The sequence below is a fragment of the Mixophyes fleayi genome, chromosome 6 (assembly GCF_038048845.1).
Source record: "Mixophyes fleayi isolate aMixFle1 chromosome 6, aMixFle1.hap1, whole genome shotgun sequence".
In the NCBI taxonomy this organism is placed as follows: Eukaryota; Metazoa; Chordata; class Amphibia; order Anura; family Limnodynastidae; genus Mixophyes; species Mixophyes fleayi.
In genome coordinates, this window is record NC_134407.1 from 59,626,188 (window position 1) to 59,770,366 (window position 144,179).

The 144,179-nt window shown below is 40.8% G+C and overlaps 1 long non-coding RNA gene across 2 annotated transcripts; it reads right to left on the reverse strand.

Annotated features, from left to right (window-relative positions):
• Positions 1 to 40,928: 40,928 nt before the first annotated feature.
• Positions 40,929 to 103,760, reverse strand: LOC142160274 (uncharacterized). Of its 2 annotated transcripts, none has more exons than XR_012693129.1 (3): positions 103,599 to 103,760; positions 85,815 to 85,916; positions 40,929 to 41,021 (listed from the first exon to the last, which is right to left on the reverse strand). It is a non-coding gene; the product is annotated as an uncharacterized LOC142160274 (long non-coding RNA). The 2 variants fall into 2 exon arrangements; XR_012693130.1 differs by lacking the exon at positions 40,929 to 41,021 and adding an exon at positions 73,727 to 75,183.
• Between the last annotated feature and the right edge of the window lie 40,419 nt (positions 103,761 to 144,179).

The window sequence follows — 144,179 nt, forward strand, 5'->3', positions numbered from 1 at the left end:
AGTCTATAATCTTGAAGCCCTTGCAAAACCCTTCCCATGGTTACACAAATCCATAACACATGTTCATCTTGAAATTATAATATGATAATGAGACAAGGAAAAAAAAAAGTTTTATTTTTTTCTTGCAAAAGTATTTTTTGTTGCTGAGCCTTATATTGGCACTAACTTGAAACAAATGTCTTTTACACTAAGGAAGAACATTTTTCCCCCTCTTAGGAGTATGTAATTGTTTCTGACAGTTTTTCTTTTTGTTAACTGAGAACAAAGTTTTAACAATTCTAGGACCACAATGGATTTCTTTAGGGTATAATTGAAATGGAGGTTGGAAAACAAAACAGACTAATTTGTTCACACCAATCACTAAGAATACTATTCTTACAAGTAAAATATAACAAATAAACACACGCCTTTGCAGGGCTTAAGATGTTCTCTTTAGTCTCTTATTCCCTCTTATCTGAAGTGCACTTGACTGGAAGCTCTTAGCTGTGGCTGCCCCTGAAGCTCAAGTGAATTACTGCCACATAATTCAATCAAAATATGAAGTGTTTTGCAAATTGGACGGAAGTGTTAGAGGCTTAATGTGTACATAGTACATGTACTAGCTATCCAAACCACAGTACTCCATGTTTTCTTGGTATTTGTTATAACCAAGTGATAATAATAATACAAGAATAATTATATCTTCACGGTGTACTTATATCCATGGGGACACAAAGATGTAGACAATTGATTGTTAATGGCCAATGGAGGTTAAGGAGCCTCTTCACGTTTTCCCTTACATAGCTATACATATTAGACCTGGTATTAAAGAGCTGCTATTATCCAACGTGAAAAGGCATTATGTAATATTTATAGACGAATGTGTGAGTCTTCAAAACACCCTTTTTTATAGCACAACAGAATGAACTTGTAACTAATGTCATGATAATGACTTTAGAGGATGCCACTGACTGATATTGGTGCAACTTAACAGGGAGGCATGGAGTCTAGTGCACCCCCAGTATTCACCAGGGACCCCCGTAAGGAGGTATGGACTTGGCTGCGTGAGGTGCACAGGTCGCGGCTCTCCAAGTTAGTTATCAGTGCAGCGGGAGAGAAAAGGACTGGTCGTACAGATACAAAACAATAGAACAGTACAGAAGGGGGATCTAGAGGGAAGGTCAGAAGCAAGCCAGAGGTCAGAATCCAGGTAACAACAGAACCAAATTGCAGGACGGAGAGTGGTCAGGAACAAGCCAGGAGTCAGGAACCAATGAAGTAAATAACAGGAGCAAGGGAACAGGATACAGAACGCTGGAGTAGGTGAGACCAATAATCTGGCACCAGACTATAGGAGGGAGGTACCTTAAGTACTTTAATGTGGGCCCTGATAGGTGGAGTATGATTCCAGCGGTCAAATGCACTTGATCGTCGACTAACAGGGGAAAGAAGCGTCCCGTTGCCTAGCAATGGGATGCGGACCTACTGCGCATGCACGCGACGCAAACCCGGAAGTAGGTCCCATTGGCAATGGGACGGGACACAGCAGAGGGGACAGGCGTCTGTCCCTGTCACGTAAGGACAGTACGGGGATGGTGCCTGACAACTAAGAGGGTACATTAATGAGGTAACAAGTTACTATTACGGGATGGTGAATGTAACCATCTTTGCTTCATTATATCCCAGTACTTGATTCCTGCTTGATCTTCTGTTGCTGACTGGGCTTGTGTCATTGAAAAGATTTCCTAGAGACTTTTTAGAATGTTGAATGATCAAAGGTTCCAAAGTAGAAATGAATTACTTGTAGAATTATATCAGACAGAGACCTCATGCTGTTATGATAGTACTAAATGCATTGCACATGCTCAGTAGAGGTCCCTTCTCGGCTCTTTTGAGAGCAGAGAATCTGGCCTGGGAGGCAAGAGTGGCATTGCCTGGCCCCTAGCCAAATTTTGCTATGTGGGCTGGCTATGCACTGTTCTGCCTCTAACTGGATTGCTATGTGTCCTTACATAAATATTGACATGCAAAATACATTCTTTAGCCTACATTGTGAGGATAAAGAGGAATAACATGCACAGTACATGTGTAAATTAGCTTTCAGGGCAAATGATAAGAAGCATCACTAAATTTGAAGAGAACCAGATATAGCTGTAAGAATGCTATCAAGCACTAGACAGAAAAACAAAATAACTTGTGTCTCATCTACTTCCCAGACATTACTGCTACCTGGAAGAACATAAATATTGATAGGACACATTTGTTCCTTGGAATTAAGGTCAAACTACTAAAGAACCTGCTAGAATCATCTTATTATACTGGTAAAAAATGAATTCAATTTATTTGTTACCAGTTAATTAATCCTCACACTCGTTTGCCTCTTCCATCTTATCATGGATATCTAACTGGCTTTGCTTACTTTTGGTTGAGCTTGCATTTGTCTATCCCTTGACCTATTACTCATTTATACTTGCTTGCCTCAGACTTATGCAAAAAAATAAGTTCTATTCTTCATTTGTTCATTTTACATACACAATGTGTCACTAAAAAAGTAACACAAAATTCTAGGGAACCCAGATTCTTGACACCATTTTAAATAAATATAATGCCCTGCTCCCGGTGACAACGGACAAGGAGGGCTGTAGTAGGAAGCAAGGTTTAGAGTGATTTCGTGGCTACCTGCATCATTGGGAAAAGGGGGTGCGTAAATGCATCAGCATTTGATATAGGTATGTTAGGGGGCTTCCCATTCTTTAAGCATTGAGAGCTATTTCAAGCCAGAAAGGAGGAAGTCATTATGAGTCCCTAGCAGAGGAGAAGTGGGGGTTGCGGTAAACCAATAAACCAGTAAATGTTGTCTATAGGTGGAATAAACAGACCCAGTTTATTAAGAGCACTTGAGAGGGGTAGTGGCAGAGGGGAGTGAAAGGCCCCAAATGTGTAAGAACCCTTGAGAGGGGTGTTTGATTCAACAGGGGATCCCCATCTTCAGGGGTACACCAGAAGAAGCACAAGTGCAGGGGAAAATATGGAGGAAATGGAACAGTCTACATGGATCAGTGTTTGGTGTGCTGTGCATGGAGAAGAGGGCGATAGCTTCAACAGCAGATATCCAAAGAGGATAGCATTTGGATTAAATGTCTGGAGAAGCTTGCCTAGAAGTGAGGCATGAATGGAGAGACCATTGGAAGGGATGAGTGATATTGGTGTTAGGCCATATGCTATGAGAGCGAGAGGACCCTCTGTAGATCTCCATTGTAAAGTACCCCCATATTGTGAGGGGGGGGGTCATTGCTATTAGCAGTTTGCCTGCTCTGGTGGAAAGGAGTCCCCACATTGAGATGTAGATGGAGATCTGTGGTGTGGAAATGGTACAGCAAATAAAGCACAGTTTCTGGCTATTGAGATGTGTTTAAGAGGTCTCTCCCGAGAAATAAATGTCCATATAATTACACCCATTACTGCAGTGTGTTCACTAAATATTGAAAGCTCCCTGGATATTGGTATGATAATTGATAATGCAGTGTGGCCAAAGGCAGTAGTGGTGCTGGAGTAAGACTGTCCCTGAGTGGGATGGGTGCACCATGGCAAGGAGAATCCCTGGTTAGTGGGATGTAGTCAATCCTTGTTGGAATGTGAGCATGAAGCTCCAAATTATACCCATTGTGGGCTGACACCTGTGAGAGAGAGCCCAGGATTTCTACAAAGGGTGGAACAACTGCACCCAGCAACATCGGATATGCAGCTGTGTAATTAGGCTTGATGGACTTTAACAAAAAATCCTGGTGGAATAAGTGAGCATTGTAAAGAAATAACATCTGCTGAAGTGATATGTTGGAGTCGTTTGAGAAAAGTTGAAATTGTAACCATTCAGACCTGTGCTGGTGTTTGAGTCCCATATATTGCAACCCTTATGATATATGCAGGAGGAGAAGGCGCTGAAATAAATATGTTCAGTTATTTTTCTAAGAGATAGTCCGGTGCACAACAATTCTTTTGACATTGCATGTGTACCACTAGTGTCCACTTCTTTTTAATTGTTTTTAAACACCTGAGTATTCAGGGGACCATCTGGTCTGGTCACAGATGCTGCGTCAGCACCAGAAGAAAATGATAACAGCGAGCAGGTACCACATCACATCATGGTCCCCAAGTAAGTGACCAGCAGGGGTTCCACAGAAACATGGACTCAAAGTACATCTCCAGCCTCAGCTAGAGCTCCATGTTCTTGTAGACACTTAGTTGTGTCCCAACATGACAGCTCCCTGCACTGCCATATGACACAGACTGTCCTTTTTATTCAATGTGGTGCCATTCAAGAGGCTGTATTACATGAAGATGCCCTGCTTCTGCTGCTCTGTGTAGGGCTGTGCATCCATGTTAGTTCTGAGTGTCTATCTCGGCTTTCTTATCCAACAGCAACCGGACAACCATACTGGGTCCGGTTGTTAATACTCTATCTCAGTGAGCACTGTAAGTGCAAGAAAGTCACCTGCTGTATGCAAATTTTCTTTCTCTGAAATGACAAAGGCAAACATTACTGCCATCCAGGGAAACTATTACTAAAATCTATGCAACTCATCTGGATTAGAGTATAATGGACATTAAATGTTTAACATTCACAAACATCAGAAGAAAAGAAGGATGGTTAAAAACATTGTTTTTGTTTTTAACTGTCTATTATTTTCAGTGGTAATCGTTTTCATGATTACCACAATTCCGATACCGAGGACACCTACAAATAAAAACCGAAATGATCAAAAACCGTTTTCAATAGAAATAGACTTACCTTAAAACCGACTCTGGAGATCTCCAATCAGGTCACCATGGTGACAGCAAAGTATTCCGAATGGAGAGGTCTTCGGCAGTAGAGTTTGACGTCATCGCGACTTCTATGAATGTTAATTTAAAGCAGCAATGTTGGGACCCGGCAGATTAAGTGTTTAAACACTGAACCTGACATTGACACTTAAAATTAGGTTCATAGAAGTCACGATGACGTCAAACTCTACTGCCGAAGACCTGTTCATTCGGAATAACTTGCTGTCACCATGGTGGTCCCATCGGAGATCTGCAGGGTCGGTTTGCAGGTAAGTCTATTTACATTCAAATTGTTTTTTTATACATTCGTTTTTTATTTGGAAGTGTCCTCGTTGTCGGATTTTTCACAAGAGTTAAACTGTACCCAACCATTTCACCTTACAGCCTTTCAGTTTCTTTTTCTTCTGTTATTGCTTTTCTTCATTTTGTATACAAAGTTTGACAGGATTACCCACTATAATAATGTCAACATAAATCAACGGGTCAGGTATAACTGGTTTCCTTGCAAACTTTTAATCATCATTTAATTATGTTCTGCTTACATTTAGCTTTGGATTTCACTTTAACAACTGTAACGATGAATAACAATGACTGTAACAATGAATAACGACTGCAACACAAAGAAATTCTGTTTTGTTCTTAAATACAATGTTAACCTCTCAAGAATAGCCACTAAAGTGTAAAAGCAAAATTTTGCATGTAGTGTTTAAAGTAAGAGCTATTTCACCCTCAAAGTGTTCCTTTGATACCAGTCAACCGAGTCTAACAGAGTCTAACAAACCTTTATTTCATGTATAAATTTGAATGTGCAATCAAGTCTAGAGAATTACTGATAAAGTCTTGCACAGGAGTGCCTACATGTGTGCTACACAAACACACATTGTACGGGCGCCGCTTGTACAATGAGTTTTAGTAATGCTTCTACATTGTACAGGCGCCGCCTACTGGCATTACCCCTTTAACAACAGAAATACTACTGTCGCCCCTGAAAGTGACGTCATTTAAGTGCCCCGATCATCTTCATTTGTCGCATTGGAGAAAGTTCAGCTTTTTCAACAGTCGGATTTAGCACTCTGTAGGGGTTCAGAAGTTTGGGTAATCCATGTCGGAGTAGTATTGTCGGGTTTATGGTAGTCGCTGCAATGATCACCACCAATCATATCGGAGTAAGTGGTGTTGGGTTTGTGGTAGTCGCTGCAATGACTACCATCGACCATAATTACCCTTATTATTTATGGCAGTAGTTCCCTACTTTTCCCTAAAGTTCCGAACTTTTGCAGTTCGCGGTACCCTTAGAGTCTCCATCATTTTTTAAGGCACCCCTCCAAAATAATTACCGAGCAGTCCTGTTTTAGAAGTAGTTGGGTCAAAAAATTGTAATAAGTATTTAGGTCAGGACAGAAATGCTTATTTAGTTGTATGCAACAATGCCCGCTCTGCATCCAGACACTCTGCCCCTACTGCATCCAGACACTCTGCCCTCTCTCACGCTGCCCCCTCTCACGCTGTCCCCCCTTCTCTCCCCTCTCTCATGATGTCCCCCCTCCTCTGCCCTCTGTCACGCTGTCCCCCCTCCTCTACCCTCTGTCACGCTGTCTCCCTACTGTCACGCTGTCCCCCTCCACTGCCCTTCTCATGCTGTCCTCCTCCTCTGCCCACTGTCCCCCTCCTCTGCCCTCTGTCACGCTGTCCCAGCTCATCTGCCACGCTGTCCCCCTCCTCTGCCCTCTGTCACGCTGGTCCAGCTCCTCTGCCATCTGTCAAGCTGTCCCAGCTCATCTGCCAACTGTCTCCCTCCTCTGCCCTCTGTCACGCTGTCCCAGCTCCTCTACCACGCTGTCCCCCTCCTGTCACGCTGTCACTCTCCTCTGTCCCCCTCCTGTCGCGCTGTCACTCTCCTCTGTGCCCCTCCTGTCATGCTGTCACTCTCCTCTGTCCCCCAGTTGTCACTCTCCTCTGTCCCCCTCCTGTCACGCTGTCCCTCTCCTCTGTCCCCCTCCTGTCATGCTGTCACTCTCCTCTGTCCCTCTCCTGTCACGCTGTCCCTTTCCTCTGTCCCCCTCCAGTCACGCTGTCCCTCTCCTCTGTCCCCCTCCTGTCACGCTGTCCCTCTCCTCTGTCCCTCTCCTGTCACGCTGTCACTCTCCTCTGTCCCCCTCCTGTCACTCTCCTCTGTCCCCCTCCTGTCACTCTCCTCTGTCCCCCTCCTGTCATGCTGTCACTCTCCTCTGTCCCCCTCCTGTCACTCTCCTCTGTCCCCCTCCTGTCACTCTGTCACTCTCCTCTGTCCCCCTCCTGTCACGCTGTCACTCTCCTCTGTCCCCCTCCTGTCACGCTGTCACTCTCCTCTGTCCCCCTCCTGTCACGCTGTCACTCTCCTCTGTCCCCCTCCTGTCATGCTGTCACTCTCCTCTGTCCCCCTCCTGTCACGCTGTCCCTCTCCTCTGTCACCCTCCTGTCAAGCTGTCACTCTCCTCTGTCCCCCTCCTGTCATGCTGTCACTCTCCTCTGTCCCCCTCCTGTCACGCTGTCCCTCTCCTCTGTCCCCCTCCAGTCACGCTGTCCCTCTCCTCTGTCCCCCTCCTGTCACGCTATCCCTCTCCTGTCCCCCTCCTGTCACGCTGTCACTCTCCTCTGTCTCCCTCCTGTCACTCTCCTCTGTCCCCCTCCTGTCACTCTGTCACTCTCCTCTGTCCCCCTCCTGTCACGCTGTCACTCTCCTCTGTCCCCCTCCTGTCACGCTGTCACTCTCCTCTGTCCCCCTCCTGTCACGCTGTCACTCTCCTCTGTCCCCCTCCTGTCACGCTGTCACTCTCCTTTGTCCCCCTCCTGTCACGCTGTCCCTTTCCTCTGTCCCCCTCCAGTCACGCTGTCCCTCTCCTCTGTCCCCCTCCTGTCACGCTGTCCCTCTCCTCTGTCCCTCTCCTGTCACGCTGTCACTCTCCTCTGTCCCCCTCCTGTCACTCTCCTCTGTCCCCCTCCTGTCACTCTCCTCTGTCCCTCTCCTGTCACGCTGTCACTCTCCTCTGTCCCCCTCCTGTCACTCTCCTCTGTCCCCCTCCTGTCACTCTCCTCTGTCCCCCTCCTGTCACTCTCCTCTGTCCCCCTCCTGTCACGCTGTCACTCTCCTCTGTCCCCCTCCAGTCACTCTCCTCTGTCCCCCTCCTGTCACTCTGTCACTCTCCTCTGTCCCCCTCCTGTCACGCTGTCACTCTCCTCTGTCCCCCTCCTGTCACGCTGTCACTCTCTTCTGTCCCCCTCCTGTCACGCTGTCACTCTCCTCTGTCCCCCTCCTGTCATGCTGTCACTCTCCTCTGTCCCCCTCCTGTCACGCTGTCCCTCTCCTCTGTCCCCCTCCAGTCATGCTGTCACTCTCCTCTGTCCCCCTCCTGTCACGCTGTCCCTCTCCTCTGTCCCCCTCCAGTCACGCTGTCCCTCTCCTCTGTCCCCCTCCTGTCACGCTATCCCTCTCCTGTCCCCCTCCTGTCACGCTGTCACTCTCCTCTGTCTCCCTCCTGTCACTCTCCTCTGTCCCCCTCCTGTCACTCTGTCACTCTCCTCTGTCCCCCTCCTGTCACGCTGTCACTCTCCTCTGTCCCCCTCCTGTCACGCTGTCACTCTCCTCTGTCCCCCTCCTGTCACGCTGTCACTCTCCTCTGTCCCCCTCCTGTCACGCTGTCACTCTCCTTTGTCCCCCTCCTGTCACGCTGTCCCTTTCCTCTGTCCCCCTCCAGTCACGCTGTCCCTCTCCTCTGTCCCCCTCCTGTCACGCTGTCCCTCTCCTGTCACGCTGTCACTCTCCTCTGTCCCCCTCCTGTCACTCTCCTCTGTCCCCCTCCTGTCACTCTCCTCTGTCCCCCTCCTGTCACGCTGTCACTCTCCTCTGTCCCCCTCCTGTCACTCTCCTCTGTCCCCCTCCTGTCACTCTGTCACTCTCCTCTGTCCCCCTCCTGTCACGCTGTCACTCTCCTCTGTCCCCCTCCTGTCACGCTGTCACTCTCCTCTGTCCCCCTCCTGTCACGCTGTCACTCTCCTCTGTCCCCCTCCTGTCATGCTGTCACTCTCCTCTGTCCCCCTCCTGTCACGCTGTCCCTCTCCTCTGTCCCCCTCCTGTCATGCTGTCACTCTCCTCTGTCCCCCTCCTGTCACGCTGTCCCTCTCCTCTGTCCCCCTCCAGTCACGCTGTCCCTCTCCTCTGTCCCCCTCCTGTCACTCTCCTCTGTCCCCCTCCTGTCACTCTCCTCTGTCCCCCTCCTGTCACTCTGTCACTCTCCTCTGTCCCCCTCCTGTCACGCTGTCACTCTCCTCTGTCCCCCTCCTGTCACGCTGTCACTCTCTTCTGTCCCCCTCCTGTCACGCTGTCACTCTCCTCTGTCCCCCTCCTGTCATGCTGTCACTCTCCTCTGTCCCCCTCCTGTCACGCTGTCCCTCTCCTCTGTCCCCCTCCTGTCATGCTGTCACTCTCCTCTGTCCCCCTCCTGTCACGCTGTCCCTCTCCTCTGTCCCCCTCCAGTCACGCTGTCCCTCTCCTCTGTCCCCCTCCTGTCACGCTATCCCTCTCCTGTCCCCCTCCTGTCACGCTGTCACTCTCCTCTGTCTCCCTCCTGTCACTCTCCTCTGTCCCCCTCCTGTCACTCTGTCACTCTCCTCTGTCCCCCTCCTGTCACGCTGTCACTCTCCTCTGTCCCCCTCCTGTCACGCTGTCACTCTCCTCTGTCCCCCTCCTGTCACGCTGTCACTCTCCTTTGTCCCCCTCCTTTCACGCTGTCCCTTTCCTCTGTCCCCCTCCAGTCACGCTGTCCCTCTCCTCTGTCTCCCTCCTGTCACGCTGTCCCTCTCCTCTGTCCCTCTCCTGTCACGCTGTCACTCTCCTCTGTCCCCCTCCTGTCACTCTCCTCTGTCCCCCTCCTGTCACTCTCCTCTGTCCCCCTCCTGTCACGCTGTCACTCTCCTCTGTCCCCCTCCTGTCACTCTCCTCTGTCCCCCTCCTGTCACTCTGTCACTCTCCTCTGTCCCCCTCCTGTCACGCTGTCACTCTCCTCTGTCCCCCTCCTGTCACGCTGTCACTCTCTTCTGTCCCCCTCCTGTCACGCTGTCACTCTCCTCTGTCCCCCTCCTGTCATGCTGTCACTCTCCTCTGTCCCCCTCCTGTCACGCTGTCCCTCTCCTCTGTCCCCCTCCTGTCATGCTGTCACTCTCCTCTGTCCCCCTCCTGTCACGCTGTCCCTCTCCTCTGTCCCCCTCCAGTCACGCTGTCCCTCTCCTCTGTCCCCCTCCTGTCACGCTATCCCTCTCCTGTCCCCCTCCTGTCACGCTGTCACTCTCCTCTGTCTCCCTCCTGTCACTCTCCTCTGTCCCCCTCCTGTCACTCTGTCACTCTCCTCTGTCCCCCTCCTGTCACGCTGTCACTCTCCTCTGTCCCCCTCCTGTCACGCTGTCACTCTCCTCTGTCCCCCTCCTGTCACGCTGTCACTCTCCTCTGTCCCCCTCCTGTCACGCTGTCACTCTCCTTTGTCCCCCTCCTGTCACGCTGTCCCTTTCCTCTGTCCCCCTCCAGTCACGCTGTCCCTCTCCTCTGTCCCTCTCCTGTCACGCTGTCACTCTCCTCTGTCCCCCTCCTGTCACGCTGTCACTCTCCTTTGTCCCCCTCCTGTCACGCTGTCCCTTTCCTCTGTCCCCCTCCAGTCACGCTGTCCCTCTCCTCTGTCCCCCTCCTGTCACGCTGTCCCTCTCCTCTGTCCCTCTCCTGTCACGCTGTCACTCTCCTCTGTCCCCCTCCTGTCACTCTCCTCTGTCCCCCTCCTGTCACTCTCCTCTGTCCCTCTCCTGTCACGCTGTCACTCTCCTCTGTCCCCCTCCTGTCACTCTCCTCTGTCCCCCTCCTGTCACTCTCCTCTGTCCCCCTCCTGTCACTCTCCTCTGTCCCCCTCCTGTCACGCTGTCACTCTCCTCTGTCCCCCTCCAGTCACTCTCCTCTGTCCCCCTCCTGTCACTCTGTCACTCTCCTCTGTCCCCCTCCTGTCACGCTGTCACTCTCCTCTGTCCCCCTCCTGTCACGCTGTCACTCTCTTCTGTCCCCCTCCTGTCACGCTGTCACTCTCCTCTGTCCCCCTCCTGTCACGCTGTCACTCTCCTCTGTCCCCCTCCTGTCACGCTGTCCCTCTCCTCTGTCCCCCTCCAGTCATGCTGTCACTCTCCTCTGTCCCCCTCCTGTCACGCTGTCCCTCTCCTCTGTCCCCCTCCAGTCACGCTGTCCCTCTCCTCTGTCCCCCTCCTGTCACGCTATCCCTCTCCTGTCCCCCTCCTGTCACGCTGTCACTCTCCTCTGTCTCCCTCCTGTCACTCTCCTCTGTCCCCCTCCTGTCACTCTGTCACTCTCCTCTGTCCCCCTCCTGTCACGCTGTCACTCTCCTCTGTCCCCCTCCTGTCACGCTGTCACTCTCCTCTGTCCCCCTCCTGTCACGCTGTCACTCTCCTCTGTCCCCCTCCTGTCACGCTGTCACTCTCCTTTGTCCCCCTCCTGTCACGCTGTCCCTTTCCTCTGTCCCCCTCCAGTCACGCTGTCCCTCTCCTCTGTCCCCCTCCTGTCACGCTGTCCCTCTCCTGTCACGCTGTCACTCTCCTCTGTCCCCCTCCTGTCACTCTCCTCTGTCCCCCTCCTGTCACTCTCCTCTGTCCCCCTCCTGTCACGCTGTCACTCTCCTCTGTCCCCCTCCTGTCACTCTCCTCTGTCCCCCTCCTGTCACTCTGTCACTCTCCTCTGTCCCCCTCCTGTCACGCTGTCACTCTCCTCTGTCCCCCTCCTGTCACGCTGTCACTCTCCTCTGTCCCCCTCCTGTCATGCTGTCACTCTCCTCTGTCCCCCTCCTGTCACGCTGTCCCTCTCCTCTGTCCCCCTCCTGTCATGCTGTCACTCTCCTCTGTCCCCCTCCTGTCACGCTGTCCCTCTCCTCTGTCCCCCTCCAGTCACGCTGTCCCTCTCCTCTGTCCCCCTCCTGTCACTCTCCTCTGTCCCCCTCCTGTCACTCTCCTCTGTCCCCCTCCTGTCACTCTGTCACTCTCCTCTGTCCCCCTCCTGTCACGCTGTCACTCTCCTCTGTCCCCCTCCTGTCACGCTGTCACTCTCTTCTGTCCCCCTCCTGTCACGCTGTCACTCTCCTCTGTCCCCCTCCTGTCATGCTGTCACTCTCCTCTGTCCCCCTCCTGTCACGCTGTCCCTCTCCTCTGTCCCCCTCCTGTCATGCTGTCACTCTCCTCTGTCCCCCTCCTGTCACGCTGTCCCTCTCCTCTGTCCCCCTCCAGTCACGCTGTCCCTCTCCTCTGTCCCCCTCCTGTCACGCTATCCCTCTCCTGTCCCCCTCCTGTCACGCTGTCACTCTCCTCTGTCTCCCTCCTGTCACTCTCCTCTGTCCCCCTCCTGTCACTCTGTCACTCTCCTCTGTCCCCCTCCTGTCACGCTGTCACTCTCCTCTGTCCCCCTCCTGTCACGCTGTCACTCTCCTCTGTCCCCCTCCTGTCACGCTGTCACTCTCCTCTGTCCCCCTCCTGTCACGCTGTCACTCTCCTTTGTCCCCCTCCTTTCACGCTGTCCCTTTCCTCTGTCCCCCTCCAGTCACGCTGTCCCTCTCCTCTGTCTCCCTCCTGTCACGCTGTCCCTCTCCTCTGTCCCTCTCCTGTCACGCTGTCACTCTCCTCTGTCCCCCTCCTGTCACTCTCCTCTGTCCCCCTCCTGTCACTCTCCTCTGTCCCCCTCCTGTCACGCTGTCACTCTCCTCTGTCCCCCTCCTGTCACTCTCCTCTGTCCCCCTCCTGTCACTCTGTCACTCTCCTCTGTCCCCCTCCTGTCACGCTGTCACTCTCCTCTGTCCCCCTCCTGTCACGCTGTCACTCTCTTCTGTCCCCCTCCTGTCACGCTGTCACTCTCCTCTGTCCCCCTCCTGTCATGCTGTCACTCTCCTCTGTCCCCCTCCTGTCACGCTGTCCCTCTCCTCTGTCCCCCTCCTGTCATGCTGTCACTCTCCTCTGTCCCCCTCCTGTCACGCTGTCCCTCTCCTCTGTCCCCCTCCAGTCACGCTGTCCCTCTCCTCTGTCCCCCTCCTGTCACGCTATCCCTCTCCTGTCCCCCTCCTGTCACGCTGTCACTCTCCTCTGTCTCCCTCCTGTCACTCTCCTCTGTCCCCCTCCTGTCACTCTGTCACTCTCCTCTGTCCCCCTCCTGTCACGCTGTCACTCTCCTCTGTCCCCCTCCTGTCACGCTGTCACTCTCCTCTGTCCCCCTCCTGTCACGCTGTCACTCTCCTCTGTCCCCCTCCTGTCACGCTGTCACTCTCCTTTGTCCCCCTCCTGTCACGCTGTCCCTTTCCTCTGTCCCCCTCCAGTCACGCTGTCCCTCTCCTCTGTCTCCCTCCTGTCACGCTGTCCCTCTCCTCTGTCCCTCTCCTGTCACGCTGTCACTCTCCTCAGTCCCCCTCCTGTCACTCTCCTCTGTCCCCCTCCTGTCACTCTCCTCTGTCCCCCTCCTGTCACGCTGTCACTCTCCTCTGTCCCCCTCCTGTCACTCTCCTCTGTCCCCCTCCTGTCACTCTGTCACTCTCCTCTGTCCCCCTCCTGTCACGCTGTCACTCTCCTCTGTCCCCCTCCTGTCACGCTGTCACTCTCCTCTGTCCCCCTCCTGTCACGCTGTCACTCTCCTCTGTCCCCCTCCTGTCATGCTGTCACTCTCCTCTGTCCCCCTCCTATCACGCTGTCCCTCTCCTCTGTCCCCCTCCTGTCATGCTGTCACTCTCCTCTGTCCCCCTCCTGTCACGCTGTCACTCTCCTCTGTCCCCCTCCTGTCACGCTGTCCCTCTCCTCTGTCCCCCTCCTGTCATGCTGTCACTCTCCTCTGTCCCCCTCCTGTCACGCTGTCCCTCTCCTCTGTCCCCCTCCAGTCACGCTGTCCCTCTCCTCTGTCCCCCTCCTGTCACGCTATCCCTCTCCTGTCCCCCTCCTGTCACGCTGTCACTCTCCTCTGTCTCCCTCCTGTCACTCTCCTCTGTCCCCCTCCTGTCACTCTGTCACTCTCCTCTGTCCCCCTCCTGTCACGCTGTCACTCTCCTCTGTCCCCCTCCTGTCACGCTGTCACTCTCCTCTGTCCCCCTCCTGTCACGCTGTCCCTCTCCTCTGTCCCCCTCCAGTCACGCTGTCCCTCTCCTCTGTCCCCCTCCTGTCACACTATCCCTCTCCTGTCCCCCTCCTGTCACGCTGTCACTCTCCTCTGTCTCCCTCCTGTCACTCTCCTCTGTCCCCCTCCTGTCACTCTGTCACTCTCCTCTGTCCCCCTCCTGTCACGCTGTCACTCTCCTCTGTCCCCCTCCTGTCACGCTGTCACTCTCCTCTGTCCCCCTCCTGTCACGCTGTCACTCTCCTCTGTCCCCCTCCTGTCACGCTGTCACTCTCCTTTGTCCCCCTCCTGTCACGCTGTCCCTCTCCTCTGTCCCCCTCCAGTCACGCTGTCCCTCTCCTCTGTCTCCCTCCTGTCACGCTGTCCCTCTCCTCTGTCCCTCTCCTGTCACGCTGTCACTCTCCTCTGTCCCCCTCCTGTCACTCTCCTCTGCCCCCCTCCTGTCACGCTGTCACTCTCCTCTGTCCCCCTCCTGTCACTCTCCTCTGTCCCCCTCCTGTCACTCTGTCACTCTCCTCTGTCCCCCTCCTGTCACGCTGTCACTCTCCTCTGTCCCCCTCCTGTCACGCTGTCACTCTCCTCTGTCCCCCTCCTGTCACGCTGTCACTCTCCTCTGTCCCCCTCCTGTCATGCTGTCACTCTCCTCTGTCCCCCTCCTGTCACGCTGTCCCTCTCCTCTGTCCCCCTCCTGTCATGCTGTCACTCTCCTCTGTCCCCCTCCTGTCACGCTGTCCCTCTCCTCTGTCCCCCTCCAGTCACGCTGTCCCTCTCCTCTGTCCCCCTCCTGTCACGCTATCCCTCTTCTGTCCCCCTCCTGTCACGCTGTCATTTTCCTCTGTCCCCCTCCTGTCACTCTCCTCTGTCCCCCTCCTGTCACTCTGTCACTCTCCTCTGTCCCCCTCCTGTCACGCTGTCACTCTCCTCTGTCCCCCTCCTGTCACGCTGTCACTCTCCTCTGTCCCCCTCCTGTCACGCTGTCACTCTCCTCTGTCCCCCTCCTGTCACGCTGTCACTCTCCCCTGTCCCCCTCCTGTCAATCTCCTCTGCCCTCTCTGCCGCGCGCCAGCCATAAAACAAACAAACAGAAACACTTACCAATCCGCCGGGCGCCGGGACCCAGCATCCTCCTCTCTCACGCAGCCTGTCACTGATATGACAGCTGCGTGAGAGAGGAGGATGCTGGGTCCCGGCACCCGGCGGATTGGTAAATGTTTCTGTTTGTTTTGGTTTTTTTTATGGCTGGCCCGCGGCACGCCTGAGACAGCGCTGCGGCACCCCTGGGAGCCGCGGCGCACAGTTTGGGAACCGCCGATTTATGGAGTTTTTGCTTGCATAGTCTGTATTTACTTGGGTAACTTTTTTACATTATTCTACAGAACTCATTTTGTTATTCTGTGCACACTGAATATTAGTGTGTTCATTTGATGTTTTTGTTGCATTAATCTTTTCTGCTGCTGTAATTCATTGTTATGTTGACTTTTGACTTACTAATTGCTTTTCTCAGTTCTCTGACATGGTAAATTACTTATACCTGATACCTGTTGCTATTTATGCAGAACCAGTATTTTTCTTTCTTTTGTTTTGCTTTTAGTTATTTTATGCTATGTATGTTTTTTACTGCAAATAATATTGTAATCCATTTGAAATTAAATTAAATTTAAATGAAATTAATTGGATTTGGCTGATCTTTTTTCTATCTTTAGGATACAATCTATGTAATCTTATTCCATTTGAATTTCCTGTATTCTAGGTATACTTTTCAATTTACTGTACTTTCATGGGTACGCATCTTACAACACTGTGGTAGTTTGGTTTACAGATATAGCCAAACAACTTGATCTATGTCCATTTTGGCCATATACATCCTGGAAGGACATTGGTTAGAATTGGGTGGTCTTTTTAGGCACATAAACATCAATTTGGGACTAGTTTGGTCTAAAAGAAATAAATTGGCCACCCAATTCACAGCATATATGATTATATGGGCCGCTTATGCTTGCAACCAGGAAGAATCATTCCTACTTGCATGAAATAGGGAGAAATGTACTAAAATGTGTTTTTGTTCTTTCAATGATTTTCTTAGCAGTTTGCAAACTGTCAGATTTACTAAAGGTCAAACCACTGTTTTTAAAAATGTCGTATTAGACATTGCCGTCCAAATTTTTTTACATGGTAAGAATAAAAATTGTTAACTGTATCCAGCTGCGGTTTAACAAACCTCCGGACAATGCAAAGCGAAAAAGAGGTGGTTGTGAGAGAGCCTTTGATGGCCTATGATGTCTATAAAAAAGAAACCCAAAACTGTCTGTTACTATGGGTGTGGCAATTTAGTATTGTCTAGCAATTTACGGTATGCTTTACATTGATCATGATAATTTGTCAAATAAAATACAAAGTAAATGTCTCTAACTCACTGCCCGCATTAACCTACAAAAATGATAACATACAGATTCATCCCTTTACAGAATGTCAAATGCCCATAAGTCTAAGGCTGGGTATACACTACTGTATTTTCAGTCAATCATCGGGTCAATCACAACATAAACAACCGGTTGGCCCAATATTACATTAGTGTGTATGCTGCAGCGATTAATGATTATTGTTCCAAAGCTCATCGTATCAATGAATGAGATTTGTAAACTGGACTAAAAATGTTGTTTATTGCTGGAACAACGTTGTTCCAATCCTATAGTGTGTACATACTCACGACCAGTTGCCAAAAAGACTGCCAATAGTTCCTCCAAAAGCGACGCCTTTCTGGAAGTGTATGTTTAAATATATGATGTTGACTCTACGTCTCCCATGTGGTGCAGTGTATATATATCTGTATGTATGTTTATATATATATATATATATATATATATACCGTATTTCCCCATGTATAAGACGCACCTTTTCCCCCAAAATTTTGGGTCTATAAACTGGGTGCGTCTTATACAGGGGTAGTAGCACTTACCCTGGCAGATGATTCCTCCGTCCGGTAAAGTCTTCTTTCTTCTGTCCGTCTGATCCTGATGCTGGAATGTCGCTTAAGGTCCTCTTCACGATGACCGGATGTGGTGCGTGAACCGCAGTTGGAACGACCGCTTACGGTTTCTGCATTTGGTGTTTTTCCAATCAGGACCTTGTCAAGGTCCTGAAAGGGCAGCCGGTCATCGCGAAGAGAAAGTTTACTCTTTTTTATGCCTTACTATTCTTAATGAATCAGGTCCATCATGTGTTCAATTTAGAAACTGTTTTTTTTTTCAACTGAAAGCCGTCAAGAAAAAGGCAGCTTTCCATAACCAGCGTTTTAGCACCAAACCGCAGGCGGCAGTTTTGGAGTTTGTAGACCGCCACACATTAGCAGCAACTTAAGTTTTAAGTTTTCACTCTCTAAACTGCTGAATTGTAAATCAAACAGTTTGGAGCTGAGCCTCACTGGCAATGTTTGACTGTTTAGTTAATTTTTGCAATGTATTTTATGAGATATGTGCATATTCTGGAGATGTTTCTTAGATGCATATTTAATTTGGGATAGAGGGCATATGTGGAACAAAGGGTGACATCTAGGTAGCAAGATTGAGGATAGGGTGAATTGTTGTCTTGTCAGCAAAACAATAAAAGTAATTTAAGTAGCTTCTGTTAGCTGGTGGAAAGATTATTAGCTCACTTTTTGAAAATGAGAGTTTGAGCTGGTGAGAAAACATCTAAGATGAGACGTTTGGTCAAAGTTCCAGAAAGGATAAATTCATCTGAGTGTCATCCACATAGAGGTAATTCTGAAATCCAAAGGAGCTTATTAGTTTTCCAAGCAAAGAGGTAAATATAGAGAAGAACAAGGAGCCTAGGACTGAGCCTTGTGATAATCCAACTGATAGAGAAAGTGGAGAAGAGGGAAATCCAGACAAACAAAGTTATAGTTTGAAAGCTTGATTCCTAGATTTCCACCAACCCCATGGATATGTGTAGCAAGACGGGGCGTATTTTGCAGTGAAGTATAATTACTGATGAAGCACTGCACACTAGTGTCTACTAGGGATGAGCGCGCTCGGATTTCTGAAATCCGAGCCCACCCGAACGTTGCGGATCCGAGTCGGATCCGAGACAGATCCGGGTATTGGCGCCAAATTCAAAAGTGAAACTGAGGCTCTGACTCATAATCCCGTTGTCGGATCTCGCGATACTCGGATCCTATAAATTCCCCGCTAGTCGCCGCCATCTTCACTCGGGCATTGATCAGGGTAGAGGGAGGGTGTGTTAGGTGGTCCTCTGTGCTGTTTAGTTCTGTGCTGTTTAGTTCTGTGCTGTTTAGTTCTGTGCTGTTTAGTGCTGTGCTGTTTAGTGCTGTGCTGTGCTGTGCTGTGCTGTGTTCTGCAGTATCAGTCCAGTGGTGCTGTGTGCTGTGCTCTGTCCTTCTGAGGTCAGTGGTGCTGCTGGGTCCTGTGCTGTGTCCTGTTCAGTCCAGTGGTGCTGTGTCCTGTGCTCTGTGCTTCTAAGGGCATAGTTATTTCCCCAATATTCCCCTGTGTTTAAAAAAATAAAAAAAAGTTTTTTTTATAAAATACCAAAAACTACTTTAATATTTTTTAATTACCACAAAATTTTCACAACCAATCCTGCAGTATAAGCCCATTGGTACTGCAATATTACCAAGTTCACACATTCAGCAGTAAAAGTCCAGTGGTACTGCAATATTACAAAGTTTACACATTCTGCAGTATCAGTCCAGTGGTGCTGTGTCCTGTGCTCTGTCCTGCTGAGTTCCGTAGTGCTGCTGGGTCCTGTGCCGTGTCCTGTTCAGTCCAGTGGTGCTGTGTCCTGTGCTCTGTGCTTCTAAGGGCATAGTTATTTCCCCATTATTCCCAAGTTTGTAAAAAATAAAAAAAAAGTAAAAAAAAATAAAAAAATTAAAAAAAAAAAAAAATATATAATAATTATAACCAAATTTGCAAAACCAATCCAGCATTATAAGTCCATTGGTACTGCAATATTACCAAGTTCACACATTCAGCAGTAAAAGTCCAGTGGTACTGCAATATTACAAAGTTTACACATTCTGCAGTATCAGTCCAGTGGTGCTGTGTCCTGTGCTCTGTCCTGCTGAGTTCCGTAGTGCTGCTGGGTCCTGTGCCGTGTCCTGTTCAGTCCAGTGGTGCTGTGTCCTGTGCTCTGTGCTTCTAAGGGCATAGTTATTTCCCCATTATTCCCAAGTTTGTAAAAAATAAAAAAAAAGTAAAAAAAAATAAAAAATTAAAAAAAAAAAAAATATATATAATAATTATAACCAAATTTGCAAAACCAATCCAGCATTATAAGTCCATTGGTACTGCAATATTACCAAGTTCACACATTCAGCAGTAAAAGTCCAGTGGTACTGCAATATTACAAAGTTTACACATTCTGCAGTATCAGTCCAGTGGTGCTGTGTCCTGTGCTCTGTCCTGCTGAGTTCCGTAGTGCTGCTGGGTCCTGTGCCGTGTCCTGTTCAGTCCAGTGGTGCTGTGTCCTGTGCTCTGTGCTTCTAAGGGCATAGTTATTTCCCCATTATTCCCAAGTTTGTAAAAAATAAAAAAAAAGTAAAAAAAAATAAAAAATTTAAAAAAAAAAAAATATATATAATAATTATAACCAAATTTGCAAAACCAATCCAGCATTATAAGTCCATTGGTACTGCAATATTACCAAGTTCACACATTCTGCAGTATCTTGTGCTACATATAATGGAGACCAAAAATTTGGAGGATAAAGTAGGGAAAGATCAAGACCCACTTCCTCCTAATGCTGAAGCTGCTGCCACTAGTCATGACATAGACGATGAAATGCCATCAACGTCGTCTTCCAAGCCCGATGCCCAATCTCGTAGTACCGGGCATGTAAAATCCAAAAAGCCCAAGTTAAGAAAAAGTAGCAAAAAGAGAAACTTAAAATCATCTGAGGAGAAACGTAAAGTTGCCAATATGCCATTTACGACACGGAGTGGCAAGGAACGGCTTAGGCCCTGGCCCGTGTTCATGACTAGTGGTTCAGCTTCACCCACGGATCTTAGCCCTCCTCCTCCTCCCCCCCCCTACAAAAAATTGAAGAGAGTTATGCTGTCAGCAACAAAACAGCAAACAACTCTGCCTTCTAAAGAGAAATTATCACAAATCCCCAAGGCGAGTCCAAGCGTGTTGGTGGTTGTCAAGCCTGACCTTCCCATCACTGTACGGGAAGAGGTGGCTCGGGAGGAGGCTATTGATGATGTAGCTGGCGCTGTGGAGGAACTTGATGATGAGGATGGTGATGTGGTTATTGTAAATGAGGCACCAGGGGGGGAAACAGCTGATGTCCATGGGATGAAAAAGCCCATCGTCATGCCTGGTCAGAAGACCAAAAAATGCACCTCTTCGGTCTGGAGTTATTTTTATCCAAATCCAGACAACCAATGTATGGCAATATGTAGCTTATGTAAAGCTCAAATAAGCAGGGGTAAGGATCTTGCCCACCTAGGAACATCCTCCCTTATACGTCACCTGAATAACCTTCATAGTTCAGTGGTTAGTTCAGGAACTGGGGCTAGGACCCTCATCGGTACAGGGACACCTAAATCCCGTGGTCCAGTTGGATACACACCAGCAACACCCTCCTCGTCAACTTCCTCCACAATCTCCATCAGATTCAGTCCTGCAGCCCAAGTCACCAGCCAGACTGAGTCCTCCTCAATACGGGATTCATCCGAGGAATCCTGCAGCGGTACGCCTACTACTGCCACTGCTGCTGTTGCTGCTGTTAGTCGGTCATCTTCCCAGAGGGGAAGTCGTAAGACCGCTAAGTCTTTCACCAAACAATTGACCGTCCAACAGTCGTTTGCCATGACCACCAAATACGATAGTAGTCACCCTATTGCAAAGCGTATAACTGCGGCTGTAACTGCAATGTTGGTGTTAGACGTGCGCCCGGTGTCCGCCATCAGTGGAGTGGGATTTAGAGGGTTGATGGAGGTATTGTGTCCCCGGTACCAAATCCCCTCGAGATTCCACTTCACTAGGCAGGCGATACCAAAAATGTACAGAGAAGTACGATCAAGTGTCCTCAGTGCTCTTAAAAATGCGGTTGTACCCACTGTCCACTTAACCACGGACATGTGGACAAGTGGTTCTGGGCAAACGAAGGACTATATGACTGTGACAGCCCACTGGGTAGATGCATCCCCTTCCGCAGCAACAGCAACAGCTGCATCAGTAGCAGCATCTACAAAATGGCTGCTCATGCAAAGGCAGGCAACATTGTGCATTACAGGCTTTAATAAGAGGCACAACGCTGCCAACATATTAGAGAAAATGAGGGAAATTATCTCCCAGTGGCTTACCCCACTTAGACTCTCATGGGGATTTGTGGTGTCAGACAATGCCAGTAACATTGTGCGGGCATTAAATATGGGCAATTTCCAGCACGTCCCATGTTTTGCCCACACCATTAATTTGGTGGTGCAGCATTACCTCAAGAGTGACAGGGGTGTGCAGGAGATGCTTGCGGTGGCCCGCAAAATTGCTGGACACTTTCGGCATTCAGCCAGTGCCTACCGCAGACTAGAGGCACATCAGAAAAGCTTGAACCTGCCCTGCCATCACCTCAAACAAGAGGTTGTGACGCGCTGGAACTCCACCCTCTATATGCTGCAGAGGATGGAGGAGCAGCAAAAGGCCATTCAGGCCTACACAGCCACCTACGACATAGGCAAAGGAGTGGGGATGCGCCTGAGTCAAGCGCAGTGGAGACTGATTTCCGTGTTGTGCAAGGTTCTGCAGCCATTTGAACTTGCCACACGAGAAGTCAGTTCCGACACTGCCAGCTTGAGTCAGGTCATTCCCCTGATCAGGCTGTTGCAGAAGCAGCTGGAGAAAGTGAGGGAGGAGCTGGTAAGCCATTGCGATTACAGCAAGCATGTAGCTCTTGTGGATGTAGCCCTTCGTACGCTTTGCCAGGATCCGAGGGTGGTCACTCTTTTAAAGTCAGAGGAATACATTCTGGCCACCGTGCTCGATCCTCGGTTTAAAGCGTATGTTGTGTCTCTGTTTCCGGCGGACACAAATCTACAGCGGTGCAAAGACCTGCTGGTCAGGAGATTGTCCTCTGAAGAGGACCGTGACATGCCAACAGCTCCACCCTCATTTTCTTCCACATCTATGGCTGCGAGGAAAAAGCTCAGTTTTCCCAAAAGAGGCACTGGCGGGGATGCTGATAACATCTGGTCCGGACTGAAGGACCTGCCAACCATTGCAGACATGTCTACTCTCGCTGCATTGGATGCTGTCACAATAGAAAAAATTGTGGATGATTACTTTGCTGACACCATCCAAGTAGACATGTCAGACAGTCCATATTGTTACTGGCAGGAAAAAAAGGCAGTTTGGAAGCCCCTGTACAAACTGGCTCTATTTTACCTGAGTTGTCCCCCCTCCAGTGTGTACTCGGAAAGAGTTTTTAGTGCAGCGGGGAACCTGGTCAGTGAGCGGCGAAGGAGGTTGCTTCCTCACAACGTTGAAAAAATGATGTTTATAAAAATGAATAATCAATTCCTCAATGAAGTACAGCACTGCCCTCCAGATACTACAGAGGGACCTGTGGTTGTGGAGTCCAGCGGGGACGAATTGATAATGTGTGATGAGGAGGAAGTAGACACTGTAGGGGGAGAGGAATCAGAGGTTGAGGATGAGGACGACATCTTGCCTCAGTAGAGCCTGTTTAGTCTGTACAGGGAGAGATGAATAGCTTTTTTGGTGTGGGGGCCCAAACAAACCAATCATTTCAGTCAAAGTTGTTTGGTAGGCCCTGTCGCTGAAATGATTGGTTTGTTAAAGTGTGCATGTCCTATTTCAACAGCAGACCTCTCAACTGCAGCTCATCCCTCCTCTGCGGGGATAATGTCTCCTGTGCTCTGACACGTCACTCTGTGTACTCTCAGCCTCAGGATCTGACACTACAGCTACCATGCCTCTTGTAGCAGCCCTCACTCCAGGGCCTCTTCCATGTGCAGTGTCCCCCTCTCTCTTGGGTTCACTATAGTGGCATGGAGTTCTCCCCCTCATCCAGGGCACACATTCCTTGCCCTGGCTCAGTCACCACGCTCAGACTTCCAGGCAATGCTGGGGGAGCCTGGGAGCTTCCACCCCAGGTCCCCAGCTACAACTCTCCTCTCCTGTGTCTTCTCTCTCTTTCTGACACTTGAAAGATCGTGCCTTTAAATGAAAAAGTAAGTCTTCATTGCACGACTATGTGCAACAGGGACAGTTTTTTTCTTTACAAAGTCAACTAATAACACTTGGACCCTGTCTGTCTTTAACATACTTAATGGGATCTCAATGACGAATTGTCTGTAGCATGTTTGGAGGAGGTATTGTGGCCCCGGTATCAAGTTGGGTACCGGGGCCACCCCACTACGCAGTCCAGATACTTGTTTGGTGGAATTCTGACACGTGGAGGGTGTATTTATTTTATTGTGGCCCCGGTATCAAGTTGGGTACCGGGGCCACCCCACTACGCAGTCCAGATACTTGTTTGGTGGAATTCTGACACGTGGAGGGTGTATTTATTTTATTGTGGCCCCGGTACCAAATTGTGTACCGGGGCCACCACACTACGCAGTCAAGATAGATAGATGCGTATCATAGATAAAGTACATTCAGTGGTGTGGGGCAAATTGAAAAATATTCAAAATGCACTGACATTATCAAAAACAAGAGGTTGTCACATGCTAAAACTCCAACATGTATATGATGGAGAGGATGGAGGAGCAGCCGTATGTGTAGTGTAATGCAGACCTGTTGAAGGTTTTTTATATATTTTATTGTGGTGCCCAGTGCCCACTCCTCTACGCAGTCCAGGTACATTTATTGGTGCGAATCAAACAAGTTGATGGTTTTCTTATTATATATATTGTGGTGACCCACTCCTCTACGCAGTCCAGGTACATTTATTGGTGCGAATCAAACAAGTTGATGGTTTTCTTATTATATATATTGTGGTGACCCACTCCTCTACGCAGTCCAGGTACATTTATTGGTGCGATTCATAAAAGTTCAGGGTTTTTAAGATATTGTGGTGACCCACTCCTCTACGCAGTCCAGGTACATTTATTGGTGCGATTCATAAAAGTTCAGGGTTTTTAATATATTGTGGTGACCCACTCCTCTACGCAGTCCAGGTACATTTATTGGTGCGAATCAAACAAGTTGATGGTTTTCTTATTATATATATTGTGGTGACCCACTCCTCTACGCAGTCCAGGTACATTTATTGGTGCGATTCATAAAAGTTCAGGGTTTTTAAGATATTGTGGTGACCCACTCCTCTACGCAGTCCAGGTACATTTATTGGTGCGAATCAAACAAGTTGATGGTTTTCTTATTATATATATTGTGGTGACCCACTCCTCTACGCAGTCCAGGTACATTTATTGGTGCGATTCATAAAAGTTCAGGGTTTTTAATATATTGTGGTGACCCACTCCTCTACGCAGTCCAGGTACATTTATTGGTGCGAATCAAACCAGTTGATGGTTTTCTTATTATATATATTGTGGTGACCCACTCCTCTACGCAGTCCAGGTACATTTATTGGTGCGATTCATAAAAGTTCAGGGTTTTTAATATATTGTGGTGACCCACTCCTCTACGCAGTCCAGGTACAATTATTGGTGCGAATCATAAAAGTTCAGGGTTTTTAATATATATTGTGGTGACCCACTCCTCTACGCAGTCCAGAAAGATACCTTGTTGCAACGTTTTGGACTAATAACTATATTGTGAGGTGTTCAGAATACACTGTAAATTAGTGGAAATGCTTGTTATTGAATGTTATTGAGGTTAATAATAGCCTAGGAGTGAAAATAAGCCCAAAAACTTGATTTTTAAACTTTTTATGTTTTTTTCAAAAAAAATCCGAATCCAATACCTTAAATCCGAACCGAGACCTTTCGTCAAGTGTTTTGCGAGACAAATCCGAACCTCAAAAATAACGAAAATCCGGATCCAAAACACAAAACACGAGACCTCAAAAGTCGCCGGTGCACATCCCTAGTGTCTACATGTGTGCCACACAAACACTTACCTTATTATTGATGGTGTTTTACCATCCATTGTCTGTATTTTCTTGGGTAACATTTTTACTTTATTCTCTAGAACACATTTTGTTAATAAGAGGAATTGGACAAATGCTAATAGCCAATTAGTTGGTGCACTGGTGCGTCTAGTTTTATGGAACATTGCAAGAATGCAATTTTATTTTGCTAGAGGCAGACAAGTGCATTTTTATGTGCAATTTGCCCAATGTAATAAAATCATCATCATCATCATCATTTATTTATATAGCGCCACTAATTCCGCAGCGCTGTACAAAGAACTCATTGACATGAGTCCCTGCCCCATTGGAGCTTACAGTCTAAATTCCCTAATATAGACACACTCTCACACAGACAGACACACAGACTAGGGTCAATTTTGATAGCAGCCAATTAACCTACTAGTATGTTTTTTTGGAGTGTGGGAGGAAACTGGAGCACCCGGAGGAAACCCATGCAAACACAGGGAGAACATACAAACTCCACACAGATAAGGCCATCGTCGGGAATCGAACTCATGACCCCAGTGCTGTGAGGCAGAAGTGCTAACTGCTACGCCACTGTGCTGCTTCAAACATATAAAAGTGTACATGTAATATAACAAATCCAAATCTTCTCTCACTCTCATAATGAATTTAAGATATAAATAATGCTAAAATGTGCAATATTTTAGGAAACAATTGTAACAGTTTAATTTAATGAAATGGGTGGATCTAAAGTGGTAAGAGGATGAACTATGATGCACAGTGACCCTTTTGCATGTTTTCCATCCAGGGACTGTCTGGTAAATTTTAGCCGGGGAGTAAGACTCGACTTAGCAGCCTATTAGGAACATTTTAAAAGAAAAAAATACAGGTGGCCCAGTGACTCAGCTCATGGTAGCCCACTATGGGACCGGTCCGGGGGGCAGAGACCTTCTCGCCCCCAGCCCAGTCTACCCATGTTTCCACCCACCCACTGCAAATCTGGATTCACTCTAAGGGGTATATTTACTAAACGGCGGGTTTGAAAAAGTGGAGGTGTTGCCTATAGCAACCAATCAGATTCTAGCTGTCATTTATTTAGTGCATTCTACAGAATGACAGCTAGAATCTGATTGGTTGCTATAGGCAACATCTCCACTTTTTCAAACCCGCCATTCAGTAAATCTAGCCCTAAGTGTGCGGTGGTGTCGTCCAAGAGCAGAGAGTAAGCATGCACATTGTAGTGCGCTAGGGAAGACCATGTAGGTGCACCAATGCATAACTATGGCAATTTGTGGTGTACATCTAGTCTGCTTTATACATGAGGTCCAGCATGTTTTATGGAACAGTGAGTATTGGTAGATGAATTATTTGTGGAAATAACTAGCTTGAGGTTACATAGAATGAAATGAAAGTGTGGAGGAGAGCTCTGTCTGCAGCACAATGGGCTACTTAGGATGAATTTTAAATGAATTGTTCTTCCAGTCACTGTGGTTATTGACTGAACAGCAACCTGTCATTCTCATGAAGCAATTTTCACACTCTCAATGACTGTGACCTGATTCCTTTCCCAGCATCAAAGGATGGATCGCTGCATTAAAAGTCTCATATTCATAATCAAACAGAATTCAGTTCTCTCTAATGTGACTTCTTATTTGTGTCCTAGTTTGTTAATGCTCCTCTCATTTTGTCAATGTTTTAAGGCTGCATTAGCAGTCACCAAATCTCTGCGGGCACAGAGAAAAGCCTTGATGTTGTTTATTAGAAGACGTACATTTTATAAAATCCTTTCCGAAACCTGTCCATTGATTCCCTTTTAAATAAAGCATAAGCACTTCAGCCTAGTAATATTTCCAGGGAGTTTTATGTACCACATTATAACAGATAATTAAAAAAATCTCACATGTCTGCTTCCTGCTGCGGGACCTCATGTCAGATCTATAGATCCAAAAGTAATTTTAGGCTGTCTGCTTCAAGCAGAGGTAATATAAGATTATGACAGCACAGTAACTCTCTGTCCTATTTTACCTATGAATTGAAGTCTCTAGTGTTCGAAAACACATTTAGAAATTAAATGATGGACGTGATTCAGCAAAGTTTCCCTATTGTATTGGTATATGAAATATCTGGTTTAAATGTTCACTGCTTTTGTGATATTACATTACTCCCTGATTAGAGATATCAGAATGTATTTGTTCTAGAACAGCAAATATTTTACAACCTTAAATTTAAAATACAAAGATTTATTGTTAGAGATGAATGATGTTGCAGTTAAATTCTGTGCAAATTGACTTTTTTGCGTTGGAACAGGCTGGTTTTTTTCTGATGGGTGAGGTTCTGGTTCTAGCACTACAACCTCGCTGAACGAGATTGTAGTGCTGGTATTTCTCTGTACAGCTTTGCAAATTTTGCTCACCTCTAAGTATGTATGGGTTGGTCCATTGTGAAATCTTTCTTTAACCACTCTCCCTTCATGTTCAAGACAATTCTCAGCATTTGGGCTTATCTGTTTCATCTGAAATAATTCTTATTTTTGTTTTACGTTTTCCAATTTGAATTTAATATTTTTCTGGTTATTATATAGGAAAACAGACAAAATAGAAGAAAAAAACTTTTTTTCAAGATTCTGTCTTTTGTACCTTTTATGCAGTTAGCAGTCTTTAATTTACGCGGTAATCAGCCAACTGTTCTAAAGGTAGCAACACCATATGTGTTTGCTTTAAATTTAATGAGTGAAAATATGTAAGTGTATGAATGTATATTTATTTTATGTTATATAAACATATGTATGAACATTTTATGTTTCATTTTTTTATTATCATTTTTTCTCCTGGGGAGATACTGTTTTGTTGCAATAGTTTCATGTTTTGCCAGGACTGGATTTATAGCAAGAAGTTTATTGCAGGTTTTATAACAAGCAAAGGAAAATTATTTGATGGGTGCTGAATGGGAAAGGGATAGATTGGTATTTGCCTACGAAAACAGATTGACTCAATAAATGACAATATTGTAGACATACACTTAAACATGTTTATAAACCCGGTTGTGATAAAATAACACCCGTTTTATTGTTAAGGTTGATGATAGTCAAAGTTGAACATGAATAGTTTGGGGCGACATGGCTTAGAATTGCTAAATCAGTGCTGGGCCCATGTGCTTGATTTTAACTTAGTAACATGGGTTTATTCTTGGTCCTCCAATTTCCTCTCATAGTCCACAAATATACAAATTGGCATTTCACAACAGACAGACCCATACTGGTTGGCTGCTGAAGAATGGTCTATGTTTGTGTGGTTGAGAATTTAAACTGTAAGCTCTAATAGGGCAGGGATGAATAATTAAATATTCGCTGGAAAGCCTTGTGTAATATCAACATCTCTCCTTTTCCCAAACTCAGACAAATATTCAATTAACAGCCGACAATCAAACCCACCATTAAAATAATACTCCCATTACCACAGCCTTAAATTAATAGGCACCAACATGTCACCACTATTATAGTAATTAGGTCTCTGTTGATAGTAGGGTAGTAGTCCATTATAGTGGTTTAGCAGGGCACTAGGCCCTTGGTAGTGAAGAGGACACTAGGTCCTGATAGTTTTAGGAGGACTCTCAGCCCTTGATGTAGTTGGACACTTGGTCCCTTGATAGTAAGTAGTACAGTTCTAGGTTAAGAGTGGCATATAAGGCCCCTCTATCTGGTCCAGAATGGCACCCAACGTTCTGAGCTTCAAAAGAAATGGGCTTAGAAGCCGGAGTTCAGGCCACAGGCGGAGGCCTGCAGAGCGGCTGAGTGTCCGGTGAACACAGGTGGCCCAGGACGTGTGAGCAGCAGCAGGATAGGTCCGTTCCCAGAGTAGAATTGACCATTGGGTGAGGTGGTCACTGGCAGGCAACACACCGAACTGTTAGTGTTGTTTATTTGTAACCTATGTATTTTTAGGATCCTCCCCATGTAGGAACCAAAGGCCTGGCTACAGCAACGTCGGAAGCGCTAGGGTGATCAGATTCGAGGTGTGGTTCCCGGATTTCTGTGCAGAAGTGCACGATGTGCCTCATAGTGGTCCCTCATTATCGGGTGAGTACCTGAGTGGTCAGGAAGGGGATTACGGTTTGTATGACTTACATATCTATGTGCAAATTAAATTACAAAATAAAATCATTTACAAAACAAGTTCAAAATACCCTTATGCTCATATTAAATGAAAAGTTTATTGTAAACCAAGTAAATTGTCATTTATCTTTTCTAGGGCTGGTACTGTATGTAGGACTGTTATAGTAGTACGTTCATTATAATGAGCAGCACAACTAATCTGAGAGGAGGCAGAAAGGGTGGGAGAGGCTGAAAAGAGTTAGTAGGGAAATAATAGTGTAGGGTTGAAAAAGAGAGAGAACTGGAAGCAAATAAAATTATGTAATGGATAGAAAGATAAAGACAAGTGTGGTTGAAAAAGATATATGTAATTAGCGCAGGCAGACAAGAAAAGGTGACTAATATTTTCAGAGCAGAAGTACTGGTGGAGAAAATATACAGGCATTTGAGTACCAGATGTGGGGGAGAAGTATTTCAAGATAAAAAGAGGGAAACAGAGTGCAAACTAATTGAAATAGGAAAAAAAAACCTATATATAAAATAAATTATTATTATTATTATTATTATTAATAATAATTATAATAATAATAATAATTTTGAATAGACCTGTTGGATATGAACTGAAATTCTTCACTTTAAATATACACACCCATGCTTACTTTTAGAGTAACCTCCCATGGTGACCTCCCGATTGCAGCTGATGTTATAGCTGAAACAGTTGTCTACTCAGCTGCGAGAGACACACAGTTGCCAATGGTACAGAGATTCAAGATTCTTCTGTCAGCAGCAACAACAGCAGCAGAAGAGCAAACCCTCAAGTGAGGACATATCTGGGGGTGAGGACAACAAGAGTCCTACGGGTGGGACTGCTGCATTCTTCTAGTGGGGTTAGAGGAGATTACTGTAATAAATAAAATGTGTGGCATTCATAATAAGCTATTGATTCAAATGTCTCATTTTGGCTTTAAGAGTAGTCACTTTGCACAATGCTGTTAATGAAATCTTCTTTAATATCATACAGGAATAGTATAGATTTAGAATACAGCATTATTTTATATGCAAATCAAATTAGTGTAGCCTTTCTTCATACCTCAGATCTTCAAACCTGCATATTTTTCTGATATATGTGAGATATATTACTAGACGCTGTACTTTAGTGTTTTAAAAAAAACATCCTAATAGCGATATAATTCCCCTGGTATATAATGAGAGCTGTAAAAATACATTTATGTTATTTATCTGATTAAGATTCACCGTTGCAGTACTGTAAATCACTGAGATATTAATACTTTGCAGCTGTAGAGCTAATTTTTTGTGAGCGAATGTCACTGTGACTTCTGATTAGGTGTTTGCTGCTTTATTGTTCTGCTTGTTATCTGTTATACATGCAAACTCAATAATAAATAATGAGGATTGAATGCTTACCATTTTACAGCTTATTTTCATAAACTAAAGAAAAGAAAAGTAGATACTGCTATGTATCACGTTTATGCAGCTCCAATTATGCTGAATGGTGTGGGAACATTTTATACATTCTACAATCCAGCTAACTTTTATTCTGAACACCTGATTAGGTGATACAATCTGATACAAATAATTTGATGGAGGATCTTATTACTTTGATTTTTAAACTAAATTATATTTTTTAAAGGGGTTTGTCTAGCTAAATATATATATTTTTTTTAAATTTCACCTTCCTTCAATTTGTTAGTTCCTTGGGGAATACGAAGGTCAGCAGAGTTTATCATTGTTTTGAATGCCCCAGATTTCATGGACAAAGTCACCTGCAGCTTCTAGCAGGCATAAGCCCACGTAAGAATTAACAGAGAAGCAGGCATGAGGAAAGAAAAAGCAGACGGAAGGAAAGAAAAGAAAAAGAGAAGGTAATTTTTTCAGAAAGAAGAGGGGGAGAGGTCCTGGGGCAAATGGGGAGAAGGAGGTCTGGTAAAAGGGGGTCGGGGTCTGAAGTGAACAGTGGGGATCTGAAGTGGGGTGATCCTCATTGATTTTGTACCAGACTCTGATTGTCTACTAGCCACTGTGCCCCTACTTTTTTTGAGTACCAACCACTGTACTCAGGGGCAGGCAGGGCTGGGGGGCAGGGAGCATCTTTCCACCGGGCCTGTCCCATAGTGGACTACCTTGGCTGGGTCACTAGGCCACCTGCATTTTTTCCCTTTAAAATGTTCCTAATAGGCTGCTGAGTCAAGTTTTGCCCCCCATGCAAAAATTTGCCAGCCCTCCCTTGACTATGCTTTTTCTTTCTTATTTCCCAGGCAATGAAATAATCCTGGAAGGGCTGGGAGAAATTCAAGGAGCTGCATTGGAGAGAAGGGTGGATTTGCATATGGTATATAAATACTGTATGGTACATAAATAATGTAAACAATCAGTTATTAGATACATTTTTTAAAAATAAAGAGTATTATACTCTAAAGGTGGTAGCAAGACTGGTGGGGGAAAGACCATTTTATAAAATGAATGTTATTGTTGGGAATGTTATTAATATAATATCGGAGGTGAAGTTAGGGGATAAGTCTGTTTATTAAATGGGAATACTATTAATTTAATGTTGAAGCTTGTGAGGAGGGAAGGATGCTTATTTATTAAACATTAAAACTATTATTTATTGTCAGATAGTTAGGGGGAAGGGACCCTAATTATTAAACATGGCTGGTAATACTTTAATGTCAGAGATGTATGGGGGAAAATAGGTATATTTATTAAATGTAAATGCTATTTATTAAATTCTGGGTATGATTGGGTGTAAGGAGGTCTGTTTATTAAACAAAAAAAATCGACTGATTTAATGTTCAGCTGATTGGGGCAGAGGGAGTCCTCGATTGTTCACTCATTGCTCAGCTTTCTAGGAGGTGAATAATAACCGTTTCTTTTTCAAACACAGCCCCATCATTCCAGGATTCCAGGATGTGGCCAAATTGCAATTGAACTTAAGACACCAGCAGCAGTAGCAGGTACTCAAAGCTGCAAGAACATGTAGGAGAGTGCAGTACAGTGTTGAGGAAAGGTCTTGCAATTGTAAAGGGCTATGACTACACCTCCTCTGGTGGTGCATTGCCTCTGAGAGGCAGCATCTAGGAGCAGGGGAGAGGGTCAGTGTTTTCTTTTGCTCAAGGCACTAAAATGTCTAATGGTTATGGCTCAGCCACCATGTACCAGCTCACTTTGACCACTGTACATTCCATTATCCTCCCTATCTTGCATCTCCCAGAAGGAAAGTGAAAAAAAATGTTTATAAAGATTGTTATGCAACAAACTCCCCAAAAATTTGTAAATGTAAAGTTCAACATATTTAATGTAAATATTAGAGATGAGCAGTTCGGATTACTTGAAAGCCAACTAAATCCGACGTGAAGGTTTCAGATTCAGACACTGTAATAATAGAGCAGCCTTCTTAAAAAAGTCCTCAACCATTTGAAAATGTGAGGATGGGTAGTAGTATTAGTGTTGATGATGATTACCCACAGAAATTGAGGAAGCTACTATGGAAGTTGCAAATGTGCAAGAGGTTGAGTGGGATAATTGTTGATCTGAAAATTAATGTGTAGTTCATGGACGAGATAATGTGGAGGATAATGATGATTGTGTTGAAGTAAGGCAGCCACCAGTGTTACCACCAGCAGATGCCCATGATAAGAACATTATCATGCCAAGGCATAAGACGGAAAAAAACACATCTAGTGTTTGAAAATATTTTTATCTAACCCCAGACAACATTTATTAAGCCATCTGTAGTCTTTATCATTTCAAAATAAGTAGAGGTAGGAATGTTGATTATCTAGGCACCTTCTCCCTCATATGTCATTTGCAGCAAGTTCATTCTAGCTGTGTTTCAAAAAGTGGCAAATTGTGTATAGTAGCATCAGCTAGCAGCCGAATGGATAGATAGTTGCAATCCTCAATGGCATCAATAACTTCATCCTCAACCTCCTCATTATTAGTATGTAGTCCTGCATTCAATTTTCACATTCCAAATGACTCCTCTAATGCAATCCTTGGTTCCGAAAAAATGTCCTTGTACACTACAATTGCGGCTACTGGGGGTGATACATTGACACAGAAGGAAAGCAAGACGGCTAAGCTTAATTTGACATAATTGTCTGTGAAGCAAGCATTTGCAAGAGGAAACAAATATGACAGTCAGGATCCTGTATGAAGAATACCGCTCTTGCTGACAATTACCAACAGAATGTGTATTTTCCACTGGGGATGAATTAATATTGTGTGATGATGATGAGCATGACATCAGTGATGAGGGTGAAGATAAGGTCATCAACATAAAGATGACAACTGTTAGCCAAATGACCATTAGTAATTTGCAAAAAAACCCCAAAAAACTGCAATCTATTCTGTCTAGTTCATCGACCAACAAGCAAAATGTTCTCTTTTGTGGGGGCACAAACAAATCAAGCACTTCAGCTAGAAAAGTGGCAGCCTGTGTTGCTGAAGTGCTTGGTTTGTTAATCTATGTGCATGTTCTTTTTAACATAATTGGGCCCAAAAACAATTCCATCATGCACCATTTTACATTTTGGCCTTGGTCTGTCCACTTGTGTAACAGTTGACAATTTAGGTGTCAACAGTATTACTAGGTCGCCAATTCACATAGTGGACAATATGATTAGGTAGACCATGCAAATGTCAACAGTATTATGATATGGATAGGGATATGGTTAAGGATAAGGACTGGAACATAGTTAGGGGCAGGATTAGGGATAGGGACAGGGATAAAGGTAGGCATAATATTGTCTACATTTGAATTGTCAACCTAATAAATACTGTCTACATTTCAATTGTTGTCCTAATAATACTGTGGACACCATTATATTGTCAACTATGTAACACTGTCTATTCTACTGCCCACCAATCATATTATGTCAATCCTGGAGCTGTCGAACACATGTATGTATCACACCTGGGTGTTGTCTCATCATCTGTTAAATAATGTCTACTAATGCCGAAGCTGTCCATCTAATTAGCCCTGATACCGCCACTTCTGTCCCCTCTCCAACGTATTTGCTCCAATGTATTGCTACTGACCCTCTCCAATGGGTTACACATGCTGCCTAACTGGTACCTACTTGGTGTATCTTCTATATTCAGAGAAAATGTAATTGACATCTTCAATGAGGGTGATGACTGGTTACCATTGAAGAAGATGATCACTGTTATCCAAATGCTCAGGATTCATTTGTTAACATCCATATCTAATATCCAGTTGAACAACCAACAATGTTGACTTTTGTGGAGGCTCAAACAAATTAAGCACTTAAGCCACAAAAAAGGGCAGTGACTGTCACTAGAGTGCTTGGTTTGTAAACCTTTGTGCATGTCGTTTTTAACATTTGGCTCCAAAGACAATGCCACCTTACATGATTTGGGCTCCTCCATTTTTTCCCAAGAATCTTCAGAAGACTTTGTTACATTCTTGCACCAAAATTTATTTTTTTGGGGGGCATTTTGAAACTAATTCCAATGCCTAATGTTTGCAGAGTTTTCAGAATGTTACTAGTTCTGCCAACTCACTGCTAGTTGGGTGACCAATATGCCAAATTCTGTCTCTTCTTTTTTCAGGAATGTGGACTTTCAAAAATAATTGCATTGTCTTGTCAAGACAGATGTTTGTCAACCGAATCTGCATCAAAGTGAGTTATACATATTTGTGTGATAAAGCCAACTATTGCTCAGTCTGAACTGTCTGGTTTATATATTAACTAGCCTTCCTCATCCTTTTAAAGCTATACAAATATCTAAATATATTTTTATATACATTCCATATTGATATACATTACATATTTACATACGTGCAAATATATATGAGTGACGAGTCCCCTTGATTGATTCACAAAGGCAGCATTACGGCACATACTAAATTGTATTCAGCCAGCTCTACTTTACTTGAACCATAAAAAGCACTTATAGTAAAACAAGGTGTTTGAAAGCATATCTTTTGGTTTCTGGTGAATACTCTACCCAACGATAAGTCTGGGGAAGATATTCATTTTGGCAGCATTGATACAGACTATCCAGTTGATATAGTGATATGCCCACATAGTAAGGTCCAATTTAATTTGGGAGAGAATGCAGGGAACATTAGTATAAAGAGCTTTTCAGCCAGATCTACCTTACTCATACCATAATAAGCACTTTAGTAAAACAATATTTTGAAAGCTCTACTCTTGGCTCCTGGTGAATACTCTACCCAACGATAAGTACATAGTACATAAATAGATGAAGGTGCAGGCCACCTTCGTCTATTTAGTTTTATCAATGTCTGTATTAACTGTATTAATTCTACCACTGTTCCACTGTCGCATTTGTTTGACAAAACCGGTAGCAAAGCCAAAACATGAAGATAGTTTTGAACCAACATCGGTTTTGAAACCGGAACACAAGGATCAGCACACATCTCTAGTAAATATAGTAGATAAACTTTACCTACCTTGACAGGATTGTGGTCCGACTGCATGTGAAATGCATGGTGCAAAATGTCACTTCATAATAGGTTTAATTAGTTAAAAAAGTAAATGTGAAATGTGACTTCTCTGCACTACTTTTACACAATTTCACCTGGTTGTGCAGGGCATTTTGGAGATTTGCAGCCTTACTTCTCCCTGCAAATGGTTTTTGGATTTGAGATAATCGGGTCACGTCCTGTTCTTTCGATATGATGCATGCTGCAACTTTCATTATTCTCATAGGCACAAATTTATTTTGCAAGGATGTTGCCATAGACTGTAAATTGGGTTTGCAATTTGGAATGCCCAAGACAGATAGAAAGGTACACTTGAATACATAAAACAGTATTGCAAGTCTGAAATTGCTGCATAAAGCTTACGAAAAGTATTACCTTTTAGATGCTTCCATTTGAGAATAACAGTTTACTGTTCTGGAAAACATGCTGCATGGCAATGGGTCAGACAGCTTCAAATGCAAAGATAAGCATGCAAGATAACTCACTTTCAGATTTGTAGGACACTCTGGTTATAACAGTGCGAGTAAATTCAATCACACAAAACATTTTAGTTGCCAAGGAGACTTCAAGCAATTTTCTCTAAACTTTCTTTTTTTCACTATTGGAGTTTGATGCAAGAAATTACACATTGAGCCACACCTCACTACACTATTGAAACATATGGGCTCTGTCCATGCTATTTCCACAGATGGTGTGCCTAATAGATTTAGTTCATTGTTTATTGCAAGTGTGTTATTTAGCTCAGCTATACAAAGCCTTTGATATGTGAAGGGTGCTCCTGGTGGCATATGTCACATTTATATGTAGTCCTTGTTGCCCTGGATAGTTGTTGGGCAGGGGCAAACAAAACCAGAGAACTCCCCTCCTCCAGAATACGCTGGTGTTTAACACAGTCACATGTGGGCAGACTGTAGAGACAAACTTTATTACTACTCCTCTTCCTCTGGCACAGAAATCATAATGGTTGCAAATGGTATATTCATTGTAAATGTCTTCTCCTCCTGCACAATGCTTGAGCAGATATTAATGCTATCTCTCACTCCTGCACAGTACTTATAAACTCACAGCATGTTACATACCAACCTCTTCTGGAACTGTAATTCCATAGGCACAGACCACAGGTGTATCACACAGGCTCCTCAATAAATTTTCATCTCAGCAAGGCAGATGAACATTTACGCATCCTCAGGACCTCCATACCACTCTCCAGGGACCCCACTACCATGCAGTGTCCAACTTCCATACCAGCTGCACTTCCAAATTAGCTGCGCTACACCATGCAGCGGCACCCCCCTCACAGTATGGGGGTATTTCTAAGGGTGCTACTCCAAGGGGTACATTTTAGAAGGAAGTCTCTGACTCTCACTGCCTTTCTGTCTGCAGTGGTAACCTGTGTCTGCTGTGGTGGTATTGTTTCTGAAGTTACCCCTGAAGGTGTGAATCCCCGTGCTGGTATCTTGCTGTGTCCATTTACACTGGCCCTTATAACTTTTGGGTTTCTTTTCCCTCTTTATCCAAACTGGTCCTCATGGCACTTGTTTTTGATATATCAGGGCCCCTTCAGGCTATGGGGAACTCCCTATGCTGCCTCCAAATAATGCAGCATCTGAAAACCCCCATAATGGAGTAAAAAAACAGCCTTTCCTGGCTCATGTCATGCACCCCCTCCCTCTTTTTCTGATGAGGTAAAGGGGCTTAAACTAATAGGGTACTATACTCCTTTTTCTAACCCTACAGGGGTTATTACAAGTTATGCCTTGTGGCGTTGGCCGCTCACACCCCTTACCAAATTTCCTCACTTGTCAAGCACCTTTTAAGTCAAAGTCCCATATGTATATGTGAGTTTGTCTCCATTGGGTGGTACATGGGACCCTTACAGAATCTTGCTATGGGGCTGAGAAATGTCTAGTTACATCCCTGATTGTACACTAGTTAATAGCACCAGTTGCCTACTGGATATATAGCTTTTCAAAGCTATATCTTTTGTATAATAACCGTTTCATACTACAGGTGTAGAGGACATTTAAAGATTACAATTTTGTAAAAGACCATACATGAAACTTTGAAGCTTTATGACACAATGTCCATGAAACAAATATATAATCAATGCACAATATTCTTCCAACATTTACCCTTTAATGAAGTTATATAGAGAAGCTTCAAAACAGCAGTGACTATCTGGCCTCAGAGCCCTTTAACAATAATAATATTCAGAGATGTGACATTTGATAAAGGGCATCAGAAATATGTAAATAGCGGGATCAGAAAATAGAAGCCTTGCAAATAAGTGCACACTAATGCCATTGTTGGTATCGAGATAGGGAAAGAAATCCACTCAGGCAAATTGAAAAGACTGTGTTTACAGTATGGATTTTTAGATAAATGTGTTTTGATTTCCTTTGTTTGGTGCTTGCACTGAGGCTTACGTTCCATAAACATCAGACAGGAATAGCTAGGGATTTATTTCTGAAAAGAATAAAGTTTTGCCCAGAAAAGTAGCTGCTCGACAACAATATATAGTAGCTAGAGATAAACATGTTAAAGCTTTGAAATAATAATTCATAGTAAAAAGTCTTATTACAGCCTTATGTATTGTGTTTTAAGGGAGCACAAATGTAGAAGTAAAAGTTTACCCATTAAAGGTAACTTACAAACTGCAAAAGGCTCTATTTTTTTACTGCACATGACTAATTATGTGTAATTGCACCCAGTTTTACATGCAAGCTTATAGATATGTGGGCCAAGCTGGCTACATCTACTGAGGTACATGGGAGGAGATAGGCGAATTAGGCACAAGTTACCTACTTCTGAACTAAAGTACATAAATTAATTTTTGGGGAGGGACTATTTAATTTAGATAAGGTGGTTCCCTGCTTTGTGGGAAGGCATAGTCCTTTTATCCTTGCAGAAGGACAGGTATTTCTGAGGTCCTGAAAATTGTGTGTTGTCCCTTTACTTAACAATAGGACGGACTTTGCACCCTTTAGTTGCAGGAAAGCGTATCTCTAATAAAGACATTACACAAAGCCACACAAATCAATATTTCAGGAGAAATATAAAAGATTAATCAAATAAATTGGAAATAGGTTGAACTTCGATGTAATATTTTTACTATTGTCATCTTGCTCAATTTCCAGAGCATCCGCCAGCCCATGTTTTTATGGGACTGTTTCCAAGAGTAAGAAATGGGTGTTTATCTTCAGAAGAAGCATTGCAGATTGGCAGATTTTGTGATTTGTAAATTACCCTTTATGTTTTAAAAAGTCATGTCCATGTCACTGGAAAAGTTATATGTACAACCAATACATTTCTTCACAAGAAAATAGTAAGTTTTGGGGAAGAGCCAAGAAAAGATGGGAGTTTAGTATAAAGAGTGTCCTGGTTTTACTCATACTTGCCCACTTTCCCGAAATGTCCGGGAGCCTCCTGAAATAGCAGTCAGTCTCCTGGATTCCTGGGAGAGTCTCCTGATCTTGCGGACTGTGGCCCAGATCAGAAGAGGGTGAGAGATCCGCCCCCTCTAGCGCAATGACAGGCAGATCTCCTTAAGCAAACTGCCTCAGCGTGTCAACCTCTGTAGAGACACGGACCCCTCCCCCACACTCATGATCCTTAAAAAAAGTTCTGACTGTGTCATTGGCTGACAGGACAGGAGTACTGCACTGAAGATCCTGGCAGACACAGAAGAACTGATAAGGTAAGTAAAAGACAGCAATGTAAATAGAGATAACAGAGAGGGAAGTGACAGGCCAGGTGAATAGTGGGAAGTAGAAGCAGTGTAATGGGAACATGTAATGCCTGCGGGGAACAGGACAGACGCACACAAATATTTTACCTTCCAAAGGATGGCCACCTTCCGTCCGCTTCTGAGTCACCCCAGCCGCTCTCCTATCCCAGCAGACACTAACCGAACCTCTGTCCCCTCACTCCACTTCCCTCTAAAGAAGAAACAGAAGTTAAGCCCGTGCCTACCAGAAAAGGACTGTCCGAGACCACAGCAGGGAGCAGAGACACTCAAGTCAATCTCGCTTGCCGCCACTTCAATTTGTTCTTGCCAAGGGCGCGGGACTATGAGTATTTGGGACCAGGAGCAGTCCCGCCCCAAATACTCTACTCACCCTTTGGTGAGGGCCTAACCAGATGTGGGAATAGAGAGCTATACTCACCCGGGCACTCCAACTTCCGGTCCCTGCTCTCCTGCTCCTCACCGTCACCTGTGGAAGACAGAAAACAACACAGCCTCCCACTCTACAAGTGAGGCTAGAATGTACCACCCACAAAACTGGCACTAGCTAACAACAAGCGCTCCAACCGTACAACAAACAACTAATGGACCGGTACGCAACTTCGCTATAAACTGGGTGTAGTGTACTCCCTAAACCTCCTCCCTCTACCTACGGGGAACACCAGCTGGTGTTCTACTCCGGAGGCCTGATCATAAACACTCACCCATCTCACTATGGGGTCACTCACGGAATCCCAAGGACCAGTCGCCACCTGCACGACCGGGGCTCACTGGAGTAACGCACCACCAGGGTGGCAGCTGCCACTCGGAACCACCAGTGGCCACTACTGGAACTCGAGATGACCGTGTTCACCCAAGTGGAAGACCGCCCCATTCTGCCGGAACTCAGACCAGGACCTGCACCCTATTCTAGCTCAGGGCTCTCATGCCCGTTCTACCTACAGGGCCTTGTGCCCTGGCTATGGGCTCCATGCCTAACTACCTACAGGGCATTGTGCCCTTTACTACCTAGGGCCTTGTGCCCTGACTATGGGCTCTTGCCCACTAACTACAGGGCCTGTGCCCTTTTCTGCCAATGGGCTTAAAGCCCAACTGACTACCTATGGGCCTTATGCCCAGTTAACACTAGAGCCTTGTGCCCCCTAACAGTGGCCACGGGCTTAGTGCCCGACAGTGCCCCCGGGCCTCCCCACCTCTTATTGATACCCTTCCCACCTTGTTGAAATTAAAATTAAAATAAATGAAAAAAATACAATAAAGGAGCAATAAATGGGAGAACAGCGGGGGTAATAGTAAGAGATAAAGAGAACAGAGGTGGAGAAGTAAAAAGAAGTGTAAGGAGAGAGATAAAAGTTCCTAGTAGCTTGTATATGTACACAAATATTTATTATATAGCTGGTGATATTAAATGGTTTATCAGGCAAACCTAACAGAAATTATTATTTTTTTATTTGAAAGTCTTGCCAAGTTCAACGTAATAAAAATAAAAATAAAGTACAATGCTTTAATTACAAGTATATAAATTTGTGTATATGTAAATTTATATATATATTTATTGAAATGCAAAGTGAAAAATTTATTTGTTAAAATTTGATGGAAATTTAATAGAGATTTTTGATAGTTGAAGAATTTAGGGTCAATTCCAGCCTCTTGTGATGTTCCACCCATACGTAAATTCCCTCTGGGAATACATAAAAATACAAAATATGTGTATTACATTTGTCTGCGTGCATAATTATATACATTTTTGTACATAACATGTTTTTGTGTTTCCTATAGATGTGTATAGATGTGTATTTTATATATTTCTGGTTGCAGATTAGTAGGGATGAGCGCACTCGGATTTATGAAATCCGAGCCCACCCGAACGTTGCAGATCCGAGTCGGATCCGAGACAGATCCGGGTATTGGCGCCAAATTCAAATCTGAAACTGAGGCTCTGACTCATAATCCCGTTGTCGGATCTCGCGATACTCGGATCCTATAAATTCCCCGCTAGTCGCCGCCATCTTCACTCGGGCATTGATCAGGGTAGAGGGAGGGTGTGTTAGGTGGCCCTCTGTCCTGGTAGATCTCGTGCTGTGCTGTTTAGTTCTGTGCTGTGCTGTTTAGTTCTGTGCTGTGCTGTTTAGTTCTGTGCTGTGCTGTGCTGTGCTGTGTTCTGCAGTATCAGTCCAGTGGTGCTGTGTGCTGTGCTCTGTCCTTCTGAGGTCAGTGGTGCTGCTGGGTCCTGTGCTGTGTCCTGTTCAGTCCAGTGGTGCTGTGTCCTGTGCTCTGTGCTTCTAAGGGCATAGTTATTTCCCCAATATTCCCCTGTGTTTAAAAAAATAAAAAAAAGTTATTTAAAAAAATACCAAAAACTAATTTAATTTTTTTTAATTACCACAAAATTTGCACAACCAATCCTGCAGTATAAGCCCATTGGTACTGCAATATTACCAAGTTCACACATTCAGCAGTAAAAGTCCAGTGGTACTGCAATATTACAAAGTTCACACATTCTGCAGTATCAGTCCAGTGGTGCTGTGTCCTGTGCTCTGTCCTGCTGAGTTCCGTAGTGCTGCTGGGTCCTGTGCCGTGTCCTGTTCAGTCCAGTGGTGCTGTGTCCTGTGCTCTGTGCTTCTAAGGGCATAGTTATTTCCCCATTATTCCCAAGTTTTTAAAAAATAAAAAAAAAGTAAAAAAAAATAAAAAATTAAAAATTAAAAAAAATATATATAATTATAACCAAATTTGCAAAACCAATCCAGCAGTATAAGTCCATTGGTACTGCAATATTACAAAGTTCACACATTCTGCAGTATCAGTCCATTGGTGCTGTGTCCTGTGCTCTGTCCTGCTGAGTTCCGTAGTGCTGCTGGGTCCTGTGCCGTGTCCTGTTCAGTCCAGTGGTGCTGTGTCCTGTGCTCTGTGCTTCTAAGGGCATAGTTATTTCCCCAATATTCCCCTGTGTTTAAAAAAATAAAAAAAAGTTATTTAAAAAAATACCAAAAACTAATTTAATTTTTTTTAATTACCACAAAATTTGCACAACCAATCCTGCAGTATAAGCCCATTGGTACTGCAATATTACCAAGTTCACACATTCAGCAGTAAAAGTCCAGTGGTACTGCAATATTACAAAGTTCACACATTCTGCAGTATCAGTCCAGTGGTGCTGTGTCCTGTGCTCTGTCCTGCTGAGTTCCGTAGTGCTGCTGGGTCCTGTGCCGTGTCCTGTTCAGTCCAGTGGTGCTGTGTCCTGTGCTCTGTGCTTCTAAGGGCGTAGTTATTTCCCCATTATTCCCAAGTTTTTAAAAAATAAAAAAAAAGTTAAAAAAAATAAAAAATTAAAAATTAAAAAAAATATATATAATTATAACCAAATTTGCAAAACCAATCCAGCAGTATAAGTCCATTGGTACTGCAATATTACAAAGTTCACACATTCTGCAGTATCAGTCCATTGGTGCTGTGTCCTGTGCTCTGTCCTGCTGAGTTCCGTAGTGCTGCTGGGTCCTGTGCCGTGTCCTGTTCAGTCCAGTGGTGCTGTGTCCTGTGCTCTGTGCTTCTAAGGGCATAGTTATTTCCCCATTATTCCCAAGTTTTTAAAAAATAAAAAAAAAGTAAAAAAAAATAAAAAATTAAAAATTAAAAAAAAAATATATAATTATAACCAAATTTGCAAAACCAATCCAGCAGTATAAGTCCATTGGTACTGCAATATTACCAAGTTCACACATTCTGCAGTATCTTGTGCTACATATAATGGAGAAAAAAAAATTTGGAGGATAAAGTAGGGAAAGATCAAGACCCACTTCCTCCTAATGCTGAAGCTGCTGCCACTAGTCATGACATAGACGATGAAATGCCATGAACGTCGTCTGGCTAGCACGATGCCCAATCTCCTAGTACAGGGCATGTAAAATCCAAAAAGCCCAAGTTCTCAAAAAACAGCAAAAAAAGAAACTTAAAATCATCTGAGGAGAAACGTAAAGTTGGCAATATGCCAATTACGACAAGTAGTGGCAAGGAACGGCTTAGGCCCTGTCCCGTGTTCATGACTAGTGGTCCAGCTTCACCCAAGGATCTAAGCCCTCCTCCCCCCCCTACAAAAAATTTAAGAGAGTTATGCTGTCAGCAACAACAACAAAACAGCAAAGAACTCTGCCTTCTAAACAGATGACATCACAAATCCCCAAGGCGAGTCCAAGGGTGTTGTTGGTTGTGAACCCTGACCTTCCCATCACTGTACGGGAAGAGGTGACTCCATCCAGCATTTGCAGCACGCCCTCTGCATATGCTGGAAGGATCACCCACAGTCCAGTTACAGATTTGGCTAATGAAGGTGTGAATGTTGTACACTGGGAGGAGGATATTGATGTAGCTGGCGCTGAGGAGGATGTTGATGATTATGATGCAGACAGATACCAAATTGCATTTCTCAATTTCTATTTATATTCTAGATTATATATAACGGCTGAAAAGTTTTCTGTTTTACTCCTAGTGGAGAGGGGATCTGATGCAGACAGATACCAAACTGCCTTTGTCCATTTCTTTGTATATTTGAATTGCTAGTTCTACAGTCTATGCAGGCTGCTTTATTTATATTCAACTACAAGTGTAGGGCGGGAGGGGGGGGGCATAGATAGCCACCAAAGTAACGTGGTCCATTTAATTTCACTTTCTAGCTCCACAGTCTGTGCAGCCTGCTTTTTTTTATCTTCAAAGTATTTATATTTACAAGCCTTGCAATCTAAATTAACTAGAGGTAGTGACGTGGTAGAACTCCAAAAGGCAGTTTGGAAGCCCCTGTACAAAATGGCTCTATTTTTTAACTGAGTTGTCCCCCCTCCAGTGTGTACTCGGAAAGAGTTTTTAGTGCAGCGGGGAACCTGGTCAGTGAGCGGCGAAGGAGGTTGCTTCCTCACAACGTTGAAAAAATGATGTTTATAAAAATGAATAATCAATTCCTCAATGAAGTACAGCACTGCCCTCCAGACAGTACAGAGGGACTGTGGTTGTGGAGTCCAGCGGGGACGAATTGATAATGTGTGAGGAGGAGGAAGTACACACTGTAGGGGGAGAGGAATCAGAGGTTGAGGATAAGGACGACATCTTTCCTCAGTAGAGCCTGTTTAGTTTGTACAGGGAGAGATGAATTGTTTTATTGGTGTGGGGGCCCAAACAAACCAATCATTTCAGCCACAGTTGTTTGGTAGGCCCTGTCGCTGAAATGATTGGTTTGTTAAAGTGTGCATGTCCTATTTCAACAACATAAGGGTGGGTGGGAGGGCCCAAGGACAATTCCATCTTGCAACTTTTTTTTTGGCATTATGTGACCATTCAACAGTCGTTTGCCATGTTCAAAAAGTAAAAGAAAATGCCAACAAATTCAATAAATTAAATCAAAAGTTAAATGCCCTGTCATTATTTAAAACAAGAGGTTTTGACGTGCTAGAATTAGTGTAGTGTTAAGATGTTATAAACACTACACTTGGAAATTGGAGGAGGTAATGTGGCCCCGGTATCAAATTGGGTACCGGGGCCACCCCACTACGCAGTCCAGATACTTGTTTGGTGGAATTCAGACCAGTTGAGGGTGTATTTATTTTATTGTGGCCCCGGTATCAAAATGGGTACCGGGGCCACCCCACTACGCAGTCCAGATACTTGTTTGGTGGAATTCAGACCAGTTGAGGGTTTTATTATTATATTGTGGGGACCACTCTATCTATACCACACTACAACTCTATACCACTCTATTTAATACTTTAATTCTATTTAATACTTTAATTCTATTTAATACTTTAATTCTATTACTAATTACCATAAAGAGGAACTGCCGCTTCTATTTAATACTTTAATTCTATTAGTAGTTACCATAAAGAGGAACAAAATAAACCAATTTTACCAAAAGTATAATATGACTTAGACTTACAAACACTACACTTGAAAGATGGTGCCTTTAAATGAAAAAGTCCGTCTTCATTGCACGACTATGTGCAACAGGGACAGTTTTTTGGTTTACAAAGTCAACCAATAACACTTCGACCCTGTCTGTCTTTAACATACTTGATGGGATCTCAATGACGAATTGTCTGTACCATGTTTGGAGGAGGTATTGTGGCCCCGGTATCAAATTGGGTACCGGGGCCACCCCACTACGCAGTCCAGATACTTGTTTGGTGGAATTCAGACCAGTTGAGGGTGTATTTATTTTATTGTGGCCCCGGTATCAAATTGGGTACCGGGGCCACCCCACTATGCAGTCCAGATACTTGTTTGGTGGAATTCTGACACGTGGAGGGTGTATTTATTTTATTGTGGCCCCGGTATCAAATTGGGTACCGGGGCCACCCCACTACGCAGTCCAGATACTTGTTTGGTGGAATTCTGACACGTGGAGGGTTTTTTATTTATATTGTGGCCTCGGTACCAAATTGTGTACCGGGGCCACCACACTACGCAGTCAAGATAGATAGATGCGTATCATAGATAAAGTACATTCAGTGGTGTGGGGCAAATTGAAAAATATTCAAAATGCACTGACATTATCAAAAACAAGAGGTTGTCACACGCTAAAACTCCAACATGTATATGATGGAGAGGATGGAGGAGCAGCCGTATGTGTAGTGTAATGCAGACCTGTTGAAGGTTTTTTATATATTTTATTGTGGTGCCCAGTGCCCACTCCTCTACGCAGTCCAGGTACATTTATTGGTGCGAATCATAAAAGTTCAGGGTTTTTAATATATTGTGGTGACCCACTCCTCTACGCAGTCCAGGTACATTTATTGGTGCGATTCATAAAAGTTCAGGGTTTTTAATATATTGTGGTGACCCACTCCTCTACGCAGTCCAGGTACATTTATTGGTGCGAATCATAAAAGTTCAGGGTTTTTAATATATTGTGGTGACCCACTCCTCTACGCAGTCCAGGTACATTTATTGGTGCGATTCATAAAAGTTCAGGGTTTTTAATATATATTGTGGTGACCCACTCCTCTACGCAGTCCAGGTACATTTATTGGTGCGATTCATAAAAGTTCAGGGTTTTTAATATATTGTGGTGACCCACTCCTCTACGCAGTCCAGGTACATTTATTGGTGCGATTCATAAAAGTTCAGGGTTTTTAATATATTGTGGTGACCCACTCCTCTACGCAGTCCAGGTACATTTATTGGTGCGATTCATAAAAGTTCAGGGTTTTTAATATATTGTGGTGACCCACTCCTCTACGCAGTCCAGGTACATTTATTGGTGCGATTCATAAAAGTTCAGGGTTTTTAATATATATTGTGGTGACCCACTCCTCTACGCAGTCCAGGTACATTTATTGGTGCGATTCATAAAAGTTCAGGGTTTTTAATATATTGTGGTGACCCACTCCTCTACGCAGTCCAGAAAGATACCTTGTTGCAACGTTTTGGACTAATAACTATATTGTGAGGTGTTCAGAATACACTGTAAATTAGTGGAAATGCTTGTTATTGAATGTTATTGAGGTTAATAATAGCGTAGGAGTGAAAATAAGCCCAAAAACTTGATTTTTAAACTTTTTATGTTTTTTTCAAAAAAAATCCGAATCCAAAACCTTAAATCCGAACCGAGACCTTTCGTCAAGTGTTTTGCGAGACAAATCCGAACCCCAAAAATAACGAAAATCCGGATCCAAAACACAAAACACGAGACCTCAAAAGTCGCCGGTGCACATCCCTACAGATTAGTACACCTGTGTAAATGGTACTGCACCTTGCACCTGTGTTCTGTAACCCTTTACATGTACATTGAACATGTTTTATAATTAAACCTTTATTTACTTGTTAATGCATATATTTGTCATCGAGGTTGTTGTCCCGTATATCCTGTAGCAGAGGAATATGAGAGAATGAGTCTCTCCTCTTGAACCACTCTTTGGTCCAACAAGATCTATTCTTTCTCCTTCTTTCCCTTCGGGTCGGTACTTGCAGTCTTCTTGCCACAGCGAGCAAAAAAAGAGCAGTTACTTGTTGTTCTTCAACAGTATCCATATTAGTAAAAAAAATTGTTTATGTGCGGTTGCGAATCAAATGTACACTTTACACGTGCTAACGAATGTATGAAGAAAACGTGTTGCCTTCACTTTTTATGAGGTTTGGGGTGGATACTATTGAACATGCTCTGCACTTTATTTAAATTGCTTGGGGATTTCGTTACATGGACCTCATAAGTCGTTTCAGTGTGTACATAATTCTAATCTTTGCTCACGACAATATGACTGTGAAAAGTCGCTGCACGGATGGTTGGTCTTTCATTAACTGTCTAAAATGTGACTAGTGTGTAGGCATTAATCGTCCAAGCAATCGGACCTTCAGTCGATGGTAAAGTCGTTGTAGATGACACGTCTGTGAGCTGAAAGCAAAAAATCTGCGTTAAAATTACCGTACTGACGTTAATAATGCGTACCCCATGATGTTCTAAAGAACAGCGCGGGGAATTGAATTCCCCCCTTAGAATGTATATATAGCACATAGCACTAACATTTAAAATGTGTGACATAGCACATAAAGATATACACAGATTACAGTAAAGTAAAAGAGTACACAATAGCTTGTATGACAGGGCAAAATAAGTAAATATTAAGCAAACAGCACAAGTGCTCACTATATACATTTCAATGTCCAAGATAACAACTGTGTGTTGACAATATACAGACCATTGCCACTATTTGCAGGCCAATAGTAAAGTTTCCAACATGGTAGCAACATGCCAAATAAAAACCCTACATTATCTAAGATTTAAAGTAAAAAGCCCAATAACAACTAAGTTGTCAGATAATAAGGTAAAAATTGGAGCAAGCAAAATATAAAGTATATTCCTATATTTGATGACAGAAATTATGTCACTCCTGTAAAATATAACTTATATTTCAAGAGTAGGGCGTGGCACCTGTGTCACATGACTCACTTTAAAGCATTCTATGATAGAATGTAGGACTTTCAATAAAAACAAAATATAACTAGATGTGAGGATCACTTTATACAAGCAACTGACTTTGTTTCAAAAATAAATATATGTATTACAATCATTATATTGCACCCCTACTGTAAAATAAAAATGGTATTAGAAGTAACCTCAGAGTTCAGTGACCAGCATAAAAACATTTGAGGCCTGATTCATTAAGTAATGGGTAATTTTTTTTCGTGTATAATCCGCATAAGTACTGTACGCATGCCCAGAACCAAATCATATGCCACCGAACGCATTACATTCCAATTCATTTTCGAACGCAAAGGACATTTATGACAGCTTATGACTTCAGGGGCGGAACCAGGTTGGGAAGGGGTGTTTGCCCGTAGTCAATGTTCAGTGAGGGTGTGTCAAGGTTGAGTGTACACAGCAGCATGGGATTCAAATTATGGGCGTCCCTCAGGTACTTGTTTTTCAGCTGTATCTCTTGCTCCAGCTACAGGTCTAGTCTACATGCCGATTATTGCTAGTGATGATGGCTGACTATGAATGTTAGAACATATTTTTGCAATCAGGAGCAACTGTAAAAAAATGTTTTATGTACATTAGACATTAATCACATCCTAATAATTGTTTTCCATTGGGAAAAAAACACTTTATTTTAAATGTTTTCATTAGTGACTGTATTATTAACAGTTGACGCTAATTGGATAGGTTTTTTTCTGTGCGTTCTTTTATAAGTTTATATATTCTTCATATGTGTTGGACGTATCCTGCAGTGTCCTATCTAGTAGTGCAGTGTAGAAATAGTCACATATTTATCACCACACCTATCTTTACATCCACTCCTTTTTGAATACAGACGTGTGTGTACCTGTTTCACATGCGCTTTTTAAAAAAATGCACATAATGTTCGTTTTGCGCACGTTAGTTAATCAGGCCCTTAGTCTGCAGCCTGAAGTTTTTCTATGCATACATAACTCCATAGTGACTTCTAATATTCTTATATTTGCTTAAGTGGTGACACTGAGGGCTAGATTTGGTGGCAGATTTAGTGGCTCAAACCACCGTATTTACCATAGGGTGGTTTGAGGCTGCGATTTAAAATGGATGGAGATGTGTGGCGGATTGAAAAAGCTACACTGCAGGCTGTTTTGTCCAAACTGCCGTCAGTTTGGTTAAAATCGCCATCAAAACCGCCATCCAAAAGACTGGACAGGACAGTTTTAATATCTGTTTCTGAATGGCTTGATAGCTCAAACATGTTGTTTAAGCTATTTCGGCATTCAGAATATAGGAGAAAGCACCATTGACATTTAAATTATTTGGGCAATCATTATTTATTGATTAAGGGGCAAAATGATTTAATTATTATATTATTCGGGCACTATGTAATGCCAAATTGTGCAAAATAAATAATTATATCCACCATTAGCAATCAGTTAATATTATTATATATTCCCCAATAATATTAGGGATGTGCACCTGCATAGATGGAAAAACATACATATGAAGTATTATAAAATAATAAACATATATAGTAACTAGGGATGTGCACCGGCGACTTTTGAGGTCTCGTGTTTTGTGTTTTGGATTCGGATTTTCATTATTTTTGGGGTTCGGATTTGTCTCGCAAAACACTTGACGAAAGGTCTCGGTTCGGATTTAAGGTTTTGGATTCGGATTTTTTTTTTTAAAAAACATAAAAAGTTTAAAAATCAAGTTTTTGGGCTTATTTTCACTCCTACGTTATTATTAACCTCAATAACATTCAATAACAAGCATTTCCACTAATTTACAGTGTATTCTGAACACCTCAAAATATAGTTATTAGTCCAAAACGTTGCAACGAGGTATCTTTCTGGACTGCGTAGTGGAGTGGTCCCCACAATATAATAAGAAAACCATCAACTGGTATAAATCGCACCGAATAAAATACCTGGACTGCGTAGAGGAGTGGGTCACCACAATATATATTAAAAACCCTGAACTTGTATGATTCGCACCAATAAATGTACCTGGACTGCTTAGAGGAGTGGGTCACCACAATATATATTAAAAACCCTGAACTTGTATGATTCGCACCATTAAATGTATCTGGACTGCGTAGAGGAGTGGGTCACCACAATATACATAATAAGAAAACCATCAACTTGTATGATTCGCACCATAAATGTACCTGGACTGCGTAGAGGAGTGGGTCACCACAATATATATAATAAGAAAACCATCAACTTGTATGATTCGCAGCAATAAATGTACCTGGACTGCGTAGAGGAGTGGGTCACCACAATATATATAATAATAAAACCATCAACTTGTATGATTCACACCAATAAATGTACCTGGACTGCGTAGAGGAGTGGGTCACCACAATATATATTAAAAACCCTGAACTTGTATGATTCGCACCAATAAATGTACCTGGACTGCGTAGAGGAGTGGGTCACCACAATATATATTAAAAACCCTGAACTTTTATGATTCGCACCAATAAATGTACCTGGACTGCGTAGAGGAGTGGGTCACCACAATATATATTAAAAACCCTGAACTTGTATGATTCGCAGCAATAAATGTACCTGGACTGCGTAGAGGAGTGGGTCACCACAATATATATAATAATAAAACCATCAACTTGTATGATTCGCAGCAATAAATGTACCTGGACTGTGTAGAGGAGTGGGTCACCACAATATATATAATAAGAAAACCATCAACTTGTATGATTCGCACCAATAAATGTACCTGGACTGCGTAGAGGAGTGGGTCACCACAATATATATTAAAAACCCTGAACTTGTATGATTCGCACCAATAAATGTACCTGGACTGCGTAGAGGAGTGGGTCACCACAATATAAATTAAAAACCCTGAACTTGTATGATTCGCACCAATAATGTACCTGGACTGCGTAGAGGAGTGGGTCACCACAATATTATTAAAAAACCCTACACAGGTCTGAATTCCACCCAAAAAGTTTATGGACTGCGTAGTGTAGTGTTCCCCACAATATTATTTAAAATTTTTGCAGCAACAGTCAACGTTGTTTAATATCTGATACACCTCTATCTGGACTGCATAGTGGAGTGGCCCCGGTACCCAATTTGGTACCGGGGCCACAATACCTCCTCCAAACATGGTACAGACCATTCGTCATTGAGATCCCATCAAGTATGTTAAAGACAGACAGGGTCGAAGTGTTATTGGTTGACTTTGTAAACCAAAAAACTGTCCCTGTTGCACATAGTCGTGCAATGAAGACTGACTTTTTCATTTAAAGGCACCATCTTTCAAGTGTAGTGTTTGTAAGTCATATTATACTTTTGGTAAAATTGGTTTATTTTGTTCCTCTTTATGGTAACTACTAATAGAATTAAAGTATTAAATAGAAGCGGCAGTTCCTCTTTATGGGAATTAGTAATAGAATTAAAGTATTAAATAGAATTAAAGTATTAAATAGAGTGGTATAGAGTTGTAGTGTGGTATAGATAGAGTGGTCCCCACAATATAATAATAAAACCCTCAACTGGTCTGAATTCCACCAAACAAGTATCTGGACTGCGTAGTGGGGTGGCCCCGGTACCCAATTTGATACCGGGGCCACAATAACTCCTCCAATTTCCAAGTGTAGTGTTTATAACATCTTAACACTACACTAATTCTAGCACGTCAAAACCTCTTGTTTTAAATAATGACAGGGCATTTAACTTTTGATTTAATTTATTGAATTTGTTGGCATTTTCTTTTACTTTTTGAACATGGCAAACGACTGTTGAATGGTCACATAATGCCAAAAAAAAAGTTGCAAGATGGAATTGTCCTTGGGCCCTCCCACCCACCCTTATGTTGTTGAAATAGGACATGCACATTTTAACAAACCAATCATTTCAGCGACATGGCCTACCAAACAACTGTGGCTGAAATTATTGGTTTGTTTGGGCCCCCACACCAATAAAACAATTCATCTCTCCCTGTACAAACTAAACAGGCTCTACTGAGGAAAGATGTCGTCCTCATCCTCAACCTCTGATTCCTCTCCCCCTACAGTGTGTACTTCCTCCTCCTCACACATTATCAATTCGTCCCCGCTGGACTCCACAACCACAGTCCCTCTGTACTGTCTGGAGGGCAGTGCTGTACTTCATTGAGGAATTGATTATTCAATTTTATAAACATAATTTTTTCAACGTTGTGAGGAAGCAACCTCCTTCGCCACTCACTGACCAGGTTCCCCGCTGCACTAAAAACTCTTTCCGAGTACACACTGGAGGGGGGACAACTCAGTTAAAAAATAGAGCCAGTTTGTACAGGGGCCTCCAAACTGCCTTTTGGAGTTCTACCACGTCACTACCTCTAGTTAATTTAGATTGCAAGGCTTGTAAATATAAATACTTTGAAGATAAAAAAAAGCAGGCTGCACAGATTGTGGAGCTAGAAAGTGAAATTAAATGGACCACGTTACTTTGGTGGCTATCTATGCCCCCACCCCCCCCCCCCCCCCGCCCTACACTTGTAGTTGAATATAAATAAAGCAGCCTGCATAGACTGTAGAACTAGAAATTCAAATATACAAAGAAATGGACAAAGGCAGTTTGGTATCTGTCTGCATCAGATCCCCTCTCCACTAGGAGTAAAACAGAAAACTTTTCAGCCGTTATATAATCTAGAATATAAATAGAAATTGAGAAAGGCAATTTGGTATCTGTCTGCATCATAATCATCAACATCCTCCTCAGCGCCAGCTACATCAATATCCTCCTCCCAGTGTACAACATTCACACCTTCATTAGCCAAATCTGTAACTGGACTGTGGGTGATCCTTCCAGCATATGCAGAGGGCGTGCTGCAAATGCTGGATGGAGTCACCTCTTCCCGTACAGTGATGGGAAGGTCAGGGTTCACAACCAACAACACCCTTGGACTCGCCTTGGGGATTTGTGATGTCATCTGTTTAGAAGGCAGAGTTCTTTGCTGTTTTGTTGTTGTTGCTGACAGCATAACTCTCTTAAATTTTTTGTAGGGGGGGGGGGAGGGCTTAGATCCTTGGGTGAAGCTGGACCACTAGTCATGAACACGGGCCAGGGCCTAAGCCGTTCCTTGCCACTACGTGTCGTAAATGGCATATTGGCAACTTTACGTTTCTCCTCAGATGATTTTAAGTTTCTCTTTTTGCTATTTTTTGAGAACTTGGGCTTTTTGGATTTTACATGCCCTGTACTAGGAGATTGGGCATCGGGCTTGCCAGACGACGTTGATGGCATTTCATCGTCTATGTCATGACTAGTGGCAGCAGCTTCAGCATTAGGAGGAAGTGGGTCTTGATCTTTTCCTACTTTATCCTCCAAATTTTGGTTTTCCATTATATGTAGCACAAGAGAGCATACCCCTAAGCCACACACACTCGGCAAAGCCTTTAAAAATTATATGCGGCACAGGAGAGTAGCACTGGACTTATACTGCTGAATCAGTGAACTTTGTAATAGCAGTACCACTGGACTTATACACTGCTGAATCAGTGAACTTTGTAATAGCAGTACCACTGGACTTTTACTGCTGAATGTGTGAACTTGGTAATATTGCAGTACCAATGGGCTTATATACTGCTGGATTGGCTTTGCAAATTTGGTTATAATTATTATTTTTTTTAATTTTTAATTTTTATTTTTTTTATAACTTTTTTTTATTTTTTAAAAACTTGGGAATAATGGGGAAATAACTATGCCCTTAGAAGCACAGAGCACAGGACAGAGCACCACTGGACTGAACAGGACACAGCACAGGACCCAGCAGCACTACTGAACTCAGCAGGACAGAGCACAGGACACAGCACCACTGGACTTATACTGCAGAATGTGTGAACATTGTAATATTGCAGAACCACTGGACTTTTACTGCTGAATGTGTGAACTTGGTAATATTGCAGTACCAATGGGCTTATACTGCAGGATTGGTTGTGCAAATTTTGTTGTAATTAAAAAAAATGTAATTAGTTTTTTGTATTTTTTTTAAATTACTTTTTTTTTATTTTTTTAAACACAGGGGAATATTGGGGAAATAACTATGCCCTTAGAAGCACAGAGCACAGGACACAGCACCACTGGACTGAACAGGACACAGCACAGGACCCAGCAGCACCACTGACCTCAGAAGGACAGAGCACAGGACACAGCACCACTGGACTGAGCACAGCACAGCACAGCACAGCACAGCACAGAACTTAACTGAACAGCACAGAACTTAACTGAACAGCACGAGATATAGCAGGACAGAGGACCACCTAACACACCCTCCCTCTACCCTGATCAATGCCCGAGTGAAGATGGCGGCGACTAGCGGGGAATTTATAGGATCCGAGTATCGCGAGATCCGACAACGGGATTATGAGTCAGAGCCTCAGTTTCAGATTTGAATTTGGCGCCAATACCCGGATCTGTCTCGGATCGACTCGGATCGGCAACGTTCGGGTGGGCTCGGATTTCATAAATCCGAGTGCGCTCATCTCTAAATAATATAGCGCTATAATAGAATCCCCTTAAAAAATTGGCAAAATAACAATCAAACAGTAGACAAAGGGACGGTCTAGAACAAGCCGGGCCAGTAACGGGTAGTCAGATTATTAAAATAGAATGTACTAGATAAATGATAGCTAGAATCTGACTGGTTGCTATGGGCAATACCCCCACTTTTTCTTTTGATAAATCTACTACAAAATAATAAGAATATCTGTTGCTAAGACACAGATCACAGTGAGTGAACACTTAAATCCAGTGTCTGCTTTTTCAGAAGGCACAAACTGATGTGTGGCCACACAGTCTAGTGACATAGTACATAAAAGAGGAAGAAGCAAGGGTACTCACCATAGGAAGGACCCAGAGCCAGTAGCAAGGGCACCGGCAAAGGTAACAAGGACTCCTGACAAAGTCCTATTTCCTGAAAGTAAAGGAAATATAAGTGTGGACTAGAGTAAGTTTTACATGTATATAGAAGTCTGCTGTTCCCAAAACAATTGTAATTACTATGATTACTATGAGACGGTGACTATATTGTACAGCTTGATTGCTGTGAAATGCTCGTGTTGCATTGATTTCTGGTATTTTTGCATTTTAAAGATTTTTATTACAATTATTGTTAAGAGATCAATACTTTTCTCATATGCTGTCAATGGGCACACAGTCAGAAGTTCTTTGTTGTATTATTATTTATAATAAACTGTTTAGTTATCAGTATACAGACATGACAGGTCCTACATGAACAACAAAATTGCTAGAACATTCCTGTACACCAGAGTACATTTATATAATACAGAGTGATAACACATTAACACATTTAATAACAGCGCCACCTGCTGTCTCTCCAGTGTAATAACATTAAGGGGTATATTTACTAAACTGTGGGTTTGAAAAAGTGGAGATGTTGCCTATAGCAACCAATCAGATTCTAGCTGTCATTTTTTAGAATATACTAAATACATGATAACTAGAATCTGATTGGTCGCTATAGGCAACACCTCCACTTTTTCAAACCCGCAGTTTAGTAAATATACCCCTAACTCTCAGTCTGTTGTAATATCTCAACAATTATTACACTATGGAAAGCCCCCTATCTCTGTTTAATTAAGTATACATGAACAAATCGATAAAACCACAGAAAGTCCAGACAAGGTATTCATAGTGGCTATCGCATGTGCTGAAAGTGGACTTCACTCACCGCCTTCTTTTATGCAAATGAGATTGTAAGAACCCTTTAAATCTAGTTTCGAAAATATTTTGGCTGCATGAATCCGATCAAAGAGTTCCGAGATAAGTGGAAGAAGTTACTGTTTTTTTTATAAACAACAAAGGAGTGGAAAAATTTCCATTGCACTAAAATGTAACACTTATTTGACACCCAGCCAAAAATCATATAAAAATATTTCACAAAGAGCAAGTGTTGACAGGCATACATGTAAATCCCTAGTTGTTTTGACAATATTTAAGCAGGAGATGTAATACTAAACTAATAGTCCCAGCAGAATCAAAATATAAGAGCCCCTGCTGCCAAATCTTTGAATATAGCAATAGAAAAATACAAAAGGAGCTGTGCTTTGCTATATTTTGTAGGTTGCACAAATATTTCCGGGTGTCAATGGGACGAAACACAGATGGAGTTAGGTACAGGCTAAGGATCAGGATGGGCAGCACAGGCTCGAAGTCAGACTACAAGTCGAAAGTCTAGGTCACATGCAGACTAGCATTGGCAGAATCAGTAACTACTGCTCATAATATCAATCAGTCAGCAAGTAATGGGAAACCAAATTAGCACATAGATAGTACAGAATAGCAAAAATAACTGTTGCAGAGTCACATTAATGTGTGCGGAGCAATACTTTAGATCTTGTGCCTACTAGCAGGCACTGACATTCAGTTACACATGCATGTGCCTAAGCATAGACACGGATCCAGGATCAATATTGTCAGGGAACATGCCTTATCTTACTGATGTGTTACAGGTTTACAGTAAATTTAGGTTGCTTTTATCTACTTTAATACATATTTAACAGGAAAACGGGTGAAGGGGAACTTCTTCAGGTTGCTTGAAAGTCATGCTGTTTCTTTCAGAGAGTTAACTGATTTGCCCACTCAGCTAATTTTATATATAGCAGCAACATCTGTCTGTGGTTCTTCATTTTAATAATAGTAATGAATCTATCACACTTTTCTTTGGCTAGCATCCTCTGATGTATTAGGGATAATTATGCCTGCTGCCACCACAGAAGCCTCCTTCGTTTTTCGGAACTTTATTGCATATTGTAATCTTCAGCTGAATTTGCATAACTTTTGTCATTTTTGCCAGAAACCAATCCTTTCTTGGCATCAGGAATGATCAAAACTTAATCAGCCACCTCCTAACAGTGACAACCCGATGCATCCATCTCTCTGCTGCTTAGAATCATAGGTTCACTTTTACTCCTAAATGAATGGGTTGCCTTTTTGTGCCTTACCCAGGTTACATAGTCAGCGAAGCTGACAAAACGTTTCTGAATTCTGAATCAGAAGAAGGTAAAACAAAACCATCACAAGGCAGTAGTCCATTCATTGTTTTTTTCTGAGAAAAGCCCCGAATCCATTCTTAATTCCAGATAACAAATCTAACATCACCAATTAGAAGCCTAGGTGGAGTAACACTGTGACCTCATAGCAACCAGCTGTGCATGTTCAGCACATGCATGCTTGGTTGATCAGGATGAAATACTTGCTCCTATTTCCTTTTATTTAGCCAGAAGGGGGTGACAGGGAGTGTGACAGCAACACTGCAGGTCTTGTGAGAAATCCTGTAATGTATGGTCATACTCATCATCATCATCATCATCATTTATTTAAATAGCGCCAATAATTCCGCAGCGCTGTACAGAGAACTCACTCACATCAGTCCCTGGCCCATTGGGGCTTACAGTCTAAATTCCCTAACACACACACACACACAGACACAGTCACACAGACTAGAGGTCAATTTGTTAGCAGCCATTTAACCTACCAGTATGTTTTTGGAGTGTGGGAAGAAAAGGAGCACCCGGAGGAAAACCCACGCAAACACGGGGAGAACATACAAACTCCACACACATAAGGCCATGCTCGGGAATTGAACTCATGACCCCAGTGCTGTAAGGCAGAAGTGATAACCACTTAGCCGCCGTGCTACTCCCTGCCACCCCCCTCTGGTCTGATATCCAGAAGAGGGATTATATCATGGTCAGATGAGCATGCACCTGCTGAAGATGGCCTCTTAGGTGCAATGGAGCAACATTGTTTACCAGTGTCTTAGCCATGCAAAATAGGGAAAGGGGAGTGTAGGTTATGCTAGATGGGGTTGGGTAGAAAATTATTATTTTCATATTTTTTGAGGTGTACATATAGTTACTTTATAGATCACAAAATATTTTCTCCAAGGTTGTCAGAATTATAGTAAAAGAAAAGAAAACAATAACATCAAATTATATCAGAATTCCTTGCTTGATTTTTGTACAAGTAACTTAACAAATGACTTTGATTAAACATGTGTTATAGGGAGATGTACTGTATGTGGGACCCTTTTATCTAAAGTGCAGATTTCACTACATCTAAGGCCTATTTCCTGAACACATATATGATAATGGTAAAACACCGTAATTTATCCTTCTTCCACAAGTATATATACAAGTCACACAATCATGATATGGTCTAGTAATAACATGGGAACCAAAGATTAATTTGCATTCTACTATTTTCAATTTTGGTTTGGCCGGAACAAAGCCAGATTGTTTTGCTATTGATGTAGAAAATTTCTCCAGTGCTTTGAGAGAACAAAGGTCATCGTGCTTTCTCTGGATGAACTTACACAATTGGCATCTCTATGAGTTTCTGGATGAGTGTAAATCAATAAGGTTAAAGAGGGAGGAGGGCCACTGCCAGAATCGTATGCAGGGTTATTAGAGTTACAAGCCTGACCTTTCACATGACTTCACTTTCCTTGATTGCTCATTTAAAGTGAAAGTGTTGTTTAGAATTAATAAAGAATATATAAATTGCATTCAGTGCAGGCATTTTTATCTTGCTATTGTAAGAGGATACATTTAATGAATCTATATACCATATATTTCATCAATGTTGTGTCACAACTCAGTGACCTCTACCCATTATTCAGGTTGTTGCATTGCATGTATGACATGCTGCCAATACATTTTTGCATTGTGGAGAATATAGGAAATCCTTAGCTTTATTTATCAGCCTTTATTTATATAGCACCTACATATTATGCTCCGTCTCACAGGGAGATTAGATTAGTCACGTCAGTCCCTACCCCAGTGGAGCTTACAGTATATATTAGGCTAGGTACACACTACAGTGCTTTCAGCCGATTATTGGGTCAATCGAACGATAAACGACCGTTCGCCCCGATATCGCATTAGTGTGTACAGTGAAACGATGACCCATGGCAGTTGCTCACCTTGGTCACTGCTTGAAATCACTATATGCTGATGTCCCTCCTGGGTCTCGCCAGGCATGCTGCCATGCTGGCCCATACCAACTATTAATACTCACTTTTTTAATGCTCCTTGTTTTTTAGGTCGGACCACCTTTTCTGGATAGGGAACTTTGTTCTTTTTACCGAGTTTATCTCACTTTTGACAGTCGTAGTCGTGCTGGTCCAGCACTCTCACCATTATTTCCATCTCCCTTGAGCTCATTGACTTGGTTCTTTTAATGTCCTCTAATTGCATCCTTTCTACTCCATCCCCAACCCCCCTCCATTCTTCCATCATTTCTGTCTTTCACCTGTTCATCCGCCATTTACTCACGCAACGCTGGGGACAGACTAGCTTCTCTATAATTTTATAGACGCAGACATGGGCGTTCTAAGTTGGTATGAACCAATCATGGCAGTTATAGCTGCAGAGCTGAGCATTGTGGGTGAAGGCTCATTTATCTACAATAACCTCGTGTTTGCAGCTGTGTTGGGAGAATCTTTGGCCTGACCATTCCGTATCACACAAACGGATACAATGACTTGTTTACCTGATTTCATCACTAATATAGCAAAGTACGTACTTTATAGCATGAGACTTTCTGTAGTTTTTGTTTTGGGGTGTATATATAAATATGACAAAACCAGTGTTCATTTTTTTTAGGAAAACCTCTAATACTTATGTATTTTTGAGTCACATTAACCACAACAAAATTAATGGACTCTCTAAAAAAAGGTTTTTGACTATTTAGAGCCTAACAAATTACAAGATCCAAGGCAGCTTCTATTTGCTGCTGAGAGGTCATGGCAAATACACCTAGTGAATTTTTTTAATTAATTAAATAAAAAGCAAGATCAGGGTGCATTAGTGAATATAGATTTTTTTTAATTGTAGCATGACATTTTATGCACATTAAAAATCCTTGTATTAGACAGAAAGATAACATTATAGTTAAAGGTATGTCTAAAGGGCAGGATAGTTGTAGTCAATGGTTTAAACTGAAATGAAGGGCTGTTAACCAGTGGAATGGTCAGAGATCAGTTCTGGGTCCTTTTTCATTTTAATGTATTCATTAGTGATGTTGCTTGTGGTCTATAAGGGAAAGTATTTCTTTTGCAAATGATACCAACATTTTGATACTGTAAAATAAATACATAGTGTAGTAGTGTTTGCAGCAAATCACTTTGTAGATGTATGCTTTAGAGGATGCCTGATGTATGCTTCATAGGCAGCCTTATGTCACCCAATGTAAGTTTATATACAGAGTTACCTGTCAAGCTGCAGGTTTAAAAAAATGGAGATGTTGCCTATAGCAACCAATCAGATTCTAGTTATCATTTATTTAGTACATTCTACAAAATAACAGCTAGAATCTGATTGGTTGCTATAGGCAGCATCTCCATTTTTTCAAACCCACAGCTTGATAAATTTACCCACCAGAGTCACAGACCTATGGTTTATTTCGCACAGCACCCAGCTGCTAAAAGATTGAGAAATTAACTTGTCTAGAAAGGACCACTTGGGGTTATTTCATGTGCATTATATATTTATATAGGAAACATAATACATCAAATAACTATTTTCCATAATCCACAACAGGTCAAACTTCTTAGTCCTGAGAAGATGGGTTGTGAGGAACAAAGCCAATAGACTGAAGAAGATAGAATCATAAGGGATGAAGCCAAAGTTGATGGGTTGAAGAATGTAGAATTGTGAGGTATAAAGACAAAGTCGATACACAAGTAAACCAAACCAGACCCTTTAAGCACAAGCAGAAAAATGTAATTCCAACTTTGCTTCTGCATAGATTGGTAGGGGTGAGACATAAATTTGAGGGAGTTTAGCCACATTTAGACATATAAGTCATCTCCAAGGCAATACTTAGCTTTCTTAGGGCCTTAGTGCTGGAAAGACAAATTGTATCACCCAATAATATGCTTTGCACAGTATAGTGCATTACTGACATAAAAACGAAGTTTAGGTTTGTATGTGCTCAATGACCATGCCTTTGTAATATCTTATACATTATATCTTGAAATGACTTTATCAGAGTTCTTTGTGTAAAAATAAAGTGCCTGTTCAATTATTAATGGCTGGCTTGACTACAAAGCCTATTTTCAATAGGAAGCATGTATAAGTGTGTTTGTCTGCATGATAACAGTTGTGAAGAATCAATGGGTATTGCAAGCTGACCTGAGAGATCTTCCGATTGTTTGCTAGACAATAATGGCCCATACACTCTTACCTCTCAAGCATGATTTATGCTACTATATGTATTTGTGTAGTAGATAACCCTTGAGCATTCTGATAAAAAGTGGAATTTGGATGAACCAAAGAAAATATTGTGGTTTCAATCTAGAAAAACAATAAAACCCTTTACTTGGAATGTTGGAATTGAGTATGAGAGCAACATGAGGTCTAGCTAGTGATGGATTACAACAACCCGTAATCTTTCAACATGTTCCAAAATCAGCCTTGAATAAAAAATAGCTGGTGGTCCAATTTATCTAACAGCTGTAATTTAATTATCCAGTCTGTAAAGCAGCTCATCAGCATAAACGTGTGCAAGCATCAAAGGTACAATATCTGACAGATATTCTCATTTGGTTTGTTATGCTAAATGAGAGTTCTATTATGTTTCCAGTACTATGAAAAATAGCAACATATTTAATGGCTGTTGTAGCATTTCAAAAGAGCACTGTTATGATTATTTGACATTTTATATCTCTTGTAACAAACAAACACATTAGGAAATAACATTTGTGCTGTTTTGTTGTTGTTATTATTATTAGCAGTAGTAGTGGTATTCATTTCACTCATTTTTGAATTGGAGACCAAACTATGCTCTTTTTTATTTAAACAATGCTTGTTGTCAAAGCAGCACATGTGAGCCTAAAGTGATACAAACATCAGACGATGAGCGATAGATCATTATTACAGCTTTGAAAGCAAGCAGTTCAAACAATCATCAGATCCAATGAACTCGACATAAACTGAAATATGAGCAGAGTCTTGAACCACAATATTTTGTTATGAGGCACTCATCTCAAAATGAGATGCCAATGTCTATAAACATGTCCTGAATTACATAGGCAAAATATAAATTACTTCTAGCACAGTAGTCCTTTCCCTGACTCACCTTGGGGTAAATGTATTAAGCTCCGGGTTCTTCAACACCCGCGAGTTCGGCGTTTTCGGCGTTTAAATTTAAAGCGGCGCTGCCTTGTAAAGGGAAACTTCCCTTTACAAGGCAGCGCTGCTTTAAATTTAAACGCCGAAGGCGCCGAACTCGCAGGTGTTGAAGAACCCGGAGCTTAATACATTTACCCCCTTGTCTCTTTTCCAGTATAGAGCCGATTTAGTTAAACCTTTTTGATGCAAGTATCAATCTCTTGCTGGCTTTTTTGTAGACATTATTTCAAAGAGCAGAGTTTCAACCCTGGTAAAAGATCTCCCTGATATATTGCAAGGATACCCTTTCTCCAACTGTCTACCAATTGGCGTTGGAGATTCTGTGGGCTTGACTATAGCAAAATATTTTATAAATGGCACTGGCGAATTGGAGGTCCTTGACAGAGTGAAATTGGAAGGAAACATATATCTGTGTGTTGTCACACAGCAAATTAGTAATGTAATGTATAAGCTGGGAATTTACCATATCCCTCAAAGAACCTAGAAAGAAAGTACAGATTTCTTTGTTGGATCTTACAGCTGCACAACACATTTCAGCCTCTATTTTCCCACTCTTGAAAATAACTAAGAGGTATGGGTGGATTGGCCATAGACCTTACTGGTAGTTTTGTCAGTAGGCCAATGACCGCTCCATGATGTCATGGGGCTGCTTGGGCGCAGGGGAGTGTTGGGCTGGTCACAAACTCAGTGATTTGGGCCAGCATCTCTGTACTCTGGGTCACATGTTGCCAGTTGCCTCTTGCATCTCTCCCCCCACCCTCCTGTGTGTGTGTGTGTGTGTGTGTGTGTGTGTGTGTGTGTGTGTGTGTGTGTGTGTGTGTACCTCTGACACCCCATTTATATCTGTGTCCCCCTATTTTTTCACTTCTCCCCTCTTCACGCCTTTCCTTCCTTCTGCTGGATGTAGAACTCAGTGCTGGTAGCTGCCGATCAGAAGGGACGTGGACAGATTGAGACACAACATATCAAACGCCATATAATCAAACCTAAAGATAGCAGTCAGGCACAATTTTCTTGTTTACATTTTTTTTCTGTAAAATAGTACATTTTTGTAACATCATGGGTGCATATGCTACTGGGGTTTGCAGACAAAGCTGATCAGCTGTGCTAACCCTGTCTACAGTTTCTTTCCCAAGACCACTTCAAGTTGCCAATCTGCCCCTGTTGAGAGGGTGGGTTTTTACATATAGGCAGAAATGGTGAAATCACCAGAATCTGACCATCATCATCATTTAATTATATAGCGCTGTACAGAGAATATTTGTCATTCACATCAGTCCATGCCTCATTGGAGCTTACAGTCTACTTTACCTAACACACAGAAAGACCCCCACATTGTGAGGCAGAAGTGCTAACCACTGAGCCGCCATGCTGCTCAGTAACCACTTGCACATGTCAGTCAAGTAATGTTGTCACTCTACCAAGATGAGATACAATCTTCATTTATTTGGCTGGGGAGTAAATCCACCTATATTCTAAGTATCTGGGTCATGTTAAGAAGCTGACAATGTGAAAAATAAAATATGTTTGTGGAGATAAGGGGGGGGGGTGAGACTACTTTTGTTAGTCTAAAGAAAAAATATTAAAGACATGCTAGATATAATATTTGCATCATGAGACTAACCAACAAACTGATAACAAGCTGAACTAAATAAAAACATTCAACATTTTTATGCCCTTGGTAAATTACATTCTGAGAGGCTGCAAAATGTTCTTAACAGAGCCAATTTGTAAGAAAAGTTGGGATAGACCATGACTAGACAAAGCCTGGTCTCTCTGGTATTAGGAAGTGTGGGTTCCACCCAGGCTCGGACTGGCCTGCCGGCCAGCTGGTCTAAAAACCGGTAGGCCTGGCCGCGATTAAGCCCCACCCCCTCCGACATTGGGGCGGAGCTTGCAGTGACCAGCTGAAAAGACGGTCCCCGTCCCGGACGTCTGCGGCGGCAGTGTAACAAACACACTACCGCGCAGGTGCAGAGAGGCTCTCTGCACCTGCGCAGTAGTGTGTTTTTAACTTCAGCAGGGGAGGGGGAGTCGTCCATCGCCGCGGTCAGCCAGAGGAGCAGCATGCTGGAGCACTGAAAATACCCAGGTAAGTGACACAAGAAGGGGACAGGTCAGAAAGTGTTGTTACTCAGCAGGAGGCTATTCATACCAATCATGAGCCCCACGTGCAGCCCTCTAATGTTCAGTACATGTTCAATCCTCCAAAAAAAATCACATGTCACTCAAACCCTGCAGTCATCCCAAATACCCTTTGGCACCCCAATTCCCCCAAATGGGGGGCCCTTGTAAACAAACTATGTAATATATGATGCCTATATCAACCACTGAGCTCCCATCCAGCCAACCTTTTTTATTTTTTGTTGCCAAAAAAAAAATCAGCACATAAGCCCTATGCTGAGGGAAATGGGGGACCCTTGTAAACAAACTATGTAATATGTGATATATATATATATATATATATATAAATATATATACATATATATATATATATATATATATATATATATACATGATGAAAGAGGGAAATGGGGAGAGCCTGAGGCTAAAGCATTTGTGCTAAAATGTTCTTGTATATTACAATACAGAAAACACACTGGGCCCCATTTGAAAAGTGGAAGATAATGAGAAAAACCTGGCCAATCTTGATTTGAGCTGCACCCACATTGAGAATCCAGGATCGATCCAAGCTAAAGAAGATACTCATTATTTACAGGTTGGAAAACATTTCTCAATAATAATTTTTTTAATGTTTCTAAATATTTTATCCAGACACTGTGAAACTGTATACTAAGTTTGCATGACATGATGAAATCGGCTTTGTTTATGGAATATCATGATGATGAGATGATATAATGTTGCTAATTATGTGATCATTGCATATAATTAGTAGATTTTGAGGGTATGGCATGTTGGAGGGCATGGAGGAGTTGTCCTCCTTGGGCTGACCACACCCCCTTGACTGGCCACACCCACTCTTACAGTTGGCCACACCCCAACGTAGTGGGCCCCTATCACTGCATTCCCCTGGTGGGCCCTTCATGCCCCAGTCCGACCCTGGTTCCACTCTTTGCACATGCTTCACAGTCCCACAGTCAGTGGCAGGGAGGCGCCTGGGATACACAAGGGCTTAGGAAGTTGAGAAGAGACAGTCTATAAGTGAATCATTCTTCACAGTTTCAGGGAGAACCACTATTTAAAAAGTAGGTTAAAGCAGTTCTCCAGGGCATTTATTTTAGCTTGCAGAGACTCAGTTTTATGTAAACACTCCAGAAGCAACATTTATGCTGACGTGGTATCCAATTTGGAGTGCCAATCCCCTAATTTGGAGGTTGATTGTGCTGTGCATGGGTTTGTTTTTTTTTTAATCAGGAAGTCATGTTTTCATGGATAACAGAAATATGCTCTTTCCAGTGTAAAAGTATAATGCAATCTTTATACTGCATTTCAGATGGGTGGGGTAGGAATTAGCGATGACGATAATTCTGACAAAAGGGAGGTAGACAGGAAAATTCCGATGGCTTTTAAAGCGACAAGTACTGAACGTACACTTACACAAAAAGTGACAGGAAAGATTTCCGAGAGCAGTGAATGCCGGCAGTGTCCTTCTCCACATTTAACTTCCCGACAGTCAGTTTGCTGCTCTTAAGGGGGCAATGTGAGGATCTGGCGGTTATAATAAACTACAACTGCAACTACAAAACAACAAAAGGTAAAATAAAAAGTGGAAGGGGTCTGTTTTATAAACAGTGTTAACGTTAGCGGTAGCATAACATCCTAATAAATGTATTTTATGGCAAAAAAACTTTTTTCTTTTTAAATGTTTTGTCATTATTGAGTATATTATTAACAGGTGACATTACATTTTTTTTCTCTGTGCGTCCATTTGGGACTTGACATATGTACTGGACGTATCTTGCAGTGCATTGTCTGTTACATCAAAGCATACCTAGACTCATATTCAACAAGAGACGTATCTCTTAAAAGTGCATGCCTTAATGAATCAGGTCCATAGTGGATCAAGATATTTTGAGTTCTCATTATAGCAATCTTAACAATTTGTCATCCATTGAAATTGAACACATTCCCTGTACCAAACGAGGTGACTATAGGCATAGGTATTTATGTATAAGAGAAACCTATTGAATGTTCAAGTTGGACAGCCTTAATTCTGATGGCCTTAATGAAGCAGTTGATTTAAATATGATTATATAACTTTACATTAGTGGATGAAATGTTAGTCATGTTTGTATTCCTTCATTTATTCTAAAAGTGTTTTTTTATTGGTAGATACATTGGTTGAATTATTTTATATCATTAATACCATAAGACCTATTAGGTATCAGGATTGTAGTCCATACCTGTAACGACAAAAATGTATGCTCTCTATAGGAATCATTACTGCAATACTAGTTTACTGTTTATCATTGACAATCATTTGAGTCTTCTTTCTTTCTTCTATATTGATGCTATGTCAACAGAAGAAATATTTAAATATTATGTAAATATTTGAGCTTTTTTATGGCAATATTACTGACACCAGAATAGTCAGGGGATTTGGTTGTTTAGATCTTTAATATGTTTTACAATATTCTAGGTCTATATTAGCTGGAACTACCTCAGACCATTAACTATATCACAAGAGTCATTAGATGCCAGGATTATAGTACTTATTTGTAATGACATTAGAGAAATCTCTATTCGCCACAGGGAGTAGCACTGGCTGATTTTTTCGGCCTAGTTTCTTTCATATACTATTGTTATATCCCCGGAGGAGAGAGAGAAAAATATATTATGCAACGATTGTGACATCAATATTAATACATTAAACACCTGAGTAGTCAAATGATTGGGTTGTCAGATTGCCTATGTGTTTTAAAGACTGCATACTTAGATTTTGATTACAATTGTTGAAAAGAAGTTGGAGTTTGGGATATAAACTTGAACCATTGCTTGACATCCAAAATCTTTTTGAGTTTTTCACTGAGTGCTAAAGAAAGGATGCGTCTGTTGTTTCTGGTTATAATGGTGTGGCATTCCCTATCTTTAAGCTGCTGGCAACACTCACATAATCTAAAAATAAAAAAATGATTTCACAGCCTGCCTGTCTGCAGCCCCTGGACTTTATCTTGTCTGACCATGCACTGCTCTTTTCTGAGAACTTCTGCCATAGGCATCCTACTTACCTGCACTAAGGCTTCCTTTTAGTCGTCAACAAACCCTTCCAAGCGCATAGCCCTGATTTATGTTGTTTGATATTGCTTGTTCTGTCTTTGCCTTTGTTCTTGACAAGGACACAGTTGTTCCACTGTTGTACAAATATTGTTCATTTCTTTGGATGGTCAGATGTTATTTTTCAACAACTTTTTTTTAGACCAATTGTGTTTTTGAACATTTTCCACTTGTCTACAGTGCATTTACTGCATTATTATACTATAGTTTTATATTCACACTATAAGTCCAGCCATTTCTCTGTTTTGTGACTTATACACTCAAAGGACCATAATAATAGTTTAAAAGCTCATATTTTAAGGATTTCTGTCTTAGTAAACATGTATGCTAATTACTCAAATAAATTTATTTACCTGTGTATTTTTAAAGGATTTCTCAGCATGTGACCAGTTTGGGGATGCTTGTACTAGTAGGGATTGAGAATAGTTGAGATACTATGATCTAGAGCAGACATGTCCAACCTGTGGATCTCCAGGTGTTGTCAAACTACAATCCCCAGCATGCCTTGCCGTGCTTAAAAGCACATTGGGATTTGTAGTTTCACAACATCTGGAGAGCCACAAGATGGCCAAGCCTAATCTAGACAGGTTTTTCAACTTCAGGAAATTTAAGTTGAGAGTGTAAACGTGTGTTTTCACTTTTTTGGTTTCATTAAAAGCTATTTTACAGAGTTGGGGAAGCCTCCATTCCATTTGGCCAGTCACAGTTTTCAGGCCACCATCTCAGGTAACATACAGGGCTACTGTCCTATGAGCTAAGTGAAGGGATCACTACTTGTAATATTTCTTCTTAACTTAGTGGGTAGGGGCTCCTACCTAGCCCTATTTTTTTGTACTCCATTGACTCATCCTAGTTGAAGGACTGCTGAAGCAAAATAGATGACTTCATATTCTAACAAAATCAATAATAATGAATAACCATGTGTAACAGACAACAATATTTAAGTAATCAAAAACATAACCATTATGCCAATATATAAATATATATATATATATATATATATATATATATATATATATATATATATATATATATATATATATACACCCATATATATATATATATATTAGCAGCAAATAAGTACACATTAATAATGGATATGTTTGACAATCCATTAATAAACACAATAATCAAAATTCACCAGGATCATAAACGTAAGCGACAATAGAAGTAATTACCCCATAAAAGCTAGTAACCCTAATTCTAAGGACATATAAAGTACATACTTCAATTTCAAATCTCATCAATAACCGTCCAGTTTCTTAAAGTGAAATTATTCAATAAGTGTTTAGTGTAGAAGTAGATTATTCGAACTGTGGAGACAATTTAATAAGCAGCCAGCCATGATGGTCACAGAAGGCTGTGTAAGCAGTGCATATAATTGCTTCCTGCGTATTTAAACCAGAGTTTAAGTGTTAAAATACCTATGAGCTCTGTGCAATGCTGCAATGAAAAGTCTTCACTATTTCATTTGCAATATATGAACATCAGCTAAAAGCAGGAATTATGTACAGGCTTTGTGAATTGAATAGCATCCTATTTAATCAATGTAACACATTCCTCCACTGTCTTGTTGTAATGTGGGATTTTTTCAGAGGATAAACATGTGTCATGATCAGAAACATTAAAATCGCATTCTATTCATAAAAATACTTATTTTAATTAACTTTCTAAAATAAATAATACATTAATAATAACAATTTTGAGACATTACATAAAAAAAAGAATAATAATAAGATTATGGAAGTGTCAAAGGCAGTGTCAGTTGCCGAATACTTAATGCAATCAAAGACAGACTTAAACGTGTATCTATGGCATTGATTATAATCAATGTAAATAGGCATAAATTAAACTATTTAAAACAATATAGTAAAATGAATTGCTATGTAAAAATTTATAGCTATATATACATTAATTAATCACACAGTCTGCAGCTTAGTCATTAATTAACCATAGTGTGCATTTCATTTAAGTGTTTAGAACCTCTGCATACAAGAGAACCAGAAGACTGGGACTCAACACCTCCTGAATAATGTATAACAGACAACTAATCAACTTGACCCAAGCGATATATAGATATAAATGCAGAAAATACAAAAAGCCCAAAGAGAAGGGCCTATTAAACATAGAACCCCTGAAACTCATATCTGTAATATGAAACACAGTAGATAATCTATCAAAAATGATAAAAGATGAAAAAAAGAATGACATGGAATATATATATATATATATATATATATATATATATATATATATATATATATATATATATTGTGGCAATGGGAGTGGTTTGCCACAGGCCTCTAATAGTGGTATTAGCTATGGAGCTTACTGTCTGCAGGTAAATAGCTGCAGACCAAGTCATACATGGGTGTAGCACTGTGCTTATATTAAGTAATGTACAGGTCAGAGACATGTGGTAAAGTAAATGTAAAAAGTGATTTACTTGCATGCTTTAACGTGTTTGTATCCACAGAGCTGATAGGGGTGGCTGTGCTGATTAGGCGTTACAGAACACCTGAGGAGCCATCCTTTAAAGACAAGGTGGGAGTGTCGCCTGTCAGTCATCCAAGCCTGTGGGAGGAGACATCTGTATTTAATCCTGAGTTGTGCTATTGTTAGAGGTGACTGACGCTGAACCAGTTGGCCAGTCAGTAGGGAGCTGTACTGTGTCTAGTTAGTGTTTAGGGTCACCAGGAGGTGCAAGTAAAAGGTAGTTGCTTGCTGGTGTCATCCTGCCGGAAGTTGTGCAATTTATTGTGATGAAAACAATAAATATATTTGATTTATAAAAGAAGTTTCGTGTTGCTGATGTCTACTGGGTATTCTTACAACAGAAGGTGACAAAAGTGCCAAGAGAAGGGTGCGGTTTTGTTACTATATATATATATATATATATATATATATATATATATATACATATATATATATATACATACATATATACCCCACATACCCCACGCATCAGCCCATACATTACATTAGTAGCATTCCCATCTAATCAATAGACATACTTCACCCCTCATCAGCTCCCACCATTAAATTAATAGCATCCCCATTTAATAAACCGCATTATTCCTCACCATACCCAACATTAAATTAAAAGCCTCCATATTTAACAAACAGACTCTCGCCAGCCCCGACATAAAATTATTAACATTTCCATTTAATACAAATGCCTATTTCCCCCAGCAGCCCCAAAATCAAATTATGGCTTACAAATTTCCCCATATTTAATAGTAATTATTATTATATAATTAATATTTTACTGATTTTTTTTTACATTACTTATGTTATCATACTATGCATCATATATTTATGTACTCCATACCCCGCATCTCCCTCTATTCTCTAAACCCCCTCCCCACCTCCAGACCCCCTTCTCACCAGACCCCTCACTTCTTCTCTCCAGACACCCTCCTCATCAGACCCCTCACTCCTTCTCTCCAGACACCCTCCTCACCAGACACCCTCCTCACCAGACACCTCACTCCTTCTCACCAGACCCCCCCCATTCACACCAGCCCTCTCTCAAGCCCTCTCTCCAGCCCTCGCTCCTGTCCTCTTCTGCCCCCTCTTCTCACCAGCACAGCAGTATTTTACTTACCTTACTTCTTCTGTCATCTTCTTCCATCTGTGCCGGCTCCTCGTCGCCTGTGTTCTGACAGCATCCTGATGTCATTGTATGTACGTCAGGATGCTGCAGGAGCAGCAAGCCGGCACCCTCATTATGGCGCTGCTGTCTACAATGGGCAAAGTAGTCCTGCAGTCCTGCCACCGCAGGACTAGATTGCCACTTCATTGGGGATGAAATATGTAGCGGGCGGGTGTTGCGCCCCCACTAGGCCTTGCGCCCTGGGCGGTCGCCCCGAACGCACCGCCCTCGTTACAGCTCTGATCTGAAATGTGCTTAGATAGCCTATGAGTTTTTGCTCCAGAAGCCCAATTTAAGAGTGTAAGTGGTACATCCATCATGTCACATTCCACAGCTGCACTCCATAAAATATATTACAAATGTCAACTGACAATTAATTAAACTTTCTATTGGGCATTTTACTTTATAGTTAATGCCGATGTAGAAATATAGAAGTGGCATTTGGTAAATGTAACTGAATGGCTCAATGCTACTTAGCCACCGAAGCTTTACAGATTCGTATAGGTTTAAATTAATTTTAGCATTAATTTGAAATGCTATTGAACACATTTAATAAAATACAAATACATATTTAGTGCTATCCTCTCTGTGTCCTCCTCCTCTCCCTTTTCAGACACACAGACAGACACATGAGACACACAGAAAGAAACATGGGAGACATTGACAGACAGGCAGACACTCACATTCAGTATCTGGCTCTATCACTAATGTATCTGGCTGTGTCCTGAGATAGATGATGATAAGGGTGTTGAGTACTGAAGAAATAAATAGTATAACTCATGGTGTGTACATTCTGCTTACGGGAGGTTTCTAAATAAAATGTTCTATCTTACAGTGTGTTTTCATTACTGACTGAGCTATGTAAACGGCAGCCATTTTACTGGAGACCAAAAAGCATGGAAGGCTATGTAAACAAATAAAACAAATTTGGTTGTGACAATTCATCAAATTTTATTGTGAAAATTGGTGAATTCGATGAACAGGAGAAGTGCTGATATGACATATTGTTCAATGCTGGCCCACTTTGATAACTGGATGTAAGGACATGACATTCTCTACATCTTTAGCAAACCTACATGTGATGCATCTGTTTTTCCACATCATACAACCCTTTAGGTTTTCCAGTATCCATAAAAGTTTATGATAGCCAAATTGATCATTTCTTTTTTTTGTCACTTTTGTTTCTAAAAAAATTTAAAAACTTTGGGCAAGCTTATTTTTTACTGTATTGTATCTTCTAAACACTAGTTTTGCACAATCCATAAAAAAGCCTTGAAGTATTGTCTAATTTCAATGTAGAAAAATATTTATTTGTGATCCTTTTAATGTTCTTAGTTATGCTAAGAGGCAAAAGCTATGGATCTCTTATCTCTATTCTATTTAAACTACACTTGGGCCTCAAGAGGAAGTTTATGTCTAGTTTTAAAACTTCAGAAAAAGTAGATCTTAGGACATTCTCAATATACCGTTGACTCCCAAAAGCATCTAATAAAATTCTTGCCTGTTTATTAAAGGCATTCTTTTCCGAGCCATTTCTACAAATTGAAAGTGTTGACTCTTAGGAATATTATCCTACAGGATCTTTATTGAAATTATTACAAACTTAAACTTCAGTACAAACTGCACCACCACTTGTCGAAAGTGTGATATCTAAAAAAATAATCTGTGATGCACTGTAAGTGCTTTGGAAATTTGTACTAAAAAAAGTGTTAAATTAAGATAATCAGCAAATGATGGAATAGGAATCCCCACCCCAAATGAAAAACAAATTTATTATATATCTGCCATAGAGCACTGGGTTCTCCCCAAAGCGGCCATTTGATATATACGTAAAAAAAAAAAGCCTCCATAGATTGGAAAAACTTGGACTGAACACAGTACCCATGGCAGTCCCGTTGTTTGTAGTTAGAAGTGTGAATAAATTGATTGTGAGGCAAAATAAATTGAACCAAAGCCAAAATGACTTCAGATTGTGTATCTTTGGGAAATCCGTCTTTATGAGTAAATGTTCAACCACAAGTATAAGTGCTTTATGTAGAATATTCTTGCAGTGAGATTCTACATCACAGATCAAGAACTCGCTTCTAATTAAACGGATTCGTTAAATTAAAAAATGAGCAATATCCTATGTGAGATTGGATGGATGCACTGTGAATCTGTAAGAAGGAATTAATATTAAGTGAAAAAAAAGTGGTTAGGGACCCAACACCAGAGATAATAGGGTGCCCAGGTAAAGATGTGTGCGACTCCTAGAAGCCATAACATTGGGCATGGGGTGTTAGAATTCCCAGTATAAAGACCACAGAGAGTTGTGTAAATTAAACGGAGTGTCTTTATTTTAAAAACAGGTCCCACAGGTATAAAGAAGATGCAGTCAATGGTAAGAAGGCAGCTAGTATAAATTCTTTGAAAAAGCAGAAATAGGATACAGGATTACTAGGATTAGCTGAGGAAGCAAGAATACTAAGAGACAAGACATGGTATGAAAACTGCATGTACAGGATACCGGGATCTCCAGGTTTAGCTGAGAAGCAGTAGTTACTGGAGAACAAGCACAATAAGATAGCTGGAGGTACAGAATACCAGGATAATCAGCTTTTGCTGGGAAGCTAGAGATGCTTCCCAGCTAGACCTGAACTAAACCTCTTGTAGGCAGGATCTGGTATAAGCAAAGCAGAATCCACAGAAGAGATGCTGTACTGCAAACAGAGGCAGATTATGACATGGGGTTGTCTCGCTCATATCACCTGATGGAGGTGGGAAGGTTGGCCAGGGGCATGTTTTATCTTATCAGGGGATACCTCAGGGCAGGGAACAGGGGGGCTGACAGTTCTCACAGTCACTCTGGTTGGGTAATAAAGAGTCGCCCTGAGATTCCAGCGGTGTATTCATTTTTGGAAAGACTGACCTAAGAGGTGATGCTCTGGTTAGAGTAAACTTGCCACTATGACTGCATTGGATTTGTGTGCTGTTGGGACATTTGCCAGTAATCTACTTTGGAAACTGTAACCTGCCATATGTTGAACTCTGTTACCCTCTTGATGACTGTCTTAACCTCCGGTGTATTCTACTGATGTTCCTAACTTCTAAGTGTAACGTCACCACTTTTGTATCCAGAAAAATACATTTGGATTTATACCTGGTGTTGGTCTAAGTGATATAAAGAAACCTCACATGCAGCATGACACTTTGACCAAACAGGTGTTCTCTCAAATACAATGTCTTTAGCACAAATCATGTTTTTTGAAAAGGATACTGCAAGATAAATCTTTTTTACTGTGATACAAATACATGCAGTTGTGCAGACATAGGTTGTACATGCTTAGGCCACTCAAACAATGATTATTTCTTTCTCTATCAAAAGATGTTTTCACGTTCAGCCACCCACCAGTTCCGTTCAAGCGCATATCTCCACCTCTCACCATTCTAATTGTCTTGGGCCAAAAAGAAGCAATCAAAATGACATATTAAAAGATTTTTTTGTGGATAATTTGTGAGCCACAACTAAGTATCTTTCAAGCTATTACAAGCGTGCTGTGTTGTGTTACCATTGGGACACCTAGCATGCAGGGAATGATTTCAGCTCGATGGGATGTCTATTGACATGATCCGTGATCACTCCCCAGGAGTCAGCATGTACGACTCATTTCAAAGGTGAAATTTTGCAGAACATTTTTTACCAATTCGTAGAACTTGCATTTGAATTGCTAGTAGAAATTCTATTTAAACAGTTCAAGAGAGTAGAAATTCTTAGAAAAACTGTCTCAGTGTCATTTGCAGGGAGAATTCTGTGCTCATCATTTTCCAACCCACTCATGTCTTTTACCAATAAGGTAGGCTGACTTCTGTGAAGAAAATATACATAAATATAGCTTAGTTTCTTTTGAGTACAGTGCTTCTGTTCAACAGCACGTTAATGGTTTTATTTTTACTGCAAGTATCTCTTTTTTTAAGTTTAAGTGTGGGAGATAGATACCGTTACTGAGACATTACTTTAATAGACATATTTATTTCTATATAAATATTTTAGTTTTATTAACTTAACCTGTCTGCTATAATAGTTCTTTAGAGGTAGTGGTATGCCTTTAATGAGGCAAAATATACTGCTTGGGGCTTCACTTCTCATGCACCAGCCCTTGTGCATGTTCAAAAAAGTAGAAACAGAGTCTCACGGCCCGCCTCTAAATTTTGCTATGGGCTTGGTAATACCGTAGTCTGCCCTGCTGAGATAACAGGTTTGGGGGAGCAAGAAAATATACAAGATCACTTATAAAACAAATATTAGTGGTTTCTTTATGTTAATAGATGCACTAGTGATAAAATGTCAATATTTGTCTTTTATGGGATACACTACTCATATAATAATGTTTATGGTAGTTTGAGTTAGGAATGAGAAGGACACCATCTTATATGTTGCCTTGGGCAGCAGGAAATCCCTGTACAGAAGAATTTCGTATTTAGATGTTATCTGAGTTTCTATTTATTTTTGAAAACATGTAATTGCATTTTTCTATACCCTTATTCAATGCATTTCTACATTCTTTAATAATTATTTTTGATTTGACAATCATTTTTTTTACTTTCATTGACATTATGGTTACCATACATTTCCTTACATCTATTTGAAACTGAAACTAATAACTGTCAGAAGGTCAAGTACAGATACATGAATTTTGTTCATTTATGATCTGTTTATGTGACGACTATTATATATGCAACATATATTATCCCCAAGTCTACAAAGCATCCTGCCTGTATCCAGTAGTAGATCAGTGTTCTTCCACTGTGAATCCCAAGATATTATGGAACATCTATATAAGCAACTTTCTGAGCCTGAGCAACCATCACTTGAGAGATAACTGAAACTGCTAACGAACACTTTGCTTACCAGATTACTTAAAGAGGCACTATCAGTACATGCTCAATTCAGATCAATCAGCAGGTAAATACAGGAAAGTCCAATTGGGCCAAATGGAGTTACAATAAAATCACCATTAAGGAGTACCTATTGAAAGATAAAATATGTTTTTTTTTTACTGTCAATAATGCAATTGTCATTTTTACATTTGCATATAGCTGCTAATTATCACAAATACATCTGTAAGGTTTTCATTTTTATATTGTCTTATCTGAGAAAATGTGAAATCATAGATCATAAGAAATATTAAATGCCCTAATATGTTTTACCTTAAATCATTGTGTCCAGACTACTAAAATTACTGATGCAAAGACTTGTGCATTTCAGTAGAAGTCTGACCATTAACAAATTACTTTTGATAAGTTTCATTACCTTGTTTAAACCACAATTTTTCCTTCCACCTCAACCCCCTTACTCTGTGAGCTCACTGAAAGGTGTTCTGTTATGCTGATTTGTTTTCCAACTGGTTTTATGGTCCTTTTCACACACACTTTTCTAGTGGTGAATTCTATAAATAGGATCTCTCTCACTGAAAACATAGCAGATTTTTATTAATAATTTCATTAAATAGAATATGAATGTATGAATTCCTTTGGAAGATAGGCCTATACCAGTCTCTATCAGACAGGTATTTATGGTTGACACATGTCATGCATGTAGCATATTTCATCTAAGCTGGCCATGAACCATAGAGAATGTGCTGCTCTTATCTTGTAGCTGGGTCCAGGCATATAAACATTCCTCTCTGTGACAGAACCCATGCCTGTTAGAGTCAGCATTCATGTACCCAATTGTACTTACACACAGTAGGTCTTGTGTAGATTTGAGTGCAATTTATTCCAAAACAGTGGGGCAAAATATGTCCTTCAGAAGATATCTGCAAATACTTAGCTACTCAGGTAGAGACTCTGTAGTATTACTGTAGAAGTCATGTTACTTTGCAAAAAATGCCTACTAGTAACATTCACAAACAAATATACAAACATTTCATTAACCTGTGGTCACGGTGAAGATATTTTTCAGAGACTGTAATGCCTGCTAACAAAGGACAATGGTGTGGTTTGCTCTCAGCGAGATAAAATGGTTTACATTTTATGTACATGTTTTGGATTATGTCTTGATACATTTATAATTGTGAATTATATAAATTCACAAACAACCTTTCAATCGTTAAACATCCTATAAACAAAAAGGGTTTATAAATGGAGAAAATTTGGAGACAAGAGTGAATCACTCTTAGCACTATGTTAAACTGATATGTGAGGTGGATCTGTCAGTTAACCTCTCGCCAGCTCTGTTAAACTATTGTACAGATAAAGTAATAGATCTGCAGCATGTAAGTCTTATCGTCTTATCTGACGCTGCTCCCCATTTATTTCTCAACTCATCCTTTTTCATGTTCCCCATTGCATCTTCCTGTATATTATGTGAACTGGGATATCTAATAAGGATTATGGTATCTGGGAATAGCTATACATGGGACATTTTTGGATATAGAAAAATAAAGTTGCACTATACATAACTGAACCTTTCTCCTTTTAAAGTTTTCTAAGGGCTATTGATTAAGAATGGACATTAGAATTATGAGCTATCCGCTGAATTTTTGAGCTGTGATATTTTTATTCATATTTATGGATTTATTTTGTCCTGATTTTATCTATTTATTTATTTGCTGAAGTTTCGAAATAAAAATGTGTTTATTTGTTAACTGGAAAATTGTGGTTTTAAGATAAGATTACTACTGAGAAGCTTCCTCCACAGGTTAGAGATTTTTGCAACTTATGTTTTCTATATGTAAATTCATACTCTGGATGTGGGAATCCTCCTACAATGGCAGGAACCCTTTATAGAAGCTATCTATTAGCTTTGAAGCACTGAGATCACTGTGTTTTTTGCCACAGGGCCAATACCTTTGTGTTTTACTAAGCAGCCCATCCCACAAGTGAGATTTGGAACCGCACCACCGCTAGGACTGTGGATACCCACAGATGCTTCCTGTCATCACAGTGGGGGAGATCCATTTACATAGACAATGTTGGTAGCTTGAGGGAAAGTGCACTTCAGTGGAGACAAGTGCAACATACCTGCTTGCATCTTTTCTTGACCATACAAAACAGGTAATATAATTCTATCATTTTTATATCAGACATTAAAACAAATGTAAAAATGAAAATTGCATTCTTAACAGTAAAAAAAAGATTTATCTCTCAAAAGGTTCTCCGTGGTGCTGATTCTCCCATGGTGGAGTGGGTAGAGGATTTTGGCAGAAAACTATTAGTAGGGCACTTGTGCTGTTATATTTAATAGGTGTCAGTGGCGTTGGTGGTAGATGTTAAACCACAAGAAGCTTTTAGACTTAACCAATTTGTTGGTTTTATTTCAGAACTTGTAGCAGATAATATATACATATATACAGTTGCTCACAATTGATACTGACTGCAACAAACAGACAATATAACAAACTTATATGCAGCTTATAATGTGGCCAATGTCAGAGAACAAGTTGCCCATAAATATTTTGTGCCTCCACTCATTTTATATATCTATATATAAGTTTACAAAAAAAGTATGGAACTCCAGTTATCACATTTTCTTAGTTCAACTGTCGCTTGAAAGAGCCGCTGAGAGCCTATCTTCCTGTCTGTGTATGCTCAGCAGAGTGATGCAGACGGCTGGAGGCTGCCTCACTTCCTGTCTGTGTATGCTCAGCAGAGTGATACAGACCGCTGGAGGCTGCCTCACTTTCTGTCTGTGTATGCTCAGCAGAGTGATACAGACCGCTGGAGGCTGCCTCACTTCCTGTCTGTGTATGCTCAGCAGAGTGATGCAGACGGCCGGAGGCTGCCTCACTTCCTGTTTTCACTAGATCTCAGTTGATACCACTACCAAGGTGGGAGACAGCGCATAGCACTCCATATTAACAGAGGAAACCAATGTGAAGTGTAGTCTGAACACAGAGGCTGGGTATGTGGCAGTGCATGGGTCAGGCCAGGTCATAATGAATTACTCTACAAATATCCATTCTAGGCACTACGCTACCTCCCATAACTGTGTAGAGAGGGTGTAGTAGCTATTCTGCATATTCCCTTCAAGGCCTTTCATCTTGCTAGTTGAAACCCTGCACTGGTTTCTGCTTGCATCCAGCACTGTGCTCGGCAGTTGCTTTGTATGTGTGACTAGTGCCATTCAGGACCCTGGAGGTGTTTCTAAACAAATGATGGTGTGAGAGACTGGTGTAATCTTGGCTTTGTTATAAGTGAAGAACGCAGGTGTTTACTGTATTGTGATGGAATCTTAATCAGTCTGGGGAGGTTGTTTTACACCGTTTGCGGGATGGTTCTTTCGAAGAGAGTTTAAAAAAATGCTGTGAAGATTATGCATACGTACATTCCTGTTATTACCTGTGACAGAGAAAAATGGGGGGGGGGTTTGTGTCATTTGTACTGGGCCGCACAATTTCTGATGGTGGGTCTGGCCACTATTGTTTGTTTATGTGCATTTTCAGCAACTTTAGTAATTCAAGCTTTTACTGAATTATAACTCCCACCATCTATAATTGACAAAAATTGTTGAATCTGTTGTTCAGCAACCACTGTGATATTCTAGGTTGCTGCATGGAATTTGGATAGATCCCCGGCATTAGCTTTCTATACCAGTGAATAATGGCCTGGACAGTCAAATTTGTCTTTATTAAGCTGAGGAGACATTGTTCTTCTTTTCTATCTATCTGTTAACCTAGCAGTAAATCAGACTCATCCTTCTTGGGATCAGCACATGCGGCTCATGATAAAACTTGTGCCACTGCTAAGATAGCAGATAAATGCCAGGAACTATTGATCTCTCAGCTGTGATTAGGACTCTGGCAGAAGTGCTGCAATAAAGGAATTAACTGTGAACGTCCCACACAGGAAAAGCAAATAGCATTTTATTTAACTATGACTTATAATATTGCATTAGGCAATCATTTCATATATTATTAAGGTAAACAGAACCAAATTGTACTGAGATCCAAATCTAAACCTATACAGCTAGTGGGCAGAAAGTTCAGTCAATCAGACATGTAGAGCATATTTAACTCACAACTACATGACTGTGCATTATGCTTTTATCAGTTCCGTTCTCAGAGTATGCCAGCAATATATAATTAAATATTAATAATAATAATGTATCTTCTATACTCTCTGCAGTGCAAAATATACCTCAAGCACACACTTTGTGGTGGATGTAACTAACTTCACTGCAGGTAAAATGCTATTTTATGACTTCTAAACGCCATTTCTCTCTATAACTGCACAGCATTGCTACTGTTGTGCGATAGTTCGACAAGCTTTTATGAAAAGTTTTCATAGTATTAGGGCCTCTAGCTACATCTTTACCCTGGGCCCATTTATGGACAATAAATTTAAAGCATATGGCAGGAATAGCCGCTTCTGCAAGCTCCCTGATCTAATATCTTATTATATATTCCACACAGTCAAACAATGGATCACCTCTATTTTGTCAGGAAACCACTCCTGACCACCTTCACAAACCACACTCTGCACCCTTGTGACTTGGCAGTTTACCATAAAGGAACACACAGGATTCCAGTCTCAATCTCACTCTCACCTATCCCTTCTATTCCTGCTACAAATTTAACTAGGTCCTTTCCCAACACAGGCCCACACTTCTACACCTCCTCGCAACGGCTACCAGCTACATATAATTATTATTATTATTATTATTATTATTATCATTATCGTAGATTTGTAAGGTTTCAGAGTGCTCCACAGCGCCGTACAGTAGGGAAAACAGGACATATATAAAACAGGGACATACAAGGTAGGCAAAAAAATTGCAGACAAGAAAACAAAGGGTATGAAGGGCTCTGCTCATTAGAGAGCTTACATTCTAAGTGGAAGCGTACACAGCTGAAACAAGAGGAGCAAATGTGGCTTAGATTGGAGATTGGGACAGTTGTGAGGGTGCATTAGTGTGAGTAGTGTTATCAGGTATAAGGTCACCTCTAAAAAAGAGATGGGTTTTCAAAGAGCATCTAAGGATTTGAAGGCTTTGTGAAAAGTCTGGTCAATTCCATAAGTGGGGAGCAGCATGGGAGAAAACTTGAAGGTGGGAGTGAGAGGTGGTTACCAGAGACGAGACAAGGTCAGAGGTAGATCTAAGAGGGTGGGAGGGAGAGTATTGATATGAGATTTGAGATGTATGAGGGTGGTGTTGTTGAGGGCTTTGTAACTAAGAGTGAGAAATTTGAATTTGATTCTGGAGGACACAGTGTAGGGATTTGTAAAGCAGTGCTGCAGATGCAGAGTGGTAAGAGAGGAAAATCAGTCTTGCAGCAGAATTTAAGATGGATTGAAGTGTGGATATATTGGTGTCAGGAATGCTAGAAGCAGGAGGTTGCCGTAGTCAAGCAGGAGATGACGAGAGACTGGATAAGAGTTTTGGTAGCATGTTGAGTAAAAAAAGGGTGTATTCTGGCAATGTTTTTAAGGTGGAGTCGACAGAACCGGGAGAGAGTCTGGATCTGAGGTATAAAGCAGAGGACGGAGTCAAGTGTGACACCAACACAACGGGTTTGGGAGATTGGGAAGTTATGGTGTTATTGAAAGTGAGGGAGATTTGAGGGTGGTGACTCTGGCAGGAGGGAAGATAATAAGCTCTGTTTTGGACATGTTGAGCTTTAGGTAGCGTTGGGACATCCATGTGGAGATAGCAGAAAGACAGTTGATTGTACAAGATAGTACGGAAGGAGAGAGGTCAGGGTAAGAGATGTATATTTGGGTGTCATCAGCGTAGAGGTGGTACTAGAGGCCGAATGAGCGAATAAGTGCCTCAAGAGAAGTGGTGTACAATGAAAAAAGTAAAGGGCTAAGAACAGAGTCTTTACAGAGTATAAGAACGTAGCAAACCTATGACTTAATTACCTAATTGCGCACACTCTGCACTCTGATAGCTAAAAGGGTTAACACTTCCCATACTGGTATTTAAAGGGTTAACAAAGCCAAGCACTCAACCTCTTCTAAACAGACAGTGAATTAATTTAGAGCAATAAGGACAACACTTAAATTTTAGAATTAATATGCCTAAAAGTGCAATTCTTATAGTTAATAAAAACCATTAATAAAGATGACAAAATATATAGCAAAACAGATTTAAAAATAAAAGGACAAAGTTTTAGAATATAAACTTACATATGTGTTGTATAATCTGCGTCAAATGTAAATTGTCTTGAAGGTGGACAGCTTATCAATGTTGACTTATTTTCCAAAAGTCTGATAATATCTTGGAAATAGTTTCATCTTTTTAAAGACACTTTTTCTACCTTCCCTCTCCTACTGGGAAGTTGTCTCCAGAACAGAGGAAGGTAGGGGGGGGGGGGGCTGTTTTACAACCACGATTTGCATCTCTATTTAATACCCAAATATAACATAATTTTCCTGGGATGTATCACACATCCACTTTTATTATGAATGAATCCAATACAAATTTATGAATTAATATATACCAAACAGCATATGTGCAGTGCATTAGCAGAGCTGATACTAATTACCTCTCCTTCCCTGTGTGACAGACAGCTTTATTCGATGTATGGGAGGCCCTTCCTCATCCTATTTATGAATATGTGTCTGATCACTAATTATATTGATTGTATGTGGTATTTTGGAAATAGAATTATTTTTGACTATATAAAATATAGCATGTCATGGTCACAAAGCCCTTGTCTCTTTGTGTAAGACTCCCTACTGGGAGATGGTTCCCTAAAGTCTCTTTAGGTGTCGAAAAATCACTCATTATGCCAGGATATAGCTCACCCCAGGGGGGCGTTTAAAGCTGCTCAGCTACCACTAAAGGTAACTCTGAAATCTTGTAAGTCCGGAGTGTGTAGAGCCTCACATTTTACACCTTAGCTTACAGAGAAGTTCAAATTATTAATGGATTCTTCTGATATACAATATTTGCAATTCAGTTATAATGATGCTTTCATCCCCACAGCTTATAACTGTAATTCCTCCCTGTTCAGTACAGCATAAAAAACCTATATAGATATGCAAATCATACACAGACTATAAACTAAAATTAATCACTAGAAGCTCACAGAAAATATTTTCCAAAAATGTAAAATTACTATTGTTAGTCTCAATGTTGTTATTGGGTAACATCTTACACGATGTGAATAAGCAGCACTCTGTGACTCAAACGTACTTGTTATTTACATAAAGTGAATATAGAAAAGTATCTTTTGCAAGCTTATTTCTGCATGTTTTTTTTCTTTGTTCTTGAAAATAAGCACTTAGAACCCCCCTCTAGAAAATAGAAATACAGATTTTGCACCTGCTTACATGGGTATTGCCTGCTTTGTGGGAGGATACATGCCTTTTATTCTCCAGCACCGCTGAGGTGCCAGAAAATATTGATGCTATTAGAATTTGGATGCATTTTTTGCGTATTGCATTTTGCATTTCAGTGGAAAACTGCATTTCTAGGTGTACTTTGAGCAATGTAATAAAACCCATCAAATACACAAAAGTAACAAATAGTGCAGTCACGATTTTCCCTCACTCTCATGATTTACTTAATCTACACACAATGTTAAACTGAGCTATATTTTTGCAGAAAAATAGAAATGTTGAAATTAAAGAAGGGGTGGCCCTAAACAGGAAGTAGGCTGGACAATTATGTGATGTTTTCACCATTTGCATTTTCTGGCGCACCCATCAGCCTGCAAAACTAGGCACAGATTTTTTAGGATGTCAATTACCTGATTTCTTTTTGTTGTCAATAAATCTCAATAAAAATACTTTATTTAAAAAAATAGCTATCAAATTCCATTCACTTACATTTTTCATGCCACCATTGTTAAATTTCCATATCCCTACTTCTAAATTTCCACTTTGACCACTTGTAATATAATGTAAAATATGTTTGAAAATAGGTGACTAATTATTATTATTATTATTATTATTATCATTTATTTGTTAGGCGCCACAAGGCATCCACAGCGCCGCACACAGTACTAACAGTAGACTATACAGGGTGAAACCATACAGAACAATGAACAAAAAGTACCAATACTTCAGAAGCTCTGGCTAGTCATATGCAGTAAAGATGGAGCGGAAGAACAGGTATGGAGACAGGAGGGGAGGGGGCCCTGCTCATACGAGCTTACATCCTAAGGGAGGGTAAACAGACCAGGCACATGAGGAACTAATCCTCTCAATTTGCACCAGAGAGTCTGTGTAGTGCTCATTATAACTTGATCATAGCTCCAATGCTAGTTACACCTCCGGAAAATATCCAAGGTTCGGCCCTTTCTCACAATGGAAGTCACCAAAACTCTTATTCACTCGCTTGTAATTTCTCTCCGTGACTACTGTAACCACCTTCTCTCTGGCCTTCCTGGCTCTAACCTTGCCCCTCTTAAGTCTATCCTCAATGCTGCTGCCTGCCCCATTTTTCTCTCCCGCCACTCTATCTCTGCTGTCCCCTTCCACCAGTCTCTAGATTGATTCCCCAAGGCCTACAGAATTAAATTTAAACTCCACACCCTCAAAGCTCTAAATCAATCCCCCACCCCCTACATCTCCAACCTCATCTCTACCTACGCTCCTCGCAGCCCCCTCTGCTCTGCCAATGACCGTCGCCTCAATACTTCACTGATCACCTCTTTCCACTCTAGCCTTCAGGACGTTGCACAGGCTGCTCCCCTGCTGTAGAACGATCTCCCACGTTACCTCAGGTTAGCCTCTACTCTCAAATGCTTCAAACGTGTACTTAAGACTCATTTCTTTATTCAAGTCTATAAGCCCTCCTCCTAACTCCCTTGTCCTTGCTTTCACCCCCAGTCGGTATCACCCTATTTGTGTCTCCCCCTTTCCTTTAGGATGTAAGCTCTCATGAGCAGGGCCCCCTTGTGTTCTCCTTCTTATATTCCATCACCCTCTCTACCTCTTGGCCTGCTTTCATAGCCCTGTTTTCTTAAACTTAGGACTACTTCCCGCTGATCACTACCTTACTACCATCACTCTCACTCACAGTCCCTCATATAGTTTGATCTACACTACCATGTTACCTGTAATTTAATTCATTCAGTATGTCTGGCCTTTGTATTTTGTTCATGTATCATGTTATGTGTTATTGATCATTGCTTTCTGTATATGTCATGTGCGGCGCTGCGGACCCTTTGTGACGCCTTAGAAATAAGATAAAAATAATAATAATAATAATAATAATAATAATAATAATATTAAAATGTGCCTACTATTCTTTGTATAATGGCAAAATGCCTCCTTCTATACTTGTGCTCACAATTGTTAAGCAACATTCCTTCCTTTTCTTTTAACTTATTTTTTTGTCTCTGGATTGTATTTATATAAAGTGATGACAATGTGCTATTTTGATATATTTCAGTATGTAACACTTTACTCTGTAATTTTGTATTTAAACTTTCTGTTTCAGATGAGTGTTCTGGAAGGAAACCAGTCAGGAAATGTGGCTGAAACAACACATTTTGATTTCTATAGATGATGTGTAGACTGTGAAATCCAATATGAATCTTACCTTAGTGTGTCCTCAGTAACCCCAAATGGATCCAAATTTCCATTTTGCCACACCATTCATGACTACTGATGGACCTTTTGAAATCCTTCCCCATCTAGGTAACTAAAATCACAAAGGATGAATCATTCACAAGTGAGCAAAGGAAAAACAACAGCTAAATTAAATTGGCTGTCTTGTAAAGTATTTATAGAATTGTAGCTTGATCTCTTTTATTTACTTGAACTCCAATGCCAATATTAGAGTCCAAGTAAAGCCGATTTCTTTGTTATTACCTTTGTTCAAGCCAATGTATTTACAATAATTTTCATATACTGCTGTCCAGATTTAAGAACATGGTGTTTTATTATTATTATTATTAATTTTTATTTATAGGGCGCCACAAAGTATCCGTAGCGCCGTACAAGGACAAACAATGGCACAGTACAAGGTGAAACAGCACAGTACAAGTAACAGTAAGCACTATAACTCTGGGGGCTCAGGCACAGCATGAAAGAGAGGGAGGGAGGGGAAAAGTGAGTATAGGCAGGTAACTATAGCCCAAGAGGGTGGGCACTGATGACAGATTGAGAGTCACTGAGGGGAGCGGAGAGAAGCGAGAGGAGACAGAGGGCAGAGGGACTGAGAGGAGGTGAGCTGAGTAGCTGGAGAGCGCAGTTAAAAGTGATGGAAACAGAAGGTAGGAGAGCCCTGCTCAAAGGTGTTGTAATTATTTCAATCTGTTACTATGCCTGTTGTATTTTTTTTTTTACTATGTTAGGGGTTTTGTATTTCAAAATAATAGATTTCTATAATTAAATATTATTCTTTCCTTTTCTGACAAACCTACATTTTCGTCAGTTAATAAACAAGTTGTAAAAAGGTTCCAGAAAAATTATAGAATTGAATTGATAGATAAGATGAAGACTGTGAATTACTCATGTGATTTACTCCTCCAACTTCAACAAGATGGGACCCAGTTCAGAGGCCAAAGATGGACCCTCACTATTGTTAGAACAAAGGACAGCACTGGGGACTCCAGCACCTCCTACTGGAGTTTGCACATGGCAGCGAAGCCCCATTGCCCTACCTCATAGCGCTCTGCTTATTCTGTTCAGAGCAGGGACTTGGAATATAGTGGGGCACATCACCCCCACTGTAAAAAGTATATTTTTCAGCACAGGCGACCTGGCGGGTACCTCAGTCTTTACCTCACCCTATTGCCGCACTTACCAGGCTTACCATATTCTGATTAGAACTGTATATAAATTTATTCCCTCCCAGACTAAAAGCAGATATTGTAGACTAGCAATAGCACTGATGTTGGTGAGTTCTAAATCCCCACAGTTCTGCTAATTGCGGTAGGGGGGATGTTAGTAAAAATTAGTTTTAAGTTAGATTAGTTTTTCCCTTAGATTGTACGCTCCTCTGAGCAGGGCCATCTCTCCTCCTGTTTCCACCACTTCTAACTCTACTCTCCAGCTACTTAGCCCTCCTCCCCGAGGGTCCTCCACCCCACGTCCACTCTCGCTCCCTCCTCCCCCCTGGGGGTCTCCCAGTCTTCCGCGCCCTCCTTCTTGGGCCCCGTCGTTTGCGGATCCTCCCTCCCCCTTCCCCGTCCTCTCTAGCTGTGCATTGAGCTTACTGAGTTGCTGTGCTTACTGTTTACTGTACTGTGCTGTCTCCCATTGTATTGTAATTTGTTTGTCTCTGTACGGACGCCTTGTGGCGCCTTATAAATAAAAATTAATAATAATAATAATAATAATAATAATAATAAAGTTAGAAATAACTTTTCATATGTTTGTTTGTTTACTAGGCATATGCCACTGTGTCAGGTCTGCTTGTATGCCTGTATTTTACTTATGTGCACTTGTGCAGGTTTTTACACAACTAAATATTTCTGTGTAGTCCTGATTTGACAGGTAAAAAAATGAAGATAAAGAAGATCTACAACGCAGCATTCTTCAATAGATTTTCAGAAAGTAACTCTGGCCTTTATAGTAAAAGGACATTAAAACACATTAAATGAAATATTACATGTACCTTTTTAGTTTTCATTAATGGAAATCTACAATATATAGTTAGAAATTGTAGCTTACCAAGTTATAACGAACATGCGTGTACAATATTGGATGTATTTTATGACTTAGCAGCACAATGTAAATTTGTGCAACAGCAATTTTGTATCCATTTTTTATGCAAAGTTTCAATAAACTAACAGACTATGTTTTCCTACCTGGCTTATTAGCTTTACAGACCCATTGTACCATTTGTGCCATACTAACACTTGTGTGCCAACAAGCAAATCTTTGCCAGAACACTACTCATTTACCTGTTTTCACTTCCAACTCATATAATGGATATTTTCATGATTTATTTTAACTGTTCATTTGACTTTCATCAAAGGAGATGTTTACCCAATTTTGTTTAATTACAGTCTCTCTTCCAAGTATCAGAATGGCAATGTCCAAAACCGCTGCCGTTTTGGACATTGTCTCTCAGTACAGAAGAGGCTTACTCTTATAATGTGTATAGGTAGACATCCTTTTAAGGGGGCATTAGCTCTGCCTTTATTTTATGTATCATAATTATGGAGTGTGTAATATAGAATACTTTGTTGTATTTGGGCCAATTGTACGTCCATTGTATTATAGGTGACAGGTGGTGAAAAGGTAGCCCATTGAAATGGCTAATGCCACCCCTATGCGGGTATTAAAATGACAGCTTTTTGCACTTTGCAAAAACTTTTGCAACACCCTATAAAATTGTGAACTCTTATCATTATCCAGGGCAAATGTTTGACCCTTCACAAAAAGTGTTGTTTTGCTAAGGAAAGTCAGGCCCAACAGCCAACAGCGTAAAGGCTGGCACAATAAATCAAACTCAGTTGTACAATATTACAAAAGAGATGAAGCTACAATTACACATTTATAGGTGTCACTGGGTTATACATGTCACAACCTTAGTGCTTATGTATAATATAATTACCATTTTCCAAAATTTCTAGTGACAGTCCGAATGTTTATAAATATGTCTCCTTTTTTCAGTATTAACCAACTGCACAATATAATGTGTTTTAAAAGTTAATATCTATTGAAAATACAAAAATGCATCTTATAAAAGTATGATATATTTTAAATGAGTAAACTTGTCATGATTGTAGTGTTCAAAATCTGCCAAGAATCACACGCTACATTCTCAAATGCGCCAACTAAGCAGCAAAGTGTCCCAGGAATTTATTTTAAGATTTTGGAAACTGTGGTATAAGTATTTTTATATCCCAGTTAAATATGCATCATACTCTATATATTCTTCATTACATTACACAAGACCAAATGTGTTTGAACTTATTGAACTAATTTCTCTTCTGAAGTTATTTTTAAAATAGCTAAACAAATTATTTCTGCTTTGCAATAAATTGGCTTATCTGTAGAAAGAAATACAGAGGCTATCTGAAGTCAACTCATTTCTTGAACAATAAGATCTGAATAAAAAACCTGGCAAATGTGATTGTGTAAATTATGTCAATCTGAAGCCCATTGTGATTTCAATGTCATCCGTGTTCTGTTCAGTTATACCTCCTCGAGCTCATTATTCCTTAATCAAGGCAAAAAAAATTCAAATTCAAATTATTGAGCTATAAGTTATGAATGCAAAGAGAAACAGATTTGTATCTGTAGAAGGAGAAAGTCAATGTTGATCTGGATCAGATATACTTTTTTTTTCTTTCAGTATTCTTATTACTACCAGTGCTGATTTAGATAGCAATTCTCCTATGGGCACATGTTTAAATATGTTGGTTTATGGAAAAAAAAAAAAAACAGTGTGCTTGTCTAGCTTGTTTAATGTTCACGCTTTCATTTTATGATCGATATATTTTCATAAGACTGAAAATTATTGTTAAAAAGAAAATTTTGTAGTAAAAGCAAAAGAGTCACATGACTAGATTAAGCATTAGGCAGTGTAGGTTTGGGCCTAGGGGCAGCAGTGTCTGACAGCCGACTTTCCCTGCACATTGCATATGTCAAACCTTTTTTGTCTTTCAAAGATAAATCAACTAAAAGAATGGAACAAAAACTCAATCAGATAAGAATTGGTGAAACAAAGAAAGCTTTGTGTAATACAGAAGTAGTTAGTGTGGTTTGGGCTTCGTGTGCCATAGGTTGTGTACCTACAGGCACCTATGCTATAAGTCTGTACGGACAAGGATATTTCTAAGCAATCATTTATCACTTTACATTGTCCACTGAGAGCATTTATCTATGGACTTTGGAGTCCATAGATAATCTTTCATCAAAGGTTAAGAGAAAAGACTGGTTTCAAAGTAACCCAATCCTTAAATTATTTCCCTACAAAACAACAAAGGGGAGCTTATACCACAAGTGGAACTTTAACAAGTTAATAGATTTTAAAATTTCTTGCATATGAAATCTTATGGAAAATAATGATTAATTCTAGGTGACATAAGCTGATCATTATTCAGGCCTATCATTATGCTCTCAACAGATGACAGTGAGGGACCAGGCTGAAAAGTGTTTGAACTGTCTTACTATGCAGCTCTTGAAATATTATTTATTTGGGTCTACTATTTAACTATGATATATGGCATATAGTTATTCAAATTTGTGATATATAATCTTTCATTTTAACAGCCAAAAATGCAGCTAAATAGTTTTTATATATAATAAATCAGTGATGGGCAAACTTTTTTAGGAGTGGGCCAAATAAAAAAGAAAAACTTTAGGCAGGCCAATATAATTTATTAAAAAACTTAAATATCGAAATATATAATACAAATGTTTTGAATGGGACGGGAGGGTGTTATATAGCAGTGTTACCTCTATAAGTGCAGCGATCGTACAGACACAGCACTTATTTCAGCAGGTTGTTGCAGATCCGTCTTTCTGGTGTCTTTCTGACAACACAGCAGCCAATCGAAATCCGCCTTAGTATATGGCCCAGCCCCTCTCTTCTCACATGACTTTCAGCCATTAGGGGGCGGGCAGGTGTTTGAGTGATTGACATGCAAAATGTCCTTTTAGGATGGAGAATGAATTGTAATGGAGGAAATAGCTGGGAAGGCATAAAAATGAAGGTTCTGACACACAGGGTCAGCCCTAATAATTTTATGCATATTTTAATGAAATTTTTTAAAATATTGGCGGGCCGGATAGAACCTCTAAGTGGTCTGGATCTGGCCCGTGGGCCGTAGTTTGTCCATCACTGTAATAAATGATGTACTGTGATACCAGTTTAAATATCCCATCTTTAGTTTGACTGTTATCTGTTCTCACAGTAATTTGTAGACAAACTCTGGTGATGGGACTTTCACTAACATACAGAAATTCAAAAATTAATTGTATACAAGAAATTGTATCTGTAGCTATTTAGTAGAGGACATTATAGAAGTGATTTAACCGAGGATTTTCTCTTTTTTGTTGTCAGGAAAGAACCCCCTTCCACCTGAGAGGCTAAACTATCACATTAAGGGTTTTGTGTTGCCATGTTCTAGATCTGCATATATGAAACATTGAACATGATGTTTTATATATTTCAGGGTCATTGGGCTTTGAGTAAGAATTTAGTAATAAAGAAATATTTGGAACCTGGATCCTAATAAAAATATTTCAGCAATGAAATATACTAATGCAGGACAATTTCTCTAAACAGATTTTATAACTATATAGTGTTCCCAATTGAAATGTCTAAGTCTAAACAAGGAGCAACCCAGTAGCAACTACAGAATTGCAATGTGAGAGCAACAGAGTAACAACTATACAGTTACAAAATAGACTGATGTAAAAAGAAAATGTAGCTTTAGAGGAAAATGAATGTTCTATATGGAGCACTCAGTGGCTAAAGTATAGATACTATTAAAACTTAATTCTTTCTTAACAATATTAAAACAATTTTCCTTTTTGTCTAGATATTAAGCTAGTAGCAAAAAATTAAAAACACAAGGAGTAAAAAAAAATCTAAAGGTGTAATTAAAATGGTAAAATTACTATAGCGTTCGTCTTGCTATATGATTCCATCATCTTTAACCACCTAGGTAGACTAGATAGTGCTATTATCACCTTCGTTAGCCAGTCAGATATTTAAAACAATTTAATTACAATGGAATATATTACTATGTTTTAGAACCTATAATGCAGATAGCAGGCAATTACTGAGGGTCTATTAGTAACAGCTTTGGTTGTGAACTGGATAGTAGTGCTGCATTAATGTGGTTTATGTTAACGCCACAATAAGGTTCATTGAAAGCATAATAAGGGTAGTGGCAAATGACCACTATACTGGCTGTAGTTAATCAAAAGCTAATACAAATATGAGCTTATTGGTGGCCATATAGTGATGGTGGTTTAGAGCTACCATTCAAACGATAGAGTCTAGTCTGCTCTCTTTGAGTGACAGCATTCTAATATACACAGATCATCTGTATCTCTATAAGACACACTCTTTTTTTTACCTTTTTTTGGCCTTAACTCTCACTGTGTAACACTCATAAAATCATTGAGATAAGACACCAGGTGGTTTTATGATCTTTATTGAAATTTATTATTACAATAATTAACATTATATATGGTTTAGGATCATATGGTGAGGCTTGGCAGTAATTCTACTATTTTATTTACACCTTTTCATTCTTTTCATTCCTTGTGTTTTCAATATTTTGCTACAAGCTTAATATCTGGACAAAAAGGAAAATTGTTTTAATATTGTTCATAAAGAATTAAGTTATAATAGTATCTATACTTAAGTCACTGAGCGTCCCATATAGAACATTCCTTTTGCTCTCCTGGAATCTTTTTGTATCAGTACGTTTAATTATCTGGGTGCACCACCCGATAATGAATATCATTTATACAGAGTAACATGATTATATCAAGAGCCGGGGAAGTGATAGCTTGGTTCGGTGATATCTTTGCTTGTTGAGTGCAGCTTTATTATGCCCGACTCGTCTGTCCAACATAAAACAAGAAGAAGGGAAGGCATGTGGAATACAGCTCATAATATTCACATATGAGTATATTTTAAACCGTGATTCCCTTGCATACCTTCAGAAATCTCATAGTGCAGTATGATCGAGTAAACACAACCTCGAACTACATGGCTAACATTCTCTAAACCCCCAATGAGACTTTAATAGCAAATAAATTGCCTTAAACCAAAGAGTTTATTCCTGTGTATGACAGTGTTCCACCAATACTTCTTTCCAAGTGTCAATTCTCTTTAAAATGTTTTTTTTTTTCTATTGTGTTAAATGTGCAAACTATGCCCAATGGGTCTGATTTGCTAATATAACCTCTATCCTATCTGTCGTCATTGTTGACTTTATGCCGGGTTAAAACTATTACCGTTATTATGGTAGTTTTAACCCGGCTGTTTGCTCACCGTTCAGGGAGGGACAAGCAAAAAGCCGGCGTTAGCACTACTGTAATAATGGTAATTATGCGCACTATCACCGTAATAATGCGCAGGCCACGTTACTTTTAACAGTAACGCGGCCAATTGAATATGCCCCTATATATGTTGTTTTGCAAAGTGTATCTAGCTGGTATCTCTCACTGTAAGTTGCCAACTTCAGGGGACCATGTGGATCATCAAATACTATTTTGTGACCTGTAAGTCACCCCAACTCAATCAGCTAAAGTGCTAGAGTTCTCCTTACACTACTGAAGTTTAAATATTGATTACAATCTTTCTGTGTGCATTAGTGAAGTGCTTATAATTCAGTTCAATCCATTAAAATTATTTGATATCTTAATGAGACCAGCATTATATTTGTTTTTTCCTGAGTGATTCTCTATAAAGTGACATTATATGCAGTGATCGAGATGGACATTTAGAAGTGGCAGTATGGAAATTTAAAGGTGACACTACAATAAAATGTAATAGGAATGTAAGTGAATGAAATTTGATAGTTTTACAATGAAGGCAGTAGGAGAAGTGGGGGTATGGCATGTCACCGTATACACCTCCACATTGGGCAGCACGGTGGCTAAGTGGTTAGCACTTTCGCCCTACAGCACAGTGGTCATGAGTTCAATTCCTGACCATGACCTTATCTGTGAAGAGTTTGTATGTTCTCCCTGTGTTTACGTGGGTTTCCTCCAGGTGCTCCGGTTTCCTCCCACACTCCAAAAAACATACTGGTAGGTTAATTGGCTGCTAACAAAATTGACCCTAGTCTCTCTCTGTCTGTGTGTGTGTGTGTGTGTGTGTGTGTGTGTTAGGGAATTTAGATTGTAAGCTCCAATGGGGCAGGGACTGATGTGAGTGAGTTCTCTGTACAGCGCTGCAGAATCAGTGGCTCTATATAAATAAATGGTGATGATGATGATGATTGACTGCTGAATATATGTAAAAGGCTCATCGTAAATGCTCTATGTAGTGTCCTTCATTCAGGATAGCCATCTTGACATGCAGATGAAAAAGTCTATCTCAAATTCCTACATTAAGTATATATTTTAGTTCTGTTTTTATAGCTAATGGAACCTGATCTTCCACTGTAGTCCCAGCTGCATCATTTGCAGTAATTTGTACTTTCTATCCTTCAATTTTATGCACACAGTGGAAAATTTAACAATAGTTCTCAATAGTTCACATAACAATAGTTTTCTCTCTGATACTGGTTTTAGTTATTACTTGAAATGGCTGTCTGTGACCATGGGAACATTCTGTTTGTTTTTTTATTCTGTTAGCATAGTTTACATGAATTTTTTTTCATTCTGATGTCCATGGCCGTGGGGGAAAGAGTGCAGTGGTGGGATGATTTTTCATATTACATTTGAATACAAAAGTTATCTACTGAACCTTGAACATGAAGCTTGTACTTCTGGGTGATCGCTATTGCACATGTTAATGTTCATCATTCAATTTTAAATTTTAAAAAAAATATATAAACATGAATGGCTAACTGAACTGCCAACCCCAAAGACAAATGGTGAGCATAAGTCGTAAATTTTAAACACGGCTCTAATTGGGGTCTAGAAACAATAGTACCTTCAAGCCAGTTAAATATGATCAAATTTTGAACCAGTTTGAAATTTTTAAACTTCTCTAATCAGGATTATTTATAGATGTTTTAAGATATAGGATGAACAACCTTACAAAGAGTCCACAAAACACAGTATCTACAAATGTTGTTGTACAGTAAAACTAACGAAGACAGTATATATAACTATAATCCTTGTATAGCCCATGATAAAATTATCAAATGCAAGTCTCACATAGGAACATCTTGGTCAAGGATTGCATTCAGACTAAGAGCTAAATTTACTGAACTGTGGGTTTGAAAAAGTGGAGATGTTACCTATAGCAACCAATCAGATTCTAGTTATCATTTATTTAGTGCATTTTACAAAATTACCACTAGAATCTGATTGGTTGCTATAGGCAACATCTCCACTTTTTCAAACCCGCAGTTCAGTAAATATACCCCTAAGAGTTCACAATATTAAAATCTCAGTTTACCTATATGAATACATACTCTTGTCTACTATAATACATCTGCTTTCTGGAGCTTGTGCTGCAGAGGGTATGACAGTTTGTACATTACCATATATGAAGATCTTTTGCCGTAAATTTTGGATATTAAATGTGCTAAATGGTAATCAATGGAGGTGTTCAATTCAGTAGTAACCAAACTACATGTCTTTCAAATTTAGGTCACAAGCAGATGACATATATATTTACCTATTAATTTCTAAAATGATGGTATCCCCAATTGTAAAGGGCTACGGAATATGTTGGGGCTATATAAATAAATGGTGATATGTCAATATTGTATATGGTCTTCTACACAAAGACATGCCTACTTCCAGTAGGTACAACCCTTTAAGGGTCCAAAAATCATCACTATTAGGAAGTAGTATTGACATGCTGGGACTTGCAGGAAACAGTAAATACCAGGGTAGTTGAATGAGGGCAGCGGATTCAAATGCCAAGGAGCATTATTTAGACATAGATAGTCAGAACAGCAGCTAAGAGATCAGAAGCTGGCTCCAATGGATCAGAGACCAGGAGTCAGTATAAATGTGCATAAAGGTCAGGAAGTACAACAAATGTTAAATATGCTCTTGGTTACACCAACAGCTGAACAAGGGTGAAATGAAATGTTAGCATTGAGCTGATGGTGATTGACTGATTTATTTTCCAAAGGTTATTCTGAACATATTCAGGTTGTTTGTGTAACCCCTGTCTGCTCACTTGGCCAAGGAAGCCAGGTCCTGACAGTGTGAACAGTGGAAGGAGAACCAATGGCTGTAGGCAATGCAATACTTCCACATACGCTGAAACCTGCATATCCCAGTATGTCCTAGGAGCAGAAGGGCTAGAGTTACATCAGAGCCCACTACAGGTGAGGAATTTGGTACCAAGTGAGAGAGGGAAAGTGTAGGAGTGGAGCCTGAGAAGGAGGAGGCACAGTCATTGCCTGGCTTAGAGGAATCAAAATAGCAGAGCTGATGCTAGTAAGCCTGCCAGTAAGCACAGAAACTATTGGAAGAGTAAGTACTATGGAGGGAGAAACCACAGAGAGATAACGCCAGTATAGAGAGTGAATCAAATGAAGAGAGGTGTCTGTCAAAGAGAAATCTGCCTTGATGGACCAAGATGCATGTCATTCACAAATATTTGGGTTGTCATCATAACATCTCTTATGTGTGACAAATCCAATGTTTCTAGGAGGAATCAGCATCAGTATGGCAAAACCAGTTTGCTGTGGGAATTAGTGGGTGCTAAAGAACAGGCAATCAAGCCAGTAATTCTAAGGGATTTGTTCACAGCTATATATATAGGGAGTTGACTGCATGCACCCGGACCTATAGTTAATTATAGAAGGATTTCTACGTCAGACTTCCAGGCTCTTTAAGTCCAGAGCTAGTATGGAACAATCAGGAGGCAGCTAGCAATTCACTCCCCGCAATTGGCATGCTAAATAGGCAACATTAACACAATTTGATCTGTTCACAGTTATATATCTCGGGAGTAGACTGCCTTACAGGAGCATATTTTAGTTATTAAGGGCTCATCACTATACAGGGATTTGATTGCTTGTTAGGAGCCCACCCCAGCTCCTCTAACATAGACTACCTACCCTCAATTATACAGGTATTTAGGACCTATAAAGTGGGTGCATCCAGTGATTTTTATTATTACCCTTTTTTCACTTATATTCACTAACACTTAAATTTCGCTATTTTTATCCTATTTTGTTTTTAATGAAGCTAATAAGTTATATTTCATATTTATGACATCCACTTAATAACTATATTCACTTGTTCTCGGGAGAACATGTGCACCTAGTTCGAAAACAATTTATGAGAGAATGGTGTCAGAACACACAGTGCATCGCAGCTTGCTGCGTATGGGGCTGCATAGCCGCAGACTGGACATAGTGCCCATGTGACCCCTGTCCACCACTCAAAGCGCCTACAATGGGCACCTGAGTGCGACCATGGAGCAATGGAAGAAGATGGCCTGGTCTGATGAATCCCATTGTCTTTTAAATCATGTGGACTGCAGGATGCACGTAGAATGTTTACCTGGGGAAGAGATGGCAAGAGGATGCACTATGGGAAGAAGGCAAGCTGGCGGAGGCAGTTTGATCCTTTGGGTCAGGCCTGGCCAACCTATCCAGGCCTTACCCAACCTATCCAGGCTCTCCAGGTGTTGTGAAACTACAAGTCCCAGAATGCTTTTCCGGTATATAGCCACCTGATAGCTGACAGGCATTCTGATATTATATATATATATATATATATATATATATATATATATATATATATATATACACAAGTTAACCCGTGCATGATACTAATGCATTCTAGTCAAATCAAGCTACTTAAGGTCTTAAAAAGGTTCTTGTCATGCATTTGGGCCTAGCCCAGGCCTCCTCAGGGGAAGAGCGTTACTTCCCGACACAAGCGCCCTTTTTAATGTGTGTTCATGAGGTAAAATTACCTCACGAAAATGAGTTTGAGCCCTTAACTCGTAAATTTAGCCTTTACTACCCCTCCCACGGGGGGAAGGGCGGATGATGGAAGTTAACTGACTTCACTCTTCTAATTTTTTTGTCAAATAATGTCAGTATACCAAATTTCAGGTCAATTGGATGAGCCCTTTCTGAGAAAATAGTTTTTTCTTTTATATATTAGATAATGCTAAGAATTTAGTAGGTCAGTGTATAACTCCGCCCAGCAGGTGGCGCTGCAGCTTGTTGCTTGTTTTTTTTTCACACACAGACACACGCCACTAGGCTTTTATATTATAGACAAGTTAACCCGTGCATGATACTCATGCATTCTAGTCAAATCAAGCTACTTAAGGTGTTAAAAAGGTTTTTGTCATGCATTTGGGCCTAGCCCAGGCCTCCTCAGGGGAAGAGTGTTACTTCCCAACGCAAGCGCCCTTTTTTAACGTGGTTTTGTCCACATGTCACCACCTCATCATTTTTCTCCATCACCTCATCCTTCATCTTCATCGCCACATCCTTCATCAAGCTACTTAAGGTGTTAAAAACTCCCCACTGTCACCCCTGGCAACCACCAACCACTCCTAACTGTCACTTCTCTTTCAAGAAATATATAGGTCAGTGTATAACTCTGCCCAGCAGGTGGCGCTGCAGCTTGTTGTTTTTTTTTCACACACGCCACTAGGCATTTATATGGTAGATAGACAGGTTTAGAACAAAAAGGGAAGGGAGCGGTGGGACCATAGTGCAAATATAGTGCTCACAATTTACCAATTCCCAATATAGTATAATGATAGGCATAGGCAAGGGAAGAGCAGAGAGGCTGGCACAGGCAAGGGAAGAGCAGAGAGGCTGGCACAGACAAGGAAAGAGCAGAGAGGCTGGTAGAAGCAAGAGAAGAACAGAGAGGTTGGTGCAGGCAGGGGAAGAGCAGAGAGGCTAGAACAGACAAGGAAAGAGCAGAGAGGCTGGCGCAAGCAAGGGAAGAACAGAGAGGCTGACACATGCAAGAAAAATCACTAAAATATGATGGCATTTCATACCATGAACAGATAGGCTTCAATATTACCTCAGTCCGTAAAATAATGGCTGTCTGGAATATATGTAGGTGATGGATGCACTTTATTACAAGCTGAATTTTATTGTCTCTAAACGGTGGTGTTATGATCACAGACCACTGTAGATATTAACATGTCATCAGCATCTTAAATCAGCACTTTATTTTGTCAAATGTAATTTGCTAAATAGGAATTATCTATCGTACTGTTCCCTTTTCTTCATAACACGGCTCCCCTTCTTCATCACACTTCTCCTTTCCTTCATCAAACTTTTCCTCTACTTCATCACAATGTCCCTCCCACCCCACGGTGCCTTTTTCTTCATCACTACTATGTGCTTCCTTCTTCATCACCACACTATGCCCCCATTATCATCCCGTTCTTCACTTACCTTGCTATGGTCTTCCTTCCTTCTGTCTTCTTTTCTTCTAACAGTTACTCTTCCCTGCGTGGCTACTCACTGACAGCGCCAGTATGCGATGATAATGTCACGTCTGACAGTCAGTGAGAGGGAGGGAGGAGGGAGCAAGGCGCCAGAAAGTAATGACAGGGGGAGTCAACATCCTTTAATCTGCCACTGTATGCATATGTGTGTTTATATATATATTCACATATATATAATTTTCCTCTCAGCTAGATGAAGTCAGCAGGGTCTTATCATTATTGTCTGTATTTTCAGCTATATTATCATTTACTTCATAAGGGAATAGCAGGTATAATTTATCACCAATGATAAATGTGTGTAAACCTTCCTTTTCTGCAAGTTAGTTAATATAGCAGTTCCTGACAGCTCACTGCTATTTGCATTCACAGTTTTAACACAGAAGTGGAGCCACAATGAGATTTATTTGTCTTATAGGTTTAACTCTGCTCCTAGTATTAACAATTCCCTGTAACTTCCTTTGCTGAAGAACAAATAATATTGCTAGTTTATAGAAAGGATACTCAATACCTGAAATGGCCTCACAGTGTATGTGGGGAAGAAAAAGTAAAGTAAAGTAAATAGAAATATCTCAGGGAACAGATAGCCATTAATCAACAGGTTTTATAATGCTATATAATGAAAATCTCAGCGCTGTCATCAGCAATGGGTTAACATCACTATGAACATTCTGAAGTAAGATAAACAGAAACATTTTCCACAGCATCCCTGCTCCATCCTAATTAGTATAAGGTACATCCCTCCCACTGATTTGCTTTCAGTGTTGATTGCATTTACATATGTGGCTTGTCCTGTGGTTGTACCTGACATTCATTGCATATGGGAATATGGTAGCCCATATGCAACAGTACATCTGTATAGTAGACACGAACAGAACAGCAGGGTTAAAAAGTAATTCAGTCCATGGAAAATGCTATTGTAACAACTATCCACTTAACTACAGATATCTGGACAAGCGGTACTGGTCAAACCAAAGACTGCATAACCGTGACAGACTTGGTAGGTGTATCGCCATCATCAGCAGCAGCGACGGTAGCTTCACCATCCTCCTCCTCATCCTTTCAGCATAGTAGAGCTAGCACTCAATGCCAAGTCATTTAAAGACAAGATAAACTGTGTATCGCTGGTTTCACAAAGAAACATACCAGTGTCAATATGTTGGAAAACTTCAGAAATGTCATAGCAAAATGGCTCATCCCACTAAGACAATCCTCAGGATTCCTCATTGCTGATAACGGATCGAACATTGTATGTAAATTACGACTGAGTGGTTTTCAACAGGTATCATGCTTTGCACACACACAGTAAACTTGGTGGTACAGAATTTCTTAAAAAATGAGAGGTCAGTGCAGGAAATGCTGTTTGTGGCCTGTAAAATTTCTGACCATTTTCTACAATCAGCGACCGCCTCTAAAAAATTGTAGTGGCTGCAAAAAAAAATGTAATTTTCCATGCCACAACTGCAGCAAGAGGTAGTTCAAGGTCGAATTTCACACTTTATATGCTTCAGCGACTAGAGGAACAGCAACAAGCCATCAAGATCTCCACGTCAAACCATGAGATAGGCAGAGAGGGGACCTTAGTCAATTAAAACTGGGGAAAAATGGATGCTGGACTACGTACTAATAATAAGGAGGATGTTGATGAAGGTGTTGACACCGGTGAGGATTGCAACTGTCTATCCATATTGCTGCTACTTGACGCTGGGCTGCTTGCTACCATGTAGAAATTGCCATGTTTGGAAACAGGATTTAAATGAACTGCTGCAAATGATTTAACAGAGAGGAGGTGCCTAGATGATCAACATCCCTACCTCTACTTATTTTAGCCTGACAAAAGCTACATATGACTTGACAATGTAGTCTGGTATGGGATAAAAATATTTCCAAACAGAAGAGGTGCTTTTTTTGTCTTATGCAATGGCATGATAATGCGCTTATCATGGACATGAGGTGGCGGTAACACCGGTGTCTTCCTTATTTTAACACAATCATCATCTCATTATCATTTTCAGATCCACAATTATCCCCCTGATCCTCTTGTACATTTGCAACTTCCAAAGTTTCCAAACTTTCAGTTTTGCAATGGCCATTTTAGTATGTGTACCAGCAGTAGCAGCAAAAAGTGGGCATAGTCTGAGCCTTGTCTTGCCACTATAGGTGGTGTATGGAATGTTTGCTATATTCCTTTTTTTGGAGAAATCACCACATTCATCAGAAACTTCGCTCTTAATCCTCTTTACATCAAGAGCTAATAATGTTTTCTTTGAGATTGAATTTGACATATAATGTTTGGATTTTGAGGACGCTTTCTTCCACTTTCTTCCCACATGACCTTTTTAACTAATAGAGGTCATAACGATTAAAGTACTGTTAATGCCAGTACTGGTACTGGGATGCTCCTTGCACGACAAGGTACTCGTAGTGCCTGTCACAAATTTTAAAAGCTGAGGAAGACACACCTGTACTGCAGCTCAAGAGTTACTGAAAGCAAGGATACAAAAAAGTTCTTCAGAGCAAGACACACCTGCACAGCAACTCAGGCTTAATTAAAAACAAATATGCAGGAAACAACTAGCTGTTCCCTAACAAAACGATTTTGATCCTTGAGCTGGGACCCAAACTTTAGTACATATCTATGCACAGGTATGCTTTTTGGGTCTTGTTGATGCTGGAGGAATTCTAATTAATTCTTTGGGTTTCCCTAAAAAGTATTCAATGTGTGCTAAATCCAGACAGAGCTGCCTTGTTATATTCATTTATGACAGCAGGCTCAGAGAGGCTCATGAAGAGGGTGATATAAGGAATGGGTGCATATGGCCTATGGAGCACCTGATCACCAGCTCCTGCTAATTTGGGGGAGGAAAGGTGTGTGTTCAGTTCAAATATTAGATGAGTGGATATATTCTACCTAATTAACCTGGTAGTGAATATTTCTTTGATCCTCTCCCCAGAGGTCGCCCTTCTACATCTTTATCCCCCGCAGCTTCAAAATCATAAGCGGTATGTAGTTGGTCACATCCTTATAGCTACAAAAGCTGCAATCGCCCAGTTTTAGAAACCTCCTTACCTCCCGCTTAATTACGGCCAAAATTCAAAAGAGTTATGTTAAGGAGACCCTGCGGTTCCCATATTCATCTTCTCACTCATCTCCCCTACACCATACCTGTTTATCTGTATTTTTTGATGTTCTAGAATAACTATGAGTAACTCACCACACCCGCCCCCTTTTAATTGTACCCCCCTCCTTTTTTTCCTGTTTACATGTTTGTATTGTATTTGTATTGTATTTCTGTTTTTCCCCTGCAGAAATGAAAAATTCAATAAAAATCTTATTGCTTACAAAAAAATAAAGATGAGTGAAAAATATTTGAGATAATGAGTAACATCTTTCCTTAGATTCCAACGTCCCACATGTAATGCCCTACCCAAGCTCCTGATCCCACCACAGCACTTTTAACAAAAACTGTAAACAACCTGAAACACTTTTCTACTAACAACAACCACCCCACATTTTAATGTACTACTTATACATATGAAAATGATTACCTGGAAATGACCCCTGACAAGGCAGTTCGCTAGAAATGATGTTCATGATAAAGATATACGGTAATCACACCAGACAATAAAGAAAACAGACCTCCTTAGAACTTTCACGAGTAAATAAATAATATCCAAGGGTGAGAAAATTGAGCTGATCTGAGTTAATCTTTGAAGGGGATATCGCCACTTTACTCAGCTCGGTGTGTAAATCAGCTGTAGCTGGTGGATAGTGAAGGGCTTAGAGCGTCAAAGCTGGATTTACATCATTTGTCCCTACAGGCTCAAATGATGTAAATCCAGATCTGCTCCTTAGAGTTAGATATAATTTGTGACATCAATGCCTTTGTGGATTAAACTTTAGATGTACTTTTTTTTATCAGGCAGGACTTCAGGGGCATTAAAGTAGCTGAATCAACATTCTTTAGAATCCTTTCAAATTAATATTCTTGAGACCAATGCATGTGTAACATATAGTATAAAACTTGCAGTATAGTGCTTGCAACTATTCAACACCATGGTAAATCTATGCAACGTATTACATCTCTAGGATAAGTAAAATGTATCTCAATGCTTTTGCAAGACCAAAAATATCTGTTTTTTCCTGAAGTCAATAATTTTAATGCCCTCGTTCCTTATAGCCTGTGGACTTTTTTAATGTAAGCAATATTTTCTAGACCTTAACACTGCTGGTTAACATCACATTCTACCCTGGCTCATTAAGTTTGCCATGACCTTATATGTGGCCTGTTTGTGACATGCTGTAAATTTGATAAACAAGTAGTTTACCTGAACCGGGAATAAGAACAACTTCATTCTGTTTGCTTTACAGCGAAAGTGAGCTTAGATTTAGTGCTCATCAGCTTCCTCTGATAATGCCTATGAATTTTCGGGGCTGTACAATGATTTCAAGCACTTGAATCTTCCAAGTTAATAAAAGTTTCAGGCTGAGAATCAGGAGCCGGGAATCCATCACGATTGAGAAGCGTGGGTTGGAGTCTATGTGAGGGGGCGAAAGATATTGCATGTAGCAGAGAGCTGTGATATAATGTTTTGTGTTTTCCCTCAACGTTCCACTTTTATATATGTCTTATGTAAAAAAGAAAAAGATAACTCCTAACACAATAATTGTTTATTTAGTATACAAAATAAAAAAGTTTATAGGTATGCAAAAAATAGAATTTTCTCAAAAGCATGTGCACCTTGCTCCTATATACGTAACAATACGACAACGACAAATATTAAGACAACACTGGATTAAAATGTACCCTTTGCCTACAGACAGTGGAGGCAGCCATCTTTTGAGTTCAAATAATGAACAAGACTGCACTGGACAACCTGCATCTATAGATACACAAATACAAATGTATAAATATGATTTTAATAAAATATCTAACACTTGCATAGATGGAAAAAAATACATATGAAGTATTATAAAATAATAAACATATATAGTAACAGCATCTGTCTGCTGTGAAAGCCAGAGTACAGCAGTATATCTATTATAGATAAATTCCTTGTGGTTTCATGGAAAAGAATAATAGTAATCACCAACAAAAGTTACTTATAGCTGATATTCTAAAAAAGCTTCTTGATGTTACCAGTCACTACAAATGTAATTAAATACCCAAATAAAAATCGGACTGTCAGTATGAAAATACATATGCACACAATCCGGGGGCAATAGAAATGGTCTCTGACTCACACAGTGTTCATTCAAACTATGGGCCTGATTCATTAGTGATCTTATCTTGTGTTAATTTTTAAAAAGAAACGGGGAGATAAGAGTGAAGTTAAGATGGATTTTCATCTTAATTTAAGAAATTTTTCACTTACGCAGTGGATTTTGCTTCTTATCTCCCTTTTCTGAGCATGCAAAGAGTGGATTTGCTTAAGATAAGCAAAAAACGGCAGATAAGATCACTAATGAATCAAGCCCCATGTGTATAACGATTCTCAGTCTACATATGCAATGAGGAACAACCAGCATGTATATATATATGGAATAGAACAATGTGTGTACTATTTACCCAGACTATCTGTATCGGGACTTTCAGCACACTGTTGTAGATGTAGCTTTAGCCGGCATTATATACTTCCAGAATCTGTAGCATTCAGTCAGTGTGGGTCAGGTGATATGAAGTATTAAAGAGAAAAAACAGGATTGGAAAACCGCACAAGGCAAATATATTATTAATTATTTTGCGAGCATAATACTGTTGAGAACCCGATTAAAGACATATGATAATATGATAAACCGGGGGGGTGCACCCTACACTGTAATGATTAATGTGAAAACAAAAAAAGGGAGGGGGGGAAGGGAGAAGAAAGTCAGTGTATATGAGGCACTCCCAAAATGCTCGTTAAAATATAACTTTTATTTGTATTGATTAAAAAATGGAAAGATTTAGAGCGAAATATTAAAAGAAAAAATAATAAGTACAAAAAGTGATATGTGATTAAAATGCAAACTGAATTTGCAATGTCCCACTTGTCTCCTTCGTATCAGCTACAAATAGCATTAAGGGCTGCATATAAGATGTATAATGTACTATAGTAGCCCTCGCTGTAATAGCGATACAGGCTATATATAGAAAAATATGAAATCTGCTATAGTAGCCCTAATTAGCATAGACTAAGAGAATAGTATAATAATTTTAGACAAGAACCTTGATAATTAATGTGCATGCCTATAATTCACTGGAAGGAGAAGATGCAAAAATGATAGTACATTTGTTGCCTGAGTATAGAAGGTAAAGATAAAATCCCTGCCTGAAATAAAACTGGGGAGTGATTCCTGTTCTGCTTTCTGAATTAATCTATGCTAAGAAGACAAGTGGAGCAAACGCCAACGCGCGTTTCGCTCCGTAGCTTTGTCAAGGCTACGGAGCGAAACGCGCGTTATCACAAAATCCCGCGATTCCTATAGACTGCTTTTTCTATGTAATGACGCCTTGATATAGGCTCAATTAGCCAGATGCACGCCAATATTATTCAAGGATAGAATCCTGTGCTTTCAAATTTTAGATACATTGTATCTGTTCCTAAACATTAGGAGATTAATATGACGGACATTGCTTCTATACTCAGGCAACAAATGTACTATCATTTTTGCATCTTCTCCTTCCAGTGAATTATAGGCATGCACATTAATTATCAAGGTTCTTGTCTAAAATTATTATACTATTCTCTTAGTCTATGCTAATTAGGGCTACTATAGCAGATTTCATATTTTTCTATATATAGCCTGTATCGCTATTACAGCGAGGGCTACTATAGTACATTATACATCTTATATGCAGCCCTTAATGCTATTTGTAGCTGATACGAAGGAGACAAGTGGGACATTGCAAATTCAGTTTGCATTTTAATCACATATCACTTTTTGTACTTATTATTTTTTCTTTTAATATTTCGCTCTAAATCTTTCCATTTTTTAATCAATACAAATAAAAGTTATATTTTAACGAGCATTTTGGGAGTGCCTCATATACACTGACTTTCTTCTCCCTTCCCCCCCTCCCTTTTTTTGTTTTGATATGAAGTATTAGTCAGCAGAATCACTCAGTTGCTGGATAATGAATTCACTAGAAGAGACGTCCGTGATATCTCCACACGCTGATTATAATCTCGTTACAGGTAATGGTTCGGAAAGCAGTTAATCATATTCACTGTGGTCAGATCTTTAGAGTTGAACCAATATTCATGAGAATGCAGTCTATCAGTTCACTGGGAACTAGTGACATCACTGAAGAATGAAGCCCTTTGTTTTCCATTACTGTAATTCTTGGTCCAAAACACAAATAGTTGTCCCACTTGATGTAGAAGATCTTAACTGTCAACATTTTAAAATATCTTCCAAAGACATATTCCTGCTAAGCAGGTATATTGAAGTACATCACTTAGTACAGTCTACCTGGAGCTAGATGCATTACCATCCCCATCAGTACATGGTTCCGCAATTATGCCATTATATTGCATTATAAACACTTATCTTCTAAAAATAGCTATAAAGCCCAGAGAATAACAATAGATAGAGAGAAGTGCACCCATTTTACAGAATAAAGGGAATTGTACTATAAAGTTGGTCAATATATAACTACATCTCCTGGAAGAAAATATTCCAGGGACAAATTTAGACTATCCATATAAAATGGGGACAGTCTGCAACTATGGGAGATGTACAGTAACATTTGCAAATTATTTCTGATGTTTTTATCTCTAGCTATTGTAAAAAGTATTATGGCTATATTGGTAAAAGATCTGATTGAGAGGCATCTAAGCTATTGTATTGTGACAAGGTGTAACATACAGTAACAGCTTATCTGCCTTGTAATAGTTCCATGATTTAAAGTAAGCTGACTTAAGTCTTCCCAATAAAAACAAATGCCAATTGCTTTTAATTACGCAAAAGGAACTTTTTTGTCATTCGCAAAGGTTTTCTACACAGTAAAACATTCTAAATGTCAAAATCAGTGCATATCTACAATAATGGATTTCAAGTGCAGTGAAATTAATGTGTAATTAAGTTAGTATAATAGTATGTTCAGTTTATACCCTACAGTTATACAGAGGCTTACAAAGTGATACCCATGTGTCAATCAAGTACTATTTATAAATGCTGAATGTGTTGATCCAGAGCAGGCATGACATACTCAAAACACCAATTGGGCCAAAAAATCTAAGTCTAAGAGGCATATTCAATTTTTGGTGTTACAGCCAAAAGTAATGCGCTCCGCGCACTATTACCGTCATTACGGTAATAGTGCGCGTAAATACCGTTATTACGGTACTTTTCTCGCTGGATTTCAGCTCATGGCTCAGGGAGCTGCGAGCTGAAATCCGGCTAGTATTACCATAATAACGGTAATAGTTTTTCTGCGGCGGAAACCGCCAACAATTGAATATGCCCCTAAGATTGTGTGGGCCGCAAGAAAAAGAAAAAATCTCATATGCAATTTTGTAAGGTGTATTATTAAGAATTCACAAAAATAAAGTTTAATGTTTTCTTACCGATGCTTGACACTGTGCCATCCATGCTGCTTATGAACCCCTTCACCTGTCCCCCGTTTCAAACTGTGATCTCCATGCTGCTTTTTCTCCCCTTCACCTGTCTCCCCTATTTCACGCTGTGCCCTCCATGCTGCTTTTTCTCCCCTTCACCTGTCTCCCATTTCACACTGTGCCCTCCATGCTGCTTTTTCTCCCCTTCACCTGTCTCCCCTATTTCACGCTGTGCCCTCCATGCTGCTTTAGCTCCCCTTGACCTGTCTCCCCTATTTCACTGTTCACTCCATGCTGCTTTTTCTCCCCTTCACCTGTCTCCCCTGTATCACACTGTGCCCTCCATGCTGCTTTTGCTCCCCTTCACCTGTCTCCCCTGTTTCACACTGTGCCCTCCATGCTGATTTTTCTCCCCTTCACTTGTCTCCCCTATTTCACGCTGTGCCCTCCATGCTGTTTTAGCTCCCCTTGACCTGTCTCCCCTGTTTCACACTGTGCCCTCCATGCTGCTTTAGCTCCCCTTGACCTGTCTCCCCTATTTCACTGTTCACTCCATGCTGCTTTTCTCCCCTTCACCTGTCTACTATGTCACACTGTGCCCTCCATGTTGCTTTTGCTCCCCTCCACCTGTCTCCCCTGTATCACACTGTGTCCTCCATGCTGCTTTTGCTCCCCTTCATATGTCTCCCCTGTTTCACACTGTGCCCTCCATGCTGATTTTTCTCCCCTTCACTTGTCTCCCCTATTTCACGCTGTGCCCTCCATGCTGTTTTAGCTCCCCTTGACCTGTCTCCCCTGTTTCACACTGTGCCCTCCATGCTGCTTTAGCTCCCCTTGACCTGTCTCCCCTATTTCACTGTTCACTCCATGCTGCTTTTCTCCCCTTCACCTGTCTCCCATTTCACACTGTGCCCTCCATGCTGCTTTTTCTCCGCTTCACCTGTCTCCCATTTCACACTGTGCCCTTCATGCTGCTTTTTCTCCCCTTCACCTGTCTCCCCTGTATCACACTGTGCCCTCCATGCTGCTTTTGCTCCCCTTCACCTGTCTCCCCTGTTTCACACTGTGCCCTCCATGCTGCTTTAGCTCCCCTTGACCTGTCTCCCCTATTTCCCTGTTCACTCCATGCTGCTTTTGCTCCCCTTCACCTGTCTCCCCTATTTCACGCTGTGCCCTCCATGCTGCTTTAGCTCCCCTTCACCTGTCTCCCCTATTTCACTGTTCACTCCATGCTGCTTTTTCTCCCCTTCACCTGTCTCCCATTTCACACTGTGCCCTCCATGCTGCTTTTGCTCCCCTTCATCTGTCTCCCCTGTTTCACACTGTGCCTTCCATGCTGCTTTTGCTCCCCTTCATATGTCTCCCTTTTCCCACTGCGCCCTTCATTCTGCTTTTGCTCCCCTACACTTACTTTTCTATTGCCTTCTTTCTTGTCTTCTGTTTTATTTTCTTCTGTTATCGGCTTCCTGTAGCTGCACTCTGTGTGTTCTTCATTGCAAATGTTGGTGTGATGACGTCACGCCCAACATTCAGTGCGAAGGGAGGAAGGGAGGAGGCGGCGTCAGATAAGTTGTTTTTTAAATGTATTTATTTTATTTATTTTTTTATGCGGCCGACGTCCCGTGAATTTGACACCCCAGATTCAGAGGAAGGCAAAACCAAAACTACCAGTCAGATATCTGCAATTCTAAATTGTATACAGATGATAAAAAAAATTTGAACACCATTCCTTGTGAAAAAGACATCCAGCACATTTCTAGAGAAACTAGAGGAAGTAAAGGTATGACCTACTTATAATCCTCTCCAAATCCCAGTACCATAATCATAAGTTGATAGGACAACAAAAATGGTGCCTAAGTTTCACATGTACCTCTTCATAAAAAACAATTATCATAATATATATATATATATATATATATATATATATATATATATATATATATATATATATTAGGTCCACACATCAATTAAAATATTATTAAATATTTATTGAACACAACTATTCACATGTAAATGACATCTAAAACTTCACTAGGCATACATACATCTATATGTTTACAGCAAAAGAAACACATTTAGTGGACTGTCCTCATTCAAATGTTTTTGTCAGCTCCACCAGTGCACAGTTCCAATTACTGAAAATTATACTGATCAACATGACATATGGGGAAACACCTATTTCTTACTTGGTGATCACCTTCCGGGACTAAGATGGTCTCTTGATAAAAGGAATATCAACAATCTGCCAACATAGAGTCAGCTTTCTTATAATTAATGTAAAGTGGATAATAAACCGGGTAAAATGTCCTTTAGGATCCACAACGTTTCCAGATTTAGGAGACGGAGTAGAGGATGAGTTTGTATTCTTCTGTATAAGCTGTCAATGAGGACTTTTTTTAGTGTATTAAATATCAGATTTTAAACTTTATGCCATATTGTCCAGCGCTGCCGCGTTTCATTATAATTAGTAATAACTTCTTCAGAGGGATCAGTATTTCTGACTTAATAGTCACGCTGTGTAAATAAACAGAGAATGCAAACCTGTATAATTAGGCTCCCTAATCAAATATTTTATTAAAGAAGGGATTTTCAATAACTATAAACAGCATTCCTTGAAAGAAAGGCATCCAGTGAATTTTTAAATCTATCTAGAGAAACTGTTAGCACTATTGTCCCCATGGTGGACTAAAGGGATGATTTTTTTTTTGTTAGTCCTCTCTCAACTCCAATAACATAACCATGAATTGATAGGAATTGGATAATCTGGTTTCCAAAAATATAAATTGTACTGAACTGCCATTAGTGATAGAGATGTAGGGGGTGATTTATATTATACAACGCAAAAATACATTGCTAAGCCTGGTTTTGCACCATGCAGGCACATATGTTAACAAGTAAAACATAAATGTGACCAATCTTGTGAGAGAAACTTTCTATGGGAGAGCAAAAGTCTGGGAACGTAACAAATCCGATCTTAAAGGGAAGGTACAAAAAAGAGAATCATTGCCGAATAAGAAGTCTGTCAGTAAATTCTATTTCTATTCTATTTTTTTGTCCTCAATGTTTGCAGTTTTTTTCAGCAAGCCAAACACTGAGTGTCATGAAAAGGGAGGAATTACAGTTATGAGGATTAACCCATAATATAAACTGTGGTGAATAAAGCATAATCATAAGGGACTGCATTGTAAATACTGGATATCAAATGAATCCACTTAGTAAGCTAGAGGGTAATGCAAATGACTTTAAAGCAAAGTCTGCTCTCACAGGGCTAATGACCTTAGTGTGTAAAATGAGAGGTCAGAAATACTGTCCTGTGTTCAGGGGCGTAGGAACGAAAATTTTCATGAAGGGCCAAAGTCCAAGGACTACTATAGGGCTTGGAGCCCTTTTTTCTCAAGTATCTCATTTTACGACAGTTGGAACAGTGAAAGTAGATATACAAAGACTCCCAATTCTATGTTAATTGTTGTCAGTGTGTCAGGGGTTTATTTTACTAAAAAAAATATATTTATACATTATTAAATATTATTATTAATTTTAACTACCAATTCGTACAATAGCTGTTAGAAACAGAGCCAGATTTAGACCTCATGGGGCCCTAGGCAAGATACTGGTTTGGGTCCCCTCCCTGAAAAAAATCCATAGCACTATAGTTTTTAGCATAACATATACCCCTATTCAGGGGCTGGCTGGCAGACTTTAGCCCAGGGGGGCAAGCACATAGCACTGGCTCATAAGTAGCGGCCCATTTTTAAAGGTTGGTCTCACCACCGGCCCTGGGAGGGCCCTCTGGGGACCGCTGGGCCCTAGGCAATTGCCTAGGTTGCCTAGTGGTAAATCCGGCCCTGGTTAGAAAGATAGATAAATTCAATTGTTCATCTTAAAAATTTTCATTTTTCATAGTCATTAGCCTAGTTTTTATTTAGATTTCGTTGACAGCCTAATCTCATTTGAGTGAGAGTATTTTTAAATCTATAGTCATTGCTGGTTATGCTATGTGTTATAAATTTAAATTGCTATATTACATGTTTGTTACTGGACGCACCACACTAAATTCAGGGCAAAAGTAAAGTGAACAGTAATTCATCATCAATACAGGTTATTTATTAAATGTTTATGAACGGAGCACTTAGAGTTGTTTAAATAAACAAATCAATCAATCTGTACTAAATCTATAGTAAAGCAATTTATATTAAAAAACATTTGGTAGTTATACTAAGACAATCTATAATTTAAAAACGTTTCACAAGTTTTGAACAGATGCCATGACTTCAGAAAGTAGCATGAAGGACCTACTCCTACACTTTGCCGAAAATACATTTCAATTTCAGCGCAGCTGTGTGTTCTTGATGAATATGAAGTATCAGGATCTGCGTTAGACAGATACGTTTTCAGACGGCGAAGTGCGCTAAAGCTGCGCTCTGATGTGGCCTTATGGGTCTGTGGGTGTGTAGTGAAAAATCCCAGAGCAGTGGGGGAGGTAGATGAAGAGCATCCTGAGAGAGACTGAGCTGTGTTATAAGTCCAGAGAAGGTGACTCTAAACAGAAGGGCAGTGGATTGGTGGTCTGGGCAGAGAGAACAGACAGTCTGCAGGAGGAGGTTTGCATGTACCTCTGAAGAAGGACAGTTTGCAAGTCAGCCATTTTGGAGGAGATCAAGTTCATATCCTGGGACTCCCACTGGTGCAGATAAGTAACTGAGGTTAATTTACCTATTTGTTATTCAAGTGGGATGTGGACTATATCTGACCAGAAGGGCTGAAGGGTCCGGGATAGATCATACTTGCCAACCTTTAAAAAGTGAATTCCGGGAGATCCCAGGCAGGGGCATGTTTGGAGGGCGGGATGGGGCAGGGCACGGTGAATCATGTCATTTTGGGGAGTAAGTTCCACTATGTGGGATACTTGCCTGCTCTCCCGGGAGTCCAGGAGACCTACCCGAATTTCGGGAGTCTCCCGGACATTCTGGGAGAGTTGGCCAGTATGGGATAGATACGTGGACAGGTAAACGTGCACAAAGTGTTTGTTTGATCAGCATTTGACCTTATACCACAATGTGATCCTTCTGGTGTTAAATAAGAGTTGTGGAACTACAAGTCCCAGGATTAAGCAAGGATACAAAGTGAGGATTTTATAGTTGTTGCTACAGGAAGGTTTGAATACTGTAACTGTTGTACCTTGCTGCAAGTGATTAAAAGATCCCTAAAAGCTTTAAACTGGACACATGCTGCATCCATACCATGCTGGCATCTGACAGAAGGGCCCAAAACTATGCCAAAAGCTGCACAAAAGCTGTATTTAGTGGTTCTAGTTCAATAAATGTGCCTGGCTGGCTTCTGCAGCACACAGTGTGTCACAGCGTGTTAGTATTGGGCAAGGAGATTCCCGAATCTCCTCCTGGTGTATTTCAAGAACACCCCCCAGAAGAGAAAGCGGTGATTCAGGTGGAGTAACTGAAAACCAAGCACAGAGGTAAGAAGCATCTACATCATTCAATATATATATATATATATATATATATATATATATATATATATATATATATATATACATACATTCTCACAGCGCATAATACAGAAGGGGTATTACATATACATTTGATTACAGTCAGTCATGATGTTACTATAGGTAAAGATAAAGCACAATAGCAATGTAATTGTCACAGTTTTTATGGTCAGCAGGTCCTTTTATGGGTTTACCTAGTTTGAATCCACCTACTGGGAGGCGTGGAGTCTAACGACCCAAAAGGTTTTCACCAGTGACCCCCGGAAGGGGATATGGGCTCAGCTGCTTTCGTACTGCACAAGAGTCCTGAGAATGCCTGGAAGCACAATACAGAAATACAGGGTGCAATAGTCTGCGGCTGGTAGATGCTGAGGTCCAGGGATGCTGACAGCAGGGGAGCTGGATCAGAACATAGCAACAGGTAACAGCAGAATTGCAGGGAGCCAGAACAAAATACATCCACACAGGAAGAAAGACAACAATAAACTGGCAATTGAATGAATGAAAAAGGGTGCATTAAATACTGTGGCCTCAAGGTGGTGTCTACCAACGGAAGCGGATGCAAGGCTTCAAAAGACGGGTGTGCAGACCCAATTTCAAGATTGCGCTGACCAGGACCCGCGGCGCTGCACCCCAGAGACCGGCCGGGGACGAGTCTGACCAGGTAAGCCAGGAACCGACCGCAGAATTGGCGAGCCCGGCGTGTGATAGTGGTACTGATTCTGCGGTCGGGTCCCGGTTTACCTGGCCAGTTCTTACTGTCACAGTTGTTACAGTCAGTGGATTCTTTTATGGGTTTACCTAGTTTGACGCCACCTACTAGGAGGCACGGAGTCAAACGACCTGAAAGGTTTTCAACAGTGACCCCCGAAGGGGATATGGGCTAAGAGAATTTTGGGAGCGCAGGATGGAGCCCATATCCCCTGGCGGGGAGGGTGAAATGATGATAAAATGGAGAAGAGTAAGTTAATGGGGGATTGATAGATTTTTGAGGGAATGGTTTCATAGGGTGTTAATTTATTTGCGATCATGTATGTCAGTGTGTATATGGGGGGTGCTGTGACATGAACCTGCTCTGAGCGCCATGGCTGCACACTACGCCTCTGAGGAAGGCAACCATTGTTAACCCTACGATCTGGCAACAATTAGACAGCTGCTAACATTTTAAACCGTCCGCAATCATTCGTCTCTCTGTTTCATTGTTGTACAACTTACAAGAACAGTGAATGGGAAGTGCAGATAGCAAAATGAGTGGGGCCTCTAGGAAAGAAAAAAAATGTGTTTGCAAGAAGAAAATGTATGCAGAAAAAACATGAAGAACTTCATTCTTTGTAAACAGAAACATCAACAGTTGGCAAGTTCAAATAAAGCTATTATCGCTTCATCCCCATTTTCATTCCATTCATCCCCTTTCCCTTTGTGTAGAAGTTTATGGAGGGACAAAACACAGTCTTTGCCCCCCCCCCCCAACACAAATCATGGAGGTGCAACAAGATAGACCAGTTGAGGGTCACTCCAAGAGGATTTTATATTAATAAAATCACATAAAAACATTACCTTTTTTCATTCATATTGGAAAAGACTTGTATATATTTGTAATCAGGGTAACTAGCTATATAAAATGTGTCTTAAAATATAGCGGTAACATAACTTCCAAAGGGATTCACCTAATATAATAATGTTTCCTATATATGTGTGGAAAATCGCACTTGACTTATCCACATATTGCTGTTATCTGTTAGACGAGATTTAAAATATGTATAGAACTTAATACTTTAATTGATTTTGAATAAAGCACCATAAAACCAGTTGTATAAAAAAAAAAAGAGAAGAAATCAGCACACCTATCTAACTCTTTTGGTGCAGTTCCAAAGAATGGGGATTGAGGTGGAAAAAGGTAAAAAAAAAAAAGGTAAAAAAAAATAAATAGGAGAAAATGTTAGTTATTGGGGTCAGTCTGTTACTGAGTTACTGTCAATATTCTAGCCTTTCCCCAGGCAGCAGATTACTTGAAACGTACATGAGTTTTCTGTTCCTGTTTTTATTCCTGTTTATTTTAACAAACTGTTTGCATTTGTATTTTTGTATGTGAATTTGTTATCCTTTTTGTTAAACAATAAGCATTGTTACATTCTTTGTCATATCAAACTATAGTTAATGATGTTCTGTCTTTGTGTCCTTAACAAATTCACATGTCATATAACTAAAAACAGGGAATTGTTTGGTTTACAGTTTATCAGTGCCAGGATGTATTTTAGCTACAAGTTTCCTTTAATACACAAATCTATATTTGGTTGAATAAATATACTGAATAACTCTTTGCCATTGTCTCAAGTGCCCCTTGGCATACAAGCACTCCAGTTTTAGAATCTGTGACTTATACGTAGAGTGTGCATAGGTCAGTTATGTAACCTCTCCCTGGGTAGAGGAGACTCAGTGATGCATATTTTTTATACTTTATTTACACTAAAACCCATTCTGCTTGCACATACCTAACATTTACATAACATAGAACCGCTTCATTCTAAATATTTATTACTGCAACAATTATATAGGAACTCAGAGTTTAGAATTGTAATACATTATTTTTCTGAAATCACAGATGCTGTTAGAAGTCAGAGATTAGCCTAACACATTCCTGCTGTTCGCCATCCTTGGTTAATAAATATTTAATATACTAATGGCTCTGAGGTTGTTTTGTTTTTCTTTCTTGTCCATTAATGACACAGAAACAAATCTAATATTATTTGTATGCTAATAATTGTTGAGGTTAGAAGTCTACATACTTTACCATACTTGAAATATAAATAGTAGTATGTCACTAAGTAAATTCATGCAGCAATAGATTGCAAAATAAAAATATTTTATTTATTGCTCTAAACATTTTCTCTCTAAGGGAGGAATTCAATTAACAGCTGAAAGTGACGCAGCCTGCGCACTATTACCCTTACTACAGTAATAGTGCGTATTATTACCGTTATTACGGTAATCTGTAATGCTGATCTTTGCTCGCGATTCAGGGAGCCACAAGCAGAAATCCGCGTTAAAATTACCGTATTAATGGTAATAGAGCACAGGCTACATTACTTTAAGCAGAAACGCGGCCCTAAGAATGACTTCTAAAAGTTTATTGAAAGCAAGCCTTACCCTTTTTTGAAAAAAAATAATGTATAACCAGAAGATGGAGCACAACAGAGTGCAAATGCTGTTTTCTGTAATATGACCTCATGCATCTACCTTTGTTCCTATGAGCATGTCTCTACATTTACACCTGCAGGTGCATACAGGTTGTCTCTAAAGGATGGTTGGCTCTTGATGAATGCTATGCATATTTACCTATGGAGCAAAATTGCAAAAGTGCAAAAACATTCTTATGTACCTGATATGTAAATAAGCTATAAGGAGTGAAGAAGGTGAGCCTTAAAGTCATTTTAATCTTTACATGCTTCTCACAGAGTAAAAGACCTTGTTCAGAGGTTCTGTTATCCCCTGCTATTAATGGGGTTATCTTTGTACATCAAGAGCAAACAAGATGTGTTGTGCCTTCCATAGGACGCTAATGTGTTAAACAATTCAAATTACATAAATATGCCAACTAATAAACCATCAGTTTTGATTTCCTCTGCTTTAATAAGAGTCATACTAGTAGTTCAGTTCTACAGAAATCTGGAAACATTTAGTTCAATAAATGGGAAATTCAGAAGATAAGAGTTTTTCTCATTAGGTAGAATATATTAGTGTTTGCATTTTAAATATGGCGAATACTTTACAACCACATGTAAATCAATAAAAACACAATTCACCCTCAATTATATATTTTATACATGCTGTAAGTGGAAACATTAAGATGGCTTAAAAATTTTGTGAACAAAGGGTTATTGCCCCTTTAGGACCAAATCAAGTTTTGCTTTTTGGTATGTGCCAGTTTATATGAATACAACAAAGAACGTTTTAGATCTTTGTCTACCTGACTTAGTTTTATCGCTTTTTTATGAAACAGGGCTTTTCATTTGGCGGCAAAGTGGAACAAATATTTTTTTTTATTTAAGGGACAGCAAGAAAAATAGGGGAAACATTACTCCCTTGTTATTCCAAGATAATTAGTGCACCCCCTGCAATTTACCCCATGATATACTTAACTAATTTAGTACAAATTTTTATATCTTTTAATGTATAAATAAATATTAGGTGTTAATTTTTATACTACAGTGATTGTTCCACTTCATTTTGTTATAATAGTATATGCACAATATGATTAATATTCAGTATAATAGTAATATTCAACTTCTACTAATAGTAAGATATTAATCAGACCATCTACATATGCTGTTTACTACATATTTTAGCATGCTACAACATGTCTGCAATCCAGAGCAACTTTAAAAATGTCCTCTTTGTACAGTAGACATTAAGGACAGCCTAATAAATGTTTTTCCAAGGGAAAAATAATATATATATATATATATATATATATATATATATATATATATATTCCATTTATATATTATTAACAGGTAACATTAACTGTTTAATATTTTTTCTTATCTGTGCATTCTTTTGAGATTTTATATTGCACATAGGTATTGTACGTATTCTGCAGTGTCTGGTCTAGTAGATCAGAGTGAAACTACACCTGTAGTCAACACCACACATATCTTTAGATCTGTTCCTTGCTGACTTCAGGAGTACTGAGAGCCAATTTACATGTGACTTATGACAAACGCACAATGCGCTCAGTATGCATGCCTTAATGACTCAGGCCCATTATGTTTTGTAATTTTATGTTTGAAAACAATATAGCTTGAAATGGTAGATGAAAATTTCTCTGACATCTGACATTGCCAAGGTCAAAGTGAATAATTTTATGAAGCCAATCACTCACTCATCTTTTAGGGTAATATTCAGGCCGGTGGAGAAATAATAGCTGCAGATGATCATTATACTTCATCTAAATCAGCAAATATAATATGCCTGGATATATTCAGGTTTCTCTAGTTTGACATGGGTGCAAGAATGAAATTATAGTCTTCCTGAGATCATGTTGGCTGATGATTGGGAAGAGGAAGGCTAAGGTTAGGTGCTGGTGACTGGATTTGCGGCTATTCTATACAGTTGTCCTGAAACTGCTGACTTCTGCTTTGGAGTCTTTTTGTGTGTATGTTTTGTTTGTTTTTTGCTTGTTTTTTTGGGGGGTTTTTTGGGTGGGGGGAGTGTTTCTATGAAGTCTTATAACCCCAAGCCTTGTTTTATTGTTTTTTTCATAGCTCTTAATATGTCACAGATGCCTCATGTCGTGTGCTGTCTGATGAAGGTCAGCCTCAGTTCTCTTGTCTTAATAATTGTAAAGATGAAAAAAAAATACAATGTGCTGATCACTTTGTGCAGCGATGATGCCATAAACACATCTCATGCAGAATGTATCAGGACTGACTGTTGTGCAGCATTTCATTTGCAAGTGAAGTGGCGATATTATCCTGCTAGGCTATCAGTGACAACACAGAGGCCCCAGCATGATGTCTGTCTGAACTCTGCCAGTCTAAAATTAACCTACATATATTAGGTTTGGTGCATCCATGAAGAAATATATTATAACAACACTTTTAATAAATAAATACAGGATAATACACTCCATACTGTAAATTGTAAAGTGTCTGAATTATGAACAAAGTTTGGGATAGAAACAATAGTTGCATTCCAATCCATATCAGCCTATTTTCACTGTTTACATTGGTTGCCTTTACATCACTTAACTTCCAAGACTCTCAGGTGTTTAGCATCACTGATCAGCACTGTGGGGGCTATAAACATTTAGTTATATAGCGCCACTAATTCCGCAGAGCTGTACAGAGAACTCACTCACATCAGTCCCTGCCCCATTGAAGCTTACAGTCTAAATTCCCTAACATATAGACCAAGAGAGACTAAGGTCAATTTAATAGCAGCCAATTAACCTATTAGTATGTTTTTAGAGTGTGGGAGGAAAACGGAGCACCGGTAGGAAACCCACGCAAACACAGGGAGAGCATTCAGACTCCACACAGGTAAGGCCATGGCCAGGAATCGAACTCATGACCCCCAGTGCTGTGAGGCAAAACTGCTAACCACTAAGCCACCGGGCTATGCTGATTGACTTATTTGGATTGGTTCCAGGTGGCTTTATAAGCACACTCATGTGTGTTATAACATTAGCTAACTTAGGCAATGCTCAGAGTTACAAATCATACAAATACAATCAAATAGCAATAACAAGTACTGTACAAGTGAGGTTGATGAAAAGAGGTGCAGATTGAGAAAAGGGTAGAGAGGGCCCTACTTGTGAGACCCTACAATCTAGAAGGAGAGGGTAATACTGAGACAATAGACGTTATTAGGACTCAGATTGGACATGAGACTGGAGCTCATAGGGGTTGGGTACGAATGTACGAGTGTTATGCCATCGAAGGAGATAACACCAACAAAATAATTCTGATGTCAAAAATGACTATAACAATTCAATGCAGACTTAGTCTAAAAATGACAATCTACAACCCCGACCTGCTTGTGTTACATGACGAACCCTGGCAAAGACGGCAGTTTCTATTGACGTTAGATTGCAAAGCGACTTCAACTTTTCTGTATTTAAAGCGGCAATGCCAACAGCCAAAGACTTTCCCTGGTAATTTACCAGGCTATACAGTTTTCCATTAGACGCGGCTGCTGGCATTGCTGCTTTAAATACAGAAAAGTTGAAGTCGCTTTGCAATCTAATGTCAATAGAAACTGACATCTTTGCCAGGGTTCATCATGTAACACAAGCAGGTCGGTGTTGTAGATTGTCATTTTTAGCCTAAGTATGCATTGGATTGTTATAGTCATTTTTGACATAGGAATAATTTTGTCGGTGTTCTCGTCATCGGTGGCATCAGTGTCATTCTGATTACTACCACCGTCTCATAGAACATGCAAAGGGAGTAGTATCAGATAGGGGTAGGATAGGTTATAGTGAAAAGATTTTAATAGTGTGCTTGTAGGAATGAAGGTTGGGGGAATCTCTGGTTCAGTGTGTTAGGGGGTTCCATAAGTGGGGAGCAGCACCGAAGTCTTTCAGATGGAAGTAGGATGGGGTTACAAGAGAGGAGGAAAGGTGTAGTCAAAGACAGATTGAAGAGGAAGAGATGGAATGCATATTGTGATGAGGTCAAATATGAAGGGAAGGAGTTGGTGAGAGATTTGAAGGTGAGGATGAGAAGGTTGAATTTAATTCTGGAGGAAATGATGGATGTGCAGAGTAGAGTAGCTGACGTGGAGCAACAAGAGAGGAAATCAGTCTCTGCAGCATTTAGGATCTATAGTAGAGGGGAAAGACTGCTCAATGGACTGGATGTATGGAGTGAAACTTAGGGCTGAGTAAAGCATGACACCAAGGCAAAGGGGTTGAGGAAAAGGGAAGAGTGTGATGTAGTCAACAGTGAGAGAGACTAGAGAGGTATTGACACTAGTAGGGGGAAAGATGATGCGCTCTGTTTTGGTCATGTTGAGCTTTAGGTAGCATTGCGGCATGGAGATAGAGAGGCAGCTGGAGACACAAGATAACACAGAAGGAGAGATGTCAGGGAAGAAGCAGTAGCTTGGTATATCTTCTGTAGCAGTGGAGGCCAAAGTACTATATTAGTTCACCAATAGGAGAGGTAAAAGAGAAAAAAGCAGAGGGCTGAGAAAAGAGCCTTGAGGAGCCCCAACAGATAGAGAGTGTGGAAGGGAGGATATATCTATTGTAAAGACACAGAAGTGGAATTCATACGGATAGGAGCTGAACCAGGACAGAACAGTACTATGAAGGCCGAGGGAGTAAAGGGTGTTGAGGAGAAGAGAGTCATTGTCTATATAGAAAGCAACAGAGAGGTCAGAGTGGATTAGGTGCAGTCAAGCATTGCAGGGGAGGGTGTGGAGGAGGTGAGAGGGAACAGGATCCAGGGGCAAATGTGAAGTGTGAAGATCTCCCTTTCAGTAACATAAAGAGAGAAAGAACAGAGGATGGGTAGGTTAGTGGAAGAGAAAGTGGGAGTAGGGTGATGGGTATGGTGAGAGGAGATTTCTTGACAGATGGTGTTGATTTTCCCTTTGACATATGTAGCAAAGTCATGAGTAGTGAGGGAAGCAGGGAAGATTGGTGGGGTTGGCAGAAAAGATAGTTGATGGTAGCACAGATTGGTTATTAGGGATCTAATGTAGCTTATTTGGTGAGGCAGAGGGCAGTATAGTAAGAATATAGGATACTTTTGTAACAGAGGAAGTCTGTGTTGGTGAGAGTTTTTCTACATTGGTCATTGGCTGTGCAGAAGCACTGTTACAGGTGGGGGCTCTGTTTGGAGTGTCAGGGGGTAGAGTTTAGATCCTCACAAATGATATGTGGTGGCTGGAGTTGCCTTATCTAGGACTGTGGAAAGTGTACTGTTGTAGAAATACAATGCAGCATTAGGCAGGACAGGGTAAAAATAGGAGAGCGGAGTGATTAAAGTCAGATTGAGAAGAGGCTTGGGTTATGGCTAATTAGATGTCGCTAGGTGTGTACAGACTTGTGTGCAGCTGGGGGTGCAGGAGGCAATGTGAGATGGAAGATAAGGAGCGCAGGGTTAGAGAGCAGGAAGGCAGAGTCTGAGAAGTTGGAGATTTCAGAGAGATGAGAGAACATGGGGTCCAGAGGGTGACAAATTAGAAGGGTGGAAGACACCACAAGAGGAAGTGTGATGAGTTTAGAGGCTCCAGTGCCACTCTTGTTGTGAAATACCTAAAATAGGAGTGGGCAGATCAGCAAGCAAAAAAGTAATAAAAGCCAGGTGGCAAAGTTGTCAAGGAAGTGAAAAACTGGGCCTGGAGGCGATAGATGGCATCAAAGTGGAAGTGGAGAGGAGAGAAGAGACACATGGTATGAACTTCAAAGGTAAAGATGGAGAGGGAGGGCTCTGAGGGAATAACACAGAAGGTGAAACCAATGGACATTAGAAAGTCTACCCACCACCTTGTAAGTCACCTTGATGAGGAGTGTGGGAAAAGATCCCCATAGAAGAGAGCTGCAGGGGAAGCAGTGTCAGATGCAGGGGAAGCAGTGTCAGAGGGAGAGAGCCAGGTTTCAGTAATGGGAAGTAGACTGAAGGACTGAGAGGGGAAAATGTTGTGTATGAATGCAAGTTTGCAGACAGGTCTGACAGTCCAGAGTGCACAAGAAAAAAGAGAAAGAAGGTGGGAAAGTGAAGACATGAGATTGAGGTTGAAGGTATTGTGTGGAGTCCAGGAGTGTGACAAATGTCACCAGCAGCCAGGAGGAAGAGGACCATGAAGGGAGCTATGTGGATAAGGAGGTAGTTAACGTAGGCTAGGCAGTGATGAGGGTGTGGTGTAAGAAGCAGAGAACATGAAGCTATAGGCAGAGGGAGGTAAACAAAGGAAGGCCAAAGCAGAGATGTTAGACAGAGGAGAGGTGGAGGTAACTGGGAGGAGGGTAGAAAAATGTGTGCATGGGCAGGAGGTGAGAGAGAAGAAGACATGTGATGGTAGTAGAGGTAATGGATCATGTTAGCTGATTAAGCCAGAACAGGGTGGAGGGGGGGGGGGGGGGTGGCAGTAAATAATAAGATTGGTAAGCAGAAATGGGAGAGTAAGTGGTAACTGGAAGCATGCAGAGAATGTAGAGGTTATTAGTAAACCATGGTGAATTATTGAAAATAAGCATATGTGAGAGGAGTTGCATGGGAAGTAGCTACCATGGGTTAAAGTTGAGGTTAGAAACAGCTGCAAGAATACAAATAATTGTGATAAAGCAGTTGTAAGAAGTATTAATTGAGCATAACAATAGGGAGTGCAGTGGGTATGATAGGCCCAGAGGTTAATGGAGCCTGACAGTTGGCCACCTCACTCCAAGTTCACTGCTTTCTGAAAGGCCCCTGATTTGCTCTTTTGAGAACTCTTCTGAACAGAGCCCTTACCCAAATTTTGCTATGGGGCCCAGTGATGAACCTCTCCACCCCTGCTTGCAATCAGTTCAATAAAGAGGGTCCAGACAATACACAAAGCTGGTGCATGAAGTTGACGGTAAAAGGAATTCACAGGAGAGTGTTGATGTTTCCAGTTAGTGTTCTCCTCCTCTGTACTTCTTGATCAGCTCCTAAATCTACATACACAAACTTGTAACAAACTCATATTTGTTACACACAAAAGCACTAACTATGCAGTCTACACACTGAATATGTAAGATTAACAGACACATGAGATCAATAACTGGAATTAACCATAGTTGCCTACCATCCTGGAATGTCTGGGAGCCTCCCAAATTTCTCAGAGTCCTCCCAGGAGAGCAGGACAACTTCCTGGATTGAGCCTACTTCATTCGTGAAAATGACACTATTTGTTGAGCCCTGCCCCCAAACGCCCACTTCTCCCTGGATCTCCTGGAGGCCAACGAGTAAAAGTTGGCAAGTATGGAATTAACCCCACAATAACCTCACAATAGAAAGGCCTTCAATAAACTTCATACAGAAATAGTGCAAAAACAGCATACCATAGATTGAATAAAAATAGCACTTTCATATTGCAGCATAACAAAGAAGTGTCGCAGAGAGGCATTAGATAATTACCATAGATTAAAAGCAAATAGCATTTTCTTATTGCAGCCTAAGAAACTAGTAACCAGTGGAATGTCATTTATTTTTCTGTGTTCAGTAGAAGCCTTGCTGTCTGTATTAAATATTATGTTAAACCAAACGCAAGTGACTTGTAAAATTAATTTTGCAGCTTGAACAAATACCAGGTCAGTCACATAGCTGGTGAACAGCTACTTCAGGTCAGTTGGGGGACACTGCAGTCAAACCAAGAGATATTTCCTCTTTACTGACCCTGGGAGCAGACAGGACTTCACTGAGGTTTCCAAAAACAGAAATCATCACCATGTATCCTGGGATTAAGGTTTCTGCTTCATTTTTAAAGCTGGTTTTATGGCTCATGGTGGTGAGAGGAGGATGCACATTTCATTCCAGCAGCTGTGTGCCCAGTAAAGATAATTAAAGCCAGCTGCTTGGGCATAGATTCAACAGCTTAACCACAGAAAGTGAGAGGCAGCCAGGGACCTGATTAGTAACTTTGAATTCCCTCAGCTGTTATATTTGTTGTATCCTACATTCATTTACATTTATCTAAGTTTGCAGCAACTGAGTGTGTTGTAACATATATACTATAAAAAGCAAACATATACTGATAGAATCAACATGTGTGCTACACACCCATAGGTGGTATGCAGTAACAACCCTTTTGTCTATTTTTATAGATAAAATAAAGTCTATCTGCAGTATTTCAGGATCATTTATTAATTTCTCTGTTCAATAAAGATACAGTAGTCCTTGCTAAGAACCAAGAAAACTGCCAATCACTTCATTTATCTGCATAACAAGGTTCATCTAATCATTCATAGCTATTTTTTACTTCATTATCCAATGGACTTACTAGGCTGCAGCCTAGGGCGCAAGGCTTTTGGGAAGGGGGGCTCAAAAATTTTGGGGGTGCATCATTGTGACAGGGAGAGGTATAAATTGAAATTCATTTTAAAATATAGAGATCCGTTATGCTCCAAAATAAAAATAAAACATGAAAGAGAAATGTAGTAAGGTTTAAATCTCGACATATTCCCACGATAAAGATAAGATAATAAGGAGTCATCCTTGGGCGAGCGCTTGAGGATAAGCGAGTAGGAGAGACAAGGTTGGAGACTGGCGCAGGCCTAACAGTCCTTCCACATTCACATATTATTTTTTGCTTTCCATCAGGTTTAAGTCATTGAAATATTTTTTAAAATGCACAGGGTCAGATATTACAGATTGCTTACTATGCAATAGGTCTCATGAAATATATTCAAAAATAATATATAGGAATCACATACAAGTTTCCACATTAACCTAACAGAAAGGTACTACAGATATCAATTTATAATATATCTTTAGTGATAATAAATTGGAATAAAACATAGAACACAATTAATAAATCAAAAGCATTTAAGGAACTGAACACCCAGATTCATCATTACCCCCAATGTGACATAATGTGACATTTGGACCAGACTTTTAAGAATTTGGATTCATGGCCCAATATTTTGTTGACTAAATCAACCCATCTCCAGAAGTCAGGGCCCCCAGGTGTCATCCAAGTTCTAGCTATACATACTTTGGCCAAGATAAAGAGATTAACCATGCATTGGCTACATGTTTTACCTAAGAGGTATTTCAGCAATAAGCCAAATATAGTTATTATTGGGATGGGCAGGGGGGCATGTGAGTAAAGTTAGTGTAGAGGGGAGCATGTCAGTGCCGCCCTGATGACTAGTCTTTCCCTACATACCACTCTATTTACTTGTCACATACACACTGATCACCTGATGTTACACACCTGCTACACACTGATTATTATACATAGGTTAAGCACACCTGGTTCACACTGACATGCCCCTGCCCAGCAGCTTTTCTCACACATGCCCATGCTGCCCACTAGCTTCTCCCTCCCATGCTACCTTCTACACACTAGCTTTTCTCTCACATACCATGCAACTTACCAGATTTCCTGACACATGTCACCCCATGCCTGACAGCTTTTCCCACATATGCCCCCCCAACAGCCCACCAACTTTGCCCACATGTGCACCTCTGCCCACCAGCTTTTCACCAGTGTGCCCCACATTACTTTTTTACCTGTCCAATACTGTTTATTGTGATTGCTTACATACATAGAGTTCTAAATGATAAAAAATTACTCCAAATGGCTTCTAGAGGATTTTTTTTTTTTGTAACACTACTTTTATATATTATTTAGCTTAGAGACTGATAAATGAGGGTGAAAAAATTTCAGACAGGGATGCCTAAGGGTGAATTGATTATAAGTCTTATACATGCAGTGTTCATACCTACAGGTTGAATTAAATCTTGTGCAGAGGAGAATGTTGTCGGTCACTAAAGCTGAAACTGTTTAAATATGCAACATTTTAAATGTACTTAAGTTCATTAATACTAAACCTAAAATTAAAATTGTCTTATATAAAACACTTAGAGCAATTAGAGAGCTAAGGTATTCTAGATATATATATAAATATATATATATATATATATATATATATATATATATATAGTGCAAGGCTTACGTTGCATAAGGACGCTTTCAATGCAGTTTATTGCATACTTGACCACTTTTGAAAACTCATTTCAGGGAGACTACACAAGTAAGAGCTGGCGCAAAGGGGCGTGTCCCGCTCTACTTTAGAGGCGTGTTTAGCTCCACACATCATACAGAGCTGAACAGTATCATGTCCTATAGACACAGTGACCCCATTGTCAATAAAAGCATAATGTACCTGATGCTGAGTTAAAAGAAAAGCAAAAAAAGGAGCAAATTTGCACCTGAACAAACCATGTTAGAATGCAAGGGGTACAAATTGATAAATTTTTTTGCATGCAAGGAAAATACTGGCTGTGTTTTCATGTAGCAAACAAATACTTGAGAGCTTTATTTTTACAGTGAAATTGAAGTTGATCTAAGGCATGCATTATCCCACATATAAATCTGCCTACACATTTTAAATTTACATACCCCTCTAATGGAACGTGTTTTTTTGCTTTGCTTCTAACTCAGGATCATGCCCTATATCCGTCCCCCCATCTTCCCTTACCTGAGACAAACCTTGTTATACCTATAGGCATACTTACCAACTTTCTGTTGGTCAAATCCGGGAGTCTGCGGAGGAGGTGGGCGTAACTGGCTGCGGGGCTCCAAAATGGCGTCATTTTGGACCCGCCCCATGACGTGATGACGCAAAATGCGTCATTTGACAGTGGGGGGCGGGGCCAAATGCCGCGATTCACCGGGAATCGCGGCGTTTGGGATTTAATTCTGCCCACTTCACTAGGAAGTGGCCAGAATTATCCAGATGCGGGAGATTGCCACACTCGCTCGGGAGCCTGGGAGACTCTCGCAAAATGCGGGAGTCTCCCGGACATTCCGGGAGAGTTGGCAAGTATGCCTATAGGTCACCTGCAGCATCTTGACTGCCTGTCTCCAAATTGCTGCTCCTTCCACTCTCCCTTCTCCTGTGTACACTCCAGTCCCAAAATCAGACTGTGCACACAGGCCCCACTTGTGGGGTTGTGTTGCAGTGAAGGAAAGTGAAGCCCTCCCAGACACAACAGAGAGAAGGGAGAGAAAAAAAGTGAGACAACCATCAGTGCATTGAAAACTTTAATACAGGAAAAGTATAAAAAATTACAGCCATCGGTATTTTTTTAAAGTGAAAAAGTGTGTTCAGTAGTTAGCAAACCTATAGATTGTAAGCTTGCGAGCAGGGTTCTCTTACCTCTCTGTCTGTATCTATGACCCAGTATTGTCTTATCAATGTTTGTTCCCAATTGTAAAGCGCTACGGAATTTGCTGGCGCTATAAAAATAAATGTTGATGATGATGAATGTTGATGAAACCTGATTGTAATATTGTAAATATAAATATATATATATATATATATATATATATATATATATATATGCAGATTAAATTCAAATTTCATTTATTTCATTTTATCTTAATTTTAGAAATAGAGATGAGCAGAGAAGTGAAATAGAAATTACTGCAGCAAATCATCTGTAGGCAATTGCAAGCATTTTTAGGAGATAATTCTCCAATTAGCTTAAAAAATACATGTAATAGCTGTGATATTTAATTTATTAGAAATAAATAACTTGTGCATAAAAGGCACATACACAGGCATGGAAACTACATTTATGTATGATAAATGAGGGTGAAAACATTTCAGACAGGGATGCCTAAGGGTGAATTGATTATAAGTCTTATACATGCAGTGTTCACACCTACAGGTTGAATTAAATCTTGTGCAGAGGAGAATGTTGTAGGTCACTAACGCTGAAACTGTTTAAATATGCAACATTTTAAGTGTACTTAAGTTCATTAATACTGAACCTAAAATTAAATTTGTCTTATATAAAACACTTATGAATAACATTTACAAATATATATCATACCTTCCAACTGTCCCGATTTCTGTCTCATGGGTGGGAATGTCGGGAAAGGGAGTTTTCTAATGGGCAGCCCTTACAGGGTGCAAGTACGCACTTGCTGTATTATACGTACAATATACATGTTCAATATAAAATCTCATCAGACTGCACAGAAAAAAAAATAACAATTAAAAATTAAACAATTATTGTAACCTGTTAATAATATATAGTCATTAATGAAAAGCTATTTTAAAAAAAACAATTCCCTTTTTTTCCTTGAAATACATTTCTCATGATGTAACTAATGTCTACTGTACATAATATGCCTTTTTACAGTTGCTCTTGATTGCAAATATATGTTCTAGAATCCATGACCAACCGTCACCACTGTCACTCTGCACTTACACCTGATCTGTAATCTGGTGCAAGTGATACAAATAAAAAATATGTACCTTAAAGATTCCCAAAGATTTAATAGGATACTGCTGCATTCGCTAGAGCTTGGCACGCCCTTACTGTACTTTGACTATGTGCATACCCCCCTTCCCCTCCCCGTTTGGCCTATGAAATCGTAGCTAGTGGTAAGTGTCCTTTCCATTCACATGCATTCTCTGGCAGAGCAGATAATTGTCTCTAATGTTAATCCTAAACCTATCCCTAACCGTAAACCTACCCTAGATTAGATTATACTGCAGCGGGTCCGTTCATTGCCGCTTTAAAACCGGAAGTCAGAGTTGCATTTTGAAGTGACGTCAATTTCAACTGTCGCCCTTTTGTGTAGTTGCAATTTATTGTAGCTGTGTCGGAAATGTTTTCTGTGTGTTTGATGGTAAGTTAGTATTTTTTCGTATGTTAACACACATTTTTCCATGTATTCAATTAAATGGAGTCATGCTAAATGCATTTTAAAAAAAGCATAAAAATGCATGTGCTTTTTGGGTGTGTTTTTGGTGAATTTTCATTTGTTTGCATGCAATCACAAAATGCACAGAGGTTAGATAATACAGGTTGCTAAGATGTGTCCACTCACGTTTCAGGTCATCTGTATCAACACCAACAAACACATTGACTGTGCATGGAAAAAGCATAAGTGCAGAAAGTACAATATTTCTCCATCCATGCAGATACTCTATGGGCTTGTACTCACGGGCTGTTGCACAGTCTCTTGCAGTATGTTGATCTGCATTCACTATACAGTTAGTAGGTGAACACAGTTTAAGCAGAGTTCAAAATAGTGATTTATTGATCACTACGAGAAATGCTTTGTAAACATTGGACTGCTGTACAGACCAAAAATACAGATTGCATTTAGGGTTCATTCAGTGTCCAGTGAGTATAGCTAAATGCGTTACTTATAGTGATCAAAAGAACACTATTCTGAGCTCCATTTAAACTGTGTTCACTTACCAGTGAATTCCTTATGTCCAGCGGTGCAGATGGTTGGTTTGCCATAAGGATTAATGATTACTAGTTCATCTTGTGCTCCATTCAACGTTTGGTGTGTGGAACACATATCTGTTGGTGACCACTCATGTGTGTACGCCCTAATACCAGGGGCTTAGCTAGAAATTTCTAGGCCCCATATGAAAAATTGAAGGGGCACACAAAGTTTCTAGTGAGGAAGCCATATATTGTCAGTCTAGACAGAACAGTGTAGAAAAGTTCACTGTGAATACGAGATAAAATATATAAATAGATGCAATATAATAAAAAAATTTGTCCCCCAGCAGATACCTGGCTGTATCTCCTCAATGGCCGAAATGACAGCAACAGAGTTGGCCTGTTATCAGCAGTTATATTATCCAATCCAAAATCAGGTGCTCCGACCTATTCAAACAATAACTACAAGCCTTGCCTGCAGGGCCTGATTAAGGGTTCTGGCCGCCCTAGGCTAATACGGCCGCAGCCCCCGCCCCCCCCCCCTCCTCCGAATATATAGGTGTATAGGAACACTCCTGAATATGAATGTTCAGGTGTATTCTCCAGCATTCAAATTTAGACAGATTGTGCCATTGTCTCTTACCTGTCCTTGCTCTTCTCTCTTGCAACTTTGTTATCCTCTCGCTGGCTTCTGGAAAGTTGGCGTCCTTTTTTGAAAATGCAAAAATGTATTATAATGCAAACCCTGAATGATTAGGCCCTTTAGTTAAAACAAAACACTACATTATGGCAAGCTAAAAGTACCCCATTGGACAGGCATATATAAGCAATATCTGAATATTTGTTGTCAATCAAATACAAACCTCTACCAGCCCCATCTCACTAATATTTAGTATTCTAGTGATTGCTGAGACCACCCATGTGACCACCACACAATCATGAGATTCTGCCCCCCAAAGCTGCTCTATTTTTTAAATACCCCCTGCAGCCATTTTCCTTAACCACAACCCCCCCCGCACAGCCATTTTCCTTAACCCCTGCTGCAGCCATTTTCTTTACCTCCCACCCTGCATCCATCCCCCTTGCAGCTATTTTCCTTACCTCCACTCTGCTAGCTAGCTATCCCCCCCGTCACATCAAAACTTCCCCAGTCACATATATCAGCCCCCCTCCTCTGCCCTCCTTCATACATATCAACCTCTCTACCTCCCTATAGATTTTCATGGCAGCCCCCCCTCCCACCCTATAGATTTGTATGACAGTCCCCCTCTCCCTCCCTATACATATGCATGACAGTCCCCCCTCTCCCTCCCTATAGATATGCAGGGTAGACCCCCCCCTCCCTATAGATATGCAGGGTAGTTCCCCCCTCCCTATAGATATGCAGGGTAGTTCTCCCCCCTTCCTATAGATATGCAGGGCAGTTCCCCCTCCGTATAGATATGCAGGGCAGTTCTCCCCCTCCCTATAGATATGCAGGGCAGTTCCCCCCCCCTCCCTATAGATATGCAGGGCAGTTCCCCCCCTCCCTATAGATATGCAGGGCAGTTCCCCCCCCCCCTCCCTATAGATATGCAGGGCAGTTCCCCCCTCCCTATAGATATGCAGGGCAGTTCCCCCCCCCTCCCTATAGATATGCAGGGCAGTTCCTCCCCCCTCCCTATAGATATGCAGGACAGTTCCCCCCCTCCCTATAGATATGCAGGGCAGTTCCCCCCCTCCCTATAGATATGCAGGGCAGTTCCCCCCCTCCCTATAGATATGCAGGGCAGTTCCCCCCCCTCCCTATAGATATGCAGGGCAGTTCCCCCCCTCCCTATAGATATGCAGGGCAGTTCCCCACTTCATTTACCTGTAGTTGTGCCAGCGTCGCTCCTCTCCTCAGATCAGCAGATAGGAAGTGAAGACGTCCTGCTTCCTGTCTGCTGCACAGCAACAGGCAGTCTGGCGATTGGCTGTGTGTTGCTAACCACTGACCACCAATGCTTTTGATCGTCGAGCCCTCCACCCCCCCGTGGCGATTCCCCCCCCCTCCCCCGCGGCGATCCCCAGCGGCGACCCCCCCTCCCCCACCCCCCAAAAAAAAATGAATAAAGAAAAAAAAAAAAAAATTCAATTCATCCTTATCTTTTATTTACTCCCTCAGCTTCTGCGGCCTGTATTAGCTTATACCCCGGTAATTACGTCCATACCTAATACACACAATAAAACATTTTTTTTTAGAGAATGACCACTGTATACTGCTGCATATATGACACAAGATATTTAGAAGATACGGCAGGTTCTATATTCTAGATATTTTCAAAGTTAACAATTTAGTTTAATATGTTTACTCTCTATATTATGGTATACATTTCATCAGATCGAGGTCTAGATAATTCCAGGTGACCAAATGCACCATAGCAACAATAGATCTGGGTGTATAGCAGAATATAGTATTCTAATAATTGCATAAAATATACATTTCCTTTTCTATGTGAGCTGTTGGTTTCACAGTAGTATGTTACTAAGAAAAACAAAATGTGTTTTTTTTTATATCTGTCTCATCTCCAATTTTCTATCTTTGAATATACATCTGAATGCACACCTTCAACTGCTCTGGGAGGCAGTGATTGCTCTGGTATTACATGCAATTAGCCTTTTCACATCTTCTCTCCAAGGAAAAGTCCATTCTGTGATCTATGTTAGAACAAGCTGCCCTGAAAGGCAGCCAACATCCTGTGTGCAATTTTATCCCCCGCCCGTGCTCCATATTCACAATCTCCAGAGTAAAACGCTGCCCCCGTGGAAGGAATTGATTCTTTTCTTACTTACCTCCCCCCTATCGGAAACTTCATACAGAAGTTTCTCTACTCTTAGTATACAATTACAGTTCTAATGAATTCATCAATCAAAATAACCAGATGGAATTGATGGCAGTGAAGGGAAGAGCAGCAAGCAGATGATAAGAATAGATTATTCCAAGATATATGTGATATCCAATTAGTGATTGACTCACTCAGCATTTCAATGGAAGCCTTTGCAGGGTGATTTACAGCCAACAAACACTATAAATTACATGATCTGCCTGAGAGCAGGAGATGGGTGCAAGATGTTGAAATAAGACATGCAGACAGCTAGGAACAAATGTTGACTGCGGGTGAATGTAATCACGTCTGCAGGAAAGGTGAGAGGATAATATTCCGTTTTTTTAAAAGTATCATTGCAGAGTCAACTTGCAAAGGACTCCTAGCTATTAAACAATCATTTTAGCTCATGTTTATCATCAATAATTGAAGATAATTCACCACTACCAGTAATTCACATGCAGAAACATTGTTGTAAGTTAGCAGTTGAAAGTAATTAAAACACCTACTGAAACGAAATAATATGTTATGGATAGATGTGCTGAACATTCCTTCAAGTAAAAACTTGATTATTGTGGCTTATATCATGTAGAAAAAGCAAAATATCATATAAAAGGTTATAGTGGAGACATGTTCCACAGTCAGTACATTTTAAAGTGGACTGGTCACCTAGCCACATCGTGGTAGCTATTTGTTGTGCTGAACCATTTTTATGAGAATAAGCCTAGGATCTAGTGACACCACAAAGTAGCTGCACATTTCTTGTTTATTAATGCCAGTTTATACATTCCCCATTACTGGAAGATCCTCAGTCTGAGGCAGTACAGTATCTCTGTATGGAGTTTGTATGCTCTTCCCCATGTGATTCCTGCTACACTCCAAACACATACAGGGTAGTTTAACTGGCTGCGAACTAAAATGGACCCTAGTGTGTGTGTTAAGGAATTTAGACTTTAAGCTCCAATGGGGCAGGAAGTGAATGACAAATATTCACTGTACAGTGCTGTGTAATATGATGGCACTCTATAAATAAATTATAAAAAAATAATACTAGAGTCCCATACTCCAGGTTGTAACTTATGCTGACCTCTCCTGACAGACCCTTGGTGTGTCTCTAATGATTCTGATTTGATCTCTGTATGATGTCCTTTTCCAATGAACCTTTCTATGAACCTGAACCGCCTGTCCTGACCTCTGACCTGTGTGCCTGCTACTGAAACTGAGCTGCCTGCCCTGATAAAGACTGTTCTGACTTCATTTCTTTGTACTCTTTGTCCCTATGCCAGAGAGAAGTGCAATGGAAGCTGCTTTCCTCATACCACTATCTGCCAAGTATGTGAGAGTGCCAACAGTACACATACATTGGTCAAACCATGAATGCTTGTGTGTACTGTCAGCAATTTCTATATAAAGTTCAATGATCCCTATTTCCAGTATCGGTTATACTGTCTTCACCAAGCAGAGAACGTAGTTCCGACTGAACGTACTATGGGCACAGGAAGAACCCTTAAGGAGTCTAAGGGGTATATTTACTATGTGGCAGTTCCGTTGAACGATGGGCCTTTGTTTTTAATAAAAGTGCTGTTTTAAAAAATAACTACAAAGCGCCGGGAATCCTCAGTTCTACGGAACCACCAAATAGTTAACATACCTCTAATAGTCAAAACCTGCTTTGTCTGCAGGTTTGTAGTGAAAGCAATACCTGATTAGACAGGTGCTTTGGTTTGTACAAGCCATTAGACTTATTGTCATTATGTTCTGGTTCATCAGTGTTGTGGTCATTGAGGCCTACTGCATCAAACCGCTGATCATGAAGTCTTGTTGCTTCAGTTTTGAACATCTCCTATAATTTCTATAATAAGTAATTTGCTCATACTATAAAGCAAAGAAGCAAATGTGTTTATATTGATCTATTATTTGTCATTGTATATCACAATGTAATTCTTATCTATAAAGCAAAGTGTACAATAATAATTGGTAAAATGCTTCTCCTGCGCTCTGGGCAAATGTTCTCCCTAATAATAGCTATTGTAGTGAAACATATATTTAATTTACTCTTTTGCAATTGGACACAGTTTCAATATCCCTCTTGGTAACTATTTTTTGCACAGACAGTATTAGGTTACCAACAAAACAACACAGGTGCCTTCAGTTGTCCTTACCCAGCTTTGTGACAAGAGGTGTTCAACGCACATGCAATCATCTAAGCAGCCACCCACGACACACTGGAAAACAACTAATAAACCCCCCTCTCCCCATCTTTAACTGATACATACTTCCCAACATTCAACCATGTGACATTGGGACAAAATAAGCCCTGCTCCGAATCCACCCAAACCCTGCTGATGCGCCCCAAAATGCTCACCTTAGAACAAAACACCCCCCATTTTTGTGCAAGCCCCACCAAAATCGAGAAACTATGTGGTGAAAGGATATAGATATATGGCAGTGTTGTGCACTGGACTTCCAACCAAAACAGCTATGTAATGTGTGTGGAATTTTCATACTGCACTACAGCTTCAGAGCAGACAAATTGGGTAAATAAAGTGGGGTTTGCACAATGTAGTTTATAATGTGGCCTGTGAGTAAAGCAGATGACAATGGTATCTGTGCAATGTTCCTGACAGTGGGGGCTCTGATTTATGTAAAGCTGATTGCAATAATGTCTGTACTATGTAGCTGACAATGGGGTGTCTGTACAATGTAGCTGGAAATGGTAGTCTGTAATATGGCTATGTAAACAATGCAGTGTATGAAGTAATGGTGTCTTCAGTGTTGCTGACAATGTGGTATGTGCAAAGGACTGGGATTGGAGTTTGTGCCATGTGAATGACAATGAGCGTCTGTTCAATGTTGCTGGAAATGGTGACTATGGAATTTGACCAGCTATGGGAGTTTTGAGCAATGCAGCTCAATGCAGCTGCCAATGGTGTCTGAATAATGTTGCACGAAATGGAAGTCTGTGTAATGTGGCAGGGAACAGGTTCAATACAATATGTGTAGCAATTGGATCTACAAGGTGGCTGACAATCAATTATGTGCAATGTGGCTGGGAATGGGGCCTCTGCCATGTCAATGACTTTGACAGTTTGTGCAGTGTGGCTGTGGGGACTGTACAATGTGACTGGAAACAGTAGTCTATGTCTTTTTTTTAAAAAAAAATCATTAACTCATCCTATCCAAGATAGAGTTTATTCCCATTAGATAGATTGGATTTAAGTCTCTGCCAGCAGGTGGAAATTAGCTAAGGTGATCTGTATCCTGAGATATTTTATTTCAGCAAATTAAAATTCAGCTTGAGAATTTTTCTGAGTAGGGTTTAGGGCTGGGGTGTTGAGGTCTTGAACCCCAGTTTTATCAAAGTTAATCTTATACATTGATAACAATCCATACACTTGAATTTGTGCAATGAGGTAGGGGAATAAGGTCATTGGTCACTATAAAGTCAGTAGGATATCATTAGCATAAGGAGTTATTTTGTTTTGCAAATACTGGAGCATAGTCCTGTGATATCCAAGCTTGCTTTCATTCCAGCTGCCAGGAGCTCTATCACAAGGGTGAAGATTAGTGGGGGCAATGGACAGCATTGCCTGGTACCATTGGGGTATAAAGCCAGGGACCCTTGAGAAAGTTACCATTGATGCCTTTGACAATTCATGTTTTTCCATAAAGGTCCATTCTACTCTGTCAAACGACTTCTCAATATCACTGTAAGGATTAATGAAGGGATGTTCTGCTTATTTGCTAAATTAATTAAATCTATAGTTCTTTGCATATTATCTGCAGCCTGGCTGCCTGCGTTTAAGCCACCGTGGTACGGATGAACAAGAGATGTGTTCACTTGGCCCCAGAGCCAGATCACCCACAAGAATACTTAGGGCCCTGCCTTGGGCACCATTGGCACTCAGAGGCCCGGATTACCTTTCCCTAACAGGTCCTGTCTGTCACATACCTCAAACTTGCTGCATGATTGCTTCAATTACTTACTCCCTCCAACCATTGATTGCTCCTATCCCTCGCCAACTTCAATTACTGTTCCGCTTGTCACACATGTCAGATGACAGCACTTCCAATTGTCTCCCTCCACTTTTTCTTAGAGATTTCTCTCCATGCCCTACACTTGTTGTCAATTGTCACTCCTGTCGCTCTTGGACACATATGTATGTCAAAGAATAGGGCACAAAACCAAATCACATCACAGCATAGTCACCATAATCTAGGCAAAGTGCTTCAGGTCCACATTAAACAAAGAAATTGTGTGGTAGCTGAAGCACAGACTAGACTAAGCAGGGAGTAGAGGGTTTCGGAGAATCTAAGTGCTAGGAGGTCAACTCACTTTTTTCTAATATTGAGCAGTAAATTCATCCAGACCAGGCACGGAGAGGGTGTTCATAGCCTTAATAGCTAAGGTCTCTTCTTGAGAAGAACTCTCAGTTATGAAACTTTGTCTGGGTCAGACGGAGAATGTTACAGGTTTGTAAATAACATTCATTAGGAGAGGCAATCGATTATGCTTTTTGCAGGGAAGCTATTTTACAGCATAATATAGCTTGAAAGGAGATGAATTCATTTGCTATCTTTAATGGGTCAAAAAATCAGATTGACTTGGTTCTCCGTATAGTATCTAGAAGGGTGTCCGACTTGTTGCCCTTGTCTTCTGCTTGAGCCAGAGTTTTGGCAGCTTTTTCAGATAGGAGGGTTTTCAATTGTCCTCTACGGAAGAGTAGCTTGCAATACACATTATTATTAGGATGGACTTTAGGTTGAATTTGAGCCTCCAGCATCTCCAGTCTCTCCTTGTACCACCTACGCTGTTCTGCTCAGATACTGATTCCTCTAATGTCATCAACAGAATATTCCCAGTTGTGTTGAGCATAAAGTAGTCAGATAAGGCTTGGACAATATCATGGGCAAATGTGTGATTAAACATGAGTCAAAGGGTCTTGCAGTACGTTATGTCCTACCTAGGTTTCCATATTATGGCCCTTTGGGAGAGGGAATGTGGAACTCCCCATAACTCAGTATCATTTGTTGGAGGTCACCTGGCATCCTGCTGTGTTCCTTCAAGTCTGCATGTGGGCATTCCTGGACAAGGAAAAACAAACTTGGTAAATACAGGAACCAGTACATTGATAATCTCTTCAACTTTTAAGGGATGAGATATCACCCAGCTAAAAAAATACTGCTCTCGTCTCTTGAATCACCGGATACTATTCTCCTCCACTCTATCTTGTCGCAATATTACCCTTTGTGACAACTGTGTGACACAGTGATTGCTGTGTAGCCTGACTTTAGGATTTAGCAATAGGGAAATAGAACACCTTAGGGTAAGTGTATACATATGCTATCTCTGAGGGGGTGTTGGTGGGAGTACAGAAACCCCATAGTCATTCATAATCCATGCAATGCAAAGTAATATATGAAAAGGAAACATATAGTACATGCAGGGGAAAAGGGGTCACATTTACAAACACATATTACCCACATGCAGGGTTAGATTCATTATTTGAGGGGTCTGGGGCTTGGGACACTTAAAACTATGTTCTAATACACATAAAGAGCTAGTGTTGTCCATATACAAACATTGTCCCTCTAGTATCTCTCCCCTTGTCCCCCACTTATCTCTCCCATTGCCCCATTTGTATCTTGCCCATTGATTGCCTTTTATAATTTCCCATTGAGCCCTTTGTATATCTCTCATATCCCCTCTCGTATCTTTCTCATTGCGACCCTCATATATCTTGCATTACCTTCTAATTTCTTTTCACTTTGCTCCCCCTCATATCTCTCACATTGCCCCCTCATGTCTCTCATTGTGTCTCTCATTGCTGCCCACCCCGTCCTCCCAGTTCTCTTTGACCGCTGTAGCAGTTAACTGACAGGCTCCTCTCTGCTTTTCTTCTTCTTTCTGCTTCTCTTCTAACTCTTCCTCTTCTCTTGTGCCTGTTGGCAGCTTCTGATAGCTACAGCCAGCTCCACTCCACTGACAGCGTCATGACATCATGACATCACATGCCCAGCCCTTCAAGGCAAAGAGCAGGGAGCCAGGAACAGGTGCCACTGTGGCAGCCATTTATGACAGCGGCAAATAGAGGACAGTCTGGCCCTAGATGGACGTATCTGCACTGGGGCATATGCCCCCATGCACCCCTTAATCAGGTTCTGCCCACATGGATATTGAGAACCAAAGACCATCCTATCATCACAGCCATGAATTATAGTTATGAGGTCCTGTGTATTACAGCCCTCAATGGTGCTAGTATATATGTTGGGCTACTGCGGAACACGGAGGTGTAGACCACTAAACTGCTATTCTGTTCTTAATTTGTCTCTATTTACAATGGCAGTAAAATATATTCACCCCTTTTGTCAGTTTTCAGAATTTCTTAAGGACTCAAAATGGATTTATTCAAAATTCTTGTACTAAACAACTGTGAAACCTCTCACAGACAGGTGTATTTATTTTGAAATCAATTGAAGCACTTTAATTGTACTCAGGTGGACTGCAATCAATTCTGTGACCTCTGAAGACAACTGATTGCACAAGGGCTTATTTATGTGTATCTTAGGAAGTGGGAAAAATTCTGGTGTAATCAATTACTGTCTGTTTCTTATTTGTAATTAAGAGAAAGCTTTTAAGCGCGTTGTTTTTTTTTACATTATAGAGCATTTTGTGTTCCTAAGCAGTGGTTGAAGTGGAAATTTAGACGTGGTGGCATGGTAAATATAACTGAATGACCCCAAAGCTTTAGGGATTTTGGTTGATTTTAATTAATTTTAGCCCTATTTTTAGATTTTTTTTTTAACATTTTTTAAATACAAAACAAAGACATATTAAGTGATGACACATAATATATCTGTGTATCTTTCTATGTAGTGTTACAATGCATCTACAATTAGGGCTGTGGGCTACACACTTCTGCCATGTAACATACATACGCACATGCGCACACAAACACACACACACAGAATAATTGGATGAAGTTGTTTCAAATTAATAATCATCAATTTAATTGACTTGATCAGAATATATGCGAATAGCACGCTACTGCATGGAAGAGTGTATTTAGCAACAATACGTGTGAACACTTCTGCATACATTTACACTCACATTCATTTTGTAAATAGCTCACCTTAATAAAGTTCCAACACAGTCTTTTATAATCAAATGTAATCAATTTAATAGTTTAATATAATAATGTTAAAAACAATTTATTGACATCTAAGGTTCAGGATATAGGAAATGTATCATGTTTAGTGTCATTCTCATCCACCTTTTACCATCACACATCCGCTACTATCGGCTAAGCGATCGCACCTTGCGTATGCAAGTTATGGGTGATAGAGGATAAATGGTCAAAATTATATTGTGTTTGCAATGTCAATAGACTGGTTTAAACCAGTCTTCCCGTGGGAAGACACTTAGGCAACTGTTGGAGAGGTGACCCCCACCCTTGCAGGGCATCGTTTGAACCAACTTATGACCTGCATTATACTGGACTGTCCAGAATCCTGAACAAATGGAAACATGTCATGACATCACTAGTGTTTTTTTATGTATCACAAACTGTATATAAATCAGGCACTCAGACCATCGTACAGTCTACTTTGACCACAGACTTCAGGATTATATTGACTGTATGCTGGATCCAGGGCAAACCTAGGGACAAGAAAGGAAAAAACAGTTTCTTTTTATTGTCATTGTGCGATTTAATGTAATTTGTTTTACATAGCGTATGCTTAAATTTCCCTGTATATTTGTCGCATGTTTAAACAGTTGTATTGATAGATAGTTGTCACAAACACGCTCCCAACTGCCGTGACTTTGTGGTGATTGCTGTATGAGGTCACACACAATTCCATCCCGCAGTCTCTCTCTCACACCCACACACACTTAAGGTTCACCACCACCTATTGAATACAGGCAACAGGACCCCAATATACTGTCCCACACCGGCACACAAGGCTTCTAGCTGCTCACAGACTAGCAAGACCCACACCAGCGAACAAAGGGTTAACTCTTCACACCTCCAGACTGTTACAGAAATGTAAATGCAAGCACACACTAAGCTTGTTAATCAAATGTATCAACAAATCACACACTGGCATTCAAAGAGTTAACTTGGTCAAGTTATTTCTTCTTAACAGGCAAATGGATATGTTAGAGCATCAAGAACGGAACATATTAATTATAGATTTAATATACAAACCTACCGGGCATTCCAATATAAAAAATAATTAATAAACAATTAATAGATTGACATAACATACACAAGCAAAACAGTTGAAAATAAAAAGGATTAGATTCAGAGTATAACTTACATTGAAGTGGAATATTCTGGCCAAAGGAAATTGGCTTGGAAGATGGACAGCTTATCAATGTGAATTGATTTCCTCAGAGTCTGACAATTTGCTGTACCTGGTCTCAGCCTTTTAAAGACACTTCCACACCTCTTCTTACCCCCAGAGGGTTGTGGCCTGTGACACTTTTTAATCACCATTTCCATGTTGCCTGATTTACTAACCAATTCTACTATCTGACCTAATTTTTCTGTGGAGCGTCACACAGATCCAATTATTTCATTAACAATACCCTATGAACTAGTCCATCTTTTGATATCAAACACTCACACATACAGTGTAATCATAGAGCTTATACTCATTTCCCTAAATTCTCTGTGGGGCAGAATCCTGAGTTTGACATATGAGTTGCCTTTCATCCTGCTATGGAGGAATATGTGATTGATCACTACTTTTATTGATTTTAAGTGCCATATTTTAAAACTGAATTCTATTTGTCTATATAAAGTATAGCCAAGTAAGCAGATAGGCTTTGTGATCCAGACACCATGCTGAGCAGTCCCTAGAAGTCTATTCAGGTGCCAAACTCCATTCCAGGCCAGGCTATATCTCACAGCAAGGGCTCTTTGAAGCTGCCACAGGCGACACTCCTATCTTCTCACACTGGAGTGTGCAAAGTCATCAAATCAGACTTTCTGTCTTTACATTTTACATTTTATTAGCTCAATTTATCAATGGATTCACTTGATATAACATATTTACACTTCAGTTATGATTTTAGGCCTTATCCCCCACAATTATGTGATGGGTTAACCCTTATAAATAACTGTAAGTTCTCTCTTTTCACGACAATAGTCCTGTTGTATTTTATAGTGTAATCAATTGTTAAAACCTCTGAAAAGTTATTACAAACAGTGGGAAAGTTTTTTTCTGCGCAGAAAACAAAGGTGTATATGTATGTGAATTAAGTGATTGTGAAGATAAAGTTGATTTACTGTTGAAAGAGACAGGGAATTCCGGTTACTGTTTGACGAAACAGGGTATAGAGACAACCCAGGAAAGGTATACAAAGACAATACAAAGAAGGTATTCGGTGAAATGAAAACAAGGGCTTTTTGTCGCAATCCCAATAGTAGTCGCAAAGTTTATTGATAGCTAGTAACTGTAAGTGGTGCGTTAAGACCGCATAGTTTCACATGCAGCTGTGATTGTGACTTGGAAGTTGTGGGATGTTGGTATTAGTAAATATTTAGTGCTCTCAGTGGTAGAATACTCAGCAGGTATGCTGGAAAGGCAGGATATTACAAAGTTGATATTTTTGTGCTCCCAGTTTCTGTGTTAGGGATCTCGCTAGGTACGTTGACACATGGGTGCTAAGCAAACGTTAGAGATGGTCGATGAGGTACTCATTAAGGATGGATAGACTTGTTCAGCAAGGTATATTATGCGTGTGAAATACGATGCGTACGCAATGGCGTACTGTGATAAATGGGTCAAGATGACCAATGAGTGTGTGAAACCCTTTCCCAAGGTCGGTAGTTTTGATTCAAACTCCTCACCACCACTTACAAGGCTCTCTCCAACTCTACTGCCCCTTATATCTCTAACCTCCTCTCCATTCACACTCCTGCCCGCTCCCTGTGCTCGGCCAATGACCGCCAGCTCTCCTCCACCCTTATAACCTCTTCCCACTCCAGAATCCAAGACTTTTCCAGTGCAGCGCCCCTTCTCTTGAACGACCTCCCTCGTTCCATCCGTCTCTCTCCTAATCTGTGCTCCTTCAAACATGCACTCAAAACTCACCTCTTCCTCAAAGCCTACCAACCATCTACTTAACCCCCATCTCCTCCCTTTGCTCATCCTTCCTTCTCTCCTCTTGCCTCAACTGGCTCCTCTTGTGCCTGGTCTGTTTATCCTCCCTTAGGATGTAAGCTTGCATGAGCAGGGCCCCCTCCCCTCCTGTCTCCATACCTGTTCTTCCACTCCGTCTTTACTGCATATGACTAGCCAGAGTTTCTGAAGTATTGGTACTTTTTGTTCATTGTTTTTTATGGTTTCACACTGTATAGTCTACTGTTAGTACTGTGTGCGGTGCTGCAGATACCTTGTGGCGCCTAACAAATAAATGATAATAATAATAATAATTCAAAGGTTTGAAGATAAAATATGTTTGATTAAATGACTAAAAAAGAGAATTAAAAACAATGACTGTTTAAAATTGTGGCAACAGGAAGGGAACATGTGAAAGCGTAGCACGTGAGTACCTGAAGGAAGCGAGGAGAAGCGAGTGCAAGTACGCTCCCGCCATCATATAAAGATGGGGGGAAAAGTACAGCCGATACCAAAAATTATAAATATAAAACAAACAATTTATATCGTATATTGAGCAATTTTAAAGGTAATGTTTCTGAAGAAGATGATGAACCCACTGTTATTTCAGCTATTGCCCATGCAATTAACATGCAAGAGGCACCACGCAGACAAGGAAAGGGAGCGATCCCACAAGCAGGGGCAACGGCTGAAATTGGTGAGAGTAGTGTAGATATCAATAGACTGGGGAACATTCATTGTACTGAAACAGTAACTCCAGCAATTAGTGATATGGTAGGTTTACATCCTGTCTGCACGATAGTCATTCCCAATGGGAAACCGGACAAAGATGGTGTAGTTCCCATAAAACATGTAGCAATGCATTGTCCATGGACTTAATCTGAACTGCATTCAATTATGTCTGATTTCCCAGATCCTAGGAAAGATTTGGCCAAATGTCAGAAATTTGTTAAAGATTTAGGTAATGCACGTGAGCCAACTAATAAAGATTGGTGAGTGGTGTTCGGGGGCCCATCTTCCTCCAAATACTGATATACAAAAGTTTTTCAAGGATTGTATATTGTTGGAAGATAAGTCCTTAACAGATGATGACAATCAGGAAAATATTAAACGTATAATTTCACAGTTGGCCATATACTTTTCGGTAGTAGTGAACTGGAGCTAAATTTTTACTATCAAACAAAAGGATAGTGAAAATGTATCAGATTATTTTGCCAGAGCTCTGACAGCAATGAATCAGTACACAGGGATATCAGACATAAAGGATGATGTGCATCACGGGAAAGTAGCTGTTACAGTACTAATGGAAGTTCTCAGGAAGAATCTAAAGACTAGGGTGCAGACCTCTTTACCTAACTGGAGGGGAATCACAGTCGATGCTCTTAGGGAGTCAGTTGTGGAGCATGACAAATATATAGGTAAGCAGAAAAAGGCGCATAGTGATAGGCTAATGATTGTAAGTATCCAGGCTTTAGAAGGACTACTTGCA